Source organism: Neoarius graeffei, chromosome 26 (genome assembly GCF_027579695.1).
Source record: "Neoarius graeffei isolate fNeoGra1 chromosome 26, fNeoGra1.pri, whole genome shotgun sequence".
Classification (NCBI taxonomy): Eukaryota; Metazoa; Chordata; class Actinopteri; order Siluriformes; family Ariidae; genus Neoarius; species Neoarius graeffei.
This window is the reverse complement of record NC_083594.1, coordinates 49,605,373-49,721,967: the sequence shown is the minus strand read 5'-3', so window position 1 is coordinate 49,721,967 and position 116,595 is coordinate 49,605,373. Positions and strand designations below refer to the sequence as shown.

Sequence of the window (116,595 nt, the reverse complement as noted above, 5' to 3'; positions counted from 1 at the left end):
AGGGGTGCCAATAATTGTGGAGGGCGCTGTATGAACCTACTTTGCAAAATTTGCCAAGTCTGGTTTCTCAGTATTAACCCTTTATTTACATCCGAAACAAATTATTTTTACTTGTTGTAATGTCAGCAATCATTTTCACCAAAAAAAAGGAAATGCTAAATGTCGCATGAAACAAAAACATATATCCGTATCGCTTAAGTCCTTTATGACATCTGTATTTTTTTTAATTACCCGTTTACTAACTTTATGTGAATAGCAATCATATGTTTACATGATATTATCAAGTTAAGTTTAAAATGAGACATTTAAGTACATAGAGAACATAAAAAAAGCCAGAAATACTTTACACTATTGCTACAGAACGGGGTGGCACAGTGGTGTAGTGGTTAGCGCTGTCGCCTCACAGCAAGAAGGTCCGGGTTCGAGCCCCGTGGCCGGCGAGGGCCTTTCTGTGCGGAGTTTGCATGTTCTCCCCGTGTCCGCGTGGGTTTCCTCCGGGTGCTCCGGTTTCCCCCCACAGTCCAAAGACATGCAGGTTAGGTTAACTGGTGACTCTAAATTGAGCGTAGGTGTGAATGTGAGTGTGAATGGTTGTCTGTGTCTATGTGTCAGCCCTGTGATGACCTGGCGACTTGTCCAGGGTGTACCCCGCCTTTCGCCCGTAGTCAGCTGGGATAGGCTCCAGCTTGCCTGCGACCCTGTAGAACAGGATAAAGCGGCTAGAGATAATGAGATGAGATGCTACAGAACTTAATATTTATCGCTTATCTACATTCCAGAACTCGGCTCACAATCTCTCATTTCAGAAATTTCTGTGAGACTTTTATTCCTAAGCTGCTAGCGGTTTCTGGGTTTTTTTTTTTAATGTCCAAACTACATCAAGAAGTCACACTTTGCATAAGGATTCAAACACAAAACACGAAGATAAAAGCAGTTATTGGTCACACACATGACCAGAAATAAAGCAGATTGAGCATTTTCTAAGAGCATGCATATTAAGCTACCTCCAGATGTGTCCAGATGTTTATGATGCAATGAACTCATCATTTGATATTCCATGTTAATGAATAAGTAAAAAAACAAATGATACTTCTAATTCGAAATATTATATTTGACATTTGCAGGTTTCAGATTTTGTCTTATAAAATCTTTTATCCAAATACAGAATCACTTATCTCAGATTTTATTGACGAGTTGGTACGTGGACACATTAAGCATTAGCATGTTAGCACAAAGCATATTTACAGGATCGGTGCGAGGATGAGGAATCTGTTGTGGTTGTGTATGGAGAGTGCATGGACGGATAAGCATCAGACATTTCAGTAACTCTGTAATTAACAGGTTCACTAGTTCTCTACAATGTGTAAAGCCAAGGTCACAACCGGACGTACGATTTTTTGGCCGTGCGATTTTTGGCGTTTCCCAAATCGCTGCGGTTTTTTTGTTCGTGGAGAAAGACGCACGTTGGCCGTAAGTTTGTCTTGCAACCTGAAAAAAATGTAAGCGCCTGTAGAGTTTGTTTGACATGACAAAGAACCTCTGCGGCCGGTCTACGGCTCGAAAATCAGCACGTCACACGTGCGCCCTCCGTGCGTTTCTTGCGTTTTTTGCACGTCGACCGGCCGTAGGAGCACGTACGGCCGGTTGTGACCGAGGCTTAAGAAAGAGTTGTATTCTTAATTATGGCAGACATCTGAGACAAGTATGCAAACATACACAGAGATGCCTACTAGTACGGATTGGCCGTATTTTGTACGGAAAAGTTACGTAAATACGATGTTACAGCAAACAGTGTTATTCTGTACGGAATTATGTCCAAGCGACTTTTTCAATCCATGCGCGATTCACGGCTAGGCTATTTATTTTTACGACAACCGCACATGCTGTGTGTGACATGCGCAGATTCCGCACATTTGTTCGCTAGGGCTGTAACAATATGCATATCGAAATCGCGATACGCAGAGCCATGATCCGTGTCGCGATACAAGAAGGCAGAATCGCGGTACACCCTTTCAAACTTCTCCTCAGCCCAAAAACAGAGGCGCTTCCAAACTTCAATTTATGAATACTTTACTTTTTATTTAAATTACATTTTAAACTTACTTAAATTACTTTTATTTTTTATATCTATTAGTAAGTCGTTTTTTTTCGCCGACCTGCGACAATCTTCTGCGAGTCACGCAACGTCCACACTCGCCACTGGCAGAGCATTCATTTCTTTTAAGCGGTCGCCATTCTGGTTGCGACGCGGGGAGCGAATCTGTAAACAAGCAGCTCATTGGCTGGCTAGGTGTGCCACAAGCCAATCACAATCACTTGACCGGAAAGGCATGCAGTGTTGCCAGATTGGGTGGGTTTAGGTGCTTTTTGGCTGGTTTTGAACATATTTTGGGGTGGAAAACGTTAGCAATATCTGGCAACACTGAAGACATGTCTGCTTGGGCGGAAGCCTTCTGCGGCAGTTACATTTTGACACGCGAGCAATGTTTCACCATAAAAATTCCGTAATTTCCATCTGTTTTCCGCGATCACAGAAAATCATTGGCCCTATGAGAGTGAGACAGTGAGAGAGCCACCCCTCCCCCCCCCCCCCCCCCCCCCCCAAAAAAAAGAAAAAATCTTAACGGATTTACACGATTTGGAAAAATGACTTTTTCAGAACCGAAAAAAACAGAGCTTCCGGCTCAACAGTATTATTTTGAGAAATAAAACAATCTTTGGATATACATTTGTTCATTTTTGCATACATATTACTCATTCTCTGCAGTGGTCTGAATTATTTGTTATTAAATAGTTAATGTAAGTAAGTAAATGTTAATAAGTCAAATTTACTACTTTAAAAATACATTTAAAAAAAATCGTGGGTGTATAGAATCGTGGGTCAAAAATCGTGATACGAATTGAATCGTGAGTTGGGTGTATCGTTACAGCCCTATTGTTTGTGCTATTTTCGATACGGTAGAATGGCCGTGCATTACACCCAGTCATTAACATCACTCATGGCGGTCATGATGACTGCACGCGGCATGTCAACTACAAAAAAAAAACCATATGGAGTATGCTGAAATGGCGAGTCAGGCAGAAAGTAAATCTGGGGGTATCCAGCAGTTTTTTACGAAATCTGTGGATGAAAAGACACGGAACGTGACCCGTGCTGAAGCGCTGATGGTTGACCTGTGCTTGGAGTTGAACTTGCCAATTAGTGCCATGAAATGTGAGTTAAACTTATTCAGTTTCTTTTTACATGTCTGATTTTTATTCACTGAAATATCAAACACTGGCTGGACTTCTTTAATTCCAAGTCTTTTCAGTGTTGCAAGTACAAATGTACTGTAGTATGATCAAAAAGAGAATTTTATGATTAGTGCTGTTGGGATTGTGGCAAAAAATTGATCATTCCACTGTTTTAAATACAATTATAAATGTCATTTTATTCAATGTCTCTTCTGAAGCATTATGCTGAAGTATTTATATATTGGGACATTAAGATAACAATGTCGGACTCTCTCTGGCATGAAATAAGAAATTTTTTTTTAATTTTATTAGAATCCGTTAACAGGTAGAACATTTTGCCAGGCAATATAATATAATACTTTTGAGGAGTTACATTCAATACCAATGATTGGTAGTCAACCGTAATGTCTGCAAACAGGGAACACTATTGTATTTGAGTGATTCCAGGCTTATGGGTACTGAAATGGGGACATGAACTTATTTTTAAAAATTCACCTAAAACCATTTCTTTTTTTACCATCAGGTCACAAAACATGTAATCTTTAATGAATGATATGTTAAAAGATAACTTTAATTTTCTGAGATGTAATAAAAACATATTTATATGCCAAAGTCAGAACGTAACAGAAGTGTTGTGGACATACGGTATATATTCTCAATTTTAACAATGTAGAATTACTTTTTGAAACATAGGAAGGTGATGTTTTAGCAAATATAATTAATAAACATGTGCAGTAGAATAAACATACACATTCTTTCAATAAGATTAACATGGTATATAGCTAGATTGTAATGAATTTGTAACAGACGCGAGATGGACAATCGTAACAGAAGTAATGGAACAGACATCATTTTGGAACTCATAGGCTTGACTTTGGCATATAAATATGTTTTTATTACATCTCAGAAAATTAAAGTTATCTTTTAACATATCATTCATTAAAGATTACATGTTTTGTGACCTGATGGTAAAAAAAGAAATGGTTTTAGGTGAATTTTTAAAAATAAGTTCATGTCCCCATTTCAGTACCCATAAGCGTGGAATCACTCATTTATAAAAATGTGATCTATTGTATGCTCTAGAAATTTGTTGAGTGGAAATTCAGTTGAGATGGCTGCTCGCGTTTTGTTTATTCAATTCACACAAAACAGTTCTTTTTAATAATTTAAATGTTAAACATATTGGTATATACACCTCTTTATAATGGAAATGCGCATAAATTAATGTTACTGAAAGTCATTCCAAAATACTGAAAAATGTTTTTAAGAATGCTGAAATTCAAAATTTGGGGTAGATAGCTCTGCATACAGATCGGCAAAGATAGACACACAAAGGAGCGACGAACCTGCTGAAATATTTTTGCAACAAATCTCACAGAGCTATGGGACCCTGACAGAAAATCCGTCACCTTGTTAAACACTTTTTTTTTCCCCCCATCAATCTTGAAACAAACATACTTTTAGATAAAGAATCCTATAGAGTAACAAACTCCTAAAAGCAAAAAGTTATGTCAGTTGAATAGACTGAGCACCACACCACACCACCTCTGAGGTTCGAACTGATCCCATTCAGTAGTTTGGGTCCTTTTAGGGTTAAATGGGTATCTAATGTATGAACCCTGCTTTTGACCTGAGTAAAAAGGTTGTGTGCAACAAATAACACCTATTATGGATATAATAATTGCATATTAATGATGTAATACTTTTATACCAATTTCCTATGTGGTTTCAGGGCTCTTTTTATGCACAAAGTTCCCCTGCATAATTAACTATGCCTACAAACATTACAACAACAGGGATGAGAATTTTCCGCGGATCTGCGGAATTCCGAGTTTTTCCCGCTGAAAATGTCATTTTTGTGAAACGTGTAAATCCGTTGAGAAAATTTCGGGGAGGGGGGTAGGGGTCGGCGCGAGGCGAGGCTTGTGGTGGCACAAGTAGGCAGGACCGACCGACCGCCCGCCCGCCAGCATCTTTCGGCAACGCTCATCGCAAAATTAGTTGCAGCTGTGATAACGGAAATCGTCATTGCTTTCTTCAATGTTTATGCTAACGACAACTCACGACGATTTCCGGCAACGTTTTGGCGCTAGTATCATCTCACTTCTACAATTCACGGAGAAACAAGCTATACGTACACGGTTTTGATTACTTCTTAAGTTCTGGTTATTTTGGTTAGTTTTCAAAGTTACTTCGCCAATATGGCGAAAGTTTTGGACCGCAAAAATGAGGATCGTGCCAGGGAAATCAATAAATCGAACGGGATAAAGAACTGTTTCCGATGGACGTGGCTCGATAGTAGCGTTACCGTGCAGATAGGGACACGAACTGTGACGACGTGCCTGACGGAACATTTTCGAAAAGTGGACGTGCCGGGAAAGGTTCTGTGTATTCTGTGCTCAGATATGATCAATTATGGAAACAGAGGAGCTAGAAACATCCAGGAGCACATCAAAACAAAAAAGCACAAAGGTACGTTTTACTTAAATTGTCAAAGATAGAGTCAGGAGGAATCTAATATGTCGTTACGGTTACTTCCATTATCGCTCATGATATATAATTACATCTGTAGGGATTTGTTATCTTCTCATCTCATTATCTGTAGCCGCTTTATCCTGTTCTACAGGGTCGCAGGCAAGCTGGAGCCTATCCTAGCTGACTACGGGCGAAAGGCGGGGTACACCCTGGACAAGTCGCCAGGTCATCACAGGGCTGACACATAGACACAGACAACCATTCACACTCACATTCACACCTACGCTCAATTTAGAGTCACCAGTTAACCTAACCTGCATGTCTTTGGACTGTGGGGGAAACCGGAGCACCCGGAGGAAACCCACGCGGACACGGGGAGAACATGTAAACTCCGCACAGAAAGGCCCTCGCCGGCCACGGGGCTCGAACCCAGACCGTCTTGCTGTGAGGCGACAGCGCTAACCACTACACCACCGTGCCGCCCGATTTGTTATCTTAAAGTTTATAAACATTTTAAACCACCATTGAATTTGAAAACATTCATATATATATTATGTGGGAAAGGGGGATTGTGAATTTGGCAAATGCCCCCTAGACCGGCCAGGTTAGGCCGGCGTAAGGGGACATTATGCTAAATTTTTTGCCTTTGGCAGATATTTCAGAGTTTTTTGTTTTTTTTTTAAATGTCCCATTCTCATCCCTGCAACAAGTCCAGATTTATGGATTTATATCCGAACTTGTATATTATTACCAAAAACAAGACTTGGCAAATTTTGCAAAGTAGCCTCCAAATATAAACAAATACCGCCTGACTATTTGTTGTTACTTGTCGTGATGAACATCCCTGAAACCAAACACTAATGTCTTTTAATAGTAATAAATCCCCTTTATTTGCATTCTAAGGGTGCGCAAATTTTTGTGTATCAGCTTCTGTTCCTGTCTTGATTGTAGATGAGGTCATTCGTAAGCGGCTGCTCATTGACGGCGATGGAGCCGGAGACGACAGACGCATCAACGTCTTCCTGAAAAGCTTCGTCAAATGGTGCCACTCGAACGTGACGCCGGAAGAAGGGTAATTTTAATGCGATCTAAGTCGTGTGTCGTCCCTTCCCGCAAATCGATGACACTGCGACAGACTCGAACGTTTGTTCCGTCTGCTTTCCGGCAGGTTTGCTCAGTACCAGAGGATGCTGGGAAGCTTGTCACAGTGCGAGTTCTCGATGGGAAAGACGCTCCTGGTGTACGACATGAACCTGAAGGAGATGGAGAACTACGAAACGATCTACGCGGACATCGGTGAGAGCGTTTCCAGTCTTCACGGGTGTGATGTTTGAATTTGGAAAGCGTCTCACGTTTACGCGCGGCGGACGTTTGTTTTCTGCGTAACCACAATTCCAGCGACACGTCAGTCGATACAAAGCAGAATTTCAGTTCGGACTTCAGCCGTCCAGTTTCAGTCATCGCGTCAGATTCCTGTTCTTGGCTGTCAGGACTGAAACCTGACATGGTGTTTTGCAGTCGTCGCCGATCTGCCACATGTTTTGACGTTTTGAGATGCTTTTTTGCTCACCACGTTTGTACAGAGTGGTGATTTGAGGTCCTTTGACTTCCTGTCAGCTCCAACCAGTGTGGCTGGAAAAGTCATACAGCTGCTGGTGAACTGAATCAGACCACTGATGGAGGACAAAAAATGAAATAAGAAACCACCCTGACTTCAACTCGAACCATGATTTATGATTCCATCATGACAAAAAATGATCGTTCATCAGCTTTGTTAAAGCAGTGCAGTGACTGGATGAAACTTTCAGCGTTTAATGGATAAATGATAGCATTTCTTTAAAAAGTCAATCGGAGCGGTTAAACAAACACGTGTAGGCGATTTAACATGAATTCTGTTTGCATTTTGAGAGAAGTGGAGCAGGTGAAATGTCTCTGTGTGAGGTTTTGTGCTCATTTCTGGTCCGTTTCCTCAAAACAGAGCAAAGTATCTCAGCTGCACACGAGAAAATCGCAGAGTGCAAAAAAGAGATCCAGAGGGCAAAGAGGATACGGAAGAACCGCCAAGGTGTGAATACTACTACTGCTGCTGCTGTGAATCGTTTGAATGATTCGTAATAATAATAATCATCACCATAATGACACAAATATTAAAAAAATGAAAAAGTATGATCTTGTGTTTTAGAGTACGACGCTTTGGCGAAGGTCATCCAGCAACATCCAGACAGACACCAAACGATGGAGTCAGTATAATTATTATAATTATTCCTGTTTACTTCAGTGCATCGACACTGATCGAAAAATATTAGAATCATCTCTTCAGGTTTTGTTCGTAACCGATATTCTGGTCTGATTGTGTCACTACAGGCAGCTTGAAGCGCTGGACAAAGAACTTCAACAGCTTTCACAAATCAAAGAGAATGTTGAAGATAAGGTAAGGCTCTGCTTCCTGGTCATGAAAACTCGTCTCGCTCTTTCTTTCTCTTCCACACACACACCACAACGTTTTCACCTCTTCTTTTCCCCCCCCTCAGTTGGAGCTGCGTAAGAAACAGTTCCACGTGCTTCTCAGTACCATCCAGGAGCTTCAGCAGACTCTCGAGAGTGAGTCAGAACTTCAGTCGAACTCTTCACTGCATGGACGCTCATGAAAGCAGCATCATGTTGTGTTGACTTACGCTACCGTTCAAAAGTTTGGGGTCACTTTGAAATGTCCTTATTTTTGAAAGAAAAGCACTGTTCTTTTCAATGAAGATCACTTTAAACTAATCAGAAATCCACTCTATACATTGCTAATGTGGTAAATGACTATTCTAGCTGCAAATGTCTGGTTTTTGGTGCAATATCTCCATAGGTGTATAGAGGCCCATTTCCAGCAACTCTCACTCCAGTGTTCTAATGGTACAATGTGTTTGCTCATTGCCTCAGAAGGCTAATGGATGATTAGAAAACCCTTGTACAATCATGTTAGCACAGCTGAAAACAGTTGAGCTCTTTAGAGAAGCTATAAAACTGACCTTCCTTTGAGCAGATTGAGTTTCTGGAGCATCACATTTGTGGGGTCGATTAAATGCTCAAAATGGCCAGAAAAATGTCTCGACTATATTTTCTATTCATTTTACAACTTACGGTGGTAAATAAAAGTGTGACTTTTCATGGAAAACACAAAATTGTCTGGGTGACCCCAAACTTTTGAATGGTAGTGTAAATATCGAGATGATGTCCAACACTGAATATTTACACTCTTTGCTTTTTCTAAAAAAGTAAAATATTTCATTTGGGATGTGGCTGTGCGTTGAATATGGTGCTGTAACTATAGCACAGGCTTACGTATCCTGACGCCCGCTGCACTACACACATCAGCCGAGTCAGACAGGTAGAACGAGCGGGTTAATTGACACACATGACAAATGATGGACTGTTTTCCAAATCAGGTTTGTGAAAACGCTTTGTGACAAAGTTGATATAAAATGTTCATGCTTAATAACAATACTTATTTTTTTTCGCGGTCCAAATCCTGCGCTCTGATTGGCTGGTGAGCGGGTCCGTATCCTATGGTACGGACCCCGGTTACGGACGTCTGGCGACTCGCTCGTTCACAACAACAACAAACATAGTAGAATTTTTTTTTGTCAACATTTTTTTTTTTAATATAAGATTTATTTATAAGTATCAAAAATCTTATAAATTTTTGCCAGCATTTCTCAGGAGAATAGCATTAATTTTACAGCATGGATGGCAATGACAGTGTTCACAGCAAAAGCAAGTTTTACTACCCTGAGGAAGAAGAAATAAAAGAAAACATTTCAGGAGAAAGCTAAAAACTTGTAACTGTTGCTAACACCGAGCCAAAACATGGCTGAATCCTGAATGACTCCTATTTGTATAAATAGGGGACTACATAGGCGGCAAAATGTAGTTTTTTTCCTGCCATGGAAGTGCACTTGTATACCGAGGAGGAAGCAATTTGCATTACAGCCGTGAATGAGGATTCAAAATGGTGGCTCGGCTCGGTTTTCCCTTTCGGGTGCTCTCGTTTTCTGTTAGAATTTGGTAAAGAAAAAAATTAATATATTATTTACCAGCTTAAGGTCGGTCCATATGGTGAAATACCGTGACCTCGGCCTTGAATACTGACCTCGGCTCAAAAGGCCTCGGTTAGTACTTTCAAGACCTCGGTCACGGTATTTCACGATACGGACCTCCTAGCTGGTAAATAACATATTATAAATGACGAAGCAAAGACTATCCAAAATATGTCGGAAAATATATTTTCCGTGCGATGCCAGGACACACCATCATACCTCGTACCCAAATGGTTCGGCAACCACTTGCTGACTTTTTGTTTTTTTCCCCCCAAACCATCCTGTGCTCCACTTATACTCCGACCAACCAGTCAGATTCCAGGGTTCCCTGAAAACCGTGATTGAATTCCAATAGGAAGTATATGGATCCTAAAATGGCTGAATAATTTTCTTTAAGAGTCCGAGGATTTCAAGTTGATCATAATTTCATCCTCCCTGCATGTGTATCAGCTGAATAATCTGTTTTTAATGTCTTTCTTGTTTGGCAGATGATGAAAAGATGGAGAGTGATGAAACGTCACAAGAAAGCCCAGTGGAAAATGGAGATTAGTTTTTTGTGGTTTGGTTCCCCCCCCTTTCTATCTTTCACATTTCCATCGCATCTTTTGACAGTATTACAGTACATTTGTAATAAACATGATTTCACAATCCTTTTTGTTTTTGTCTCTTTTATATGTCTGAAATGATGAATTTAACGCTGAGAGTGTGTAGTGATGCTCAAACCCAGGAGATGGTGCTGCTGTCACACAGGAAAAGACAATTTCTCAGGCTTGAGAACCTTTAGATTAGAAAAAAATGATGGCAATGGCTCTTGGAAAGATCTTCTCCTTCATCACTTAACACTCTCTGTATACTTCTAATTATTGTTTAATTATTTCAATGTTAAGTCAACTAATTTAAATTACGAGACAAGATCTAGCCGTGTGTAGTGATGAAGGGGTCGAAGCAGTTTGAGGGACTGTGGCCATGTGGAAGTTTAGGCATTTACTTGGTTCCATGATGGAACTGACTTGTGGAATGGATTTCCTCGGTCAAATAGTACCAGCATTGGCCAGATACCAATTCACTTCCTGTTGACAGATTTAAGATCTGGACACATGCATTCCTGAGATCCAACCTGACTTCCTGTTTCCGGCAACACTCCAGAGCAAGCCAAAGACATGACCGCCCAGTGTATCTCAGGTTTTGAGTCATTACGCAAAGGTGATGGTTACGTGTCATGATTGGCGTCTTCGAAGTAGATTGCGATGACCTGAAAATGATTATCAAGTTTTGTGCCGAATATACAGTAATTTGCCTTCTTGGCATCAATGCAACGCTGGAAAGAACCAGAGAAAAAGAGAGGACCATGTAGGTAGCACAGGTCATTAAACAACACCTCCGGTTCTCTTTCCAAGATTTCTGCACCCAAGCTGTTCTATTTGTTCAGTCTTAAGCAATCAATCCACCGACATTCAGTGTTGGAGTTAAGACCTTTCACATCGATCGGCTCGAATACAGCCAAGCTCTCGGTCTGTCTAATCGCCCACTCTCAAGTGAGTGGGACTTCATCCTGGAAGTGGATTGTCAAGTCAGAGTCAAATGTGTTTCAACTCTGGTGGAAGAACCTGGTCAACTCTTTCCTGCCATTTTGATTTCTAATTAAACAGCGACAAATCAATGCTTTGGTTTGGCTCATCTTTCTATCCTGAAAAACAGGAAGTTAGAAGTTAGTTTCTGATGTCATTTCACCTGCATTCCCACATATGACACTGATTACTGCATCTGTCACACCATGTTACGTTTGCTTCCAGTCATTGGGTGGAGACTTTAATCAAATCTGACAAGCAAAGCCAAATCCGGTTCAAGCACAAAGCTGAAAAATCAAGTTAATGCAATTTTCACTTTCATAAAAATATCATCAAACAGCTGGGATGTTTGATATTGGCGGCTTTAATTTGGGAACAAGACTAACATTACAAACAATTGAATTTCAAAATCCAAAATCTTTTCATATAAGATTTGAAGGATCTCATTGACCCATTTCCACTCATGCCCACAAAGCTCCGCCCCCAAAAATAGAGTGAGATTTCGCTTGATGACATAATACACTTGTGCTGAGACAACGGCTTAAACAAATTTTTTTTTCAACATTATTTGTACTAGTAAGAAACAAAAAATATTGATGATTACACCTTTAAGCGGGGCGGCATGGTGGTGTAGTGGTTAGCGCTGTCGCCTCACAGCAAGAAGGTCTGGGTTCGAGCCCCGTGGCCGGCGAGGGCCTTTCTGTGCGGAGTTTGCATGTTCTCCCCGTGTCCGCGTGGGTTTCCTCCGGGTGCTCCTGTTTCCCCCACAGTCCAAAGACATGCAGGTTAGGTTAACTGGTGACTCTAAATTGACCGTAGGTGTGAATGTGAGTGTGAATGGTTGTCTGTGTATACGTGTCAGCCCTGTGATGACCTGGCGACTTGTCCAGGGTGTACCCCGCCTTTCGCCCGTAGTCAGCTGGGATAGGCTCCAGCTTGCCTGCGACCCTGTAGAACAGGATAAAGTGGCTAGAGATGATGAGATGAATACTACTTCATGTCTGTTGTGAAATAGTACCCATTGGTCGGGTCTAGGAGGCAGAGAGTATTCACAAGCAACCAGTATATTAGCACAGCAGTACCGTGTTTGAAAACAAAAAGGATCCTCAATGGATCTTTGGATTGTTCTTAGCCTCCTACACAGGGTCCAACTTGGAGCTTTCTCTGTTTGGGTCATCTTCTGTTGTCTATTGCGACAGAAATTGTTTCACAGCTTCATCCAAAGCAATACCAATTTGCAGCAAGATCAAAAGTGATTCTGGATGTCAATTTGAATCAGTTGTGACTTCACTATGAGCGCTTTGGACTATCGATCACAAGTTTGAATACCGGAACCGCCAATCTACCACTGATGGGCCCTTGGACAAGACCCTTCAGCTCAGCTTTCTATTATAGCGTGTGCTGAAGAAGTAAATGTCTCCAACATGGCTGCCTAAGAACATCACAGTATTCAAAGACACATACCCCTTTTCCACCAAAGCAGTTCCAGGGCTGGTTCGGGGCCAGTGCTTAGTTTGGAACCGGGTTTTCTGTTTCCACTGACAAAGAACTGGCTCTGGGCCAGAAAAACCGGTTCCAGGGTAGCACCAGCTCTTTGCTGGGCTCGAGGAAAGAACTGTTTACGTCAGCGGGGGGGCGGAGTTGTTAAGACCAACAACAGTAGCAAGACCGCGAGAGGGCGCCATTTTTAAATAAGCGACAAGATATCATGGATGCAGTAAAGCAGCAGTCATCCATTATTGTTGTTGTTGTTGCTGCTGCTTCTTCTTCTTCTCCGTGTTGTTGTTGCTTCGATGTCCGCACCAAGGTTTATGCAAACGCAGCGACGTAACTGACGTATACAGTGACGTAATGACGTAGCACCCCGAGCTATGGAAAAGCAAACTGGTTCTCAGCTGGTTCGCAAGTCGAACGAGTTGTGAACCAGCACCAGCACTGGCCCCGAACCAGCCCTGGAACTGATTTGGTGGAAAAGGGGTAACAGTGATATTTTGTTCATGACTAAAGTCACACTGTGTCCTAAAATATTTTGGAAGGTTTGTGTGGCATTACTGAAGGACTGAATGATGTCCAAACAGATGTTTGTGCTGAAGAAGGACATTGTGCAAGTGGTGTATCTCAAAGGTGCATAAAGCCAGTATCTCACTGGGCTGCGACAGCTTGCGACAAATTGTGAACGTCATTCCCGAGAGAGTTTCAAAAGTGTCTTGAAACATTCGCGGGGCTTCTCAATTTCCTCGCATGAGTCGCAAAGTGTCGCTCCTTTGTCGCTGAAATTTTGAACATGTTCAAAAAATTTGCGCAACAAAATTTCTCTCAAAATAGCCGCAAATGCGTCGCTGGTGTCGCTAAGCCGTCGCGAACCCTTCTCAAGTCAGTTTCCGTGAGGCTTCCTCTACTTCCCTGCCTGCCGAGGGAAAGCCGGGCTGCGACAGCCTTCGACTAGTTGGAGACACAACAATTGCGGTAAAATATGCGAATATCAATTCAGTGTGATCCCAAGTGAAAATTGTCGCTAATTCGCATATTTTATCACAATTCTTGTGTCTCCAACTAGTCGCGGGCTGTCGCAGCCCAGTGAGATACTACCCTAAGTGGTCCTTCAGGTCCAAACACTGGATCTTATTTTGAAAGGTACACTTGATTCATGATTTCAAGTGTAAGATACATATCCGAAGGTCCTAAAAACATAATTATAGTTATCACTATCCCAGTAACAAGAAAACGCACAGGGTGGTGGTACCTTTATTTCTGAGAATGTAGCCCAGATATGTCTCAAAGCAGTCAAGAAAACTATTAATGGCAATTCTACAAGTAATTGTACACATTTAAGGAAGTCTAGCATCTAACCCAGCACTTCATCAATTCCCCCAACACCACCATTATTATATCAACCTATAATGACAAAATATCCTGAATGCTCTGAGGGACGTGAGAACCCACAATGAACTACTTCAAAATCGGCCATATCCCATGAATAATCAAATCAGGTCTCAGCAGTTGGCCATGCTGTTTCTAATTAGCGCTCTGTTTTAGAGCAGCCGAATTTCCTTCGTTCCACCAGGAGACAGAAAGTGATTCTCAGGGTGGTGCCGAGAGATAGACATGACGACCTGATGAGTCAGAGCCAGGCTGGATGGACAAACACTGAGAACTTTATCCCAAGTATCTAAAAACAAACCCTGAACAGGCAGCTCAGTCCACATTCTCACATTCTTACAATTTCACATTTTCAAGACCTGGATTTGAAGTTTAATATCATAATGTCAGGATTTCAAGCAAGAATGGAGCAAATAAACTGGGAATGTCATGGTGGGGAGGGCACAAAAGTACTGCATTGTTTTGTCCTACTTGTTTTTTTTTTGTAGAAAGAATTTAAGGTGGAGTTCATTTTCCATTGACAGTGTTGAGTTTTGGAGAACACTCTTTGAAAGAACAAGGTTCTACCAAGGGTTCCTCAGGGGTCTTCAGATGGATAAAGGGTTCATTAGTTTGGCTCATTGGTAATCCTGAAAAGTTTTATCAAAAACCTAATAACAGAGACAAACCTCAACTTTGAATGGTTCTTCAAAGGTTCTTTGGAAATTTGAGTTCTCAGCTACTTAATTGTCTTTCTCTTGGACACCTCTCTGCAAGCGAAACCTTCTGTTGTATGGTTCCACAAAGAAACTGATAAAAATTGATGGACAAACTAAAGAACACCTTCACCAAGCCAAGACCCTTCAGCCTTAAACCATGATATGGCCTGCAGAAGTCGCAGGAAATCAATCCATTTGTGATTGAGCTTTGACTTCAAATCCATGGCCACGTTAAAGCCACCACGATGTCTCATCTTACACTGAAGACTCACTCTTACTTTTTGTATGTTTTCATCTTCACCTTCCCAGCGTCTTCCTGTCTTGCTTTTTTCCTCCACACAATACAACACCCCGCTGTATAAAAGTCAAGATGCTCTGTTCTCTGCACCTTCTCCGTCGCTATGGTAACAGCACCGAAGTGCACTTGAAAAGGAGTCAGGAGAAAACACTGTGCTCTGTGAGATTGTGCAGAACTTTGGCCCCAGCACGCACACGGTGTGGTCAGGACACAGCGTCCTGATTGTCCACTCCACCTGTCCTATTTGCTTTGACAGCTGGGGAACAAATGTCCCGAAATCAGAGCACTTACCCAAGATGAATCCCATTTATTATGTTTGTTCGTACTGACAGCAGGGTAACAAGTGACCCTAAAGCACGGGCGATTGCTCTAAGACAACGAGGGAGGCTCAGCCTCCTCTAAAAATGACGAACATCATGTAGGATGAATTGCGCTAGGCTTATGTTATAGCCGACCTTATAACATTGCTATTTCAGATCCAGAATCATAGAAATATATGTGCTCAACCCAACTACAGTGCGAAATCATTCCGTTATAACTTTCCCCAGTTCGCCTAATGTGTGTGTGAGTTTTTCCCCCTCGACAGCGCGATGCAGCCCAGCCTCAGTGGACTTCAATGGTTTTTGGGAGCTATGCGCTTTTCAATATCAAAATGCAAGACGATTATTGGACAAATACTGTGAAAACGTCCGCCCACGGAGTCTCACGGACTCCCAGCCTCAGTGGACTTCAATGGCATTTGGGAGCTCTGTGCGTTTCAATCTCAAAATGCAAGACGGTTATTGGACAAATACTGCGAAAACGCCCGCCCCACGGACTCCCAGCCTCACAGTGGGAGGGACATGGCAGTTTCCGCGAGGAGACTGGTGATTGGTGAAAGCGGCCGGATATTTTCTTTGATTGACAGCTCGTTTCAAATAGACAGGCAGCGGTGAATTTCAGTTCAGTCCCATGCGGATTCGCAAGTGGTGTGGTGTATTGTAAGAGATCAGCTTACATTTCGATTTCATTCATTACATACGGTTTCTACCAGCTTTTTTAGTTTGTATATATTTTCATTGTAAATAAAGTGTAAATATAGTGTTGTCAAGTTTGCTATCTTAGTTCCAGAAATTTCGTTTATTTGAGTGACTGAACTTGAACTTGAGGGGGCTAGTCAGCTAGCAAGAAAGCTGCGCACGGAGGCCAAGCATTGCTGATTTAATTTTGGCGAAGCCATTTGCCAGTCTTCCTTTCGAGGAAAAAATTAAAATTAAAGAGCAGGGTAGACCAACGCCTCAAATTGACTTGGTGAAAAAGGTAGGGAATAATACTCGTTCCTTTCAGCTCTCCTGGTACGAGAAAGTGAATTGGCTAACAGCAAGTGACCCACATCAACAACAGTAAATAGGCTACTTTAGTAATATGTCATGGATGGACCAAAAATATAGAATCTATTTAAAATGTTTATGCTGAGTATATTATATTGGAATATATATTTCTCTGGATATGAATTAAACACAGCTACAATTTGGAAAACATTTTTAAACAAAAACACAGCCGAGAACATTTCACACTACAGACCTGGATTAAAAGTGAAGGGTTATCAAAATTGTCAATAAAACATTTCTCAGTCAAAATAAGTAAAATATAGGGAAAGTGTCATTGAATGAAATGTGTGGCACCCAGCTCTATGTTTGGCTCCCCAAGGTCAGTGCTTGTGCCTATTCCAGAACACTCTGCTGTTACTGCTGAGGTTCCTGACAAAGAGCCGCTTTCAATAATGATCAATTTTTAAACAACATGCCACAATTTTAAAATATTAAAATATACACCCCCAACACCACCATCATGTATATTGGACAGTAGGCTAATGGGCCAAAAGAACCTGTTTTTTCACAGTTTGTGACGCTGCCAACAATCAGCCAGATCAGAGGCAAGAGTATGGGCAAAATTGATGTATTTTTTCTTTTAAAATCTGGAAATATCGTAACCGACCAGCCTCCCCTGTTTGAAAGACTACCAGCCGCCACTGCCCTAAAGAAAGAGCATTGATATAGGATCTGCTCAAATATTAATGATTTTTTTTTTCTTAGCTGGTGATTATCTTTTGGAGATGACAAAAATATGTGTTATCGTTTGAAGAAATGAAATGAAATGAAATTTCAGTCTTTTTTTCAATGGCTAGAAATCTGTTTGTTCAGATAGTGTTGAATAATTGGGAATTGGTATCAAAAGTATTACCAGGCTGATATAATTTCCACAAAATAAGAAAACTATATTGTGAAACTCACACCTGATTCTGTATTTCACCTCACACAGCACCAGACATTAGCATGATCCAGCTCCTACACAGAGTTAGCGGTTAGCAGTGCCCATCCATCCATTATCTCTAGCTGCTTTATCCTGTTCTACAGGGTCGCAGGCGCTCTGGAGCCTATCCCAGCTGACTGCGGGAGAAAGCCGGGGTACACCCTGGACAAGTCGCCAGGTCATCACAGGGCTGATACATAGACAAACAACCATTCGCACTCACATTCACACCTACGCTCAATTTAGGGTCACCAGTTAACCTAACCTGCATGTCTTTGGACTGTGGGGGAAACCGGAGCACCCAGAGGAAACCCACGCGGACACGGGGAGAACATGCAAACTCCGCACAGAAAGGCCCTCGCCGGCCACGGGGCTCGAACCCGGATCTTCTTGCTGTGAGGCGACAGCGCTAACCACTACACCACCGTGCCGCCCCTTGACTCAAATCTTTCACACATTACATTTTTATATGACTTTTTTGTGAGATATTTTTTCTTTGTAACAAAACATGGCACAAAAGTGAGGTTAGGTGCAAACTAGTCGCACCTCTCTGGTGATTTGTTTAGACCAGGAATTAGCAAAATGTAGCATCAGAAATAATTAGCAATTGTTAGCAGTTTAATATTCACTGTTTTTCTCACAAAGTGACGCTATTTGCTGAAAATTTTTAAAATCATTATCACTTCCCTGTTAGATTTCATGAATGTTTTCATGTGAGCAGCAACTTCATGACACCAAAAAGGGAGCAAAAGTGGATGTATTATAGAGGATGTACAACACACACACACACACACACACACACCTTTATGAACAGAGTGTTTGGTAGTGAAGTCGTGAGTTCATTTCCTCTGAAATGGCTTATTTTACAGTATAGTATGAAAGGAATTAACCCTTTCATGTATGGTGTCCATGACAGTGGTCAGAACATCACTGAGTCCAAGGGTGAGATGATGAAGGTCTGGAGGAGAAGTTTTTCTGTCACACTGAAATACTTACTACATGCTGTCAGTTATTTAGTGTGTTGGCATAGCAACACTCACCTCTGTAGGTAGATCAGGCCTCTGTGTGTGTGTGTAAATTGTCCACAATCCAGTCCACACTGGGAGGTTCTGAATGCAGGTTTTCATTCCAACCAGCAGGAACTGCACCTGATTCCACTCAGCTGATGTTGTGTTTCCAGGAGCTTACGAGTACACTTGTGATTCCTGCAGATCGTTTTGACCATATTTGTTTTTAAGTGTTTTTTTTTAATTATTATTTTAAATCCAAAATCTTAACAGAGCTGATAATTGTTCTTTGGATCTTGATTTATTTATTGGCATTTTCTGTCCCAACTGTTTCTGATTTGGGGTTGTCAATGATTTTTTTTTTTCATGGAAAATACTGTGTATCCAAAAAAAAGTTGGTTTATTGGAATTATTTAAAAAAAACTTTGTAGTTTTACCATTATGAACTGATACTAATGAATAAGAACTTTTTGTTTTAGAAAACCATAGATTGTATCAGTCCATTTTACACACACACACACACACATCACCACCACCACCAGTCATTTATCTTTTTTAACAGTTATATTTTGTTCCCTGGGCGGCACGGTGGTGTAGTGGTTAGCGCTGTCGCCTCACAGCAAGAAGGTCCGGGTTCGAGCCCCGGGGCCGGCAAGGGCCTTTCTGTGTGGAGTTTGCATGTTCTCCCCGTGTCCGCGTGGGTTTCCTCCGGGTGCTCCGGTTTCCCCCACAGTCCAAAGACATGCAGGTTAGGTTAACTGGTGACTCTAAATTGACCGTAGGTGTGAGTGTGAATGGTTGTCTGTGTCTATGTGTCAGCCCTGTGATGACCTGGCGACTTGTCCAGGGTGTACCCCGCCTTTCGCCCGTAGTCAGCTGGGATAGGCTCCAGCTTGCCTGCGACCCTGTAGAACAGGATAAAGCAGCTAGAGATAATGAGATGAGATGAGATTTTGTCCCCCCCCCCCATTGCAGTCATCCAGCACTGACTAATTCCAGGCTAAAGACTTGCTTTGGTAGATGACATTGTTAGCACTTGATCCCTCCATCCTTTCTATCCATTTATCAATGTCCATGTCTTTCTTTCTCTACGTTTATGTGAACTTTGTCTTGCTTGAAGAAAAAATATATACATATTTATAAAAGTATACAGTGGTATGCAAATTTTGGGCATCCCTGGTCAAAATTGCTGTTACTGTGAACAGTTAAGCAAGTTGAAGATGAAATGATCTCCAAAAGGCATAAAGTTAAAGATGACTCATTCCCTTTATATTTTAAGCAAAAACAATTTATTTTCAACAGGATGAAGCGGCTAGAGATAATGAGATGAGATGTTTTACATTTTCAAAATGACAAAAAAGGAAAAGGGCCCGAAGCAAAAGTTTGGGCACCCTGCATGGTTAGTACCTAGTAACACCGCCTTTGGCAAGTATCACAGCTTGTAAACACTTTTTGTAGCCAGCTAATAATCTTTCAGTTCTTACCTGGGGGATTTTCACGCATTCGTCCTTGCAAAAGGCTTCCAGTTCTACAAGTTTCTTGGGCTGTCTTGCATGCACTGCTCTTTTGAGATCTACGGTATCCACAGATTTTCAATGATGTTTAGGTCAGGGGACTGTGAGGGCCAGGGCAAAACCTTCAGCTTGGGCCCCTTGAGGTATTCCATTATAGATTTTGAGGTGTGTTTTGGATCATCGTCTTATTGTAGGACCCATCCTCTTTTTAACTTCAACTTTTTTACAGATGGTGTGATGTTTGCTTCCAGAATTTGCTGGTATTTATTCGAATCCATGCTTCCCTCGACCAATGAAATGTGCCCTGTGCCACTGGCTGCAACACAATCCCAAAGCATGATCGATCCACACCCATGCTTCAGAGTTGGAGAGGTGTTCTTTTCCTGGAATTTGGCCCCTTTTTTCTCCAAACATACCTTTGTACACTGTAGTCAAAAAGTTCTATTTTGATTTCATCAGTCCACAGGACTTGTTTCCAAAATGCATCAGGCTTATTTAGATGTTCATTTGCAAACTTCAGACGCTGAATTTTGTGGCTAGGACGCAGGAACGGTTTTCTTCTGATGACTTTCCCATGAAGGTCATATTTGTTCAGGTGCTAAATCTTTCTGAAGGTCTTTTGCAGTCAAACAGGGGTTTTATTTGCCTTTCTAGCAATCCAACGAGCAGTTCTTTCAGAAAGTTTTCTTCATCTTCCAGACCTCACCTTGATCTCCACTGTTTCTGTTAGCTCATCTCATCTCATCTCATCTCATCTCATCTCATCTCATTATCTCTAGCCGCTTTATCCTTCTACAGGGTCGCAGGCAAGCTGGAGCCTATCCCAGCTGACTACGGGTGAAAGGCGGGGTACACCCTGGACAAGTCGCCAGGTCATCACAGGGCTGACACATAGACACAGACAACCATTCACACTCACATTCACACCTACGCTCAATTTAGAGTCACCAGTTAACCTAACCTGCATGTCTTTGGACTGTGGAGGAAACCGGAGCACCCGGAGGAAACCCATGCGGACACAGGGAGAACATGCAAACTCCGCACAGAAAGGCCCTCGCCGGCCACGGGGCTCGAACCCAGGACTTTCTTGCTGTGAGGCGATAGCGCTAACCACTACACCACCGTGCCGCCCATTTCTGTTAGCTGCCATTTCTTAATAACATTACAATCTGAGGAAACAGCTACCTGAAAACACTTTGCTACGTTCTTGTAGCCTTCTCCTGCTTTGTGAGCATCAATTATTTTATTATTCAGAATGCGAGGGAGTTGCTTAGAGGAACCCATGGCTGTTGAGTTTAGGGACAAGTTTGAGGAGTCAGAGAATTTATACAGCTTTGAAATCTGCATCATCTGACCTTTCCTCATGAAGAATTTGAACAAGCCACAGCTCAGTAAGCTAATTAAGGTTACTAATTAGCTAATTACTAATTAAAAGTTACCTGAGAACTCAAATGTATTGGGGTGCCCAAACTTTCGCATGGCGTTCCTTTTCTTTTTTCACTCTCCAATTGTACAAAACAAAAATAATACACAAATCTTGCAGAAAACGCTGAAATGTGTCGTCTTTACCTTTATGACTTTTGGTGATCAGTTCATCTTCTGCTCACTTAACTATTCACAATAACAGACATTTTCAGTAAGGGTGCCCAAACTTTTGCATGCTACTGTACACTTTGTCTTCACCAGTCACATCCATTTTATCTCAGATGCTCCAACTTTGTTGCAGGTGTGTGTTCAACTCTCACTGTATGCACCTGTATACAACCCCGATTCCAAAAAAGTTGGGACAAAGTACAAATTGTAAATAAAAACGGAATGCAATAATTTACAAATCTCAAAAACTGATATTGTATTCACAATAGAACATAGACAACATATCAAATGTCGTAAGTGAGACATTTTGAAATTTCATGCCAAATATTGGCTCATTTGAAATTTCATGACAGCAACACATCTCAAAAAAGTTGGGACAGGGGCAATAAGAGGCTGGAAAAGTTAAAGGGACAAAAAAGGAACAGCTGGAGGACCAAATTGCAACTCATTAGGTCAATTGGCAATAGGTCATTAACATGACTGGGTATAAAAAGAGCATCTTGGAGTGGCAGCGGCTCTCAGAAGTAAAGATGGGAAGAGGATCACCAATCCCCCTAATTCTGCACCGACAAACAGTGGAGCAATATCAGAAAGGAGTTCAACAGTGTAAAATTGCAAAGAGTTTGAACATATCATCATCTACAGTGCATAATATCATCAAAAGATTCAGAGAATCTGGAAGAATCTCTGTGCGTAAGGGTCAAGGCCGGAAAACCATACTGGGTGCCCGTGATCTTCGGGCCCTTAGACGGCACTGCATCACATACAGGCATGCTTCTGTATTGGAAATCACAAAATGGGCTCAGGAATATTTCCAGAGAACATTATCTGTGAACACAATTCACCGTGCCATCCGCTGTTGCCAGCTAAAACTCTATAGTTCAAAGAAGAAGCCGTATCTAAACGTGATCCAGAAGCGCAGACGTCTTCTCTGGGCCAAGGCTCATTTAAAATGGACTGTGGCAAAGTGGAAAACTGTTCTGTGGTCAGACGAATCAAAATTTGAAGTTCTTTATGGAAATCAGGGACGCCGTGTCATTCGGACTAAACAGGAGAAGGACGACCCGAGTTGTTATCAGCGCTCAGTTCAGAAGCCTGCATCTCTGATGGTATGGGGTTGCATTAGTGCGTGTGGCATGGGCAGCTTACACATCTGGAAAGACACCATCAATGCTGAAAGGTATATCCAGGTTCTAGAGCAACATATGCTCCCATCCAGACGACGTCTCTTTCAGGGAAGACCTTGCATTTTCCAACATGACAATGCCAAACCACATACTGCATCAATTACAGCATCATGGCTGCGTAGAAGAAGGGTCCGGGTACTGAACTGGCCAGCCTGCAGTCCAGATCTTTCACCCATAGAAAACATTTGGCGCATCATAAAATGGAAGATACGACAAAAAAGACCTAAGACAGTTGAGCAACTAGAATCCTACATTAGACAAGAATGGGTTAACATTCCTATCCCTAAACTTGGGCAACTTGTCTCCTCAGTCCCCAGACGTTTACAGACTGTTGTAAAGAGAAAAGGGGATGTCTCACAGTGGTAAACATGGCCTTGTCCCAACTTTTTTGAGATGTGTTGTTGTCATGAAATTTAAAATCACCAAATTTTTCTCTTTAAATGATACATTTTCTCAGTTTAAACATTTGATATGTCATCTATGTTCTATTCTGAATAAAATATGGAATTTTGAAACTTCCACATCATTGCATTCCGTTTTTATTTACAATTTGTACTTTGTCCCAACTTTTTTGGAATCGGGGTTGTACGACATGACACTATGTAAAGTTCGATAGGTGGAGTGTGTGTGTGTGTGTGCGTGCATGCTCCTTCCTTCTGATAGATTGTTGAGACCTGATGTTTGGGTTACTGGACCAGTCTCACCTCCTTCTTGATTAGTTTCTTTCATCCTGGTGGTGTTTTGACAAAGTTACTACTGTTCTGACACCAAGAACATGAGCCGAATTGAATTATAACATGATTATGATCCATGTGTCGGGTTTTTTTTTTGCGCATATGACATGGTTCTTCAAGAAATCAAAATTTGAGAATTTCTGCTCCACTGTAATTATGTATGAAACCAATGAGAAATGCTGAGAGTGTGCTATTTAAACAAACAAACAAACAAACAAACACCTGAGACAGGAGTGTTGAAAAAAAACATAGTTCAATGATTATTTACACGCAATAAAAGGTTATCAAAAATGGTATATTTATTACATATTAATCAATTTTATTTGACAGCAAATTCTCAAATCTGATCAGATATCACACACACATCACATTATCTCTAGCCGCTTTATCCTTCTACAGGGTCGCAGGCAAGCTGGAGCCTATCCCAGCTGACTACGGGCGAAAGGCGGGGTACACCCTGGACAAGTCGCCAGGTCATCACAGGGCCGACACATAGACACAGACAACCATTCACACTCACATTCACACCTACGGTCAATTTAGGGTCACCAGTTAACCTAACCTGCATGTCTTTGGACTGTGGGGGAAACCGGAGCACCCGGAGGAAACCCACGCGGACACGGGGAGAACATGCAAACTCCACACAGAAAGGCCCTCGCCGGCCCCGGGGCTCGAACCCAGGACCTTCTTGCTGTGAGGCGACAGCGCTAACCACTACACCACCGTGCCGCCCCCTGATCAGATATATTTTGGATTATTTTAGGATAATTTATTTTATTATTTTATTTTTATTATTTATTTATATTATTTATTTTATTATTTTGATTCATTTTGCATTATCTTTGTATAATTACAAAAAATTTATTATAACGGGCGGCACGGTGGTATAGTGGTTAGCGCTGTTGCCTCACAGCAAGAAGGTCCGGGTTCGAGCCCCGTGGCCAGCGAGGGCCTTTCTGTGTGGAGTTTGCATGTTCTCCCCGTGTCTGCGTGGGTTTCCTCCGGGTGCTCCGGTTTCCCCCACAGTCCAAAGACATGCAGGTTAGGTTAACTGGTGACTCTAAATTGACCGTAGGTGTGAATGTGAGTGTGAATGGTTGTCTGTGTCTATGTGTCAGCCCTGCGATGACCTGGCGACTTGTCCAGGGTGTACCCCGCCTTTCGCCCGTAGTCAGCTGGGATAGGCTCCAGCTTGCCTGCAACCCTGTAGAAGGATAAAGCGGCTAGAGATAATGAGATGAGATGAGAATTTATTATAACTTTATTTCAGTATAATTTATGTCATTCTGGCTGTAATGATAGGATAATATTAACACACTCCAATGTATTATTATTATTATTATTATTATTATTATTATAGGAACAGCTCATATAAAGGGTGGACATAATCTGAGACGATTAATAAATAGACGTTTGCTGAACACATTTATTCTAACTTTAGTATAATTTATTTTGTTCAGGCTGTAATGATAGGCTAATATTAACACACTCATTCTAATGTATTATTATTATGACTATTATAGTAACAGCTCCTACAAAAGGTGGACATAAACGGCAGACATAATCTGAGACGATTAATAAATAGACGTTTGTTGAACAAAGTCATTCTTATAATTGTTGATGTGATTTTTTTTTTGTTAGAAGATATTAGAAAAAATACGGAGGTGATTATAGAAAAGGGTGTCAGGATCCTAACAGGGCTTGGGGTACTGCAGGGGATAGGGGTCCTCAAAGGTGATGGGATCCATATGGGGGTCAGGGTCTTAACAGGACTCAGGGTATAGCAGGGGGGCGGGTTCCTAACGGGAATGGGGGGATAGCAGGGGAGTGGGTTCCTCAAAGGGGTGGGGGTATAGCAGAGGGCTGGGTTCCAAAAAGGGGTCAGGGTACTCAAAGAGGTTGGGGTACTGCAGGGAGACAGGTTGCTCAAAGGGGTAGGGGTATCGCAGGGGAGTGGGTTCCTTACAGGGGTGGGGTTCCTGACAGGGAACAGGGTATTGCAGGGGGGCAGGTTGCTTAAAAGGGGCAGGGTATTGCAGGGGGGCGGGTTACAGAAAGGGGTTGGGGTGTCGCAGGAGGGCAGGTTGCTGAAAAGGGTCAGGGTATCGCAGGAGGGCAGGTTCCTAACAGGGGTGGGGTTCCTGACAGGGGTCGGGGTATTGCAGGGGGGCAGGTTGCTTAAAGGGGTCAGTGTATCACAGGGGGGCGGGTTCGAGAAAGGGGTCGGGATATCACAGGGGGGCGGGTTCCAGAAAGGGGTCGGGATATCACAGGGGGGCAGGTTCCAGAAAGGGGTCGGGGTATTGCAGGGGGGCAGGTTCCAGAAAGGGCTCAGGGTATCGCAGGGGGGCAGGTTCCAGAAAGGGGTCGGAGTATCGAAGGGGGGCAGGGTCCTAACAGGGGTGGGGGTATAGCAGGGGGGCAGGCTACTTAAAGGGGTCTTGGTATTGCAGGGGGGCAGGTTTCTAAAAAAAGGTCAGGGTATCGCAGGGGGGCAGGTTGTGCAAAGGGGATGGGGGTCCTCAAAAGAGAGGGGTTTGAGAAAGGTGATGGGACCCTTAAAGGGGATAGACTCCCTAAAGGGGACAGGGTCCCTAAATGGGGCAGGGCCTTCAAAAATGCCTCAAACCCATCATCATCCTCCTTTTCCTCAGGCTGATGAGGTGTGGGGTCTTGATCCTCTTCTCTCTTCTCGCTGGCAGGAAACGTCCTTCCTGTATACAAAAGAGATGAAGACAGTGAAACACATCTGCACATCTCGTCAAATGAATCAGAAACCTCTCTTTATATAACAGAGCATTTTTTGTACAGCAGGGAATCCTCAGTCTAAACAAACAAACAAACAAACAAACAAACAAACAAACAAACAAACAAACAGTCCTTTACACCAAACGTATTTACACTCACACAGTTTTCTTTCCTATTAGCCGTACAGCAGTTTGCTGCACCACTCCAATGAACAACTCAATAATAAACTCAGACACGTTATTGAAAGCATTTTATCTGTTTTAACTCGGTTATTATTTTCCAGAGTGTATATTTACTGTTTTACAACACAATGAAAATACAAATAAAACCCTAAACACCAGAAAACAATAATTCAGTGACATTAACTCTGCTAACTCGCCAATTAGCTAACCTTAGCTTCGCTAATATTCCTCCTCAGAGTAACTATTTGACTTTTACTAAACTTTAAGTAAGCTATTTAAGTAGTTTTTGAACAAACTAGCAAAAACAATCTAACCTTAGATTACAGAAATTATTATACATCTTAAACTATTAGCCCAATGATTCATTTCTGGGGTAGTTTGAACTTTAGTGACAGTAACGTGTGTGTGGATTCTGGTATTAACATTAAAAAAATAATTAAAAAATCACGAAGAAATGTTTTATTCTGGTGATTTGAAGCTTTTTTGGGGGTTTTCTCTTGTGTTCTTATATCAGAACAATACGCTTGCAAGATCTCATCAATAAATATGGCGGAGTTCTGTCGCTAAATTGCAGCCGTCCCCGTTTAATGACATGTTTAAGTGCGTCTGTATGTTTTTAATAATCATAAAATCGTCTGTAACAGTTATAATTATAATAACCAAACAGCAAATGTGTTAATGCTGACAGATAGTTAGCTTAGCCAACTTGATACAACTTGCAGGAGTGCGATGCAGGAGTGAAGTCTCGACAGGGTGCTTGAATAAATCCAGCTGTGTCGTGTGAATAAATCCAGAGGTGTAGCAGGAAAAATTGCAGAATCATAATCATGCATTAGATCCGGAGCTCAGCAGTTTAACAAATAAAACAGTCCAAAGATTTAAACACAAACACTCCAAAGCCTGGCAATCGGGTGGGCGGGGACATCATTAATATTCATAAAGAAAGTGATGGGGAAACTGCCACCTGATTGGTCAGTGAAGGCTTTTTGTTTCACCAGGTTGCTTTATGAAGAAGTGAATTTGTTTTGCACCTGATTGGTCAGTGAAGGTTTTTGGACAAACAATCCATAGCCTGGCAAGGGGGTGGGTGGGGAACTCATTAATATGCAGAAGGAAAGTGCCATCTGATTGGCCGGTGAAGGCTTTGTGTTTCACCGCGTTGCTTTATGAGGAAGTGAGTTTGTTTTGCACCTCCCCCATAAGTCCAAGTCCAATAATGAGCCCATGATCAGGAAAAGGAGCCCAGAATTTACTGTGATTCATTTCAAATGCTTATCATTTCATTTTCAGTCAGACTTCAGATAAGGCTCTCCCAGGGATTCCATCCATCCATCCATCCATCCATCCATCCTTTTTCTGCCGCTTATCCGGATCCGGGTCGCTGGGGTAACAGCCTAAGCAGAGCAGCCCAGACTTCCCTCTCCCCGGCCACCTCCACCAGCTCTTCTGGGGGAATACCGAGGCGTTCCCAGGCCAGCCGAGAGATGTAATCTCTCCAGCGTGTCCTGGGTCTGCCCCAGGGTCTCCTCCCGGTGGGGCATGCCCAGAGAACCTCCCTTGGGAGGCATCCAGGGGGCATCCTAACAAGGTGCCCGAACCACCTCAACTGAATCCTTTTGATGTGGAGGTGCAGCGGTTCTACTCTGAGTCTCTCCCGAATGACCAAGCTTCTCACCCTGTCTCTAAGGGAGAACCCAGCCACCCTGCAGAGAAAACTCATTTCTACCGCTTGTATCCGTGATCTCATTCTTTCGGTCACTACCCACAGCTCGTAACCATAGCTGAGGGTGGGAACGTAGATGGACCAGTAAATTGAGAGCTTTGCCTTTTGGCTCAGCTTTCTCTTTACCACAACAGACCGGTTTAGCATCCGCATCACTGCTGACGCTGCCCCGATCCGTCTGTCCAACTCCAACTCCCGCTCCCCCTTACCCTCACTCGTGAACAAAACCCCAAGATACTTAAACTCCTCCACTTTAGGTAACAACTCCCCCCTGACCCGAAGTAGGCACTCCACCTGTTTCCGGCTGAGCGCCATGGCCACGGACTTGGAGGTGCTGATCCTCATCCCAGCCGCTTCACACATCAAAATCTGTTCACTACTTTTTGAGTTACATTGTGAACAAACAAACAAACAAACAAATGGAAGCGAAAACATAACCTCTTCCAACAAAGGTAATGGAGGTGATTATTAACGCATTGTTAAAATTGCATTTTATATCCACGAACAAAGAAAGGTTTAGCAAAAATATAAACTCATAACTGAAATCATGATTCCTTTCCTTGTTATCGATCCAAAGATCTGTACTATGATATTGATTAAGATTTATTCTCTTTGCAGACATTTTAATTCAGATCAGTTTCTTCAAGCGTCAGATAGAAAAACATCCTGGCTGATCTCTTCACTGGGGGAAACTGCCCTGAAACTGCTGAGCTACATCAAATAAGCTATGATTACCTCAGCCAAAATTTGTTGGAGGAGGTTGTGTTTTCATCTCCGTTCGTTCATTTGTTTGTTTGCTTGTTCCCAACGCAACTCACAAAAGTATTAAACAGATTTTGATCGAATTTTGAGGGAAGGTGAGCCATGGGCCAAGGAACAATTGATCAAATTTTGATGCAAATCCGGATATGGATGTGGATCCAGGATTTTTTTTTATTTGTTCCCAGCGTAACTCAAAAACTAGTGAACGGATTTGGATGAAATTTGGTGTACAGCTTTCGTATTATCCAAGGTTCAAGTGATCTGATTTTGATGTTGATATGTGGCTTGGCAGAGGTATGAACTCTTCTGAATACCCTTCTAGTTGTGACATGATGCAGACAGACAATAATACTGTTTAAGCACGAGAAGAGAACTTCTGTACTGATTCATAGGTCAAATATGCACTGTTACATATCCGCACACCAGTATAAAACTGACAGGAATGAGCTAAGCAGTGTCAAGACTCTATCAGCTGGAAATGAACTTTCCCTTCCTTTAGTCTTTATCTGTCTTTGACCTGTGACTCTTCATTTCTGGATTGAGAAAGAAGAAAATAGATTATACAAAACTGGTATACAGTACAATTTCATACATAATAATGATGACAATGATAGAGTCATCATACAGCAAAAATAATCTCATCTCATTCTCATTATCTCTAGCCGCTTTATCCTTCTACAGGGTCGCAGGCAAGCTGGAGCCTATCCCAGCTGACTACGGGCGAAAGGCGGGGTACACCCTGGACAAGTCGCCAGGTCATCACAGGGCTGACACATAGACACAGACAACCATTCACGCTCACATTCACACCTACGCTCAATTTAGAGTCACCAGTTAACCTAACCTGCATGTCTTTGGACTGTGGGGGAAACCGGAGCACCCGGAGGAAACCCACGCGGACACGGGGAGAACATGCAAACTCCACACAGAAAGGCCCTCGCCGGCCCCGGGGCTCGAACCCAGGACCTTCTTGCTGTGAGGCGACAGTGCTAACCACTACACCACCGTGCCGCCAGCAAAAATAATAATAATAATAAAAACAAGGCTGATGATGATGGATGGATGGATTGATGGTTGCTGGGTTCCGTAATTGTGTGTATCCAAGTTTTGACAACAGAAGACTGAATTAATAATCCCTGTGCGTCTGTCGCTCAGTGATTCGTTTCTTCACAGGCCTAGGAGTGACATCACTGAAAACAGGGACCAGGTTCAGAGACATTTCTCTGTTTATTCTACGTCAAACATAAGTATACATTCACACATAAGGGTGTGGTGAAACAAACACGATCGGTCAATTCAGAACAAAGAAATGCATAAATTCTTCTCCGGTTGGTTAAGACATGGCGGCAGATACATGACTGTGGATAGAAACAGATCCAGGAGATCAGAGCGCTACCATGAAAGAAGTTGACCTTGTGAACAGAAGAACAGACAGGCAATCACAGTTTTGTGTACTGGTTGGCACATTGTAGGGTTTTGAGCTGTCTGTCACAAAGCAGGTTGAATTGACAAAGTATGATGTAGGAAAGTAGACTTCTGGCGTCAAAGAGATTCTGCCTCACAGATTGATCCGGGAGCAAACAGTCACTGACGCGCACACAGAGCTGCTCAGAGATGTTTCTTAGTTTATTGTAGAACAAACACGAGTCTATATCCACATTCAAGAGTGCGTCGTAGCTATGTGATTGGATGACGATGATGATGATTTCATTGGCAAAGCTAAGTTATTTATGTATAGTGTAAATGGGTGATGAAGCATTACATCACTGGTTTAGACTACACTACTGGATGAAAGAAGAGAGACATTATGTACCATTACATCACCCGTCAGGATCATAGTCTTATGAAATGAAGAAAGACATCACTGGTTAACATAACCTTCATGAAGCAGAGAGCAGAATGTGCGAGCGAAGATAAATCTCAAGGATTTAACTACCCAAAACAAGTAGCGATCAGGACCACCTGTATCAGTTTCAAGAACAAGTAGCAATCAGACCAGCTTGTCCCAGTTTCAAGCATGCCAAGCAAAATATCTCGATCAAACATCCTGTGTGTTCCGAAAACCAGACAAACAGGTGCGCCTCAAAGATGAATCTTCTCAGGCACGTTTACGCATTTCGGCTTGCTAGTCAACAGCCTCCGATCCTCATCACAGTCAAACAGTCATGAGTTGTGGTGGATTGTCAGATGTATCTGAAGGTGAAAATGTTTTCTTTCTGGGTTAGAAAACAGTGTCGAGTTGAATGTGGAGGTGTTATCAAGCTCGCAGGATGGAATCAAAACGAGAAAATAAAATGTAGACACAATGTGAAAATGGTGTGGAGGCACAGCAGTCAATAACTGCCCAGGGTGCTCAGCTCAACCTTCAGTGTGGAGGTGGAAAACTGTACACAAGTCTCCTGATGGAGAGAACTCTCGACTAAAAAAGATGGATGTTAAAAGTTTAAGCAGCTTAAAAAGTTGCAAAACTTTTTAATACATCAGGTTTACACACAATAGAGTTGTGATGATATTCTGGTATATGCTCATAAGGAACTCCAGAATGGTTTTTATTAACGTTGTACGAGACTGGGACAGGGCGGCACGGTGGTGTAGTGGTTAGCGCTGTCGCCTCACAGCAAGAAGGTCCTGGGTTCGAGCCCCGGGGCTGGCGAGGGCCTTTCTGTGCGGAGTTTGCATGTTCTCCCCGTGTCCGCGTGGGTTTCCTCCGGGTGCTCCGGTTTCCCCCACAGTCCAAAGACATGCAGGTTAGGTTAACTGGTGACTCTAAATTGACCGTAGGTGTGAATGTGAGTGTGAATGGTTGTCTGTGTCTATGTGTCAGCCCTGTGATGACCTGGCGACTTGTCCAGGGTGTACCCCGCCTTTCGCCCGTAGTCAGCTGGGATAGGCTCCAGCTTGCCTGCGACCCTGTAGAAGGATAAAGTGGCTAGAGATAATGAGATGAGATGAGACTGGGACAGATATCCATCCATCCATCCATTATCTGTAACCGCTTATCCTGATCATGGTCGCAGGCAAGCTGGAGCCTATCCCAGCTGACTATGGGCGAGAGGTGGGGTGCACCCTGTAAGTCACCAGATCATCGCAGGGCTGACACATCGAGACAAACAACCATTCACGGTCAATTCACACCAATTAACCTAACCAGCAAGTCTTTGGACTGTGGAGGAAACCCATGCAGACACGGGGAGAACATGTAAACTCCACACAGAAAGGCCCTCGCCGGCCACCGGGCTTGAACCCAGAACCTTCTTGCTGTGAGACGACAGTGCTAACCACTACACCACCGTGCCGCCTGGGATAGATAAGAAACACACAAAATCTCATCTCATCTCATTATCTCTAGCCGCTTTATCCTGTTCTACAGGGTCGCAGGCAAGCTGGAGCCTATCCCAGCTGACTACGGGCGAAAGGCGGGGTACACCCTGGACAAGTCGCCAGGTCATCACAGGGCTGACACATAGACACAGACAACCATTCACACTCACATTCACACCTACGGTCAATTTAGAGTCACCAGTTAACCTAACCTGCATGTCTTTGGACTGTGGGGGAAACTGGAGCACCCGGAGGAAACCCACGCGGACACAGGGAGAACATGCAAACTCCGCACAGAAAGGCCCTCGCCGGCCACGGGGCTCGAACCCGGACCTTCTTGCTGTGAGGCGACAGCGCTAACCACTACACCACCGTGCCGCCCATAACACACAAAATGTTTACAATATTTACATTTATAGCAACAACACAAACACATATTGTTTTTATCGGAACAACTTATGTGTGATTATTGATTTGGTAAAATTTTTTGGTGAGGTGTTGGTTAAATTAGCATTTTTGAAAGAAGGAGTCTCCAGTATCAGAAATAAAGCTGCAATGACATATTCTACCACAGAGAAGTCTTCTGGGTTTTGTGGATTTCTTGGTACCATGACAAGCTTCATTTTTTTTTGTCATATTCAAATTTTCCTTCCAGGCTGGTGAGGGAACAATTGTTTATAATTGTTATGTCAGTGATAACAGAAAGTAACTTGTTTCTAAGATCTTCTTCCACAACTGTAAATGGATTAAAAAAAAAAAAAGTACGGCAGGTCATTCAGCGCTTTCAGACCAAACAGTTCTAAGGACTTACTGAGAGGAACGAGCCCCTGGGGAGCTCCCTCAAGAACTGCATGTGGTACTTTTAAAGGCTTTTTTCTGTTTGTGTTCACACTACCAGTACGAATGCTGAAGCCAGCTGCTCGCATGATGTTCGTAGTAAATGTTAGCAAAGATATCTATATATTTCACTTAGACGCATTAAAAATCATGCTGTATCTCCTCCATTGCATATACGTTCAATAAAGTCTGGACTTCTCTGTTGGTCAATTTGTTTTTTTGTTTGTTTGTTTGTTTTTTTCCCCATTTTTTAATGCTAATGTTAAGAACTGTTGTTTAAACGGCTAATGTTTTACGCAGATTTCTAAAAATGGCTTCCGGCGACGCCTTGGTTTTCAACCAAACAGCAGACACTTATGATTCCTCTTGTGCTGGGAGAGAACCTACCCTGAAGTCGGAGCTAAAAACGCCCCTCAAAATGGCGTTCTAAGAACTACGATTGTCTTCGGTTCCTGAAATGCAGACACACAAAAAAGGTGGCACTTCCTCCGACCAAACTAAGAACTATAAAAAAGTTCATAATCCGAAAGCGTCTCGTGTTTAAAGAGGATGTGCCGTGGAAATATTTTTGTGATTGGATTTGAAATATGTTGATGTGACGTACTGGGCCTTTCAAAATGGACGGTTAGCTGACCTTCTTAGTCCATAATGGCCATCGAAAGAAAATAGGTGGTGAGACCATGTCAGTTAGAAAAGCGTATATTTCTTATGTAGAAATTTCTCTCATTGTGTATGGTACCACCCCACATTCACATACATACACTACCGTTCAAAAGTTTGGGGTCACTTTGAAATGTCCTTATTTTTGAAAGAAAAGCACTGTTCTTTTCAATGAAGATCACTTTAAACTAATCAGAAATCCACTCTATACATTGCTAATGTGGTAAATGACTATTCTAGCTGCAAATGTCTGGTTTTTGGTGCAATATCTCCATAGGTGTATAGAGGCCCATTTCCAGCAACTCTCACTCCAGTGTTCTAATGGTACAATGTGTTTGCTCATTGCCTCAGAAGGCTAATGGATGATTAGAAAACCCTTGTACAATCATGTTAGCACAGCTGAAAACAGTTGAGCTCTTTAGAGAAGCTATAAAACTGACCTTCCTTTGAGCAGATTGAGTTTCTGGAGCATCACATTTGTGGGGTCGATTAAATGCTCAAAATGGCCAGAAAAATGTCTTGACTATATTTTCTATTCATTTTACAACTTATGGTGGTAAATAAAAGTGTGACTTTTCATGGAAAACACAAAATTGTCTGGGTGACCCCAAACTTTTGAACGGTAGTGTATGACCGTCCATTGCAATCTGACTCGAGAAGATGGTGAAGAGCCGCTACCTGCTTATTCAGCAAATGATACCTCAAAGAACCAAGTGGAGATGTCGGGGAGAAAGCACAAGTGTGCTGTTTCAGGATGCACAAACGAAAACCTGAGTCTACATCGTCTTCCAAAGCAAGTTAATGCATAAAAAGTGTGGTTGAACTTTTTTTGGGGGGGAAATCTCTGAAAATTTCAGCCTCACGTTAGCGTTGTGCTTGGCGCATTTCAATGAAGATCGTGTTATCGACTTTGGCCCAGATACACACAGTACTGTCCAAAAGTCTTCTATTGTTTTCCATACAAACTTTGTTATCGGCGGCACAGTGGTGTAGTGGTTAGCGCTGTCGCCTCACAGCAAGAAGGTCCGGGTTTGAGCCCTGTGAGGGCCTTTCTGTGCAGAGTTTGCATGTTCTCCCCGTGTCCGTGTGGGTTTCCTCCGGGTGCTCCGGTTTCCCCCACAGTCCAAAGACATGCAGGTTAGGTTAACTGGTGACTCTAAATTGACCGTAGGTGTGAATGTGAGTGTGAATGGTTGTCTGTGTCTATGTGTCAGCCCTGTGATGACCTGGCGACTTGTCCAGGGTGTACCCCGCCTTTCGCCCGTAATCAGCTGGGATAGGCTCCAGCTTGCCTGCGACCCTGTAGAACAGGATAAAGCGGCTAGAGATAATGAGATGAGGTGAGACTTTGTTATCAATGTCTATTTTATGACTTCAACATTATCGAGTCCAAACGTTCATTTTCCATCACAAAATTTTATCTTCCAGGAAAAAAAAAAGTTTGTATCTGAGCAGCATATTCCATAAGAGAGCACTTTTCAGATGAAAAAAAGAGAACATAATGAAGGCTGCTGGGTTTTGGTGCCAAATGAAGAAGCGAGTGTGACAGTCAAAGTGTCCAGAAGAACTGTGGCTGGTTCTGCAAGATGCTCAGGAAAACCTACAGCTCATTTCCACATAAAACTGCACTCACTGTACTGGAGACTACTATTTTATTTTATTTTTTTCAAGCAAAGGGTCGTCTCATACCAAATATTGGCTTTGTTTCATTTGTTATGGTTTATTGCTGTTTATAGTATTTTTTTATGTTGAAACATTTCATTTCATTATTTTTAAGCCATTTTTGGTCTACATGTGCCGAAGACTATATTGTATATAAAAATCAAACATTAACACGACCGGTCAAAAGCATCAGGGAAGATTAGCTGGTCGGCTAATGTTAACATTCTTTCGATGACGCTAAATTTCAATAAAGCATGTCCTCTGAACAGACGTAGTTTGTTTGCTAGGTGACATGATCTGAACTGACCATAAGGAACTTCCTGGTGTGATTTTTTTTGATAAATTTATTTTTCACCAGGCACTGAGGTGAACCTCCTGTCAGCACTTATGTTATCAAGGAGTTTTTTTTTTCCCACCACTTCAGACAGTTAGCTGTTGCTAGTTTGTGTTAGCGTAGGAAGATACTGTAGCTTATTCAATACAGTATTAGGAATGCAATAGGGCACACAATCTATGTAAATATTATTTACAGTGGTGCTTGAAAGTTTGTGAACCCTTTAGAATTTTCTATATTTCTGCATAAATATGACCTAAAACATCATCAGATTTTCACACAAGTCCTAAAAGTAGATAAAGAGAACCCAGTTAAACAAATGAGACAAAAATATTATACTTGGTCATTTATTTCTTGAGGAAAATGATCCAATATTACATATCTGTGAGTTGCAAAAGTATGTGAACCTTTGCTTTCAGTATCTAGTGTGACCCCCTTGTGCACCAATAACTGCAACTAAATGTTTCTGGTAACTGTTGATCAGTCCTGCACACCGGCTTGGAGGAATTTTAGCCCATTCCTCCATACAGAACAACTTCAACTGTGGGATGTTGGTGGGTTTCCTCACATGAACTGCTCGCTTCAGGTCCTTCCACAACATTTCAATTGGATTAAGGTCAGGATTTTGACTTGGCCATTCCAAAACATTAGCTTTATTCTTCTTTAACCATTCTTTGGAAGAATGACTTGCGTGCTTAGGGTCGTTGTCTTGCTGCATGACCCACCTTCTCTTGAGATTCAGTTCATGGACAGATGTCCTGACATTTTCCTTTAGAATTCGCTGGTATAATTCAGAATCCATTGTTCCATCAATGATGGCAAGCCATCCTGGCCCAGATGCAGCAAAACAGGCCCAAACCATGATACTACCACCACCATGTTTCACAGATGGGATAAGGTTCTTATGCTGGAATGCAATGTTTTCCTTTCTCCAAACATAACGCTTCTCATTTAAACCAAAAAGTTCTATTTTGGTCTCATCCATCCACAAAACATTCCAATAGCCTTCTGGCTTGTCCACGTGATTTTTAGCAAACTGCAGATGAGCAGCAATGTTCTTTTTGGAGAGCAGTGGCTTTCTCCTTGCAACCCTGCCATGCACACCATTGTTGTTCAGTGTTCTCCTGATGGTGGACTCATGAACATTAATATTAGCCAATGTGAGAGAGACCTTCAGTTGCTTAGAAGTTACCCTGGGGTCCTTTGTGACCTCGCCGACTATTACATGCCTTGCTCTTGGAGTGATCTTTGTTGGTCGACCACTCCTGGGGAGGGTAACAATGGTCTTGAATTTCCTCCATTTGTACACAATCTGTCTGACTGTGGATTGGTGGAGTCCAAACTCTTTAGAGATGGTTGTGTAACCTTTTCCAGCCTGATGAGCATCAACAACACTTTTTCTGAGGTCCTCAGAAATCTCCTTTGTTCGTGCCATGATACACTTCCACAAACATGTGTTGTGAAGATCAGACTTTGATAGATCCCTGTTCTTGAAATAAAACAGGGTGCCCAATCACACCTGATTGTCATCCCATTGACTGAAAACACCTGACTCTAATTTCACCTTCAAATTAACTGCTAATCCTAGAGGTTCACATACTTTGGCCACTCACAGATATGTAATATTGGCTCATTTTCCTCAATAAATAAATGACCAAGTATAATATTTTTGTCTCATTTGTTTAACTGGGTTCTCTTTATCTATTTTTACAACTTGTGTGAAAATCTGATGATGTTTTAGGTCATATTTATGCAGAAATATAGAAAATTATAAAGGGTTCACAAACTTTCAAGCACCACTGTAGGTATATAGTTTTATGAATGTTTTATTTGTACACAAGCATCTGGATATCATCATAAAAACAGCAACATGAAGAGCATCGCAAATCAATTACGTATCATGCGGGCAGTTCGATTCATTTTAGTGCACCGATTCTTTAGAACAGTTCGAGAAACTGAACTTGGGTTTTATCTTAAAAGTCCACATTTTCTTGTTATTTTTTTGCTGGTTGTATAGAGATACCAAATGTTCCTGACCGACTGCATGCAGTTGACTGGAAGCAGCTGAATTTTATATGTATATAAAGAACAAATCAGTTGTGCTGGTGAACCGATATGAATGACTCACGAAAAAATAGTCGTTTAAAAAGAACGACTCGTTTGCCAGCTACACGTTAGCCAGTCCATGAATGTAAATGACAGTTCTCATTTAAAGATGTTAGCCAATCAGAGTGAATCAATTTACATATTTAATATTTAAAAAGGTGCAGCTGCGGGGCGGTACGGTGGTGTAGTGGTTAGCACTGTCACCTCACAGCAAGAAGGTCCTGGGTTCAAGCTCAGTGGCCGACGAGGGCCTTTCAGTGTGGAGTTTGCATGTTGTCTGCATGGGTTTCCTCCATGTGTGCAGCCAATCAGAGTGAATCAATTTCTTTAATCAAGTTTCTCCCACAGTCCAAAGACATGCAGGTTAGGTTAACTGGTGACTCTAAATTGACCGTAGGTGTGAATGTGAGTGTGAATGGTTGTCTGTGTCTATGTGTCAGCCCTGTGATGACCTGGAGACTTGTCCAGGGTGTACCCCGCCTTTCGCCCGTAGTCAGCTGGGATAGGCTCCAGCTTGTCTGCGACCCTGTAGGACAGGATAAGCGGCGAGAGATAATGGCTGGAAGGTACAAAACGAGCCTGGATTATCATGAGAAAGAAGAACCAAGGTGTCCCCCCCCAACAAAACATCTCTCAAACATTACAAAGTACCTCAGGGAATAGAACAGAACTGAAAAGTGTTTTGCATGTCCCACTTGATTATATATATAAAGAAAAAAAAAACCCTGCTGATTTTAGGTTGGATGTGATATTACTATGAATTTATTCACCATACTATTCCATCCTTTTGAATGTTGTAAATTGTACTCCCTAATAATAATTATAAACATGTAAAATTCTCATGTATTTCAATAAGAAGACAGTCTGACTCGTTCTTTGTATGCAATCTTTATTGGCATGACTCAAAATGCACATGCTGTACCCTTCACACCATTACAAAAAATGAATACAGACAAAAACTTTGAGAAGCTACACATTAGAACAAGAACAAGTAGCATATGCGAACTGTATAATAAATGATTTTCTTATTTCTTTTTTAATGCCATTCTTTGCAATAATCATATTAGCAGGCTTTTTTTTTTTTAACCACGGAAATCGAGTTCATTTCTGACTTTTTTCCAGTAAATAATATCCATTTAGGACAGAGAACAGTGTGTGATGTACAAAAAGTAGGGAAAAGAGAAAGTGAACTAGAGATCAACAGCAAGATACGTGCACTAGACTTGATGGAACGTGTATTACATGCACATAAACAGCTAACGTTGGCTTGATCTGAAATTATTTCAACTGTACACACACACACACACACACAGAGATATGTGATTTTTCAATTAATTTAAACTTAGTTTGAATTTTCCTGCTTTCTGTTTCATTTGTTGGCTTTATTTTATTAATAACTTGAGTGGCACATCATGCATCAAGCCAACACAATATAGAAAACTGAAAAGGGTATAGAAATACAGACTGGGGTTTTTCCATATAAAACTGTTGTGTTCAACAATGAAGCACAAAACACACACACACACACACACCAGCATTATATTATGGGATCAGTAATGTGTAGAATAAATCTAGAACCCTTTGTTGTTTCTCTGAAAGAACCTGGAAAGGTTCAGGATTGAACCCGATCGCATTATGTTTTCCAATCATACACCTTTTCCACTAACAGGGAATGGGTTCCATTCTGGTTCACGGACCAAATTGTGAAATGGAAAAGGATACATCTTCACAAAAAATGGACCGAAAACAAATATCTGCAGTAAAAGAACAAAAGCTTGGAGGTAATCGATGTGCACCGCCATCTTGCTCCTACTGTTTACTTGACTACAATTCCCATTGTGAATTGTGCAACGCTCTCCGTTCGTGACGCATCCTCGATTACAATGGTTCCACTCAAAACTGGCGAAAACATGGGCCGGTTCGGTACCTGGCGCCAAGGTTCAAAGAATCCTGAACGGAACCGGTTCAAGAACCCGTTCCCTGTTGATTGAAAAGGGACATCAGAGATGGTTCCCAGTAGAACAAAACCGAAGAACCTTTAACGATCTCTTTTTTCTTTTTCTAAAAGTGCTTCTCTTGATTACTCTGCATGAATCTGTTTTTAGCATGAAACTATTCTTTACTGGAACCATTTTGTTCCCTAAGCAACATTTCCGTCTTTGATTTTTGTAATCGTGTTTGTTGTTCCAACAAGAAAATGGAGTAAAACCTTTTCCACCATGGAGCGCCTTCGACATAATGACAACCTTCATGGTGAGAAAAATATTTTAGTTCTCCGTGTCACCAATAAAAATGGACAAAGATCCATCAATCACAGTTTTGTTCAGGAAACCAAAGGTTCTTCTCTGGCATTGTTCCGAAGAACCACTTTTATTTTTGTGGATGTGAAACTTGTTCATGTCACTAACTCACACCTTGAGACTGATACAAGTTTTTAAAAATTCAAAGCTTCTTCAAGGATGCTTTGGATAGTTAAGGGTTTTATCTGGAACCCTTTCTGACAGATCGATGCAAGGTTTCTATGTAGAACCTGTAAAGGTTCTGAAGAAACGGACAGGAGAAACTTTTCTCCAAGTGTGTGCCTTCAGGCTTCACGAATTAAAAACAAAAAAACAAAATTTGATGAGTAATTTTGAAAAAGCTAAACAAAAGGCCTGGCATAACTTCTGTGTGAAGATTCTAAACTTCTGATTTTTAAAAATAAATAAATAAAACTGTGTACCACCTTTCTATCTTAAATAAGAGATTTTGATAGTACCCTTTGCGTGTGAAATTGTCCCCGCCCCCTGTGATTAGCTCGTGTGTGACTGGAAGATAAAATGGTGTGTGGTCAGTAAGACGTGGGCCCACTTGAGGTGTAACATCCAACCTGGCTGTAATCTGATTGGCCCAAGCCTCCGGTTCCTGATTGGTCGAAGGTGCCCTGGTTGTAGGGTTGCTGGTTGAAAGTGGTGGTGTGTTTTTCAGGAGTCGGTGTCGGGTATCGTGCAGCTCCTCCCTTATGCCAGCCAGTCTCTTTGAACACAAACCAGATATTTCCAGCCCAGAGGACAAAGTTCAGGTAACCGAACACCTAGAAATCAGAGTGCAACACACAACACATGGACAAATGAGTCATTATTCAAATGAAATTTGCATGAAAGTGTGAACGTTCTTTACTAACTTCGATATTTTATGAAATACAGACAAATGTTGTCGGAATGCTCTCGACCAATCACGACGGATCATTAAGACTTCGCGTCAAATAAGTTAGTGTGTCTATTACATACAGTATGAACACTTTCGGACCTTATTACGCTATTTGTAAGATAAAATGCATGTCATTATTCTGTGATATAAATTTTGTTGGTTAAAACGCTTCACTTACTGGTAACTTATGGCTATTACATAAGAGCTATGATAAAAGCTATTAATAGGACAAAGTCCAAAAATAATTTAGTTATTTACAATTCAAACTAACTTTACTGACATGACTTGGACAAATGCTACAGACCAAAGGTGTTGGAGCAAAACAGCAAATACTATTGTAAAAATAAAATTTTTCTCGAAAAATGTCATAAGGTTGTATCATGCAATATCATTCTAGCTGAATGGAATATCTCCGATATACCACGAAAAAAAGCCAGCCAACATTATTATTATTATTATTATTATACACATTCCTTTTGGGTGTTCAACAGATCTTCCTCTTCCAAAATTCTCTCAAAAGCTTCAGTATTTAATGAAGCAAAGCTGGCGGCCATGTTTGTTTACAAATTGTCTCAGGTCGCTCATTCGCTAGCGTGGAAGTTTGACGTCTCCGACGTGTGACGTCATGCTGTCGACAGCCATGCAATATCATAAACCATATTCAATGCTCATTCTCCATTGGGCAGAGTGACATAATGCACGTCGGATAAGCGATATGCTAACAATATCGCATGCTATCAAACCAAATGAATGAAACCCGCTAGAAGGGAATAGAACACGTTTTTATTCCATCGAAAAAGTGTCCTGTATGTATAATAATTTTATTTATTATGCAGCTTGATTATTTTTGTATCATTTAAAGAAACATACATCTCAGAAATATAGAAAAGTTATGATGTCAGGAGTGTTTGTATGAATGGATATATCAAGTCTACAGTATTAGTTTTGCAATAAAATTTAAAAAGCTTTTTTTTTATGTTTTATTTCAACACTGAGAACAATGAACTGCGGTACCGTGGAGTCCGAAATCTTGAGTTCACACTGATTTTTTATTCCATTTAATATTAAAAATAAACAGCAGATTTTAGAATTTTAAAATATTTAAAACAAAGAAATGTTCAATATCTTAAATATTTAATAAAGTCAAAATTCTGCCCTAGTCCTAGGTCCGGATTTACAAACACCAATCAAAAGTTTGTACACCCCTACTCGACTCATTCATAGGTTTTTCTGTATTTTCTACATTGTAGAACAATACTGAAGACATCAAAACTATGAAATAACATTTGGAACTTATATGGAATGTTGTGGTAAACAAGAAGAGAGTTAAAAAAAAAACCAATATGTTTTCGAGTCACCTCGAATGCTTTTCAATTAACAGATGTGCCTCGTCAAAAGGTAATCAGTGGACGAGTTTCTTGCATTCTTAATGTATTTGAGGTCAAACAGTAAACAGCACATAATAAACATGCCCAATAATAAATAGCCCTATTCCACCCACAACTGTAGTAATCCATATTATGCCAAGAACCGAACAACTAAGTAAAGAGAAACGACAGAACATGATTACTTTCAGACATGGTGTCTTTTAATTAATAAAATAAAAAATATTGAACTGGGTGTGTCTAAACTTTTGACTGGTACTGTAACTGTAAGCAAAGTGTCATACTGATCATGTTAACTGCTTCGATGTAAAACAGATCAGAAGGTTTTGCAGAAACTTCTGGAACACCAGCTCGAGTATACACTGTCATTAACCGAAGCAAAAATGGGACATACCAAACCCTCAATCAATTTGTTGTCAGTAATATAAATTGTAAGGAGAATTGTTGTATAAATGATACAAGAATGCAAAATTGGGGCATTTTTATTTATGTTCTCAGACTTTTGGACCCCACTGTATACTGACTCGTGATATACGTAAGCCAGTGATATTTCTGACCACATTTCTGACTTTATTCTTCTTAAAATGATACAACCCCGATTCCAAAAAAGTTGGGACAAAGTACAAATTGTAAATAAAAACGGAATGCAATAATTTACAAATCTCAAAAACTGATATTGTATTCACAATAGAACATAGACAACATATCAGATGTCGAAAGTGAGACATTTTGAAATTTCATGCCAAATATTGGCTCATTTGAAATTTCATGACAGCAACACATCTCAAAAAAGTTGGGACAGGGGCAATAAGAGGCTGGAAAAGTTAAAGGGACAAAAAAGGAACAGCTGGAGGACCAAATTGCAACTCATTAGGTCAATTAGCAATAGGTCATTAACATGACTGGGTATAAAAAGAGCATCTTGGAGTGGCAGCGGCTCTCAGAAGTAAAGATGGGAAGAGGATCACCAATCCCCCTAATTCTGCGCCGACAAATAGTGGAGCAATATCAGAAAGGAGTTTGACAGTGTAAAATTGCAAAGAGTTTGAACATATCATCATCTACAGTGCATAATATCATCAAAAGATTCAGAGAATCTGGAAGAATCTCTGTGCGTAAGGGTCAAGGCCAGAAAACCATACTGGGTGCCCGTGATCTTCGGGCCCTTAGACGGCACTGCATCACATACAGGCATGCTTCTGTATTGGAAATCACAAAATGGGCTCAGGAATATTTCCAGAGAACATTATCTGTGAACACAATTCACCGTGCCATCCGCCGTCGCCAGCTAAAACTCTATAGTTCAAAGAAGAAGCCGTATCTAAACATGATCCAGAAGCGCAGATGTCTTCTCTGGGCCAAGGCTCATTTAAAATGGACTGTGGCAAAGTGGAAAACTGTTCTGTGGTCAGACGAATCAAAATTTTAAGTTCTTTATGGAAATCAGGGACGCCGTGTCATTCGGACTAAAGAAGAGAAGGACGACCCAAGTTGTTATCAGCGCTCAGTTCAGAAGCCTGCATCTCTGATGGTATGGGGTTGCGTGTGGCATGGGCAGCTTACACATCTGGAAAGACACCATCAATGCTGAAAGGTATATCCAGGTTCTAGAGCAACATATGCTCCTATCCAGATGACGTCTCTTTCAGGGAAGACCTTGCATTTTCCAACATGACAATGCCAAACCACATACTGCATCAATTACAGCATCATGGCTGCATAGAAGAAGGGTCCGGGTACTGAACTGGCCAGCCTGCAGTCCAGATCTTTCACCCATAGAAAACATTTGGCGCATCATAAAACGGAAGATACAACAAAAAAGGCCTAAGACAGTTGAGCAACTAGAATCCTACATGAGACAAGAATGGGTTAACATTCCTATCCCTAAACTTGAGCAACTTGTCTCCTCAGTCCCCAGACGTTTACAGACTGTTGTAAAGAGAAAAGGGGATGTCTCACAGTGGGAAACATGGCCTTGTCCCAACTTTTTTGAGATGTGTTGTTGCCATGAAATTTAAAATCACCTAATTTTTCTCTTTAAATGATGCATTTTCTCAGTTTAAACATTTGATATGTCATCTATGTTCTATTCTGAATAAAATATGGAATTTTGAAATTTCCACATCATTGCATTCCGTTTTTATTTACAATTTGTACTTTGTCCCAACTTTTTTGGAATCGGGGTTGTATTTCTCCTAGATATGTTATGCTATCATCATTCACTGAGAAATCTGTCTCTATCTCATGGATTTAAAAGGAAATGAAGTGATACCACAGAAGTGTTGAGGCTGGACCAGACTGGCCCGTACACCGAGCTGCACTTGTTGGTCTGCACTTTACATGCAGACATGAGCAGAAGCACTTCATCAGGTTCTGTCGCCACCTTCACGTCCGACAGAGCTTTGGCCCAGGCAGATGAACCCACCAGCCACATGAAGGAGAAGACCACCGTCACAATGAAGTCCTGGACAAACACAGCTGGATTGAAGTGAACTTCATGACACAAACTCAGTTCTTTAGGCCGTTTTTGTTATATCGGCTCTGTTTCTGGCATTTGGTGCCAAGACGTTCTCACATCTGTTCAGTTTCATTTCATTTCACTTGTGGAGAATGAGAATACATTGTAATTCAATTGAAGGTACGAGCAGCCTGAAAAGCTCAGTCTGACTTTTCCATTTCACTACAGGAGATCCTTGTACAAATGGAAACCTAGATGTCAATGAGATTTCCTCAGCGTGCAATCACACATCTTGTTCATTTCACCGCTGGGTCTCCTTGGTTATTATTGTTCAAGTACACACATACATCATGCTAATGAGGAACGAGTTTTACACCACCAGCAGGTTAAATAATGAACTAATTAGCTGTTAATCTGGTGGCAAATCTGAAAATGTATTATTATTATTATTATAATAAATGATAACAATAACAGGAGGCACGGTGGTGTAGTGGTTAGCGCTGTCGCCTCATAGCAAGAAGGTCCGGGTTCGAGCCCCGTGGCCGGCGAGGGCCTTTCTGTGCGGAGTTTGCATGTTCTCCCCGTGTCCGCGTGGGTTTCCTCCGGGTGCTCCGGTTTCCCCCACAGTCCAAAGACATGCAGGTTAGGTTAACTGGTGACTCTAAATTGACCGTAGGTGTGAATGTGAGTGTGAATGGTTGTCTGTGTCTATGTGTCAGCCCTGTGATGACCTGGCGACTTGTCCAGGGTGTACCCCGCCTTTCGCCCGTAGTCAGCTGGGATAGGCTCCAGCTTGCCTGCGACCCTGTAGAACAGGATAAAGCGGCGAGAGATAATGAGATGAGATAACAATTACAACATACTTTAGTTTGTCCGTTTTCCAGCTAACGCTCTTGATTTTAATGTTGTCCATGCCATACATAAGAGGTCCGATGGTAATTTTCTTCAGTATAAATATGTAGGTGATTACAAAAAATCATAAGAAATTCGGACTATTTCTCAATAATCCCCTCAAGCGACTCAGCAAAATGGCGGCCAATCGCTTTGTCACCGTAAGTGAGGAAGAATTACAAACGATGAAAGAAAATGCTGTTCCTAAAAGCACTAAAGACGCTATGAAGTTTGGTCGAAAATTATTCAAAGCGAAGGTGGAATTGTCTCATCTCATCTCATTATCTGTAGCCGCTTTATCCTTCTACAGGGTCGCAGGCAAGCTGGAGCCTATCCCAGCTGACTACGGGCGAAAGGCGGGGTACACCCTGGACAAGTCGCCAGGTCATCACAGGGCTGACACATAGACACAGACAACCATTCACACTCACATTCACACCTACGGTCAATTTAGAGTCACCAGTTAACCTAACCTGCATGTCTTTGGACTGTGGGGGAAACCGGAGCACCCGGAGGAAACCCACGCGGACACGGGGAGAACATGCAAACTCCACACAGAAAGGCCCTCGCCGGCCATGGGGCTCGAACCCAGGACCTTCTTGCTGTGAGGCGACAGCGCTAACCACTACACCACCGTGCCGCCTAGGTGGAATTGTGATTTATTTTATCAATTTCAAAACAAAGTACTTTCTGTGAGTCGGCGTAGATAAGTGACAGAATTCTGTGCTGCACCGTTATTACATTTGCATGCCGCTTTTGAGGTTTGAAATAAATTATTATTATTTTTTAAATACAAATTTTTCTGAAACAAATCACCTGTGTATTTGTATAGGTAATCGTATGGGGCCGAGTAAAATTAAGGATTAATTTCACAAGTGATTTTGAAGTTTTTCGTGACTCGGGCAATTTCAAAACTTTGAAATTGATCCTTAATTTTACGAGGAACCATATGATTACTTGTTTATAATATACAGGGCCAAATTCATACTTCGGAAGCCATTCAAGTTCACAACATTTGTCATTCACATTTTCTGAACCAATCAGGGCGCGAGACTATCTTGAACGTTTGAATCAGTTTCTAAAGCGCCTTTCATCATGACACGGCGACACGACACGAGGATTTTGAAAGCGGTTTTCAAAATTTTATTAGAACTTCTTTACAAAAGCCATTTTGTTGACAAAATTTGCTAATTTTTGTAACCGTAACCAAGCAACGAACTAGCCAATAGCATTTCAGAAATACGGCCCCGTGTTAAGGAAAAAAGCCCTCCTTGATTGACCAATCAGAATTGAGTAATTTGGCCCTATGTATTATAAATACTGAAACAATTATCCGCTTCAGGCTCAGTGAATATTGGTGAATAATAACCTCGACTTCATCTCGGTTATTATTCAACTTCAGCGAATAATTGTGAAACAACAGCAGCTCTGTCAACAAACTCGACTTCTAATACGTTACCGTTTCTATAGTAACAACCCATTCACAAAGACTTGTCTGGCTGACGCTCAACATAATCTCAGATATAATAACTACCTTGTTTTATAACTATAAATGGATAAAAAGTACTCGGTGTCATTCTTTCATAAATACAAATTGCAATTGTGATCAAATTTGAAAATAACTGAAAATAATAGATCAGCTACAGGTTGCGAACAGTAATTCCGTTTCATGTCAGGCTGCATGACATCACCCTGTCGCTGATTACTATTTTCCAATAACAGCATCACCCCATGTGTTTTATTACTTGAATGATGCACATGCTGAACACCTGTAAACACACTGATGTAAATCATGGTTTTTTTTTTTTGCGCTTACGATAAAAGGGCCGCGGTTGTTCTCTCTGTACTTGTTCTGATAGAAGATGTAGACCACGGTGGCGAACAGCGAGTAGAGGAAAGCGAAGACAGCGATGGTGACGAAAAACTCGGCAGAGGAAGAGTAGTCTCCATCCAGGTGGAGCTGCTCCTGCTGTCTGCCTTCACATGTGGGCACCGTGAAGGTCACCTGATTCAGCCTGAGAGAGAGAGAGAGAGAGAGAGAGAGAGAGAGAGATGTGAAGGGAACGTGAAGGCTGCCACACATACCACCTGAGGAATCTGTGTTTTAAACACTTATATCCGAATATCCTCCACACCGAGTCTCTGAAACGTTCTGAGATCCACACCTTTCCTCCCTCACTTCACTTCAAAATGACATCTTATACTCCAACACACACACACTTCTCCAGTCTATTCAATTCTATTCATCCCATTTCAAGTCTACTGTTATTCTATTTATTATTATTCCATTCCATTCCACTTTAGTCTATTCAATGCATATTTTATTTTCTATTCTACACTATTCCGTTCAATCAGTCCTGTTTGTATTCTACTGCTATTCTATTTATTAATCTTATTACTTTTCATTCTATTTGAGTCCATTCTAGTTTCGGCTATTAAATACATACCTATTATTACCCCTTACTAAAATTAATCCCTTTATTCTATTCTGTTTTCTTTTATCATGGTCTATTGTTATTCTACTCAGTTTTATTGGACTGTATTCAACGTATCACTTTTTCTATTCTGTTGTTACTCTATTTATTATTATTCTATTTTATTCTAATCTAGTTGATGCGTGTTACATGCATATTTTTGATTCTATTCAATCTGTCCCTTTTCTATTCTTCTTCTTCTATTATTGCATTGTCACACTGTACGAAATTGTGGTGACATTAGTGTACTGGAGTTTTCAGCTATCTGTCAAGTCGGAACAAGGACTTCAGACAGACATCACCTTTCATAATATGTAGGCAGTTCTGAGCAGAACTGACTTTTGTAGGGTTATAATATCATACTTCACATCCAGAATGTCTTAGTATGTTTTTAACGTCCTTGGAATTGAACCTAAATTGCCAAGAACAACTGGAACGATCTTGATCTTTGATTCTGGCAGGTCCCACATTTTTGAGGTCTCGACTTTCAGTAATGTGTACTCGGAAATTTTATCTGTCGGTCTGGTGACAATGTTCTGGTCACCTGGTATTGCCACATCAGTTATCAGGCATTCCTTCTGCTCCTTCTTAAAAACCACCAAGTCAGGTTTTCAAGCTTCCAAACTTACATGGTCAGTTTGGAACTCAAAGTCCCTATTCTATTCTTCTTCTATAATTATTATTATTATTATCATCATCGTCAATTAAATATACTTGTTTTTTCCTTTCTTATTCCTACCCATTATTAAAATTACTCTCTTTATTCTATTCTGTTTTATTCGAGGCTATTGTTATTCTATGGATAGATAACAGAGTGAAATAGAAACAGAGCAAGAGCTAAATGTGTCTGCACCACTACCTGCAGGTGAGGAGAAGCCATAGTCTAATAGTTACAGAAGCAGCTTTGGGACCAAAAAGTTGCTGGTTTGAGTCCCTGGACCAGCAGGAATGGCTGAAGTGCCCTTCAGCAAGGCATTAAACCCCCAACTGCTCCCCAGGCTGCTCTGGGTATGTTGTACATCGCTCTGGATAAGCATCTGTTAAATGCCTGTAATGTCATGTCCTCAATTTTACGATATTTTCTTCAACGTATATCACTTTTTCTATTCCATTCTTCTTCTTTTTCATTTAATGTCCTTTTGTTCCCATATTTATGGGGTTGGACGAATTATGAGCGTTCTCCATCTCTTCTTCGAGGTTAAGTTCCCTCAGATCTTCCGCTATACACTTCTTCCATGTTTTCAGGGGCCTTCCTCAGGGGCGTCTTCCATCAATTACAGCTTCTGCTGCTCTCCGTACCACACTACTCTCTTCTTTTCTTTTGATATGCCTGAACCAGGGGGTGGCACGGTGGTGTAGTGGTTAGTGCTGTCACCTCACAGCAAGAAGGTCCGGGTTCGAGCCCCGTGGCCGGCGAGGGCCTTTCTGTGCGGAGTTTGCATGTTCTCCCCGTGTCCGCGTGGGTTTCCTCCGGGTGCTCCGGTTTCCCCCACAGTCCAAAGACATGCAGGTTAGGTTAACTGGTGACTCTAAATTGGCCGTAGGTGTGAATGTGAGTGTGAATGGTTGTCTGTGTCTATGTGTCAGCCCTGTGATGACCTGGCGACTTGTCCAGGGTGTACCCCGCCTTTCGCCCGTAGTCAGCTGGGATAGGCTCCAGCTTGCCTGCGACCCTGTAGAACAGGATAAAGCGGCTAGAGATGATGAGATGAGATGCCCGAACCGTCTCAAACGTTGTCTTCTCATTAAATTCCGTATGCTTTCCACTTGACATCTTTCTATCACTTCCTCACTAGATATTCCCTCTTCCCAATGTATCTCATCTCATTTTCTCTAGCCGCTTTATCCTGTTCTACAGGGTCGCAGGCAAGCTGGAGCCTATCCCAGCTGACTACGGGCGAAAGGCGGGGTACACCCTGGACAAGTCGCCAGGTCACCACAGGGCTGACACATAGACACAGACAACCATTCGCACTCACATTCACACCTACGGTCAATTTAGAGTCACCAGTTAACCTAACCTGCATGTCTTTGGACTGTGGGGGAAACCGGAGCACCCGGAGGAAACCCACGCGGACACGGGGAGAACATGCAAACTCCGCACAGAAAGGCCCTTGCCGGCCACGGGGCTCGAACCCGGACCTTCTTGCTGTGAGGCGACAGCACTAACCACTACACCACCACGCCGCCCTTCCCAATGTATATTTGCCAGATATCAGAGCATCCGGCAATCACATCTCTTCACCATGTTTTCAAGGTTCCTAGTCATCGGCCATGTCTCTGCTCCGTATACAAGTACAGGCCTAATGCATGCACAGTATGTTTGTACTCTACTTTTTAGGGGGAATTACTTGATTCCCATTATTATTATCATCCATTATTATTATTATATTTAATCTTCTTCGAGTTTATTTTCGTCTCGTCTATCAAACGTATGTATATTTTCTGTTCTATTCTCTGATAATTGAACCCCCTTTCTATTGTATTCTATTCATCCATTTTCTACTCCATTGTTATTCTATTATGATTATTTTATTTCATTCTATTCTAGTTTAACCCACTGAATAAATATTTTTCTGTTCTATTTTATGACTCATTGAAACCCCTTTCTATTCAATGTATCATTTTTTTCTATTCGATTAAATGAATCCATTTATCTACTCTTTGCTGATCTGCTATGTTCTATTTTTGTTGTTCTATTCAATTCTATTCTGTTATATTCTATTTGGTATTCCATCCATCCATCCATCCATCCATCCATTATCTGTAGCTGCTTATCCTGTGCAGGGTTGCGAGCAAGCTGGAGCCTATCCCAGCTGACTACGGGTGAAAGGCGGGGTACACCCTGGACAAGTCGCCAGGTCATCACAGGGCTGACACATAGACACAGACAACCATTCACACTCACATTCACACCTACGCTCAATTTAGAGTCACCAGTTAACCTAACCTGCATGTCTTTGGATTGTGGGGGAAACCGGAGCACCCGGAGGAAACCCACGCGGACACGGGGAGAACATGCAAACTCCGCACAGAAAGGCCCTCGTCGGCCGCTGGGCTCGAACCCGGACCTTCTTGCTGCGAGGTGACAGTACTAACCACTACACCATCACTTTCCTATTCGATTGTTATTCTATTCGATTCTGTTCTCAGAACAATCTGTGCTCTGTGTTTGGAGGCGGAAAAGGAGGAGGATGTTGGGCCAGAGGGTCGGCGTAGCTGCAGGACTAGAGGAAGGTATCTTGCTCACTTGCGATGTTTCTGTTGTGCCATATGTTTCAGGTGAATTGCATTAGCCTGTTTGTTTTCTAAAGCCTTTTCCTCCTTCTTTTTGCTTTTTTTTTAAACACTTGCACTTTGTTCAGCGTTGCTTCTCTCCTGCAGTTACATTTTGCTCTGAATTTAAATATAGTCAAGGCAAAAGCCTCCGTCCACTTTCAGGTCCTTCAGAATTTGTTTTAATATATCTGTTATGACTCTGCCTGATGTCAGACACTCCTTCAAATCCGATCTAAAGGCCGAAAGAGTCACGGTGAGCAATAAAACTGATGGTTTTATTGATATGGATCAATAAACCCTTCAGCCAGTTGGGGGAGAAATCGAATAGAGGCAACAAGGAGCCAGGAACAATTCATGATCGCGTGCGGTACAAGTGATCAGCCTGTACCGGAGAGAAAGTGCTGTGATGAGAGAAGAAGCAGCACAATACCAGGATCATTCCTCTGTTCTGGAGCTGAATGATATTTCTCTGGATTTCAGTGGAATATTATGTCCCTTTCTCACAATGGAATCTAATTCAGTGTGTGAAACAGGACATTTGCAGAGGAGCAGCAGCTTTATCGCTTATTAACGCAAAGAGAGATCTGAGACGAACTTCAAAGATGTACTGCATGTCAGCCGCAGCAATTTGCTCAGGGATCGTGTTTCACTGTGTGAGCAGATTTCAGTTCGAGGGCTTTGAGATGGATGAAGAAAAAGTTTCATAATCAGAAAATTCCTTTAAAGAACAGGTTTACAAAACAGAGCAAAACTTAAAGCACTTTATTTCATTGTATTGTATTTTATTTTTCTTTTACGAAGCAGTCTTTAAAACTAGTACCATCCAAGTTTCTTTTCCTGTATATAAAATATAAATTTTAAATGAAGTTGGACAGCTCACATTTTTCTGCTCGACATTTGTTTGAGATCCAGAAGCCTAGAAATTTCTCTCTGATCCTAAAGAGGCTTTTTTAGACCACAATGAAAAGTTACATCCTATCTATCTATCTATCTATCTATCTATCTATCTATCTATCTATCTATCTATCTATCTATCTATCTATCTATCTATCTTGTATTATACATTGCTGGCATCCTGTTAAACCACTCTGAAGCGGTGGTTTATATACTGTATAGAAGATATTCCATGATGGGATGAAGATATGAAGTTTATCTTCAAGTGGTGAATGTATATATTCATGAGTGAGCGACGAGAATGAGGAATATATTTTTCAACACAAGAAGATAAACTTCACATCTTTGTGCCGCTTGTGTAATGTTCTTTATATAATACGGACACAGCCATGAAAAATATTCAAGTTAATCAAAAGAAGTTTCATTTTGAACTGGTTCGCTATTTTGACAACGTGTTTCTCGTCAGCGGGAAAACACTGGGAGTGACGTCATCGGAGCGAAATATCAGGAATGATATCACTCAGATCCGTAATATATTTCGTCTAGAAATTGTGAGTTTTTCAAGACGAGAAGATAAACTTTGTATCTTCAAGCCAATGTGTGATTTTCTTTTTATTATATCGACACATTCACAAATGAAAAGTCCCCAAATTTAACACAACAATTCATCGATTTCCTCACGAGTGACATATAGAGATTGATGTCACAGTTTCGGTTCTCCATGTCCAGAAGATGGATCCTTTAACCTTGTTTTGAGTGGTGTTATTGCATAGTTTGTCCATCAGAGGGCGGACTGGGAACATGAGATTGGAACACCACAAATCCCAACAATCAGCTGACCCAAGCAGAGTGGAGCAGAGTAGCAAAGGCCGGTCAAATATTCAACCATTTTAAAAAAATGTCACTTTCAGTTGTACACATAAATTAATGGTATATATGTACAAATCTTTTCTCTTTTTGTTTTACTGGATTAGTTTTTTGTGCAGTTCCTGTATAAATAAACAAAGTATCCTAAAGTATTTCATAGTTCTATAAACACTTGAGTGATGACGCAGAGCCATGCTCATGATACACACACAGAATGGCCATGTTTTACAAATTTGTTCCCTCATTTTAGTCAAATTGTGGTCATGCAGGTTTTCCAATTTATATAAGGGTCTCTCACTAAAAACAATTTCTTGAAATGCAAGGCTTTTAATAATGTCTTCCTCAGTCATTCCAGCCTGAAAATAAAACCCAGTGAAACTCCATCCATCCATTATCCATAGCCGCTTATCCTGTGCAGGGTTGCGGGCAAGCTGGAGCCTATCCCAGCTGACTATGGGCGAGAGGCGGGGTTCACACTTACAGTAACGCTTTCATGGCTGAGGACTACAGTTGACTTGCTAACTTTAGGACTGCAGTTGTCATGAACAGTTTTGCACTCAAGTTTCCATCAATGAAGAGTTTATAACATCAACGAAACTGACTTCATGTTAAAACTGTTAATGCTATAGTCATGTTGTCTGTTGTTGTCCAGGTGAGGATGGGTTCCCTTTTGGGTCTGGTTCCTTTCGAGATTTCTTCCTCGTGTCGTTTGCGGGAGTTTTTCCTTGCCACCATTGCCACAGGCTTGCTCATTGGAGATAGATTAGGGATAAAATTGGCTCATGTCTTGAGTCATTCAGATTCTGTAAAGCTGCTTTGGGACAATGTCTATTGTTAAAAGCGCTCTAGAAATAAACTTGACTTGACTACACCCTGGACAAGTCGCCAGATTATCACAGGGTTGACACAGAGAGACAACCAACCGTTCACACTCTTGGTCAATTTAGAGCCACCAATTACCCTAACCTGCATGTCTTTGGACTGTAGGGGAAACCGGAGCACCCAGAGGAAACCCATGCAGACACGGGGAGAACATGCAAACTCCATACAGAAAGGTTCCCGTCAGCCACTGGGCTCGAGCTCGAGCTCAGAACCTTCTTGCTGTGAGGCGACAGTGCGAACCACTACACCACCGTGTCACCTCCGGTGAAACTGCCAATGCTATTTAGTTCAACGTGGTCACAATTTGTATTAAAGGAAAGAACAAATTATTAAAACATGGCCGTGATATATACAGTACCAGTCAAAAGTTTGGACACACCTTCTAATTCACTGGTTTTCTTTATTTTTATGAATAAAAAAAAACCCTTCACATCTTACAGTAATAATGGATGTTGTTTCTCTTTACTTAGTTGTTTGGTTCTTGACATAGATCACTACAGTTGTGGGTGGACGAGGACTATTGATCATCGGGTAGTTTTATTATTTACTATTTACTGTTTGATCTCAAACGCATTAAGAAGGCAAGAAAACTCGTCCACTAATTAACTTTTGATGAGACACACCTATTAATTGAAAAGCATTCCAGGTGACTACCTCATGAAGCTGGTTAAGATAATGCCAGTAGTGTGCATACATGTCAACCCCTTTGGGCGTCCACCCGTAGTATCAGAGGAAGAAATCCATAAAATCAACATAAAATCCTTATAGCCTTCGAATCGCACCAAACTTAATAAATAAATAAGTAAATATAACTTGGCTGAGAACTTCGTCCAGCATGTCGAAAATCGCATCGCCCGTGCCGATATTGCACACGGGCGTGTCTATGATTCTTGACTTCGCCCCTCTGTTTATGTCGAAGATCCGCACCAAAACGGCCAGTCGCTTGTCCGTCTTTTTGTCATTGGATTCGTCGATCATCAAGGAAAATGGCGACGTCCGGCAGTGCTGGATGATCGGTAGTGTAGCTTCGGGGGCCGAGCTCTTTTTGATTATTTGCGTTGTTTTGGTGCGCCTACAGCTGATAGATTTCGCAATCGTACTGTCCGTGCAAATCCGCTGCAACAGTTCTGTCAGGTGGTCCGCAACGGCTAGCGGCAAATTGTGCTGAGCAATAAAATTACAGATCGTAACTTCTGCTCTTATTGCACTTGTTGGTTGATCATCGGTCTTAGGCTTTGCAAACATCGTCATTTGCGGCTGATTCTGTTTCTGGTGCAAATTTCGCTGATGTAGTTTGGACCTCATGTGTTCCCTCACGTCGTAAACTCCAGACGCCGCAACTTTTATATCTCGCACACAAACTGTGCAGTGCGCGTAGTCCTCATTTTTCGCCTGAACAATGACACCATTAAATGTCTCCTTCCATTCAGGAAGATACCGCCCGCCGTATCTCATTTTCTTTCTCGATGTTCTTTCACTCAGCAGATGCTATTCAAAATCTCTCAGGTGTCAACAATGTCACTCTGCACAATGAGAAAATCGTTCGAACAATGACTGTTTGGCGTGTTTAAATGCAGATCGTGCGCATGACCGGAACGAGCGAAGTCTCGCAGTCGCGATACTGCACGAGGCTTGAGGAATAAACATCCGGTTTCACATAGTCTGGGTTATCTGCCCCTGCATACACGCTGTTCTTTGTCTATAAATCGAGCTTTTGTATGTTTTTGCGACGATCAGCTGACGATGTTCAAGTAAGATACACAAAATAAATTTAGGTCAGAAAATACTGAAAATCCGTAAGACTTTGCTTATACGCCCGTACGCCCTTGAAATGAGCTAAAATCCGTATAATTTCCGGACAATCCGTATAGGTTGACATGTATGAGTGTGCAAGGTTAATTTGAAGAATCTAAAATATGAAATATATGTTGTTTAACATTTTTTCTGTTTACTTCATAATTTCTTATATGTTCCAGAAGGTATGGTATAGTTTTGATGACTTTAGTATTGTTCTACAATGCAGAAAATACAAAATACAGAAAAACCTATGAATGAGTAGAGCAGGGGTGTACAAACTTTTGACTGGTAAAAGATGACATTTTTTTTCTTTTCATGTCATGAGCGTAGCTCCATCTGATGAAGACATTCTTTTTTTTTCAAAATCAGTAGAACTTTGAAAAAAAACACATAACTAATAAATGTGCATGTTTCCAGATGAATAGTTATATAGTTGTACAGTATATAGTTATACAGAGGTTCAGCCATTTGAGATATTCTTCGGTACTGTGTGTACTTTTTATTATATGATAAACGCATTTAGAATGAATTACGAATACAGGATCCTTTGAACTATGAACTAATGGGAACGTTTTCTGTGAATGAAAATGAAAGAGATGACAAAATACATTGTGACGCAAATTCCCCATGATAAAATTAGCTAGAAAGGATGATTTCACATCACAAAGCATCCACTCATCCTCAATCTTCAGCCTGTACAAATGATTTTGACATAAGCGAGGGTGTTCGTCACGCAGCTCTGGCAACTGCCGGTAAATTGAAGTAGAAAGGCAAAGTTTAACTCGGAAAAGAAATGATTTAGCAGGTGCCATGGAGATGTTTTTCATTCGAGCGTTTTCAAGTGTCGTCAGACTGAATCGCCTCGAACCAATTAATTAGAACAGCTGCTTAATGGGGTGTGTGGGTTTACTTCTGGAATATCAGCAGTGATTAAGGAGTGACCGCATTCACAGACACACACACATACATACACATATGCCAGTGGCGGCTCCTGAATTTTTTTTCAGGGGGGGCAATTTTCCCCCGTTATGTCTACGCGGACCATAAATGTCCACAGGACTGAAGTAAATTGACCTAGGTAGCAAGTCAACTGTTCTACAGAATGTTCTGTAAATAGATTTTGTACTTCAAACTCCATGACCAGCAAGGATTTTACAGACTGTGCAACTTAACCTTCATCCTACCATGCTATTTTACACCTTAATCTTACCATGTGGGGTCCGTTTGGACCCCAATACTTTTCTTTAAAATTAAAGCTTATAAAGACAAAATCACCAGATAAGTTTTGTTCAGAACATCTTGTATTAATAACAGCAATACACTAAAGGGCCCAAGGCATAAAGAACACACTTAACCTTCATCCTACCAGCCAATTTTACATACACAAACTACCAGGCGGGGTCCGTATGGACCCCAGGAGGGAATACCTTGAAATCAATGCAGTAAGAACCAATTCAATGCAGCAAACAGACATAACTTTATTGAAGAACAAAATCCACTATGGCTGAATATCAATGATGTATTATAAATGCAATAACATTGCAATAGTATTGCAATAACTAGCATACATGTAGCAAATTATAGCGCCACAAAAAAAATTGGCATTATATACATGATTTTTGCAGCTCATGCAGCTGTAAAACATTCTGGATTACAACTTAGGTCTTTTCTTACAGAATTTAAAACAAAAAAGTAATTGTAAAATAATTTAGGGCTTTTGTTTTGCAGCCTGTGCTTATTGCAGCAGTGGGGTCCACACGGACCCCAAGAAGGAATGCCTTGGTAGTTTCATTATGGAACATAAAAGAAATAAAAGAAGTTAACTTTCAGTGTGCTATTCAATTATAAAATGAAAGACAGATAAGCTTTACTCTGGGGTCCGGTTGGACCCCAGTAACAAATTAATTATACCTTCACAAAGCAAAAAGCTGATCTTCCGGTGCTTTAGTGTTTTAATTAAGACATAAATTCCGACAAATTCATAAAACGGTGAGGCAGTATGTCACATATTTTTAAAATGGCAAACAAACATATAGGTGCGGGGTCCAGATGGACCCCACTTGGTAGGATGAAGGTTAAGGACAAACAGGAAAATGCACTTACTGTAACAAAACAGTGTAAATAGTTGGCTAACATAACAATAGCAGTTGAATAAATAGATGAGTGGATCTTTAGATCTTGTAATTACTGGTATTTACCAAGGATATTACCAAAGTGCTAACTCTCAGAGCAAAGTGTGGCAAATATAAAAATGCACATTGAAAACATCAAAAGTGAACTGATTCTGTGACTGTGTGTGTGTGTGTGTGTGTGTGTGAGAGAGAGTCATGAAGTCAACCAAACCCAGAAAAACACCACGGTGACTGGAGCCCTCAGTTTCGTCTTTGCCTCATAGAGCTAACTCGAACACTCCACAAAATTTCACGCACTGGATGAGCCGGTTTAATATGTGCCTGTTCTTGCTCACCTCATCGTTGTGGCGGCGAACTGCTAGCCTGTAGCCCTCATCCGGTTGTGTAGCGATGTTCACTCTCCCAAAAGCCGAAAATTTCAGGCAGCTGCCCATGTGAATCTTTGATGACTCATGTTTTTTTATTTTCTCCGACAAATGATGCATGTCCGAAACTCCAGTGACCGTCCAAGCAGTGTTGTCCGTGGAGCCACCTCCAGGGTGGGAAAGTAAGCAGGGGGAGCAGAAAACCGCTGAGGCGTCCTCGCAGCCAGCTCGCCAGGATTTGCGTTGGGACCATGTTGAAGTAAAACCTCGAGTATATGATTTCCCCCCCTTGTCGAAATTTGTTTTATGTTTAGATTTGTTCGAGGGGGGTCCAGCTTGTTTTGTTGCCAATTTAGCTCGATTTGATCGCTGACTAAATGGAACTTCTTTTAAGGACAGCACTGAATTGCTTTCCGCATCCATCTCACCTCAGAAACTGAGCGGATCGAACGCAACTTTGCCGCGCTTCGCAGTGACGTAAGCACGTTAGGGCAAGCCCCCCCGGAACCCACAGAGATTGCACTGAAGTGTCAGTTAGGAGAAAAAAAATATATTACCATGGGACTCTATCAGTGAACTCTTGGGCGATTTTCAGCGTGACTGAAATCGCCCCAAAAGGGGCGGTACTCTAGAAGCAAGACCACCCTGATTGGACAATGATACCCAGAGACAGATTAAAACGGCCTCGAGCAGCGCTGGTGAAAGTTTGTTTTAAAAAAAGAAAAAAAACCTTTTTTTTTTTCGTTTTGGCAGTGCGTCGCCCAATCGCCCTTATGCACCAGCCGCCCTTGAATATGCACAGATGCAGTTTTAGTTCCATTAAAGATGCAGTATGTGAAGAAAGTATACAAAAATAGATTTCATTAAAGCTAGTACAATATTAAAGGGAAAATTCAGCAAAAAATAAAATACACATAATTTGATTGCTGTCTGATGTTTACGAATGTGAATAAAGTAATAAAAGTCAAACTTTGCTAGGTGGGGCTTAAGGGATGAAATATTACTATGGTAACGAGATAAGTGATATGATGAGTAAAAATGCTCCTGGGCAAAGACAAAGAACATACTTGAGCTGACTGACTGCATTTGTAGTAAAGAGTTCCTTTAGATACGGTCCCATTCCTGTGCTCAAGGTATACAAGGTGTGTGTGTGTGTTGGACCAGCCTTTACCTGAACGGGTAGGCGAATTTAATGGTGATGCTGAGATTGCTGTCTGTCTTGTTGACGCAGTCCACACTAACCCGCAGCTGTCCAGTGTAGCCTCCACATGTTGCGAAAGCAAAGATGGCAAAAAGCTGCAAACGACACCAGAAAACATCCGGGTTTCATTCTTTATACACTCTGTAAACGACACTGTAAATAGTTTTAATCATGACTGAAAAATGAGTGAAGTTCTTTCATTTTATTCCAATTTCTTAAAACCAAGATAAACATTTTAATTGGAAACAGCTCCATGCCTTCATCTGGATAACCCGCGTTCGCCATGCGGCCTGCATTCGAATACTGGAACCTGATCAATGTGAAGCAAAATTATTCCTGGCATACTGAATGGGATTTTCCAATAGCAGCATTTCCTGAAGTGCTTTATTCCCCTTATACTATGCCTAAATTACAAGTTTATGTTGGACAAGATCCAGAAAACTTGTTCGTGTTATCACGCTGTAGCAGCAACAAACAGCCGCTCCGTCACATTGTCTTGAAGTGACATCGACAAAACAAATCGTCTTTACAGACAAAAAAAAAAAACCTTTGGATCGAGAAACCGTGAAACGCAAGTGTCCACCATGCAAGTGAACTCACTGTTACTATAAAAACGATAATGTATTCGAATGAGCACACGAATATCGATCTGTGACTTGCTTCCAATTATCAGTGCTTCTGTTATTGAAAACCTTCTGACCAATCAAAATCAAACACACACAATAACACTCTTTTGTTGCATTTTATATTTTCAGCAGAAAAATGGATGACTCCCCCCCCCCCCCCCCCCCCCCAAAAAAAAAAGGTTTAACCATTAAAAAACACATCACAACACTGGTTTTAATGGCTAAATATATGTTAAATTGCCAAAACATTGCTAATATCTTCTTAGCTCGAGACAACAGCTTCATATCGCTCATAAATCAGCTTCGAATTCTGCACTATAGCAACTACAGTACAGCAACCTTATTTTTTAAAAAACATATAATTACCCTGAGCAGAACTACACGGATGGATAGTTCTCGAATGAGTGTTACTCATTTGACACATCTGGCTGTGCTGTCGATCTACTGTTGATCATCGAGTGATTTTTCAGATGAGATTACTCATCCCGTCATATTCAAGTCTCATCTGGAATCCAGACTGTGAATTAAATATCCACCTGTTTTTCTGTTTAATAGGCGTCATGATACACTCCATTTGTGATTTGATCGGATTCACAGTACTGACTTCTTCACGATTCCATTCAGTTTGAGTCTTCAAACATTTTGAATGAAGAAAAATGACTGAAAAGACTCCTTTTTTATTTCTGAAATCATAAACAATGTGCATGTTTGTCCGTAAGAAACAATTTAAAATCACAAATTGCTATGAATAGAGGTTTAATCTTGCAAACAGAATGCATTACAGGTTTACCATACCTTAAAGACAAATAAATAAATTGATAAATTCTCCAAAAAATTTGGACTGAATAAACAAAAGTTTCTGTTCCTGGGAAAATGATCCGTAGCAGCATCTGAGGCATCATTTTAACTCGAAATAGAGCTCCAAAGTCGGTTAAACTGCCCGTCTTCCGCAGCCTCTTTCTTGGGATCTGCAATGTAGATCGCAGTGGTGCAGAGGTGGTGTTATTTGAAAGCTTCTGAAGCGCAGTAATGTTAGTATGTGGTCATGTAATCATAGAACCTATAAAGTGTGTCGGATGTTGCGATCCAGAGCTATCGGGTTATCCCGAGGTAATGGCGCAGACTCCCTATGAAAGAACGTGATCATACGGACCAGTGTGCTCTCTTTATATTTTTACTCTGTGGGATGTGCAGAGGGTGGCACAGTGGTGTAGTGGTTAGCGCTGTCGCCTCACAGCAAGAACGTCCGGGTTTGAGCCCTGTGGCCGGCGAGGGCCTTTCTGTGCGGAGTTTGCATGTTGTCCACGTGGGTTTCCTCTGGGTGCTCCGGTTTCCCCCACAGTCCAAAGACATGCAGGTTAGATTAACTGGTGACTCTAAATTGACCGTAGGTGTGAATGTGAGTGTGAATGGTTGTCTGTGTCTATGTGTCAGCCCTGTGACGACCTGGCGACTTGTCCAGGGTGTACCCCGCCTTTTGCCCGTAGTCAGCTGGGATAGGCTCCAGCTTGCCTGCGACCCTGTAGAACAGGATAAAGCGGCTACAGATAATGAGATGAGATGAGTCAGGGATGTGCAGATTGGGACCTCTGGTGTTGTTTCCTCTCCCTTGGTTTGCTCTAAATCTAAATCTGTATTTCTATTAAGCTGCTTTGTGTAATGTTAAAAGCGAATAAAATGAAATTGAATATTTATGATTAGCCAAAAGAACCTGATCCTGGATCAGCCTTTCTATCTTCATGATTGGATGTTGTCCAGCAGAATGAAACAATACTTCGTTTCAATGAAGCTACCGGACTACTGTAAACATCTGACTAATGCACCTCTAATCTCCATTTCTCAAGTGGTTCGTGAATCAATGTGAAGCACAGAAAGCAGACAGGGATTTTATAGACATATCTGAAAAGATTTCACCTCGTATCGATAGCTTGCCCGTGACTCGGCTTGTTCTTGTTTGCCCTCACTTTCCCTGTCTTCTGCTCTGCTTCTTTTATTTAGCCAGAGCTCAGGAGAGAAGATCTGCTTTAATAAGTGCAGAAGACATGCTCCCTTTGAGGTAAAGTGACTGGCCCGAAACACTTTACCCAGAGAACGGTTTCCCTCAGAGAGCTAATACCTTTCCCAGGTATGTCTCATATCCAGCTGGCAGTTTTGCAATGAGGTCGTGAAAAAGGAGAGACGTGAATATTAGTTACATTTTCCAGGCTTCTATTCATTCATTCAAGTGTTTATTAGGTATTTTGAACGAAAGTCTGCCTCAGCTGACAGGTAATGAAAGAAATTCACATCAGTCGTGTGTGCGCGTGCGTGTGATACGACTGTATAAAAATCAAATATGCATGCAAGATAGTTGTCGTGACAACAGTAGAACCTGAGCTCATGAAAAATGCATACAAATTTGAACAAACAATGGAAATGTGACTGGATTTCTTTCAGTTTCACACAAATCAAGTTATATGTGAGAAGAAAAGAGACAAACATTAAACTCTGAGCTTAACCTTAACCCCGAGTAATTTTTCACATCAGTTGAATTGTTACAATTTTGCAAGACCATGTTGGGTTGAACCAGAGCTCAAAAAACGTTTGCAATTGCAATTTTATGCAACTCCATACAAATTAAATCATAAAAAAAATGTACGAATGCGAAACCCATCCTTAATTCTAACCTTTACGTCATATGTTATAAATTTGCAAGCTTTGCTTTGAATTTGGTATCAATTTAAGGAAAAATTCACACAAATTCAGACAAACAAGGACTACAAGGACACTTCGAGAGCGCAGGCCTCCGCCAAGGACAACAGTCGGATCTTCTATGACAGGGGTGTCAAACCTGATCCATAAAGGGCCGTGTGGCTGCAGGTTTTCATTCCAGCCATGCAGCAGCACACCTGACTTGGCTCATTCAATCAACTGAACTCTCTTCACACAGTCAAATACTTGCAGCCACACCCACCCTTGATTAAAGGGTGGGTGTGTCAGTTGATTGAATAAGCCAAATCAGGGTGCTGCTGCATGGCTGGAATGAAAACCTGCAGCCACACGGCCCTTTATGGATCAGGTTTGACACCCCTGTTCTATGATATCCAAATCTGCAACTGCAACCACTTTATATGTCTGGATATTTTTCCAAAATTATTAGCATTATGTGCTGAGCAGATGTGCAGCTTGTGAACAGGCAAGGCAGGCAACTGCTTGGGGCCCCCTGGCCCAGGGGCCCCCCCGAGAGTCAGGGCCCGAGGGCTTATTTATTTTGTTTTTTGTTTTTATTGTTCTTTACCATTGTATTTTCACATTTGGAATTTAAAAAACTTTGGTTTCATACATTTTTCGTTGGTGTCAGATTATTTATAACATATTGATGATGAACACTGGTCAGAAGGGCCCCCTAGAAATTTTTGCTTGGGGCCACAACAGACTCTAGAATCGCCTCTGGTGCTGAGATATGTTTCCCAGAGGATTAATGGTACACATGAATGTGAATTGTTATATGGAGTCATTGTATTTCTACATTGGTTATGTTTTGACACTACTGAACTTTACCGTGGGGCAGCACGGTGGTGTAGTGGTTAGCACTGTTGCCTCACCGCAAGAAGGTCCTGGGTTCGAGCCCAGCAGCCGGCGAGGGCTTTTTTATGTGGAATTTGAATGTTCTCCCTGTGTCTGCATGGGTTTGCTCCAGTTTCCCCCACAGTCCAAAGACATGCAGGTTAGGTTAACTGGTGGCTCTAAATTGACCGTGAGTGTGAATGGTTGTCTGTGTCTATGTGTCAGCCCTGCGATGACCTGGCGACTTGTCCAGGGTGTACCCCGCCTTTCGCCCGTAGTCAGCTGGGATAGGCTCCTGCGACCCTGCACAGGATAAGCGGCTACAGATGATGGATGGATGAACTTGACTGCCATCTTCTGGATTTTAACATGTATAGCAAATGCTGTATCTCACAACATTAGTGAAGGTGAAAATAAATTCATGGATCCGCCCTGTGACTTGGATCAACTCCAAAATTGAAAGAGTTCTTCCTTGGCCCATATTACATAATTCCACCAAATTTAATGGAAGTCTGATTGGTAGGTTTTGTGCAATCCTGCTTAAAGTCAAACGAACAAATAGAGAGATGCACAGAAAAAAAAAAGCCTCCTGTGGTGGAGGTAATGATGTGGTTGGATTTTATTTTGTGTGAATGATTACAACTTCAGGGTGGCACGGTGGTGTAGTGGTTAGCACTGTCGCCTCACAGCAAGAAGGTCCGGGTTCGAGCCCCGTGGCCGGTGAGGGCCTTTCTGTGTGGAGTTTGCATGTTCTCCCCGTGTCCGCGTGGGTTTCCTCCGGGTGCTCCGGTTTCCCCCACAGTCCAAAGACATGCAGGTTAGGTTAACTGGTGACTCTAAATTGACCATCGGTGTGAGTGTGAATGGTTGTCTATGTGTCAGCCCTGTGATGACCTGGCGACTTGTCCAGGGTGTACCCCGCCTTTCACCCGTAGTCAGCTGGGATAGGCTCCAGCTCGCCTGCGACCCTGTAGAACAGGATAAAGCGGCTAGAGATAATGAGATGAGATGAAACATGTAGTCCTGTACATTCATGTAATTAACCAGTCAACCAATCTTGTCGCTTTATTGCTTTGACTTTTCCCAACCTCCAACTGTCCAGTTTTGGTGAGGCTATGGCTTCAGATTCCTGATCTTGGCTAAGAGAAGTGGGATCCGATGTGGTCTTGTGCTGTTGTAGCTCATCTGCTTGAAGGTTTGACATACACTACCGTTCAAAAGTTTGGGGTCACTTTGAAATGTCCTTATTTTTGAAAGAAAAGCACTGTTCTTTTCAATGAAGATCACTTTAAACTAATCAGAAATCCACTCTATACATTGCTAATGTGGTAAATGACTATTCTAGCTGCAAATGTCTGGTTTTTGGTGCAATATCTCCATAGGTGTATAGAGGCCCATTTCCAGCAACTCTCACTCCAGTGTTCTAATGGTACAATGTGTTTGCTCATTGCCTCAGAAGGCTAATGGATGATTAGAAAACCCTTGTACAATCATGTTAGCACAGCTGAAAACAGTTGAGCTCTTTAGAGAAGCTATAAAACTGACCTTCCTTTGAGCAGATTGAGTTTCTGGAGCATCACATTTGTGGGGTCGATTAAATGCTCAAAATGGCCAGAAAAATGTCTTGACTATATTTTCTATTCATTTTACAACTTATGGTGGTAAATAAAAGTGTGACTTTTCATGGAAAACACAAAATTGTCTGGGTGACCCCAAACTTTTGAACGGTAGTGTATTGAGATGCTTTTCTGCTCATCACGGATGTAAAAAGTGGTTAGTTGTGGTGTTTCCTCATGCAGTACTGCCACTCACTGGATGTCTTCTGTGTACACTTGAGACTCTATCGCAGTTTATGGAGCTCTCCACCTGTAACTGCGTGATTTTAATAAATCATTGCACTGTTGCCATGTGACTGGCTGACTGGATAATTACATAAAATCATTAGGTGTAAAGGTGTTTCTAATAAAGTAGATTGTGAACGCAAGTAAGATTAAAAAAAACGTCAAGAACATCAGACTTGGAGTAAAAAAAATAAATAAATAAAAATAAATCCATGTCTAATTTCTAAGGATAAATCTGAATCTGGGTGTGGATCAGCCAACATGATTTTACAAATTACGAGCTAAATGCGATGTACACTCACCGGCCACTTTAATAGGAACTTATTCTTGATTCTAAGATTCCTGTTCTTGGCTGCCGGAGTGGAACCCAGTGTGGTCTTCTGTTCTGCTGCTGCATGCTGAGATGCTTTTCTGCTCACCACGGTTGTCAAGAGTTGCTATGAGTTACGATATCCTTCCTGGCGGCTTGAACCGATCTGTCCGTTTTCCTCTGACCTCTCTTATCAACAAGGCGTTTGTTTCGACCCACAGAACTGTCGCTCACTCAAAATTTTTTTTTCCCACACCATTCTGTCTGTGTAAACTCTAGAGATTGTTGTGTGTGAAAACTAGGGCTGCGTACCGGTACTGTACCGTGAAAATCGATTCGGTACAGGTCCAAAATACCAGATCATGAAGTACCGGTACTGTACCGATATAAATTTACACCAAGTATATGCTTATTTTGTGACTGAAGATGCGTAAATCCTACCACAAAGATGTAAAATGCCGCGCTGAAACTTGAAATCGGAGCCATCTTTGATTTGAGATCCTCTCGCCACAGTCTCACGAGACATTGCGAGAGCTTGGCTGATCCAGCGTTCTGATTGGTCAAAAAGACTCAAAAGCAGGTCAGCCATTTTTCCTTTGCTGGCATTGGCAGCTTTTGCTGCTTTGTGTAATTTTGCCGCGTAAGTTAAAGGCCGAGGACTGCGCGTAGGCTAGTCTGCAGTACTCTAGTGTAGTCACTTCTCGCTGTGAGACAACTTATGACTTTTTGTCCCAAGTTAACTATAGGGTGACTGAGAAGTGAGGTAGGAAACCGAGTTATGTTCGGTTTTCTTTGAATAAAGATACTGACAAGTTGTCAACAGTTTATTCATGTTTCTGTCATTGTTGAAGAAGTTCAGAAGAATTTGTCAAATTGTTCAGGTACAGGTACAGGTCCGGACCTGTACCTAAACCTCTGTACCGGTACCTGATGTTACGTTTAGGTACGCAGCCCTAGTGAAAACCCTAGGCGATCAGCAGTTTCTGAAATACTCAAACCAGCAGTCCATCTGGCTCGAACCACAGTGAAAGAAAGTCACACTTCACTGCGAGATCACAATTTTTCCCATTCTGATGTTTGAACATCATGAACATTAACTGAAGCTCTTGATTTGTATCTGCATGATTGTGCTGCTGTCAACTTAAGGGATCGGCTGATTAGGGAACTGCAGAAAACAGCAGGTGGACAGGTGTTCCTAATAAAGTGGCTGGTGAGTGTACTTACAACAATATGGACAGTATTTCAGGTTTGCGATCAATAAATAGCGGCTTTGTGACATGAGTAACACCTTGATTTGGTTTATAGTGAAGTAAATGCGGATTACTCCTGAAATCTCAACTTTACAAGTTATTTTAGAGATTTAAAAATCATACTCAATACATTTTAAAGGTTTTTTTTAATTATCCATACTTTCCGATTCACCCTAATCCCTGTTTATTTTCATCAAGCGTAACCTAAAGAAGTTCAAATTAAGTGCAACACCTCATCTAGTATCAGATCCAAAAGCTGCTTCCACACTAAACTCGAAACGATCCTAATTGACCGATGATTGTACGAGAATCCCAGCTGAGTACTCTGAGGCACTCCGTCTGGTGTAGATCTCTGATTTCAGTTATGATGTATTTTGTGCCATTCGCCAGAGCTGTAAAAGGCGTTAATTATTAATGAGGAGGAAACCTGCTGTGCCGAGGTCCTCAGAAAGGTCTAACTCTTTCTACGCTACAGATTCAATTCGCATGCAATATCAACAGACACAAAGTCATCAGATAGATGAAATAATTCAACGTCAATATTTATTGGCACTGACGTGTATATTTTTCCACTCATTATACAAACTAGGACACCTTGTTAGTGTTCATTGTCGAAAAAGTGGAATGAAATCCACATCAGCTTCAAGTAGAGAAAATGATAAGGTGACACTTACCGGAGCAAATATGACCATACACATTTAAACACACAACAGATCTCCAGCTGCACACAAGTCGTTTGCTGTAGTCCGATTCATTTAGAGGCAGCGGGATGCAGTTTAGAGTCTGACTACTGAGAATCCTGTCTCTCTCCACTCCTCTGTGTTCTCTCCCTATCTATCCTTCGCTCTCTGTGTGTGTGTGTGTGTGTGTGTGAGTGAGAGAGAGTATAACTCGCAGTATGTCCCTCCACGACACTGAACAAGTGAAACACACACCCACGCATGCACACAATTTCACACCCACACAGGAAACCCCTACAGGAGCGTAGACACCCAAATGTGCAACATGATCCATGCACCTTCACATTCTCTCTCTCTCTCTCTCTCTCTCTCTCTCTCACAGGCAACACCTGTCTGATCCCACACGCCTCATCTTGCCTGATTTCTGAACCGCTGCATAATCCACAGTCCTAATTAAGAAGAAATTCCCGTCAACACATTTTTCCTTCCATGCTACGTTAGAAGTAACAATCAATATTCTTGAGAATATTTATCAGCTGGACCAGATGTGCACTACACGATCAACTCAAAAGTACGCGTCTTCAATAAGCAATTTTAAAAAGCACAATTTACAGTATAAACAATTTTCAGTTTTCTCTTGCTTTGTATTTGTCAGACAACTAATTAACTAATTATCCTTGCTTTTTCCCTCATTTATTTTATAATTTATCTGTGACGAATCTCAGTCGTCCAGGTACATAGTAATCTGTGGTTGGTTGAAGAGAGCAACTGGACTTGCTTGAAGATTCTTGAAAACGTTTCGCCTCTCATCCTAAAGGCATCCTCAGTTCTGTCTGACTAAAGGGAGTATCCAGTATTTATCCTCTCATGGATCATCATAGAATCCGAATCAGAATGCTGATGGCTGCATTGTAGGTGGCTGATAAAAGATGTCATAGGCCAAGTTTACATTAGACCGTATCTGTCTCGTTTTCTTCGCGGATGCACTGTCCGTTCACATTAAAACGCCGGGAAATGGGAATCCGCCAGGGCCCGCGTATTCAACCCAGTTCGTGTCTGGTCCGGTGCTGTGTAAACATTGAGGATACGCGGATACGCTGTGCTGAGCTCTAGCTGGCGTCGTCATTGGACAACGTCACTGTGACATCCACCTTCCTGATTCGCTGGCGTTGGTCATGTGACGCGACTGCTGAAAAACGGCGCGGACTTCCGCCTTGTATCACCTTTCATTAAAGAGTATAAAAGTATGAAAATACTGCAAATACTGATGCAAATACTGCCCATTGTGTAGTTATGATTATCTTTAGGCTTGCCATCCTTCCACTTGCAAGTGGTAAGTGATATGCGCTGGGATCACACACACAGTGGCTCAGTCCCGAATCACTGCTCGTGCGCTTCACTCGTGCGCTCTGTGAGCTGCGCAGGGCCGGAGTGCGCACCCTCCAGAGGGCACTCGCTGTTCAGGGCAGATTGATTTGGAGCGCAGGATGCCTGCGGAGCCGAGCCGCTGAGGAGAAATTTACACATTACACATTTAAACTTACGTGCCGTCTAATTAGGCTACGTTTACATTACGTCGAATCAGCGGATCATCAGATTAACATTCTTAAAACGATTCGCGTTTACACTAAAACCGTTAGCCGTGCACACAGCAACACCAATACACGGATACGCTCGGCTCCGCAGGCATCCTGCGCTCCAAATCAATCTGCCCTGAACAGCGAGTGCCCTCTGGAGGGTGCGCACTCCGGACCTGCGCAGCTCACACAGTGCGCGAGTGAAGTGCACGAGCAGTGATTCGGGACTGAGCCGCTGTGTGTGTGATCCCAGCGCATATCACTTACTACTTGCAAGTGGAAGGATGGCAAGCCTAAAGACAATCATAACTACACAATGGGCAGTATTTGCATCAGTATTTGCAGTATTTTCATACTTTTATGCTCTTTAATGAAAGGTGATACAAGGCGGAAGTCCGTGCCGTTTTTCAGCAGTCGCGTCACATGACCAACGCCAGCGAATCAGGAAGGTGGATGTCACAGTGACGTTGTCCAATGAGGACGCCAGCTAGAGCTCAGCACAGCGTATTCGCGTATCTCAATGTTTACACAGCACCGGACCAGATACGATCTGGATTGAATATGTGGACGCTGGCGGATTCCCGTTTCCCAGCTTTTCCAGGTGGTTTAATGTAAACGGACAGTGCATCCGCGAAGAAAACGAGACAGATACGGTCTAATGTAAACGTAGCCTTATTCATGTGATTAGCGTATCCGTGTATTGGCGTTGCTGTGTGCACGCTAATCGTTTTTAAAAACGTTAATCTGATGATCCGCTGATACGGTCTAATGTAAACCCCACCATAGACACCCACCTCTGTTCAATGATGGTCGTTCCAGGTTGACAAAGAGGATCAACCATTAGGTAGGATTAGCCAGACAGGATCGTTCATTTTTGTCAACCTGGAACGACCATCATTGAACAGAGGTGGGTGTCTATGACATCTTTTATCAGCCACCTACAATGCAGCCATCAGCATTCTGATTCGGAGTCTATGATGATCCATGAGAGGATAAATACTGGATACTCCCTTTAGTCAGACAGAACTGAGGATGCCTTTAGGATGAGAGGCGAAACGTTTTCAAGAATCTTCAAGAAAGTCCAGTTGTTCTCTTCAACCAACCACAGATTATTTTATCACATCACATCACATTATCTCTAGCCGCTTTATCCTTCTACAGGGTCGCAGGCAAGCTGGAGCCTATCCCAGCTGACTACGGGCGAAAGGCGGGGTACACCCTGGACAAGTCGCCAGGTCATCACAGGGCTGACACATAGACACAGACAACCATTCACACTCACATTCACACCTACGCTCAATTTAGAGTCACCAGTTAACCTAACCTGCATGTCTTTGGACTGTGGGGGAAACCGGAGCACCCGGAGGAAACCCACGCGGACACGGGGAGAACATGCAAACTCCGCACAGAAAGGCCGTCGCCGGCTGCTGGGCTCGAACCCGGACCTTCTTGCTGTGAGGCGACAGTGCTAACCACTACACATAATTTTATTTATTTATTTATTTATTTAAAAAAACTGGATGGTTCCAAGCATTGTTCCCTGAACCTTTTTCTGAACTTTCTTCATAACTGAGCGTTTCCTGGAACCCCTTGTTCACTCAACTAGTATGTTAATGCGTTTGTAAATTAACATGTAACCTGATCCACTAATTATACGGTCAAAATGTCTTAATTAGGGTCTTACATGCAGTTTACATTCAAAAAGCCAGACAAACTGAGGCTTCTTCTTCTTCTTTGATCACTCTCAAGTCTTATGGCCCTTTTCCACTACCCTTTTTTGGCTCACTTCAGCCCGACACGGCTCGCGTTTCGACTACCTTAGAGCAGCACGACTCAGCTCGCTTCAGCCCTGCTCAGCACCCAAAACTCGCACGGTTTTGGAGTGGGGCTGAAGCGAGCCAAACCGAGCCGAGTGAGGCTGGGGGCGTGAGGAGACACTCCCCTGTGCACTGATTGGTGAGGAGGAGTGTCCTCACATGCCCACACACGCCCCGCGAGCACGCTGGGATCTGTAAACACCGTAAACCCGGAAGAAGAATAAGAATTACGAATTACGAGAATTTCTGAAGCCTTATGCGCCTCGCCTCATCTATACGCTCTTGCCAGTATCTGTTGGCGTTGTCGGTGACAACAAGCCACAGCACCAAGACCAGCAACACTAACGACTCCATGTTTATTGTTTACTATCTGGGTCGTGAGACTACCGCTTAAAAGGTCACTGATGTCACTGTTTGCGCTGCCTAACGACATCACGTGACGTCCACCCACTTTCGCTAACTCCACCCAATGTGTCCACCCACTTCCAGCCAGCACGGTTCAGCGCGGTTGTAGTCGAAATGCAACTCCAACAGCCCCACTCAGCTCAACTCAGCCCAACTCAGCACGGCACGGCTCAGCCCAACTCAGCCGCGTTGGTAGTGGAAAAGCGGCAATACTGTTACATTCTGACTTTGCGAATGAACTCATTATGCTGAGAAGTTAAATAAAATAATGCTGGAATTACAGATGATGATAATAATGATGATAGAACATTAGCAGTGGACACTGCAGAGTCCACCAAGCTGAACCCTATGTCCTAATGCTGTGATGCGATCAAATATAAACCCTGTATGTATACCGCATTGTGCAACAGTGTGACCATCTCCACCCCCAAGTATCATGAGTTTCTGTTGGTTAAACCCCCCAAAATTCCCCAAAACCGTTTCACCATGCAGGAAAGAATGGTGTTTTGTGCACTGGAAAAAGCCTCAACACTATATTCATTGTTGTCTTATTAAGGCCGTTGGAAAGAATCACAGCCACGACCCAAATCATCCAGCAAGTGGACAGCGTGAACAAGTTCATCACGTATCCATAATCAACTGCACATAGAGAATAAAGGGAAAAACAAGCAGGAATCGATATATATGAACACTGCAATAGAGACACATGCAAGACTTGCAAACGCAGTTATGCAACAGACTATAAATACAGACAGGTTGGGTCGACATTACAACTAGGCACTGGTACACCACATGATGAGTGGGAGGAACGAGGGCGAAGCCGGAGCAGGAGAGTTCCAGACAGGACCAGAAAGAGCATGACACTGAGAGACGATTAACAGGGGATTTTGCAATCAGAAGAATATATATGCCTCATTATAAACGTACATCAAATAGAACAATCTGCAGACAACAACATCATGATTATTGCGCCATACGTTCGTCTTACACATAATAACGAATCTTTTCTGTATATCGGAGACTAGTATAGTATGAATGATAACTATTGTGTCGTGTAGTTTAGTATTGTGTAGTGCAGTGCAGTATAGTAGAGTGTGGTGTAGTATAATGCAGTGTCGTGTAGGAAAGTAGAGTGTAGTGCAGTGTAGTGTAGCATAGTACCATGTAGTGCAGTATAGCATAGTAGCACGTAGAGTAGTGCAGTGTAGTATAGTATAGTGCAGTGTTGTGTGGTGTAGTATAATAGAGTGTAGTGCAGTATAGTGTAGAGTGCAGCGCAGTACAGTAAAGTATAGTGTAGTGTAGTGTAGTGTAGTAGAGTGTAGTGCAGTATAGTGTAGAATAGTAGAGTGCAGTGCAGTATAGTAAAGTATAGTGCAGTGTAATGTAGTAGAGTGTAGTGCAGTATAGTATGGCGCATAGTATAGAGTAGTGCAGTGTCGTAGATTGTAGTATAGTGTAGTGTTGTGTGGTCAAGTATAGTAGAGTGTAGTGTCAGAGTGTAGTGTCGTATGGTCGAGTGTAGTGCAGTATAGTATAGTGGCACGTAGTATAGAGTAGTGCGGTGTCGTAGATTGTAGCATAGTGTAGTGTTGTGTGGTCGAGCATAGTAGAGTGTAGTGTAGTATGGTCGAGTGTAGTGCAGTGTAGTGCAGTATATAGTATAGTGGCACATAGTATAGAGTAGTGCGGTGTGGTAGAGTGTAGTATAGTATAGTGTAGTGTCGTATGGTGCAGTAGAGCGTAGTGCAGTGTAGTGTAGTATGGTGCAGTATAGTGTAGTATGGTGCAGTATAGTGTAGTGCGGTGCAGTATAGTATAGTGGCACGTAGTATAGAGTAGTGTGGTGTGGTAGATTGTAGCATAGTGTAGTGTTGTGTGGTCGAGCATAGTAGAGTGTAGTGTAGTATGGTCGAGTGTAGTGCAGTGTAGTGCAGTATATAGTATAGTGGCACATAGTATAGAGTAGTGCGGTGTGGTAGAGTGTAGTATAGTATAGTGTAGTGTCGTATGGTGCAGTAGAGCGTAGTGCAGTGTAGTGTAGTATGGTGCAGTATAGTGTAGTATGGTGCAGTATAGTGTAGTGCGGTGCAGTATAGTATAGTGGCACGTAGTATAGAGTAGTGTGGTGTGGTAGAGTGTAGTATAGTATAGTGTAGTGTCGTATGGTGCAGTAGAGCATAGTGCAGTGTAGTGTAGTATGGTGCAGTATAGTGTAGTATGGTGCAGTATAGTGTAGTGCAGTGCAGTATAGTATAGTGGCACATAGTATAGAGTAGTGCGGTGTGGTAGAGTGTAGTATAGTATAGTGTAGTGTCGTATGGTGCAGTAGAGCATAGTGCAGTGTAGTGTCATATGGTGCAGTGCAGTGTAGTATGGTGCAGTATAGTGTAGTGTAGAACAATGGAATTTAGTACAGTATTGTGTAGTATAGTCGAATGTCATGTCGTAGAGTGTAGTGTAGTGTAATAGAATGTAGTGTAGTAGAGTGTGGTGCAGTGTTGTGTCGTATAATAGAGTGTATTGTAATATAATATAGTGTAGTACTGTATAGTGCGGTGTAGTGTTGTGCAGTATAGCATAGTGTGGTATAGTACAGTGTAGTGTGTGGTATAGTGCAGTGTAGTGTCGTGCGATATAGAGCAATATAGTGCAGAAAGTATAGTAGATTGAAATGTAGTGTACTGTAGTTCAGTATAGTGTAGTATAGTTGAGTGCAGTGCAGTATATTAGAGTGTAGTACAGTGTAGTATAATATAGTATAGTGCAATGGAGTATATTGACAGTGGAAGGCGTTCAATGGCAAAGGAACGGAACAGAATAAGCAATAACCTTAATGAATTACAGACACATAATAGATGTACTAAGCAAAAATCAGAAGGAATAAAACACTAGGCAGCATCCTATTATCAGAAAATAATAATCAACACGGTGATGCGAGTAATTGTTACTATAACCTATAACAGTACATATTTTATTTCTCTTATACCACAGTAAGTTGCCAACACTAACAGCTTTTATTTCTTAATAAACGACATGCTGTATTTTTTTATTCATTTATAGTTACACTTATTGGAAGAGAAACAAGCTAGTTCCTGTCATAGTTTACATTATCAGAGGTATAAATTGTTGTTCCCCCACATGTCTCTCTTTTTTTTCTCTCGCTTGAAGTTAGTAAGACAAAATATTACAAAAAAAAAAAATCAAAACAAAACGAGACACAAAGCCCTCCATTCTGAAGACTTTCCTGTGTTGGAAAAGTTCCAGCTGTTACAGTGCGCCGACACCAGAGACTCCTTCCACAAATGAACATCTCCTCACAGAAAGCTTCCATCTCAATGATGGCACACATTTTAAATATTTGAGCAAGTGCGTTAATATAAACATGAGTTACATTGCAAGAAAATTAATCAACACCTTCTGACCCAGTGGCGGCTGCTGGTTTTTAAAACAGGGGAAGCCCATTTTACGCATTCATCGTAAAACCTGTAGGCCGGATATCAAAGCATAGAAAGGTGTGCCCCATTAGCATAGTGAACTAGACAACCCTATCTAGTGGCAGAAAGTATTTTTGCTGTACATTTCATGTTATAGTCTGGCTTGCCAGGCTAGTGCCTCATATCCTGAATCAAAAATATCAAACATCCAAAAATCACTGGCTATTCAACGAAGAGCCTTGAACATCATACCCTGATATGCAACACAGAGTCTTTAACACAACACCCAGCTGTGCAACACATCCTTGAACATCTTCTGCAACACAGTCTGGAAATCCATAACCAGGTAGGCTATGCAACACACAGAACCTTGAATATCATACCCAGGTATAACCTATAACACAGAGCCCACCATTCTCTTAACATTACTGAACAATATACACACTTCACATTCATGAACATGAACACTATTTATACACAAATTCTGCCCTCCGCTCCTTTTCCAGAAAATGGTCTGTGACCCTGTCATACCAGCTGGTTGTGCTTTCCAGAGACTTCACCAATTTCTGTTAGCAGCTAGCACTGCAGATCCCAATAAGGCTCAAGCTAGCCTACAACCAGATTGAACTACAAATGAAATAAACGAGTGAATTCACGAATGATCAAACTGATAGAATGGATGAAAGTTAACGGAGCACAACGAGTAATATTTACATTTATTTACAGAGTAATGTACAGAGACATCAATGAGAAGAACCGTTTATATGAAAAGAAATTCGGACAGCACTTTGGCACACGACTACACTTTCTCGACATCCGCTAGGGACTGATCATGCTTCCGTGTTCCTCGCCGAAGTACCGCCCTCCTCATGTCTTTCAAACACTACCTCCAATAATCCTTTATCAGCCCGGCTTCTTGTCCCTCCCACTGTCTCGTTTAGTCCCAGAGAAGCCCGGCTTCCCTGGAAGTGACGATTTTGTTGATTTTAACCAATAACAACTAGCCGAAATTGGCTGTTCAGAGCCGTCTCGTAGACTGCAACGGATACCCGGCTGCCAGTCAGTGTTGCCAGATACTGCTGACGTTTTCCATCCCCAAATATGTTCAAAACCCGCCAAAATGCACTTAAAACCGCCCAATCTGGCAACACTGCTGCCAGTCCATAGAGCCCATTGAAATAAGAAAGGTTACAGCCTGGCAGCAAAGGTGATTCTCGTAGCGAACTGCAAGTTCGTCAGACATCACTCAAATAAGTTACAGGATAGTTATGAACATAAATACAATCTTGGGCATATATTATGTTATGCAAGTTACTGTTTTAATGAGAATTCAACATCGTAGACGCCGCAGTTTGGGGAGAGAATTTTAGGGGAAGCTCGGCTTCCCTTGTTGTCTCTGAGAAATCGCCCCTGTTCTGACCAATCAGAATCGAGGATTCAACAGCTTTGTGGTATGATCAGGACAAATTTACTGCATGAGACTGAGATGGTTTAACCCTTTGGTGACTGACCCCTTGAAAATGGTTCCTCCAGGAATGATGACGTTTCAGTTGTCAAGACAACGGAAAAACTAAAATACAAAAACAGAAAGATACATCACAATGCTCTTGTGCACAAAACAAAATGCTCTTGTATTTGTATTTTAGTTTTTCCATTGTCTTGACAACTGAAATGTCATGGTTCCTGGAGGAACCATTTTCAAGGGGTCAGTCACCAAAGGGTTTTAAACAGATTGAACCCCTTGACTACATATAAAATCAAAAATATATACGTTACTGCCTTGATCTGATTCTATGAAGAAACAGAGAAGATGCAATGCGTTTACCAGCTACATGTATTTATAAGTAAACACATCCAGTGATTAATGACGATGATTATCTCAACTCATCGTGATGTAATAATTGTCACAGATGTAATCCCAAGTGTCCCGCACACAATATTATGAAACAGGATTGAGAGTACGTCCCATTAAAAAGTAATGAACTGAAGTTCTGATTAGATCTTATTAACATAGCAAGTTATCTTAAGCACTGAATGATTTATTCCTCCTGTTATTGTCATCAACTACGGTAATTAAGAAGTCCCTCTTGCCATTTGAGTCTGTGCATATTATTAGCATGCGAAACTGAATTGCACTTCTTGAAGTAAATGGACTTCCCAGTCAGAGTTCAGGGCCAAATCTCAATTGAGACAGAGGTAATGAATTATAAACAGATGGATGAAGCGAAAGGTTCTAGAGTCGGTGAGCTGAAAAAGAGCGTTGAAAATTCTGTTCAAAAAACATGGCAGAACGAATAGTTACTCCAGCGTAGAAATATGACGTGACGTAATGATTTTGTAGAGAGTTACATTTATGAGGCAGGTAAGTAGTGTTGAGGTTAACTAGTACAGGCTGGACACTTGCATGGGTTTTGAGAATGGATCTCTAAGGAGCTGTATTCATTTGTTTCACTATAGCTAGCTTCAGCTAACTTTCGACAAAAATTACTGCGTATACCTTTAACAGAGTAAAAGAGTTTGGGATACACAAATCTCACTGGATTTTTTTTTTCATCGTTTTTGATATTCCACTGAGCTGGAGCAAGAGTCATGTGATTTCAAAGGAATACACAGTACAGCGTTAAGGTTAGCTAGCTAGATTTTTTTTTTTTTGCAGATGTACAGCAAGTTAGCCCTCCTTGATCGTAATTTTTTTTTTACAACTGTAAAGATCACAGCACAATCTTCTTTTTTGATTTTTCTCTCAAACAAACATCGGAGGTTTACAAAACAAAGTGAACTTGATAAAGTTTAAACAAGTGTTGCCAGGCAAAACGAACCTCGTCCGGCAGCACTTATTTTATAACTATATGTTGATAATGATAATATTTCTCAATCATCAGCTGTCAGGTTATAGTCCTATGAAAATCCATGACCTTGAGTTTGACATTTCAAAAAGTCATTTAAGGTCAAAAATCATGGTGCCAAATGAAAGCCCATATGGCACTTCCTATCAGTTGATAATGGTAAACATCTGTCTACTATCAACCGTTTTCAAGTTACACCCCTCTGAAAATCCATGACCTTGAGTTTGATCATGGTTCCTATATGCTCATAATAGTAAGCATCTGTCTATCGGCAACCGTTTGAGTTATAATGGAAAATATGTTATTTTGACCAAAAGGTTGACCTTTCCAGTGACCTTGACCTGATTACCCCCAAAATGTAATCAGGTAATCTGCGGATCATTGCCTACCTACCCTGAAAATTTGAAGTCAATCGGTGCAACCGTCTAGACGCTAGATTGTTAACAGATAGACACACAAACAAACAAATGAAAGTTTGAAAGAAAACTATGAGAGATGCCCCATCATGTAGCATATCAATGGAAGCAGAATTGAAAGATGAACATTGTGGAATTGGTTTGAAGTAAATATGATGAATATGAAGGAAGACGCCGTGAAAAAAAATGATTTTGACCTTTTTGGTGACCTTGACCGGATGACCCTCAAAATGTTGGAGGTTCTATTTGAGACCAATGCCCAGCTATCCTGAAAGATTCATGAAGATTGGTCCAGCCGTTTTCCTGTAATATTGCTCACAAAAAAAACAAAACAAAGAAACCCCACTGAAAACAATACCTCGCCCCCTGGTGGACTTCGTCATGGGCAAGGTAAAAATTAAACACTGCCAGAAACTGTTACATGAATTCAAGCAAGGCAGGACGCAAGTATGAAATTTGATGTGTGTTTTATTAGAGCAAATTCGATCATTGTCGGGGCGTAGCTAGGGTGGGAGGTGGGGGTGGGAGATCCTGGGGTGCCCGTGACCCCCCCCCCTTTGTCGGACCATACATTTTTTCAATAGCCGCATAAGAATATTAGAAAAACGCCCACTGTAATTTTTCTAACTTTTTTTTTTTTAAACTAGATTGTCACCTCAGCCTCATTAGGGTTTCTATAACCTTGTATGGACTTCCTGTGGTTTGGTCGCGAAAACCCAGTTCTGCGCAAGCGCAACACGATGGCCCTAGAAAGCACGGTCAAGCTGCCAGTGTAGCTGCAGTCTTTTTAGTTGCAAATTACAAGTATTTCCTCTTGTGTTAATAATTCGCCATGTCAAAACAAGCGAAACTTTCCTCCTTCTTTCGACGTGAAGAGAGGTAAGCAATTTATTATATATATTTTTTCCCCATCAAAGTTGTATTTTGTGGCTTCAAAGCTAAATTTTAGTGCCGTTTCTAGAACACAACATCAAGAAAACGTGGAAAAATACACGATGGCAGAGCGATCGACATGGACAAGATCGTTGACATCTTTGCCATTCGTCATCCACGATGCCTTTTACTTAGAAACATTTTGGCCGATGAGCAGTAAGACAACAAGAATAGAAAGATCTGCATCGGTTGACTAGGGTAAGATGTCGAGCCGCTATCCATACACTGCTGGATAAAGCTGATTTGGCCGAATCACTGTCCGACGTCTCAACAGCTCGCAACATGAGATGAAAGAATGATGCAAAGACCGCGTTATTTTCTCAAATGTATTCAATGTATTTATTTTTTCCATTTACAAACCTGCGGGTATGTACTCAGGCTGCCAGTCAGTGTGTGACCCCCCCCTTTGAAAAATCCTAGCTACGCCCCTGATCGTAATCATAGTCCAACAAAGATAATCAACAAACGACGAAACCAAGGAACACGGAATACAACAGAAAAGGATCGGACTTAATCGGAGAAGAGTGCGACAAGCAAAAGACCAAGAAACAGCATGGGGGGGAATAAACAGCAAAAAGGTGATCACAATAGGTAACAGACCAATAACAGGAAAGGGGTGGAGACATGAGTAAAGACAAAATAAAGGCACATGACAAAACAAACAAAAGCACACTGAGGGCAAAGAAAAGCACAAGCAAAATGTGAATCATGTCGCATGCTGAGATGGGAATTTGTAACAGAAGGGATGTTTTTCCCTCATCCTGATTCCTTTTCTATTTTTTTTTTTTTTTAATTCTGTCTCACTGCTGCGTCAAGATTTTCAAAAACTCACCCTTTGGACACCCCACATGCTTATACACTCACTGGCTTTATTAGGAACACCCATCCACCTGCTGTTTGATGCGGTTCTCTAATCAGCCGATCCCTCGACAGCAGCACAATGCCCAAAATCATGCAGATCCAAATCAAGAGCTTCAGTTAATTAATGTTCACTACAAACATCAGAATGGGAAAAATTGTGATCTCAAAGTGTGACTTTCTTTCACTGTGGCATGGGTGTTGGTTTGAGTATTTCAGAAACTGCTGATCTGGGGTTTTCACACACAAACAACAGTCTCTAGAGTTTCCACAGAATGGTGCGGAACACAAAAAACATTTCCGAGTGAGCGAAAATTCTGCCGGTCGAAACAAACGCCTCGTTGATAAGAGAGGTCAGAGGAAAACGGACAGATCGGTTCAAGCCGCCAGGAAGGATATCGTAACTCATAGCAACTCTCTACAACTGTGGTGAGCAGAAAAGCATCTCAGCATGCAACAGCAGAACAGAAGACCACATTGGGTTCCACTCCGGCAGCCAAGAACAGGAATCTTAGAATCAAGAACAAGTTCCTATTAAAGTGGCCGGTGAGTATGTGTAAGACAGCTTATTATTCAAAGAATTTCCTTTTGTTGAGTCATTGGGAACACGCACTGGCTAGCAGCACCAGCCACCCGGGAAGAGCAACCCTACTGATGCAATGTTAGGAAAGCAAATACGACGTACAACAATGGGCTATTCATGCTGGAATATTCAGGACATGTGTGTGTGGTTGTGTACACGGATGCGAGTTAGTAATATTGAGAAAGAAAAGTGAGAGGAAGACTGAAATGGAATAACAGGTGGACCGTATGTGGGAGGAAGAGTCAGGGAGAGCAGAGTCACAGCTGCCCATGTGTGTGCAGCATCTGCTGGGCCGATAATGAGCAGTAGTCATCATTTTCTATCATGTCATCATGACCAGGTTTCACCGTAAAAGTTAGTAGTGAGTCTGGAAATTCTGTGCAGTCCTGAGGGCTTTCACAGCCAGACTAATGCATGCATGCATGCCACGAGCAATCACCTTGCACCAAAACGGCAGTGTCCAGGTCTCGTTCCAAAGCAGTGGAAAGTCCGGAAAGCCAACTATTTTTAGCAAATGTTACTATCACTTGAGTGTTTTTTATTATGAGAAATCCAAGACTCATCGTTAGAAAGGTCCAAGCAGAGGTCAGAGGTAAAACACATATCGGTAGACATATCCATATTTGTAGTTCAGACACACATGGAAGTTGAGAACGCATAAATCATGCCTTGGAAATATATAATACATACAAGTGTACTCATGATATATGATGGCTTTTTGGAGCCAGGCAGACAGAACCTCATATTGATGCAGTGGATTTTACTGGGTGGCCATGAAAGTGAGGCAAACATCACCATCTGGTGGTAGAAACATGACAACTCGCGTTCATTCAGAAGTTCATCCGTGTTAGCAGTCGAAACATTTCCAAAGAAAATTTCTGACGAGATTCCCTCTGGAAGTGATGAAATTCCTGCGGATCGACATGGGTATGATTTCTGTCAGGTCCTGACGAGATATTTATGTCAAGTGTATTCATGTGAAACACACCTGTACAACTGCTCATCATCAATTCAGCCAATCACAGGACAACAGTGCGATGTATAGAAATCGTACAGATACAGGCAGAGGTGGACAGTAACGAAGTACATTTACTTGAGTACTGTACTTAAGTACACTTTTTGAGTATCTGTACTTTACTTGAGTAGTATTTATTTTGGAAACTTACGACTTTAACTTCACTACATTTGAAAGACAAATATCGGACTTTTTACTCCACTACATTTCTGTCAAGGTCCTCGTTACTATGAAGCAGCTTTGAAAGTGGATGATTTTTTTCTTTTCTTTTCTAAAACGACTTTCTATGGATTTGCCCGCCAAGTTGCCATAGCCTTTGTCCATGGCTAATGCTAGTTAACTCGGACGCTGTTAGTTAGCGTGTAAAAACAGAGTTACGCCAACATGAATAACGTTAACTTACCTGAAGTCCTTTCAGAAATATGTTTTAGCATAATCTTGCCAAATAATCAATGTAGAAATCTTTCTTTTCTAGTAGCGTTAGCTAGCCAATATGATTTTGAGTTTGAAAAGAGTTTGCTAGCATGTCAGGTGGCGCTTCACTGACTAGCTAGCTTAACGTTAAACCACCATGATGGCACAGCATGCGTTCATTTTGTCAATTCACATTTCTGTCTTTGGTAACGGCATTAGGTTTTGTCATCGTTGTGGCAATAATACAACAATGCATTGACAGAAAATGTACTTTTAATACTTAAGTATTTTTAAAAGCGAGTACTTCAGTACTTTAACTTAATTAAAAATTTGACTGGACAACTTTCACTTGTATCAGAGTAACATTTAACCAGTGGGATCTGTACTTTGACTTAAGTAATGAAGTTGGGTACTTTGTCCACCTCTGGATACAGGTCATGAGCTTCAGTTAAGATTCACATCAAATATTAGCTCGAAACGTCACTCTGACCGTGGAATGGCTGTTGGTGCCAGTTTGACAGTCTCTAAAGTTGACACAGAATGGTGCAATAAACAAACAAACAAATAAATAAATAGAAACATCCAGTGAGTGGCAGTTCTGCGGATCTTGTTGATGAGCGAGATCAGAAGAGAACGGACAGGTGTGGGTTTCCCAAAAGCCTCTTAATCCGAAGAGCATCTTCACTAGGAGAGTGTGTGTTCATTATGTTGCTCGCTCTACCATTTAACAATTATCTTTATGCTGTGATGCTTTTGGGAAACTCAGTCCTTCCCACGCCTTACAGTGCCTGGTATTCCTAGGCAGTCTCCCACTCAAGTACTAACCAGGCCCAACCTGTATGTGGCGCATCGGGCGGCGCCGATCTCCGTTTCCATAGCCCTCGGCCTCTCGCCTATTACATAGCTAGGGTTACAGTGGGGGGCTAGTCCTCTGGTAACCACGAGAGTTTAACTCCCCATGCACATCTGTATTGCAGCGTGCCTTGCCAGATGGCGGTAGGTACCATTTTTATGATGGTCTTTGGTATGACCCGACCGTGAATAGAACTCACGATCTCCCGATCGAGAGGCAGACACGCTACCACTAGGTCACTAGTCGGTAGTTTTGGGAAACTCAGGCTAGACTGGTTTGAACTGGCAACGTTAACTCAAATAGCCACTCTTTACAAACATGGTAAGCAGAAAAGCATCTCAGGAAAGATAGAATCTTGAAACGGTTGGGCTATGAAAGCAAAAGATCACATCAGGTTCCACTCCTGTAGTCAAGAACAGGAATCTGAGGCGACAGTGGGGACAGGGTCAGCAAAGCAGATCATGTTTTATTCTGTAAAAAAAAAACCATACTTCTGATGACTTGATAACATAAATTCAGGTTTTAAGAGCTGTTTTGGGAATTACACGGCATTTTGAGACATAATTTATACAAATTTAGATGAGAATTTATTGGAATCCCAAAGACATTCTTGGCTTTAGGTGTATTCCATAGCAGACTAAGCAGAAGTACCGTACTAGGAACTCCCATAGGAATTTTCCATAATAACCTGGGGACTTATCATTATATAACTTATCATTCAGCATGTTATCTTCCAGAGAAGGCTGCATAGACACATATATACATACATATAACCATATATACTGTTAGGACTGCGACTGTTTTGGCCTCTAGAGGCCGCTGTTATTTCCTTTTTGTGTCATGTTTGTTTTGGCCTCTAGAGGCCGCCACTGTTCCTGTGTTTTGTGTTTGTGTTGATTGCCTGTTTTTCTTCATTAGTGTCACCTGTTTCCCATTTATTTTGTGTACGGTATATATACTCCCTCAGTTCAGTCCCTAGTCACGGAGTCTTTATGCTATGCTGTTAGTGCTAGTTCCCTCTGTCCCATGTACCTTGCCTGTGTCTTAGTATTCTTGGTTTTTGTTACTTTCTTTTGGACTTTGTGGATTTTTGTTTTGACCTTTGGATCTTCTGAGCATTTGAGTTTTTGCCTCTTCTTTTCTGAGTTGGATTTTGGACATTGAACCTTTTGGATATTTTTGTATATCTTCTGAGCCTGAACCTGGTGTAGTGGTTAGTGCTGTTGCCTCACAGCAAGAAGGTCCTGGGTTCAAGCCCTGGGGCTGGTGAGGGCCTTTCTGTGTGGAGTTTGCATGTTCTGTCTGTGTGGGTTTCCTCTGGGTGCTCTGGTTTCCCCCACAGTCCAAAGACATGCAGGTTAGGTTAACTGGTGACTCTAAATTGACCGTGAGTGTGAATGGTTGTCTGTGTCTATGTGTCAGCCCTGTGACGACCTGGCGACTTGTCCAGGGTGTACCCCGCCTTTTGCCCGTAGTCAGCTGGGATAGGCTGATAAAGCGGCTAGAGATAATGAGATGAGATCTTCTGAGCTTTTGGATTATCCTTTTGTTTTTTCCTTTGGATTGTAAATAAACTGTTTTTGATACTCTACTTTCGCCTCACGCCTCTGCACTTGAGTCATCCCCCTGGTGGTCTAGTGGAGGTTTGCTGGATTATCACACCAGCGACCCGGGTTCGGATCCCAGCAAAACCCTAACATATATACAATCACATTACAGTACCCATTCATTCATTCTGTAACAGGAGCCATTCCTGACCAGCAGAGGTCATAGTCACATGAGTATTTGCTAAGCCATGGCCTGAAGGTTCAAGAAGCAGCCTTGGACCCAAAGGGTTGCTGGTTCAATTCCTGGCACCAGCAGGAAAAATGTAAGGGGAGTTGAGTGAATGAACAGCATTTGCTCCTCCCTTTGTATCATGGCTGAAGTGCCCTTGAGCAAGGCACCTAACCCCCAACTGATCCCTGTGTGCTGTTGCATAGCTGCCCACTGCTCTGGGTATGTGTGTGTGTGCTCGCGTGCATGTGTTCAAATGCAAAAATGACTTCCTGGTTTTTAAGCAGTTCAAGTTTCTGAACCATACCAAACAATTGTGTAAATCTGGAGCCTTTTGGGGATCCGCAGTGGCTCACCGTCACCTCACAGCAAGAAGGTTCTGGATTTGAACTTGCTGGTCGACTGGAGCCCTTCTGTGTCAAGTTTACATGTTCTCCTGGTGCCTGCGTGGGCTTCCTTCAGGTGCTCCGGTTTCCCCTGACAGTCCGAAGACATGTGGGTTCAGTCATCTGGCTGCTCGAAATTACCCACAGATGTGAATATGAGTGTGAATGGCTGTTCATCTCTGTGTTTACCCTGTGACAGCTTGGTTACCTGTCCAGGGTGAACCCCGGCTCTCGTGTAAAGTCAGCTGGGATTGGATCCTGCAACCCACAGTCGAGTCGGAGAAGCGTTATGGATGGAGCCTTTTGTTGTATCTCTCTGCCTTTTTTTTTTTAATATCGGTTTATTGTTAGGATTACACATTCTATCTGTTTACCTTAATATTTTGGATTTGGATTAAGATTTTGATTACAGTACGACCCAATGGGACATCACTCCATTGCAAGTCCACAAGAATACACATTCGCACCAAGGGACGATTATCACAGCCAGTCCACCAACAGGAGTTTGAGTTTTTTTGGAGGGTTGGAGGGAAAACAAGAGAACCCAGAGGAAACTAGAGAACCTTGACTAAACCCTGACAGATATAGGAATAACACTGCAGAACTCTGCACAGACAATAACACAAGTTCAGGATTGAACCAGGAACCCTGGAGCTGTGACAGTACCTGCAAAATGAAAAGCCGACACCGAAGCAAAAGTGGCGCCATTTATTAAATACATGTCTTGCTGTAGCCTCTTTGAAGGCAAGAGAGCAAGACATTTCCTTCTCTCATTTTATCCATGAAGCTGAAGAGTAGTTCACAAGTATAAAGACTTGATGAAGGGATAAACGATGACGAGAAACAAGACAGACTGGAGAATGAATACGGCTGCATGAAGGAGTCACAGTGACGATAGTAACATCCTAATTTGTTCCTTGTTAAGCTTGTGGCCCAGACCTGCTTATCTAAACATGATTAATTAAATAAAGAACATTAACTTTGTTTGTGTGTACGCACTTGTGTGTGTGTGTGTGTGTGTGTGAGAGAGAGAGAGCATGTGTGTGCAGTGCAGGGTGGGTGATGTGCTGCTGTAACTTGTTTATCAGTCTCTCACAGCTGTGTGCTGATCTGCAGGGCATGGAGGAGGGTGTGTGTGTGTGTGTGTGTGTGTGTGTGTGTGTGTGTGTGTGTACGTGATGATGAGGAAGATGAAGAGCGGCTTTGCTCTCACACTGCTACAGCAAAACTACTCAGATTTCTCCAGCTCACTGTTCTCACATAACTGTTCTATCTGTTCTTCTACATTTCCAATGTGAGCAAAAAAGACCTAAAGTTAGAAACAAAAAGTAATAAGACAAAAAAAAAGATTGTTGTGGGGGCGGCACGGTGGTGTAGTGGTTAGCGCTGTCGCCTCACAGCAAGAAGGTCCGGGTTCGAGCCCCGTGGCCGGTGAGGGCCTTTCTGTGTGGAGTTTGCATGTTCTCCCCGTGTCCGCGTGGGTTTCCTCCGGGTGCTCCGGTTTCCCCCACAGTCCAAAGACATGCAGGTTAGGTTAATTGGTGACTCTAAATTGAGCGTAGGTGTGAATGTGAGTGTGAATGGTTGTCTGTGTCTATGTGTCAGCCCTGTGATGACCTGGCGACTTGTCCAGGGTGTACCCCGCCTTTCGCCCGTAGTCAGCTGGGATAGGCTCCAGCTCGCCTGCGACCCTGTAGAACAGGATAAAGCGGCTACAGATAATGAGATGAGATGAGATTGTTGTGGTGCTCAGACAGAGCAAACTCCTCGTCCCTGAAGAATGACAGAAAACTTAACTTTAAGTTGCTGCTTTACCTCGGACTGTTACAAAGTGCCGACACTGGAGACTCCTTCAAAAAAAAAAACAACAAGGCAGATAATATGTGTAGCTATATGTATGATGTCATACAAATGCTGGGTTAAGTTGCGATTGAGCAATCAATCTGTAGATAGATAGATAGACAGAAAATAAAAAGTTTAGCCGAACAAAAGAAAAACAAAAATGTAACACACAAGTCTTTACCAAGTCAGATCATAGTTAAGAAAAAAAATAAATAAATCACCTCGGGCGACGCGGTGGTGTAGTGGTTAGCGCTGTCGCCTCACAGCAAGAAGGTCTGGGTTCGAGCCCCGTGGCTGGCGAGGGCCTTTCTGTGCGGAGTTTGCATGTTCTCCCCGTGTCCGCGTGGGTTTCCTCCGGGTGCTCCGGTTTCCCCCACAGTCCAAAGACATGCAGGTTAGGTTAACTGGTGACTCTAAATTGACCATAGGTGTGAATGTGAGTGTGAATGGTTGTTTGTCTATGTGTCAGCCCTGTGATGACCTGGCGACTTGTCCAGGGTGTACCCCGCCTTTCGCTCGTAGTCAGATGGGATAGGCTCCAGCTTGCCTGCGACCCTGTAGAACAGGATAAAGCAGCTAGAGACGATGAGATGAGAAAAATAACCTCAATGAGGCTGTAGCTCATACCGGCCCCTGCTGTTGTGTGCGAGTTTGAAAACCGATCAATCCTGTAGGAGGAGTAGCGATTTTTGTGAAACTGCATATCACCCATGTCACCGCATCCATCGCAGGTGGCGCCACCTGGTGAACAATTCTTGTTGGAATCTGTCTTTAGAGTCTTCTGGGTGAGTTTCAGTAAAAACATCCTTGCAGTTTACGAAGAGTTGCATTTAATGTGACGTGTCACCAAAAAATTTCAGATGCCCATAAAATCATAAATATGACAGGTGGCGCCACCGTCTAGACAACTTTTATGCACACCGACCTGGGGAACGCTGTCTGTGAGTTTGATCGAAATCCGATCGCTTCTGTAGAAGGCATAGCGATTTTTGTAAATTGTGGACGGATGACGACGACAGACGATGGATGGACGGCGCGTGATCACCGCCGGATGAGGTAAAAATGAAGAATGGGATAAAAAAGAAAGACAGAGAGCTGTTTCAGAGAAACATGAGAAAGAAAGGCAGTGCTTGTGTGTGTTCCTGCAGTTAATCAGCCTCTTTAGTTTGAGTGAATGTGAACAAGAACAGAAAGCACCTGCAGGCTATCCAGCTTTTCACTCCAGCACTCATCTCGTCAGGATGAGCTGCTTCTCAACACACACACACACACACACACACACACACACACACACACACACACACACACACTTCCACTTCTCTGCCTGTGTCGCACTTGTCAAGTGCCTCTGGATTACAGGCTTAACCTTGAGATCAGAAAATGAGACCTTCTTTGCACAGACACACACACACACACCTAGGTGCAAACACATACACGCACACACATGCCCAGATCTGTGATGCCTCCTGACTATGCCTTGCTTCAAGTCTATGGAGAGTAAAAATATCCGCATTGTCCATTTCAGCGGAAACAGCAGCCTCGATCCCTGGTCTCTCTCTGAACTAACAGTCTTGGCTAATAACTATAATTATATACAGCAGGGAGTCGTGCAAAACAAAGCAGTGTGCACGCACGCACGCACGCACACACATTTTATATTATATACACACACAAGACAAAGTCGCTGACGACATACATATACATCTTCAGGTACTGAAGACATGCAAGTGTATCTCAACTCCTGAGCCATCATGCACAACAGTACAATTGAGCTCAAAATTGACCCGGAGTCACAAAAGTGACATTTAGCCTCAGATTCTTGTTCTTGGTTGGTTGCAGTGTAACCTGATGTGATCTTCAGCTGTTGTAGCCCATTCTCCTCAAGATTCCACACGCTGAAATGCTTTTCTGCTCACCACGTTTGTAAAGAGTGATTATTCAAGTTACTGTCGGTAGCCTTCCGAGAAACGATCTCCTCACTGAATGTTTTTTGCTTCTCGCACCAACTCTCCAGCCTGTTGTGTGTGAAAATCCCACAAGATCAGCACTTTCTGAAATAACAACCACGTCACGGACAAAGCCACCGAGACCATGTTGTTTCCTCATTCTGATATTTTGATGCGAGTGTTAACTGAAGCTCTTGATCTGTATCTGTGCGATTCTATACATTGCGCTGCTTCCACATGATTGGCTGACTGGATAACTTCATGAACACTGGACACATTTCAGATGTTTACACGAAATAAAAACAGATTTATTTCAATCTGTTGTCTTTTTTTTTTGTTCCGTCGTGTGTATAATGTCGTACAGGGTTCACGGATTCAAAGAAAAGTGAGTCTAAAGCCAGTGGAAATCCTGTACAGGAAAAAAAGAAGGAGAAGAAAATACAGCTCAATGAGAACAACAGGAGCTGGTGGATAGACAAAAGCCTGGAATGGTGGCGAGAGATGCAGCATGACGTGAAAAAGAAGGAGAGAGAAGCTGTGGCATGACCAAATGTGATTAGTCGTGTGTGTTTCCCGGGCGATAAGCCTGTCGTTTGTGCCGAGGACACTTCAAACACAGAGCGTGACGATTCGTGTCCCCAAGAGGAGATGCATCACTGTTCTCAGATTCCTCAGCTTTCAACTGCAATAATCATCTAAAATTGGAATTGGCACATATGCTGCATGGATAGGATATACAGTTACGGTCAGAAGTGTACATGAATGGCATCATGGACATGAATATCATGGCAATATTGGGCTTTGAATGATTTCTTTGAACTGTTCTTTTTCTGTGGCAAAATGATCGTTGAGCAAACAGAAAGAAAAAAGAATTTGGCACAGTTTTTAATTTATTTTGGGTTTTCTGAAATGAACACAAGGTCAAAATTATCCATACAGGGTCAAAAATTGACATACGTCCACTCAGATTATTAATTCAATGGTGCTGAAAGTTGCAAAATGTCTTTTAACTTGCAAAAGCCAAGGCCTCTTAACTTCCTCTTCATGATCATGATTGACTACAGATGGTAGCTTCTGCGTGATAACAGTAAAATAGTTTGCTTGACAGAACTCATTGGATTGACCAACACACAATACAGTACAGTGGGAAAGTCCAAGGAGCTCAGTGCAGATCTGAGAACAAGGATCAAAGATTTACACACTCAGGAATGTCTTAGAGTCATTTCTAAACAACTGCAGATTCCAAAATCATCAGTTCAAACAACTGTACACAAGTACAAGATATTTGGAGCTGTAGCCACTTTGCCAAGCCACTTTCCTGGAAGAAGACCCAAACTGTCTCCCTCAGCTGAGAGGAAATTGGCTTGGATGGTCAGGAACCACCCAGGAACCATCAAGGCACAGACCTGCTATGAACTGGAAGCTGCTGGAACACCAGTATCACGGTCTACATTCAAGTGACATTCTATTACATCACCATGGACTGGGAGGCTGCCATCCAAGAAATCCAAATTTGACACCTTTACACACGACTCAAGTTTTCAGCTGTCCACATGGACAAAGAAAAAGCCTTGTGGTGGAAAGTTTTATGGTCAGATAAGACAAAGATTTCATTGTTTGGCCAAAATGACTAGAAGTACAGAGGAACATTGTACAAACTGTGAAACATGGTGGCGGTAACATCATGCTCTGGTGCTGTTTTGCTGCCAGTGGAACTGGTGCATTGTATGAAGTGGATAGAAAAAAAGAAGAACCTCAAAATTCTTCAGCATAACCTCAAAACATTAGCCTAGTAAACTAGACCCACCCGCCTAGCGGCCAAAAATATTTTTGCCTAGCGAATGGGTCTAGCCTCGCACCATATAAACAAAAACACCCCGGGCATCAAATCGTGCCCACCAATCACAACGCAAGGTTTTTGTTTGGATTCTTTGGGCGGGCTTTTGCAGGAGTGACGACAAAGCTGCGCAACGCTGGAGAAAGCGCAGCAGGAAAGATGGCTACGGCTAGAGAACAGCGCGAGTTTGACTCCGCTTTGGAATCAGTTTTAGAAGAATTAGACTTGGAGTTTTCGTTGAAACATGAGCAGGAAGAGGCTCTCCGCTCATTCCTTTTCAAGAAGGACGTTTTTGCTGTTTTGCCGACCGGCTATGGCAAAAGTCTGATCTACCAGCTGGCTCCGCTCGTAGCCAAAAGGATGGGGCTAGTTTGTGCAGTACGAAGAATTAATAAACAGCTTTGAAACATTACTTTTTGATTGTTTCTTATTTTCCCGTTATTTTAAATTTAAGGGAAATTATTTCAACAAACACCACTAAATAACAACTCTCAAAAACAGTTTAAGCAAACCCTTGAAAAACACTTGGAAAAAAAATGAGTGTATGTGGTATAGACTCCAAACTTGTGGTCATTATCTCCAAACTTCTTAATATCTAGAACCTGTTTATTAATTAATACGCATTTTGAAAAATTATTTATTTCAAGGCCTCCCCCACTGCTTTCTGTCGCTCTGACTACATCACAGTCACTGTTGCACTGATTGGTCAGAGACAGTTTGAAAGACAGCGGTTTGTTCCTCCCACCCCCGTCGGAAATGTCTACGGATCGAGGCCAGACTAAATATTCACATTTAGTCTGGCTTGCCAGGCTATCAAAACATCAGAAACTGGGACACAACTGCAGGGGCATAGCTAGGATTTTTCAAAGGCGGGGGGGTCACACACTGACTGGCAGCCTGAGTACATTATGTAACAAATATAGTTACCATTGCTAGCTTTAGGTAGCTTAGAAACCGGCTCTTTCATTATTGCTGTTTCTTCCACATTTTCTTGATGTTGTGTTCTAGAAACGGCACTAAAACTTAGCTTCGAAGCCACAAAATGCAACTTTGATGGAAAAAATATATAATAAATTGCTTACCTCTCGGGCGGCACGGTGGTGTAGTGGTTAGCGCTGTCGCCTCACAGCAAGAAGGTCCTGGGTTCGAGCCCCGGGGCCGGCGAGGGCCTTTCTGTGCGGAGTTTGCATGTTCTCCCTGTGTCCGTGTGGGTTTCCTCCGGGTGCTCCGGTTTCCCCCACAGTCCAAAGACATGCAGGTTAGGTTAACTGGTGACTCTAAATTGAGTGTAGGTGTGAATGTGAGTGTGAATGGTTGTCTGTGTCTATGTGTCAGCCCTGTGATGACCTGGCGACTTGTCCAGGGTGTACCCCGCCTTTCGCCCGTAGTCAGCTGGGATAGGCTCCAGCTTGCCTGCGACCCTGTAGAAGGATAAAGCGGCTAGAGATAATGTGATGTGATGTGCTTACCTCTCTTCACGTCGAAAGAAGGAGGAAAGTTTCGCTTGTTTTGACATGTCGAATTATTAACACAAGAGGAAATACTCATAATTCGCAACTAAACAGACTGCAGCTACACTGGCAGTTTGACCGTGCTTTCTAGTGCGATCGTCTTGCGCTTGCGCAGAACTGTATCAATCCTGCGCGCCTTGGCTTGTGCACCTGAATGCGCGCCTGCGTGCGTGCCTAACAAACTCCGGCATGTGCGTTGTTAACAAAGAACACCTGTCTTTAATCGATGAACTATGTTTGGGCTATTTAAGGACTGCGCCCATGCAAGGACGATGCGAAGTATTACGCCGCGTCTAGTTGTGCCTGAGAGAGCCTTGTTTCCTGTCCCTGTTCTTGTTGACCTCCTGGTTTTTCGACTCCTGTTTCTCATCCCTTGAACTTGTATAGTTTTGCCTCTGATATTCTGTCCACGCCTCAATTGACCTCCTGCCTGTTTCCTCGATTACGACTTTGTCTGCTGTTTCGGACTGTTTGCTTGTTGTGTGCGTTTCATGCACTTTATGCTCATATCGCACTGTGTATTATTTAACATACCTGCACTTACATCCGCCTCTCCCGCACACACTCTGACAAACTGGGTTTTCGCGGCCAAACCACAGGAAGTCCATACAAGGTTATAGAAACCCTAATGAGGCTGAGGTGACAATCTAGTTTTAAAAAAAAATGTTAGAAAAATTACAGTGGGCGCTTTTCTAATATTCTTATGCCGCTATTGAAAAAATGTATGGTCCGACAAGGGGGGGGGGGTCACGGGCACCCCAGGACACCCCCCTCCTAGCTACGCCCCTGAACTGGGGTGTTCTAACAGGACAGTGACCCTAAACACACATCAAAGCTGGTCGTGGACATTAAGGTTCAACTTCAACCCTGTTGAAATATACAGACTATGCGTAAAAGTCAGGTCTGTGCCAGGAAACGCACAAATTTATATGAACTCTAACAATTCTGCCATAAAGAGTGGACAAATATCCAACCAGAATTCTGCCATAAGAAAGAAAGCTTTATTTGTCACATGCACACTTCAAGCACAGTGAGATTCATCCTCTGCATTTAACCCATTTGAAGCAATGAACACACGCACACACATCCAGACCAGTGGGCAGCCATACTACAGCGCCCGGGGAGCAGTCAGAGGTTCGGTACCTCGCTCAAGGGCACTTCAGCCCAAGGCGACCCCATGTTAACCTACTGCATGTCTTTGAACTGTGGGGGAAACCCACGCGAACACAGGGAGAGCATGCAAACTCCCCAAATGCTCATTAGACACAGACAACCATTCACGCTCAGATTCACACCTACGGTCAATTTAGAGTCACCAGTTAACCTAACCTGCATGTCTTTGGACTGTGGGGGAAACCGGAGCACCCGGAGGAAACCCACGCAGACACAGGGAGAACATGCAAACTCCACACAGAAAGGCCCTCACTGGCTGCTGGACTTGAACTCAGAACCTTCTTGCTGTGAGGCGACAGCGCTAACCACTACGACACCATTTCTTTCTTTATTTACCATTCCATCTTCCCCAGTCTCTAAGCTTGTTAATGGTGACCAAGAGCATCTGACCAAGGTGAAACTTCACACAAGGGACATTTCAGCAAACATTAGGTGTGCTTTTGGTAAATTTTTGACTTTGCACGTTTAATTTTGACTCTGTGTTGATTTGACAAAATGCAAAATCAATTCAAACTTGTGCACCAAAAATGTTTTCCAATCAATCAATCAATCAATCAATCAATCAATCAATCAAAGATGAGTGTTGGACAATAATTTGTCCAGGGTGTCATTAATTTTGTACATTGAAAAATCACATCAGAAAAATAAAAGCCCTTGTATGTGAAAAAGATATATATACAACCCCGATTCCAAAAAAGTTGGGACAAAGTACAAATTGTAAATAAAAACGGAATGCAATGATGTGGAAGTTTCAAAATTCCATATTTTATTCAGAATAGAACATAGATGACATATCAAAGGTTTAAACTGAGAAAGTGTATCATTTAAAGAGAAAAATTAGGTGATTTTAAATTTCATGACAACACATCTCAAAAAAGTTGGGACAAGGCCATGTTTACCACTGTGAGACATCCCCTTTTCTCTTTACAACAGTCTGTAAACGTCTGGGGACTGAGGAGACAAGTTGCTCAAGTTTTGTCTAATGTAGGATTCTAGTTGCTCAACTGTCTTAGGTCTTTTTTGTCGTATCTTCCATTTTATGATGCGCCAAATGTTTTCTGTGGGTGAAAGATCTGGACTGCAGGCTGGCCAGTTCAGTACCCGGATCCTTCTTCTACGCAGCCATGATGCTGTAATTGATGAGGTGTTACCAGCCTGGTGTTTTTGTTTTTTTGGTTTCCTCTTTCTTCCCTCTGGGTCTATGTGGGTTTGGCACCCACTAATCGTTGTTGTGCCCCATGCCCTGTAGGTACACCGCTGGCACAGTAGGAGGACCTGCTCAATGTCACCTGGGCCAGGGAGGGGCGTGAGCATATTTAAGCGGCAGCTGGAGCTTCCCCTGCACCGTTCACTTACATCCGGCTCGCTTCCCTCGCTGAACCCGTCTGACGCCAGCGCTTGTCTTGTCTCTGCTATGCGCCTGTTTGTGACTGCTTTTTGATTGGCCTGAGCGCCTTATTTTTGTGTTTTGAGCCTTCTGAGGGGCTCTTTGCTTTTGCTTTCATCTTGAACCGGGAGCGTGGCTCCCCTTTTTGTGTATCCCCCTAGACTTTCGTTTATTAAATTATTCTGAATTGTTCTTTTTGCGTCCATGTCGCCTTCCTGTGTTACCATTTGTAACATGCAGTATGTGGTTTGGCATTGTCATGTTGGAAAATGCAAGGTCTTCCCTGAAAGAGACGTCGTCTGGATGGGAGCATATGTTGCTCTAGAACCTGGATATACCTTTCAGCATTGATGGTGTCTTTCCAGATGTGTAAGCTGCCCATGCCACACGCACTAATGCAACCCCATACCATCAGAGATGCAGGCTTCTGAACTGAGTGCTGATAACAACTCGGGTCGTCCTTCTCCTCTTTAGTCCGAATGACATGGCGTCCCTGATTTCCATAAAGAACTTCAAATTTTGATTCGTCTGACCACAGAACAGTTTTCCACTTTGCCACAGTCCATTTTAAATGAGCCTTGGCCCAGAGAAGACGTCTGCGCTTCTGGATCGTGTTTAGATATGGCTTCTTCTTTGAACTATAGAGTTTTAGCTGGCAACGGCGGATGGCACGGTGAATTGTGTTCACAGATAATGTTCTCTGGAAATATTCCTGAGCCCATTTTGTGATTTCCAATACAGAAGCATGCCTGTATGTGATGCAGTGCCGTCTAAGGGCCCGAAGATCACGGGCACCCAGTATGGTTTTCCGGCCTTGACCCTTACGCACAGAGATTCTTCCAGATTCTCTGAATCTTTTGATGATATTATGCACTGTAGATGATGATATGTTCAAACTCTTTGCAATTTTACACTGTCGAACTCCTTTCTGATATTGCTCCACTATTTGTCGGCGCAGAATTAGGGGGACTGGTGATCCTCTTCCCATCTTTACTTCTGAGAGCCGCTGCCACTCCGAGATGCTCTTTTTATACCCAGTCATGTTAATGACCTATTGCCAATTGACCTAATGAGTTGCAATTTGGTCCTCCAGCTGCTCCTTTAACTTTTCCAGCCTCTTATTGCCCCTGTCCCAACTTTTTTGAGATGTGTTGCTGTTATGAAATTTCAAATGAGCCAATATTTGGCATGAAATTTCAAAATGTCTCACTTTCGACATTTGATATGTTGTCTGTGTTCTATTGTGAATACAATATCAGTTTTTGAGATTTGTAAATTATTGCATTCCGTTTTTATTTACAGTTTGTACTTTGTCCCAGCTTTTTTGGAATCGGGGTTGTATATTCACTGTGTGCTGGCTCTGAGTAATTAATGAGGCGTTAATTGGGACGCGTCTCAAACCGGAGAATCAAAGCAGAACAATAATTAGCGCTTAAAGATGCGCTTTGCGGACCGCTCCAAGAGTGAAACAAGTCCACACACACAGCGCGCAAGCACTAATATGTTGTGCATCAACAGTTCTTAGAATAAACAGTGAAAGATGCGGTTCTGCAGAGCCAGAGAGCCCCACAGCAAACAATCAACAACACATTAAATTCTATCACTGTTCAGACAGAAATGTCACTTTTGCACACTCACCCATTCCAGCAGGCGGATGAACCCCACAGGGAGTTTAAGAACCTGAAATGTCCCAATAGAAACAACCTGAAAACCCAAAATGCCATAATAAATTAATACATCAAAAAAAAAAAAGTGATATTGCTGCTGGTGCTGATGCTGAGGATGATGTGTGTGTGTGTGTGTGTTTGAATAGACAAATTTCTCTTCCACATCACTAAGACACCTGAGTAAATAAACATGCACCGTTTTGTTTTGTTCCTACCTTGTTTGCAGTTTCCATTTTTTTTTTTTGGTCTGGTTTGGAGAAAGATGCACTGAGGGTGAAGAGCACACCAGCAGAGATGCGTGGAGTCTGGGCTCTCACTGTATGGAAGGCCAAACGGCTCATAAGGGGTGTTCACATGGCACATATTTGCATCGATGTATTTTGTTGCGATATATCTTACACCGGTGTAAATTTTGTGGAGCGTTCACACGTCACAAACCTGCTTACTAGAGAGAAGCGTGTTAGCACCGGTGCAGCCCCACTTGCGTTCACACGGCAGTTTTTGCGACCGTGCTATACGATAGTAATAATGCGGAAATGAAATATGCGCATGCGTGAAAATGTACTTCCTTTTCCCGGTTGTCATAGCATCACCAAGCTCCGGGGAAACAACGTGGATGAAGACACCAGTGTTGCCAGATACTGCTGACGTTTTCCAGCCCAAAATATGTTCAAATCCGCCAAAATGCACTTAAAACCGCCCAATCTGGCAACACTGGAAGACACGCGGTTCTGTTGTTGCTGATATTCACCATTTTGGAAGCGCAAAATACCAGGATGCAAATTATGCAATGCCTGTATGTAATCAACTCTCCTCACGCGTAGCGAGTCTACCCCTGTATCGTTCAGACGTCCCATTTTATTTCGGTGCTGCCCCGCAAACTAGCATTTACTCCGGAGTAAATTTCTTAAACCACCTCCCGAGCAGGGTTAGATTTGCACCGGTTTAAGCAGCTTTCAGGGACGACACAGGTATAACTTTGTACCGTGTGAACGCTCTACCGGGGCAGCCCCGGTGCTACACCAGAGTAAAAGTTGCTGTGTGAACACCCCTATAGACACGGCAGATTTTCTCTCCAGGAGAAAGTTACTGCGCATGTCAGTTACTTCAGCATTTCCAGGACAACATTTTTAAAACAAACACACACTAGCTCGGGCTTAGACTACTAACAACCTGTGTTTTCTCTCCCTCTCCCCTCCAAAATCTGTCCCTCTGAGTTACATGTCGGTCCTGGGATCGAGATCCTGACCTCTTCTGCTCCTCGGACCTGCTTGATCCATCCTGGTGCCCTGTGTCTGGTTGGAATCTCATCTCATCGCATCGTTCCTGTGGAGGAGGACGGCCCCATGAGGACAGTTGAAAGTCACACCTGGAAGACGCTCTGGACTCTTACAGTAATGCTTTTAAGGCTGAGGACTACAGTTGACTTGCTAACTTTAGCACTGCGGTTGTCATGAACAGTTTTGCACTCAAGTTTCCATCAGTGAAGAGTTACAACATCAATGAAACTGTTAATGTTATAGTCATGCTGTCTGTTGTTGCCCAAATGAGGATGGGTTCCCTTTTGAGTCTGGTTCCTCTCGAGGTTTCTTCCTCATGTCGTCTGAGGGAGTTTTTCCTTGCCACCGTCGCCACAGGCTTGCTCATTGGGGATAGATTAGGGATAAAATTAGCTCATGTTTTAAGTCGTTCAAATTCTGTAAAGCTGCTTTGCGACAATGTTTATTGTTAAAAGCGCTATACAAATGACTTGACTTGACTACTGAGTGTACCGAAATCACCAAATAAGTTACATTTAAAAATTAAATCTGGGCGGCATGGTGCTGTAGAGATTAGCACTGTTGCCTCACAGAAAGAAGGTTCTGGGTTTGAGCCCAGCAGCTCTGTGTGGAGTTTGCATGTTCTCCCCGTGTCCGCGTGGGTTTCCTCCGGGTGCTCCGGTTTCCCCCACAGTCCAAAGACATGCAGGTTAGGTTAACTGGTGACTCTAAATTGACCGTAGGTGTGAATGTGAGTGTGAATGGTTGTCTGTGTCTACGTGTCAGCCCTGTGATGACCTGGCGACTTGTCCAGGGTGTACCCCGCCTTTCGCCTGTAGTCAGCTGGGATAGGCTCCAGTTTGCCTGCGACCCTGTAGAACAGGATAAAGCGGCTAGAGATAATGAGATGAGATGAGATGGTTTGGAGAAAGGTGCACTGAGGGTGAAGAGCACACCAGCAGAGATGCATGGAGTCTAGGCTCTCACTGTATGGAAGGCCAAACAGCTCATAGACACGGCGGATTTTCTCTCCAGGAGAACAATAACAAAGTTACTGCGCATATCAGTTACTTCAGCATTTCTAGGACAACATTTTTAAAACAAACACACACACACACAAAAAGATGTCTAGCTCGGGCTTAGACTACTGAGTGTACCAAAATCACCAAATAAGTTACATTTAAAAATTAAATGTGGGCGGCACTGTGGTGTAAGTGGTTAGCACAGCAAGAAGGTTCTGGGTTCGAGCCTCACGGCTCTGTGCAGAGTTTGCATGTTCTCCCCGTGTCTGCGTGGGTTTCCTCCGGGTGCTCCGGTTTCCCCCACAATTCAAAGACATGCTGTTAGGTTAATATGGGACAGCCTTGTGCTGAGGTGCCCTTGACTGAACTCCCAACTGCTCCCCAGGCACTGTTAGCATGGCTGCCCACTGCTCTGGGTATGTGTGTGTGCTCATTGCTTGCATGTGTGTGTTCACTGCTTCAGATGGGTTGAATGCAGAGAGGAATTTCACAAGTGTGTGATGAATAAAGTTGTTCTTTCTTTCTAAGTAATTTAGGAAGAACATGCAACAGACAGTTCACCTATGGTCACGAGCTGTGGGTAGTGACTGAAAGAATGAGATCACGGATACAAGCGGTAGAAATGAGTTTTCTCCTCAGGGTGGCTGGGCTCTCCCTTAGAGACAGGGTGAGAAGCTTGGTCATTCGGGAGAGACTCGGAGTAGAACCACTGCACCTCCACATCGAAAGGAGTCCGTTGAGGTGGTTTGGGCACCTTGTTAGGATGCCCCCCGGATGCCTCCCAAGGGAGGTTTTCTGGGCATGCCGTACCGGGAGGAGACCCCGGGGCAGACCTAGGACACGCTGGAGAGATTACACCTGGGAGTGCCTCGGTATTGCCCTGGAAGAGCTGGTGAAGGTGGCTGGGGCGAGGGAAGTCTGGGCTGCTCTGCTTAGGCTGCTACCCCCATGACCCAGATCCGGATAAGCAGTATGGCTGGATGGACGCAACAAACAGTGTGTTTACATAAAATTATTCTGTCCACATTCACTGGATATGAGCAAGCACATGCTCTGATTGGCTATTCTACTACTAGGATATCAGCTCATATACTCTGAGTCGAGAAAAACAAAATGGCGGAGCATGTTGCTGAACCAACCGAGGACGGAAAAAAAACTACTCGAAAACACCCCCCTCCCCAACAGAAAGCAAAAAAAAAAAATTTTAAAAATGGAATAAAAGTATTTGATCGTAAGAACACATCTTTTTTATTTTTCAAGAATTATTATTTTCACATTTTTCACAAATTGCTCCTGTCATTTCACCAGTTTGTTTACATTCCAAGCGGAAATGATTTTGTCAGATGTTTTGTATAAAGTTTTCATTGATCGAATTTGTAAAAAATAAAAACAAAAATGCTCTGTTTCTCAAAATCCAGTGATTGTGGATAGAATAAAACAGGCTTACAGGCTTACTCGTTTCCGTTTCCGGTTGAGAGTACGTCGTGCGCGTTCTGGCTGCCGCTTCTCACCAGAGCTTTTTTAATTTTATTTTTATTTTCTTTCTTTTTCTATTTTCATTTATTTATTTATTTTTTTCTGTGTGTTTGTGTAGTTTGATGTTTGTTTGAGTGTTTTGTCCGCCGGTTGTGGTGTAGCTCCAGACCCAGTTTTGGGCGTCGGTTCCCTCCAGGCCTTGGTTCGCCGTGGGTGATGCCTGCGCTCCCAGCTGTGGACTGCAGTGAGCTCGTTGCTCATTTAACATCGTGGTTGTCCAGCGCTCTGTGCTTTAGTGCTTGGCGTGATGTTCCGAGTGATGTTGCTCGGTGGCGTCACAGCGGCTGTGCAGTCGGTTTGGGACACACCAGCGCTCTGTGTGGCGGAGCTTCTCTGCTTGCTTTGTGGATCCACGGCGTGGTGTTTCGAGCGATGTTGTTGACGGCGTCACGGCGGCGGTGCTGGAGATGTGGGACTCGTTTTCGTGCGCCTTTTGGTGGGACTGTGGCTGCTACACCACGGGAATTACATCCTGACCCCTACTCGGTGGACTTTTTACTTTTTTTTTTACATTTTTTATTATTTTTATTTTCATTTATTTTTATTTTTATTTTCTTTGTCTATAATTGTAAAGCGTCCTTGGGTTTCTTGAAAGGCGCTATATAAATTTAACTTATTATTATTATTATTATTATTATTATTATTATTATTATTATTATTATTATTTTTACATGGCTTACAGCCAACTCGGTGCTATGCACCTCGTCAGCTATCAGCTCATGTACGACTCAATTTCATGGAATAACTGTTAATTATACCACAGTGCAATTAAATGCTCAAATCTGATTGGTCAGAAGTTTTGCATTATTTTTGTGTAACAGCACGGCTCGGACAGTTGTTCTGGCTATAACATGAATAATGCACTTGTAATATGTTATTGGTTCTATCGGAACAGCTCATAAACAGGGACCAGGGTTTCACTTAGCTGATAATAACCAGGTTTTGCCTGGTAAATAAAAAAAAAAAAAAGATAAATTTAAAACTTACTGGTTAAAATGTCTGGTCATAATTTTCAAACAAAATGTAGCTATAACAAAGGCTATCCCTAAACCGACATTTGTGTTTTGCCAGCAAAACAGCCAATTCACAGTCAACAGTACTCTTTTCCCCAAAAGGGTGCACTATTTTATCTTCGTCTGGAGGAGGAGCAAGTTATATGGCTTATGCGTATTGGCACACTGGCACTGCAAAGACACACTGGACATATTTGATTTCAAGTCAGCAGCAGAGAACTTTGCAGATTTTTTTTAAAAAATGAGGAAATAAAATGTTACCCGGTACGTTTGGTGCCATGTAGACCCAGCCTTTTTTTAAACCGGCTACAGGTGTTATGGATTACAGATGTTTCATCATGGCCTACATTTCAGTGGCTAAGGTTGAGGTGTTACTCTATCCTGACTGTTCATTTTGCTAAATCGTTAACGTTGATTAAATAGTCAAACTGATCTGAGGTCATCGTTATTGTTTCTTCAACCTAGGTGCAGTGTTGTAGTATTTGAGACCGGTCTCAAGACCACATTTTGAAGGTCTCGGTCTCGTCTTGCAATCGACTCAGTCTTGTCTTGGTCTCAGACGCGGGGATTTATTTCAAGACCAGTCAAGACCACAACTGTAGGGATTTCACTAAATTGTCTGTGCATTGTGTGATTTATTTGTGAACATTGTGACTGTAATTGGATGTAAAATTTCCTGCTTCAAATGTGACCAGTAATGTGACTCATTGCTAATTTGAAATTTCTCTTCTGGTTAACAGCCGTGACACCTCCCCCCCGCCCCCCTTCGCACACACTGATCTGGTCCTGGTCTTGACTCGGTCTCACCCTGCTTTAATTTTGGTCTTGACTTGATCTCAACCCCTCAAAGTCTTGGTCTTGACTTGGTCTCAATACACTTTGGTCTTGATCATGACATGAATACATTTGGTCTTGGTTTAGGTGGTCTTCACGACAACACTACCGAGGCGTACATTATATTTGTATTTGTAACATAGACTGTTATTGAAACGTGACTGGTAAGTTTCAAATTTGCATTCATTCAGATAAATTTTTTCCGGACATCGGGCTGACAAGAAAACATCCTCGCAGAAACCCTGACAGGGACTTGTACAGCAGACACGCTACATAATCTAAGACTAATAATAAAAGGATATTAATAGGTAATAGCCTAGGTAAAGCTTTTCAATTAAGAATTTTTTTACTTGTTTGGCAGATTAGTATCATAGCACCAGTGCACAAGTAAAAAGTTAGTTCTTCTAACTTCCCCTGGTTTCCTCTTGCAGTCCTAGGACATGCAAATTAGGACATCTGGTTGCTTGCCCATTGGTGTGGATGTGGGTATGAATGGCTGTTTGTCTCTCTCTGTGTTGTCCCTGCGATGGATTGGTGACCTGTCTAGAGTTTACCCCGCCTGTTGCCTGAGGTCAGCTGGGATTGGTTCACCTCTGACCATTAGGTCCTGGTCACATTACAGCTCACAGTAGGTTTGCGAATACTTGGCACTGAAAAATTGCCACCAATCATGTAATACACAGCAATTCTTCTCTAAGATTCGCAAGTGCATGCACTGAAATTTGGTGGCTATGATTTTGTCGGCAAACTAAGCAGTGAATACTTGCAGATGGGTGTTGGAATATTTCCCGAAACTTGGAGAACCTTTGTTGAGCCTCTTGAGATGTATTTGTCTTGAATCCATGTCCCTGATGCTCACAAGAGCCTCATCAAAACAGCAGCTCGATATAGTCTAACCTTCCCTGAGACTGGAAAAGTGCATTTACACTCGGGGATCCTTTGGAGCGCATTGTGCAAGCGCTTGGGAGCTAGTCATGATGGGAAACACCTGATGCTGATTTGAGCACAATCAGCACATGCATATAAGGACGCTGTTTTTACAGAGACTTTGTGAAGTATTCTGTCAGGTATGCAGTGGTAGACAGATCTAAGTGCAGGAAGAGTGTTTATTAGCAGGTGTGATATTTACAAAAACAAAACAGAAATGAAACTGAAAGCAGAGTCATAAACATGGCTAAAAGCAAATGTGACAGTGAGCGCGTTTACATGCACATAGTGAAAATTGAATTTCTGCCGTAGCTCGACTGAAATCAAAGTTCTAAATGCCATGGATACACCTTAGCTCGGCTGAAATCGAAACGAACTGGATTTCTCGTAATCGAGCTACGCGACCTAGATTATGCGATTGTAGCCGAGCTACTTAGTGCATGTAACCCTATCAAGCTACATAGTCGAGCTACTTACTACCCTTCCGGAAGTGACGAGTGACGAGACCACAAGCGGGAAACACAACAGCCTCGGTTGGCATTACAACAGTAGTAGTAGCGAGCAGCAGAAGAGGTCAGGAGGAACAAGGAGACAAAAAACAAAAACAATTGAATTTTTTGCGTGTTTATTAAGACATAAGTTAAATTGTAAGCAAAAAATGGACTTTAGAAAAATATACAATTGTGCAAAATAAGTTGTCTTACAAAACAGTGGTCTGCGCAGGACAGTTTGTAGCCAACAGGTGGCAATGACATGTGGTGTGAATGTAAAGTGGAAATCACTCCTCTTCTTCATGACGACAACCGGAAGTGTACCAACACGATGGGGTGTGTAGCGCCACCTGTGGCTCGGGTGCACAATGTACCTCACACAATAGCTCGATTTCCTTGTGTGCATGTAGGATTGGATTTCTCTGGCACCCCTGCTGGGACCCTTAGCTCGATTACCGAAAGTAGCTCGATTTGGATGTGCATGTAAACGCACTGAGTGATAATGATAATACTTTGAAAAGCCTCTGTGTCCTAATATGTGCGTGCTGATTACAATCAATTCAGCATCAGGTGTTTCCCATAACGACTGGGTGAGTATGGCCGTTCGAGCGCGCAAAGGCGTGACAGTCAAGTGTTCGTCTGCTGTGTGACCACAACTTTTAGCTCGCCTGTATATCGCCATGCATCGTCACCAAAATGCCTCATTTTCATCGATAATCCATCGCAAAGCATCGCGAGCTGTCATGTGACCATAGCTTTAGTAGAATAAGAGGTAGAGATAATGGATGGATGGATGGATGGATGGATGGATGGATGGATGGATGATGTTACAAATCTAAAACAATATATGCCAATGTAAATGAAAACCTGCCCGTACAGGTGGACATATTTTTACATCTTAAAATAACGTCATGATAGAATTGCAGTCTTTGCGGACGCACGTACTGTTGCTGTTTCTGAAGTCAGAAATGTGACCACGGTATGCCGAATACACTTTCTGTCCTTCGGTAGAGCTTGAAGCTGGCAAAAAGTGATAGAGTGTTCTCTTACTGAGACGGTGAGAGATAGAAAATCTCAGAGCAATTATTACACTGCTGGAGCTGAGCAGTCCTGCTCGTGAAGCCTGCATTCTGTAAGAACTGGCTCCGTCACTATAAATGGAAGATTGTCCCTGCCTCAAGACATTTCAGTTAAAAAATGAAAGCAGGTTCTTCTTTTAAATATGTTGCCCTAATTTAAAGGTAATTTATAATTTAGACAATGTTTTCCATTTCCACTTAATTTGATGCTCCAAATTATCTAGATGGCCTTGAGAAATATGTCCATTAAAGGAACACCTCATGTGGAACGTCATTTAGTTCAATTGCACCAGCATGAACAATCTTGAACAGCACTCATTTCAATGTGGTATTGTTTATATACCACATTGAAATGAGGTATATAGTAACCATTTATATGGGAATGATATGGTGGATGCTCCACATGAATGGATAAAGATGCATAGGATTGTTGTAGCTTTTTGTGAGGAGATACAGTACTTGTTTCGCTTTTTCGCAAGGAGATTTCCACCAACTCTTCAGGATATCAGAGTTTACACTTCGCAGTTATCCTGGAAGCCACTGCAAAGTTCTTGAGATCCATACCCTTTTTTTTTTGTGGTCTAAGGATGGTTCCCAAACCTTTGGCCAAAAAGTGTAGCTCGTTTTGTGAAAATGAATCATTAAAGTGATTCATAAAGCCCTTTGCTATTCCTGTGGTTATTCATATATACTTGAAGTGTATAGTAATTGCAGCATTCATAATTGTCTGGTTTAAGAGGGATTAAAACGGACGTATGATACGGTGCCACTTGTTCCACCATTTTCTGAATGTCAGAAATGTCCCTGACAGCCGAAATGGAAATGCATTCGGCACATCTCGGAATGTCACGGCTCAAAGGTTTTGGCCGTGACCTCGTTTTCTGCCCATCGTGATACTCACACGAAAGCACACAAAAGCAGGAAACATAATTCAACATAGGAACAAAAACATGGGACGTACAGTATGAAATATGGCTTGCAAATGGTTTCGGCCTGCCTCTTTATCCAGCGGAAATAATCAGGATTAAAATTAGTACACTGGAGAAAATAAGCCTGGATTGTAGCATGGTGAAGCTAAGTATAGAGATGAACAGGAAATAATCACACACATACAGACAGTCATGCACTCAGGGTACATTTCTCGGAGGTTTTCTGTCCTCTGTGGTTTAACCAGGAACAATAGTGTTTGTGTGTATATATAATATATATTTTATATAACACTATTAATAACTTGTGATAATGAAGGAACGATATACGAAACACACTCAAAATAATTTTATCCACAGGGGATGCAAACATTTGCACTCAACTCTACACATACTTTATATTGCATATACGTATATACACTACCGTTCAAAAGTTTGGGGTCACTTTGAAATGTCCTTATTTTTGAAAGAAAAGCACTGTTCTTTTCAATGAAGATCACTTTAAACTAATCAGAAATCCACTCTATACATTGCTAATGTGCTAAATGACTATTCTAGCTGCAAATGTCTGGTTTTTGGTGCAATATCTACATAGGTAGCCTAGTAAACTAGACCCAACCGCCTAGCGGCCAAAAATATCTTTTGCCTAGCGAATGGCCATATAAACAAAAACACCCCGGGCATCAAATCGTGCCCGCCAATCACAACGCAAGGTTTTTGTTTGGATTCTTTGGGCGGGCTTTTGCAGGAGTGACAACAAAGCTGTGTGACGCTGGAGAAAGCGCAGCAGTAAAGATGGCTACGGGCTAGTGAACAGCGCGCGTTTGACTCCGCTTTGGAATCAGTTTTAGAAGAATTAGACTTGGAGTTTTCGTTGAAACATGAGCAGGAAGAGGCTCTCCGCTCATTCCTTTTCAAGAAGGACGTTTTCGCTGTTTTGCCGACCGGCTATGGCAAAAGTCTGATCTACCAGCTGGCTCCGCTCGTAGCCAAAAGGATGGGGCTAGTTTGTGCAGTACGAAGAATTAATAAACAGCTTTGAAACATTACTTTTTGATTGTTTCTTATTTTCCCGTTATTTTAAATTTAAGGGAAATTATTTCACCAAACACCACTAAATAAAAACTCTCAAAAACAGTTTAAGCAAACCCTTGAAAAACACTTGGAAAAAAATGTGTATGTGGTACAGACTCCAAACTTGTGGTCATTATCTCCAAACTTCTTAATATCTAGAACCTGTTTATTAATTAATACGCATTTTGAAAAATTATTTAATTTCAATGTCTCCCCCACTGCTTTCTGTCGCTCTGACTACGTCACAGTCACTGTTGCGCTGATTGGTCAGAGCGTTGGCCTATACACACAGACAGTTTGAAAGACAGCGGTTTGTTCCTCCTACCCCCTTCGGAAATGTCTACGGATCGAGGCCAGACTAAATATTCACATTTAGTCTGGCTTGCCAGGCTACTGCATAGGTGTATCCATTTCCAGCAACTTTCACTCCAGTGTTCTAATGGTACAATGTGTTTGCTCATTGCCTCAGAAGGCTAATGGATGATTAGAAAACCCTTGTACAATCATGTTAGCACAGCTGAAAACAGTTGAGCTCTTTAGAGAAGCTATAAAACTGACCTTCCTTTGAGCAGATTGAGTTTCTGGAGCGTCACATTTGTGGGGTCGATTAAATGCTCAAAATGGCCAGAAAAATGTCTTGACTATATTTTCTATTCATTTTACAACTTATGGTGGGAAATAAAAGTGTGACTTTTCATGGAAAACACAAAATTGTCTGGGTGACCCCAAACTTTTGGACGGTAGTGTGTGTACAAGGATCGGTCAGAGGTCACCTGAGTGTTTCAGAGGGCATCCAGTATTCAAACACTCAACTCCATGACAACAAGTTTTGCAGAAATGTTGCTAAGCAACTATTCCTCCAAGTGGTGATGACAGTGTTGCCTAATTATCTACCGTTTATGTCTCAGACACCACTTTTATAGTGTGCCATTTTGCTCCTGTTTGAAGATGCAAAATGTGTTTCTTGGATTTTTGGGCTGCAAAATATTATTTCCCCTTTTAGTGAGAAAAAAAAAAAGTTCGGGAATCAGCTTATGCAATCCATTAGTCTGAGTGCTCCATTTAGCCGGTTTAATAAACCATACACCGCATCTATTTATTAAGCAGAGTCATGGCGTATGCTGTATTTTGTGCACACTTCCAGGGAGGACAAGTTTTTCCGTGAATTTTGAGCGATTTATTGTTCCAAAACAACACGAGTTAGTGCCACAGTTCCAATTAGCATCCAAAGGTGAAGTTTAATTACAACCCCAGCTCCAAAACAGTTGGGATGCTGTGTAAAACATAAATAAAAACAGAATATGATGATTTGCAAATTATGGAAATCATATTGAAAATAGTACAAAGACAACATATCAAATGTTGAAAGTGAGAAATCTTATAGTTTTTAAAAAATATATATACTTGTTTTGAATTTAATGTCAGCAACACATTTCTCATTAGGTTAACTGTCGACAGGTCAGTTAGATGACTGGGGATTAAAAAAAAAAGGCATCCCAGAGAGGCAGACTCCCTCAGAAGTAAAGATGGGGAGGGGTTCACCGCTCTGTGAAAGACTGCGTGGGCAAACAGTGCAACGATTTAAGAATAACGTTCCTCAATGTAAAATTGCAAAGAATTTGGGGATCACATTATCTATGGTACATAATATCATGAAAAGATTCAGAGAATCTGGAGAAATCTCTGTGTGCAAGAGACAAGGTTGGAAACGGACATTGGATGCCTGTGATCTTCAGGCCCGCAGGTGACACTGCATTAAACGCAGACACGTGTCTGTAGTGGAAATCACTGTATGGGCTCAGGAACACTTCAGAAAACCATCGTCTGTGAAAACAGTTCATTACTGCATCCACAAATGCAAGTCTAAACATTTTAAAAATGAAAAAAGTTAAAAATAAATAGACCTTTGCTTTATAAACTTCTATGAAAATGTACAGTACCTCTATCAATTAATCACACAACAGCTCTTTCCGGGCAGCACGGTGGTGTAGTGGTTAGCACTGCCGCCTCACAGCAAGAAGGTTCTGGGTTTGAGCCCCGTGGCTGGCGAGGGACTTTCTGTGTGGAGTTTGCATGTTCTCCCCGTGTCTGTCTGGGTGTGTTCTGGTTTCTCCCAAAGACATGCAGGTTAGGCTAATTGGTGACTCTAAATTGACCATAGGTGTGAATGATTGTTTGTCTCTATATATCGATGATCTGGCGACTTGTCCAGGGTGTACCCTGCCTTTCACCCATAGTTAGTTGGAATAGGCTCCAGCTTGCCCACAACCCTGCACAGGATAAGTGGTTATGGATGGATGGACGGACAGCTCTTTCCCATTTAAATCTGTTTTTACCTCCAACTTTTTACCTTTACCTGTTGAAGGAGGCTATGTTTTCAGCTCCTGTTTTTTGTTTGTTTGTTCCCAAAGTAACTCAAAAAGTAGAGAACAGATTTTGATAAAATTTTGAGGAAAGGTCAGCCATTGGCCAAGGAACAATTGATTAGATTTTGATTCAAATCCAGATATGTCCATGGAGCCAGGATTTTTTTTTAAATCTTTTCCCAACACAACTCAAAAAGTAATGAACGGATTTGGATGAAATTTGGTGGACAGCTTTAGTATTATCTTAGGTTCAAGCGATTTGATTTTGATGTTGATAATATGTGGCTTGGTAGAAGTATACACTCTACCCTACAGAGTGCCCTTCTAGTTTTGTGCATTTTCAACAACAGCACATGTTAACAAACTCGAAAGTAAGCTGAATGTCAATGGGCGAGTAATTTAGCATTACCTGACACAAAAGTGACAAAGGTACTTGCTTGCTAGCGATCCAGTTGGAATTAGCTATCACAAACATTAGCAAACTGGACAAAACAATACTGACCTATTGGTTCTGTGGCCCATGGATACAGTTGCCGCAGACGATCACGGTCGAGTGAAGCACACCAGCTGCATACCAGCCAATCAGAGCAAAGCTCATTAAAATATTAATGAGCCCACCAAAAAAGGGAATACAGTTTGTTTCATTCTCAGGCCAAATCATCCATCCACCCATCCATTATCTGTAGCCGCTTATCCTGTCCTACAGGGTTGCAGGCAAGCTGGAGCCTATCCCAGCTGACTATGGGCAAAAGGCGGGGTTCACCCTGGACAAGTCGCCAGGTCATCGCAGGGCTGACACATAGACACAGACAACCTTTCACACTCACATTCACACCTACGGTCAATTTAGAGTCACCAGTTAACCTAACCTGCATGTCTTTGGACTGTGGGGGAAACCGGAGCACCTGGAGGAAACCCACGCGGACACGGGGAGAACATGCAAACTCCACACAGAAAGGTGGAGCTCGAACCCAGAACCTTCTTGCTATGAGGCGACAGTGCTAACCACTACACCACCATGCCGCCCAGGCCAAATCATAGGGTTATAAATGGGAGTGTAAAACCATTTCTGGGCTTTTTTCGCCCTGACTGAAGTCTCAATAACTTTGATTTGGATATGAGAGAATAGTTTAAAATACTGAATAAAGGCATTCGATGACACCTTTAATGAACAAGCCAGAGACAACATGAAAACAAGCAACAACACCAACAACAATCATAACTTCCTGAGGGATGGATTTAAACTGTAATGCTCTAAAATGACCAACAGAGGGCTCTCTTTTACTGTATGAGTGAAACACAATTACAAATAGACAGAACTGTTTTGAGAAAAGAATGATGAGTATTATTTTATTTATTTTATTTTACTTGTATTCTTTCATTCCACGGCTCTCAGTAGTACCAGCTAAATCTTCCCAAATCACATTGGTAACACAATCCTTCTGTGTTTTATTTCTTACATTCCTAACAAAGTTATCAATACAAAACTGATCACCAGTTGAGTTCATACTATCCATCCATCCATCCATCCATCCATCCATCCATTATCTGTAACCGCTTATGCTGTTCTACAGGGTCGCAGGCAAGCTGGAGCCAATCCCAGCTGACTATGGGTGAGAGGCGGGGTACACCCTGGACAAGTCATCGCAAGGCTGACACAGAGACAAACAACCATTCACACTCACATTCACACCTACGGTCAAGTTAGAGACACCAATTAGCCTAACCTGCATGTCTTTGGACTGTGGGGGAAACCGGAGCACCCGGAGGAAACCCACAGAGAACATGCAAACTCCACACAGAAAGGCTCTCGCTGGCTGCTGGGCTCGAACCCAGGACCTTCTTGCTATGAGGCGACAGAGCTAACCACGACACCACTGTGCCGCCGAGTTCATACTACATAATACTTAATGCTAATTCCTTTAGCCACGCAGCAGCCGTTCTCATATCTGCCTGAGGTAAATAAGCAGGAGGGGTGCGTTTTCTTTTCGCCACATTCACAGAGATAGTCCTGTATTATCTGTGCTTTTTCATACCTCAGCTGAAAACTTGTGACCGTGTAGAGTCTTTATCTTAGCCAAATTGGCAGATATCCTGGACTTAAAATAATAATAATAATCATAATCTCATCATCTCTCGCTGCTTTATCCTGTTCTACAGGGTTGCAGGCGAGCTGGAGCCTATCCCAGCTGACTACGGCCGAAAGGCAGGGTACACCCTGGACAAGTCGCCAGGTCATCACAGGGCTGACACATAGACACAGACAACCATTCACATTCACACCTACGGTCAATTTAAAGTCGCCAGTTAACCTAATCTGCATGTCTTTGGGGGAAACCGGAGCACCTGGAGGAAACCCACGCGGACAACATGCAAACTCCACACAGAAAGGCCCTCACCAGCCACGGGGCTCGAACCCGGACCTTCTTACTGTGAGGCGACAGTGATAACCACTACACCACCATGCTGCCCCAATAATGATAAAAAAATCACACATCCCTTTTTTTCCTTCAACCCCTGTGTCTTTCTCAGAGGCAGCAAACTGTTCAACAAGCCATGTTTCTGACGATTTTTTCACAACAACAATAATAGTTTTTGTATTTATCTCGATTTTCATGGCTTGCCAATGAAGTCATGATTGTAGCATACATGCTAAAGCAGAGGAAATACCACAGCTCAGGACAGTGGTGTGGATTAATGAGTTAAATTAAGTGTCAAACGCCATCAGAGTCTCATAAACTTCCACTGTTTCCCTTGCTGAGTAGCAGAAACATGTTATTGTACTCCTTGCTAATATTCACAGCCTTCCTGGACTACTTTGATAAAACGTTTATCAGTTGTTTTTTATCGCCTCAGGAAAAAAACAAAACAAACAAACTAGCTTTTCATATCTGTCTTGTTATGCTAATATGCCATGCTAGGCAATACTAGCCTGTTAAAACTCGATCAAAATCACCGAATTTTTATTTACTTTTTAAGTGAATGTATTATATTAGTGTTCAGGAATGAAAATGACATATTGTTGGATTTGCATTTTCGAGACTTGAAATAAGAGCACTGTGCGCTAATATGACAAAAACAAACAACAAAAAGCACATTGTAACTCAGCTAGATACCGCTAAATTCTAGCTAGCTGCATTATTATAGATATATTTGTTAGTGTTTTGCTGGGATTCTAACCCAGGTCGCTGGTGTGATAATCCAGCAAACCCCCACTAGGCCACCAGGGGGATGACTCAAGTACAGAGGCGTGAGGCGAAAGTAGAGTATCAAAAAACAGTTTATTTACACTATGTACAATATTTACAATCCGATGGAAAAAAACTAAAAGAAAATCCAAAAGCTCAGAAGATAACAAAAATATCCAAAGGGTCAAAGTCCAAAATCCAAATAAGAAAAAAGGCAAAAACTCAAACGCTCAGAAGATCAAAAAGGTCAAAAACAAAATCCACAAAGTCCAAAGGAAAGAAGCAAAAACCAAGAATACAAAGACACAGGCAAGGTACATGGGACAGAGGGAACTAGCACTAACAGCATAACATAGGAAAAAGACTCCGTGACAAGGGAACAAACAGAGGGGTATTTATACACAAACTAATTAAGGACAGGGCGGGGCAGGAAACAGGCAATAAGACAAAAACAAAACACAGAACACAGTGGTGACCTCGAGAGGCCCAAAACAAACATGACCAGAAAAGGAAATAACAGTGGCCTCTAGAGGCCAAAACAGTCCCAGTCCTAACAATATTCTAACTATGACAAAGAGAACACAATTTGACTGAGATTGAGCTTTGGTTTAGGAGATTAGCATTTAGCCTCCTGTGTGGAATGAGTTAAATTTTGGGACTGGTCCAACTTTTCAAGCCAAAACTAATCAATTTGTTAACCCCGCCGACAGTAGTCGGAGGGGTTATTATTTTCACCTACGTCAGTCTGTGTGTGTGTGTATCTGTCTGTCTGTCTGTCTGTCTGCAAGATATCTCAAGAACCAATGGATCGATTTGGACCAAATTTTGTACATGTGTTGCCAATCACCCAGGAAGGAAACCATTAAATTTTGGAGGTCAAAGGTCAAAGGTCAAGGTCATGGCAGAACTTCGAAATTTTCGCCCAATGTATTTTAATAGGGAAAAGGCGGGGTTTGCACTCGTTAGAGTGTCCCTGTCTAGTTATCTTTACTTTCATTCCAACACTTCAATCTTGACCTTGACTATATTAATAGTTAAGCTTCTAATATTCACGAGCTCACTCATGACAATTTCTTTTCATTGACTGAATTTATTTTGATTAAAAATTGTTGTCGTTTTTCCACTAGTCATTTTAACTGGCTGTTAAAACGATCCTGTAGCTTCAGTATCAAATGAAAGAAACAAATGTCCAACAAAGAAAAATCTGTTCTGCCTGTCTGGCTACATTTGGGGGAAAAAGAAAAATGTGCAACTGATTTTTTTTTTTTTTTGCAGTTCATTCCTTTAAGCTCTTGCCAAACCATTAAATAAACCAGCAAAAACATGCAGAGTGATGTTGAAATCCAATAACCCTCTGAACAAGTGGTTGACTGTTCAAATGCAAAACTGTATCTGTGAAATCTGCACAGATAAAGGACGAGGTGTTTCAAAATCCCAGCAGTTCCAGTTTCTCCCTGCACAGCACACCTGATTCCTATCAGTTTGTCACGACGACCTTTGTAACCCGACTGAAAAAAATGTGAAAGAGCACAAAACACTGGACGGATTTGTCCATTATTAGAAAACGTTGGCCAAAAGCCTTTAATCTTTGTTCTGGTTATAAAACAGGACCCCGGCTTTGTAGAACGCTCTCTAACCCTGCTCGAGGTCAGATACAATCCGCGTCCTGTCATGTTCCACTCCCAGACACGAATTCCCAGAGGCTTGGCTGGATGAGCGTTTCATTCCAGCTATGGCAGATATGTGGTCCGTGTGCTGGTTGAAAGGCCGTGCCACTATTTATAGCCGATCACGACACACCTAATAGGCATGACAAATAAGCAGAGTCATTCTGAATGGAGTATCAAACCATTTTTCATCCCCAACCTTTGAGCAAAACTCTTGAGGAAATAAACGGGTGCTGCATTGTACCTTCGTATCACATTTGGAATTACACAAATCTTTGATAATCTTTCATAAGCCATTTATGAATATCTTCTAACAAATGTATTTCTTCATGGAAAAACTCTTCAAGATTGTTCGTGTGGACGTACCCACATATTGACGACACTCAGGAGTCTTCTGTGACGTATACAGTCCATCCCTATTCGTTGAGCCGATATTTTGGCCTTCCCAAAATGTGTACATCGTGCTTGAAAAGTCTCATGAATACAAAATTGATTACCACCAAAGATTAAAGATCTGCAACTCACTCATTAGACAGACATGTTGGCTTTGTAAATAGTTTTTACATATATAGTAGGTTTATATTATTTTTCATTCTGTCTGATATGAGCAATCGTGCGCTCTGATTGGCTACTCTACTACTAGGATATCAGCTCATACAACGTGAGTAGGGCGGCACGGTGGTGTAGTGGTTAGCGCTGTCGCCTCACAGCAAGAAGGTCCGGGTTCGAGCCCTGTGGCTGGTGAGGGCCTTTCTGTGCGGAGTTTGCATGTTGTCCGCGTGGGTTTCCTCCGGGTGCTCCGGTTTCCCCCACAGTCCAAAGACATGCAGGTTAGGTTAACTGGTGACTCTAAATTGACCGTAGGTGTGAATGTGAGTGTGAATGGTTGTCTGTGTCTATGTGTCAGCCCTGTGATGACCTGGCGACTTGTCCAGGGTGTACCCTGCCTTTCTCCTGTAGTCAGCTGGGATAGGCTCCAGCTTGCCTGCGACCCTGTAGAACAGGATAAACCGGCTAGAGATAATGAGATGAGACAACGTGAGTAGAGAAAAACAAAATGGCGGAGCGTGTTGCTGAACCAACTGCGGACGAAATAAAAACTCTACTTGAAAACAAAACTGCAAAAAATACAAAAAAGAAACAACATATGGAATGAAAGTATTTGATGGTAATAACTTCTTTTTTTATTTCTGAAGAATTATTATTATTATCATCATCTCATTTTCACAAATTGCTTGTCATTTGGCCAGTTTGTTTACATTCTAAGTGGAAATTATTCTGTCAGATGTTTTGGATAAAGTTTTTATTTATCGAATTTGCTAAAAATAAAAATAAAAATGGTCTGTTTCTCAAAATCCAGTGAACGTGGATAGAATAAAATGGTTATTCCACTCAGTCTCGTCATACATGGCTTATAGACAACTCGGTGGTACGCACCTCGTCGGCTATCAGCTCATGTACGATTCGATTTCGTGGAATAATTGTTAAATATCCCTCATCAAAAACCTCCTTTGCAGGGATTGGCCAAGGATGGCTCACATGACATGAAATAGTTCCACCACTGATTAAGCAATGTATCTTGTGATGTCAAAAAAAAAAAATGGATATGATGTGAGTTAGTCATGGTATATCCTGGATAAACCATGAACTGATGTCACAGTTTCAAGCTTTATGGCCGACTCAAGTCACAGCTGTGGCTCTGTGAGCATTTCTCTGTATGTAGATCTATATATCATGATCATGCCTAACGAGGCAGGCGATAGCATGTTAAAAAAAAGGGAAACAAAAAACGATAGCACATGTGGAGGTCGAAGATTGCGCCGATGTAAACAACAAACATGGCTGTCTCCATTGAGTTTATGCTGAGATTTTTTAACACTTTTAGTTTGGAATTTTTTGAAGAGGGATATAAATCTAATATACCATGCTGCGCCCCTCACAAAATAGTACTATGCCAGTCACCTCAGAGAATCCATAATTTCAACCGGAGCCTCTCAGTGCATGATTAATCTCCATCGATGATGTTGCAAAACTTAATTATCATGAGTTTCTCCTGAATGATAATTAAGGGTTCTCCTGTTGATTGTCTCTCTTTCATATAAAGACAAAGTCACATAACTTAAAAACATTAGTAATGACAGTAATTCATGTCATTAATAAATAAATAAATAAATAAATAAATAAATACTTACAGTGGTGCTTGAAAGTTTGTGAACCCTTTAGAATGTTCTATATTTCTGCATAAATATGACCTAAAACATCATCAGATTTTCACACAAGGCCTAAAAGTAGATAAAGAGAACCCAGTTAAACAAATGAGACAAAAATATTATACTTGGTCGTTTATTTATTGAGGAAAATTATCCAATATTACATATCTGTGAGTGGCAAAAGTATGTGAACCTTTGCTTTCAGTATCTGGTGTGACCCCCTTGTGCAGCAATAACTGCAACTAAACGTTTGTGGTAACTGTTGATCAGTCCTGCACACCGGCTTGAAGGAATTTTAGCCCATTCCTCCGGACAGAACAGCTTCAACTCTGGGATGTTGGTGGGTTTCCTCACACGAAC

At 42.1% G+C, this 116,595-nt stretch overlaps 2 protein-coding genes across 2 annotated transcripts in view; one reads left to right on the top strand and one right to left on the bottom strand.

Moving 5' to 3' along the window:
* thoc7 (THO complex 7) overlaps window positions 1-10,439 on the top strand; it is a 16,585-nt gene extending 6,146 nt beyond the window's left edge. Inside the window, exons 2-8 of the mRNA XM_060910761.1 lie at window positions 6,661-6,781; window positions 6,878-7,005; window positions 7,688-7,774; window positions 7,892-7,949; window positions 8,074-8,140; window positions 8,241-8,310; window positions 10,280-10,439. Coding sequence (XP_060766744.1) covers window positions 6,661-6,781; window positions 6,878-7,005; window positions 7,688-7,774; window positions 7,892-7,949; window positions 8,074-8,140; window positions 8,241-8,310; window positions 10,280-10,341 — 593 coding nt within the window. The 3' untranslated portion in view covers window positions 10,342-10,439. The remainder of the gene's footprint in view (window positions 1-6,660; window positions 6,782-6,877; window positions 7,006-7,687; window positions 7,775-7,891; window positions 7,950-8,073; window positions 8,141-8,240; window positions 8,311-10,279) is intronic.
* A 30,288-nt stretch (window positions 10,440-40,727) lies between these two features.
* synpra (synaptoporin a) lies at window positions 40,728-96,876 on the bottom strand. The gene is made up of 6 exons (XM_060910801.1): window positions 96,859-96,876; window positions 96,615-96,680; window positions 59,682-59,806; window positions 47,637-47,835; window positions 44,744-44,935; window positions 40,728-40,970 (listed from the first exon to the last, which is right to left on the bottom strand). The coding sequence occupies exons 1-6, from the start codon at window positions 96,874-96,876 to the stop codon at window positions 40,728-40,730; spliced, it is 843 nt and encodes a 280-aa protein (XP_060766784.1).
* Between the last annotated feature and the right edge of the window lie 19,719 nt (window positions 96,877-116,595).

Bases quoted from the DNA above. Each gene is read 5' to 3' on its own strand.
- synpra (XM_060910801.1), bottom strand. The intron at 59,807-96,614 runs GTGAGTGTGCAA...TGTCGTTTGCAG, and splicing joins TCATCCGCCTGCTGGAATGG to CTTTTTGCCATCTTTGCTTT. The intron at 40,971-44,743 runs GTATCACTTCAT...TCTGATTTCTAG, and splicing joins CCAGCCTCAACACTTCTGTG to GTGTTCGGTTACCTGAACTT.